The sequence below is a fragment of the Oreochromis niloticus genome, linkage group LG2 (genome assembly GCF_001858045.2).
Source record: "Oreochromis niloticus isolate F11D_XX linkage group LG2, O_niloticus_UMD_NMBU, whole genome shotgun sequence".
Taxonomy (NCBI): domain Eukaryota; kingdom Metazoa; phylum Chordata; class Actinopteri; order Cichliformes; family Cichlidae; genus Oreochromis; species Oreochromis niloticus.
The window spans coordinates 2,109,145-2,230,499 of record NC_031966.2 but is presented as its reverse complement, the minus strand read 5'-3'; the positions used below and the strand labels follow the sequence as shown (position 1 = coordinate 2,230,499).

The 121,355-nt window shown below is 42.6% G+C and overlaps 8 protein-coding genes and 1 long non-coding RNA gene across 20 annotated transcripts; 3 read left to right on the top strand and 6 right to left on the bottom strand.

Annotated features, from left to right (window-relative positions):
- Positions 1–1,935: 1,935 nt before the first annotated feature.
- On the bottom strand, positions 1,936–4,750 carry LOC102075921 (uncharacterized). Its single transcript, XM_005463124.4, has 6 exons — positions 4,286–4,750; positions 4,092–4,163; positions 3,873–3,991; positions 3,730–3,790; positions 3,525–3,619; positions 1,936–3,083 (listed from the first exon to the last, which is right to left on the bottom strand). Exons 1-6 carry the CDS (start codon positions 4,319–4,321, stop codon positions 2,294–2,296), a joined length of 1,173 nt encoding a protein of 390 aa, XP_005463181.1. The 5' UTR covers positions 4,322–4,750; the 3' UTR covers positions 1,936–2,293.
- Positions 4,751–10,599: 5,849 nt separating this feature from the next.
- abhd18 (abhydrolase domain containing 18) lies at positions 10,600–26,048 on the bottom strand. 5 transcript variants are annotated; one of them, XM_005463121.4, is made up of 14 exons: positions 25,848–26,048; positions 23,148–23,256; positions 21,043–21,127; positions 20,859–20,959; positions 19,017–19,092; positions 17,357–17,441; positions 16,901–16,949; positions 16,316–16,454; positions 15,562–15,651; positions 14,985–15,086; positions 14,607–14,806; positions 13,657–13,790; positions 12,184–12,346; positions 10,600–11,574 (listed from the first exon to the last, which is right to left on the bottom strand). In XM_005463121.4, the coding sequence occupies exons 1-14, from the start codon at positions 25,894–25,896 to the stop codon at positions 11,517–11,519; spliced, it is 1,440 nt and encodes a 479-aa protein (XP_005463178.1). In that variant the 5' UTR covers positions 25,897–26,048; the 3' UTR covers positions 10,600–11,516. The 5 variants fall into 5 exon arrangements, with proteins under 5 accessions (XP_005463178.1, XP_005463179.1, XP_005463176.2 ...); XM_005463122.4 differs by lacking the exon at positions 25,848–26,048 and adding an exon at positions 25,419–25,568; XM_005463119.3 differs by lacking the exon at positions 25,848–26,048 and adding an exon at positions 24,695–24,857.
- A 9,222-nt stretch (positions 26,049–35,270) lies between these two features.
- On the bottom strand, positions 35,271–37,209 carry LOC112847553 (uncharacterized). The gene is made up of 3 exons (XR_003221152.1): positions 37,130–37,209; positions 35,957–36,211; positions 35,271–35,439 (listed from the first exon to the last, which is right to left on the bottom strand). It is a non-coding gene; the product is annotated as an uncharacterized LOC112847553 (long non-coding RNA).
- A 102-nt stretch (positions 37,210–37,311) lies between these two features.
- On the top strand, positions 37,312–52,699 carry atoh8 (atonal bHLH transcription factor 8). Of its 2 annotated transcripts, XM_005463118.4 has the most exons (5): positions 37,312–39,097; positions 39,904–40,059; positions 41,785–41,976; positions 46,686–46,830; positions 50,044–52,699. In XM_005463118.4, the coding sequence occupies exons 1-4, from the start codon at positions 38,468–38,470 to the stop codon at positions 46,764–46,766; spliced, it is 1,059 nt and encodes a 352-aa protein (XP_005463175.1). In that variant the 5' UTR covers positions 37,312–38,467; the 3' UTR covers positions 46,767–46,830; positions 50,044–52,699. The 2 variants fall into 2 exon arrangements, with proteins under 2 accessions (XP_005463175.1, XP_019218169.1); XM_019362624.2 differs by lacking the exon at positions 46,686–46,830 and having other exon boundaries at positions 37,316–39,097.
- On the bottom strand, positions 52,415–56,487 carry tmem129 (transmembrane protein 129, E3 ubiquitin protein ligase). 2 transcript variants are annotated; one of them, XM_003458106.5, is made up of 7 exons: positions 56,210–56,487; positions 55,643–55,701; positions 54,345–54,602; positions 53,232–53,392; positions 52,994–53,153; positions 52,841–52,913; positions 52,415–52,758 (listed from the first exon to the last, which is right to left on the bottom strand). In XM_003458106.5, exons 1-7 carry the CDS (start codon positions 56,412–56,414, stop codon positions 52,571–52,573), a joined length of 1,104 nt encoding a protein of 367 aa, XP_003458154.1. In that variant the 5' UTR covers positions 56,415–56,487; the 3' UTR covers positions 52,415–52,570. The 2 variants fall into 2 exon arrangements, with proteins under 2 accessions (XP_003458154.1, XP_019218163.1); XM_019362618.2 differs by having other exon boundaries at positions 56,188–56,324.
- Positions 56,488–59,204: 2,717 nt separating this feature from the next.
- Positions 59,205–77,673, bottom strand: ccdc142 (coiled-coil domain containing 142). Of its 2 annotated transcripts, XM_005463116.4 has the most exons (17): positions 77,318–77,673; positions 76,632–76,700; positions 74,178–74,224; positions 72,618–72,827; positions 72,149–72,373; positions 70,476–71,785; positions 67,854–68,131; positions 66,811–66,897; positions 66,269–66,457; positions 65,007–65,167; positions 64,096–64,248; positions 63,818–63,932; positions 61,402–61,579; positions 61,129–61,239; positions 60,251–60,351; positions 59,929–60,097; positions 59,205–59,648 (listed from the first exon to the last, which is right to left on the bottom strand). In XM_005463116.4, exons 3-17 carry the CDS (start codon positions 74,178–74,180, stop codon positions 59,540–59,542), a joined length of 3,399 nt encoding a protein of 1,132 aa, XP_005463173.1. In that variant the 5' UTR covers positions 74,181–74,224; positions 76,632–76,700; positions 77,318–77,673; the 3' UTR covers positions 59,205–59,539. The 2 variants fall into 2 exon arrangements, with proteins under 2 accessions (XP_005463173.1, XP_025765107.1); XM_025909322.1 differs by lacking the exon at positions 74,178–74,224.
- A 3,295-nt stretch (positions 77,674–80,968) lies between these two features.
- Positions 80,969–85,740, top strand: slbp (stem-loop histone mRNA binding protein). Of its 3 annotated transcripts, none has more exons than XM_005463114.3 (8): positions 80,969–81,391; positions 82,340–82,483; positions 83,012–83,125; positions 83,238–83,303; positions 84,036–84,158; positions 84,266–84,421; positions 84,502–84,610; positions 85,059–85,740. In XM_005463114.3, exons 1-8 carry the CDS (start codon positions 81,333–81,335, stop codon positions 85,116–85,118), a joined length of 831 nt encoding a protein of 276 aa, XP_005463171.1. In that variant the 5' UTR covers positions 80,969–81,332; the 3' UTR covers positions 85,119–85,740. The 3 variants fall into 3 exon arrangements, with proteins under 3 accessions (XP_005463171.1, XP_003458153.1, XP_005463172.1); XM_003458105.4 differs by having other exon boundaries at positions 80,971–81,391; positions 83,232–83,303; XM_005463115.4 differs by lacking the exon at positions 80,969–81,391 and adding an exon at positions 81,633–81,777 and having other exon boundaries at positions 83,232–83,303.
- Positions 85,741–86,097: 357 nt separating this feature from the next.
- On the top strand, positions 86,098–99,102 carry immt (inner membrane protein, mitochondrial (mitofilin)). Of its 3 annotated transcripts, none has more exons than XM_013266023.3 (14): positions 86,098–86,273; positions 87,943–88,010; positions 88,372–88,558; positions 88,947–89,073; positions 90,907–90,999; positions 92,451–92,591; positions 92,747–92,880; positions 94,088–94,191; positions 94,521–94,656; positions 95,038–95,167; positions 96,223–96,446; positions 96,539–96,670; positions 97,707–97,836; positions 98,092–99,102. In XM_013266023.3, exons 1-14 carry the CDS (start codon positions 86,232–86,234, stop codon positions 98,697–98,699), a joined length of 2,256 nt encoding a protein of 751 aa, XP_013121477.1. In that variant the 5' UTR covers positions 86,098–86,231; the 3' UTR covers positions 98,700–99,102. The 3 variants fall into 3 exon arrangements, with proteins under 3 accessions (XP_013121477.1, XP_005463170.1, XP_013121478.1); XM_005463113.4 differs by having other exon boundaries at positions 88,369–88,558; XM_013266024.3 differs by lacking the exon at positions 90,907–90,999 and having other exon boundaries at positions 88,369–88,558.
- Positions 99,103–104,580: 5,478 nt separating this feature from the next.
- On the bottom strand, positions 104,581–110,973 carry LOC100707945 (fibroblast growth factor 4-like). The gene is made up of 3 exons (XM_003458108.1): positions 110,682–110,973; positions 107,616–107,719; positions 104,581–104,757 (listed from the first exon to the last, which is right to left on the bottom strand). The coding sequence occupies exons 1-3, from the start codon at positions 110,971–110,973 to the stop codon at positions 104,581–104,583; spliced, it is 573 nt and encodes a 190-aa protein (XP_003458156.1).
- Between the last annotated feature and the right edge of the window lie 10,382 nt (positions 110,974–121,355).

The window sequence follows — 121,355 nt, the reverse complement described above, 5'->3', positions numbered from 1 at the left end:
TGACCTGTGTAGTATGTTAACACTATTGGAAGTAAAAATAACTTGAACTCCAATTTTGAAAACACAACTTTCTTTCTTTTCTTTTCTTTTTTCCATAAAGCTCTGACTTGTATTATGAGTCTGTGGTCTGGGAGAGAGTCTGTAACTCTGTCTGCAAATACAGCATATAATGACCAATGTTGGGCAATTAATTATATAGTTACTTCTTCAAAAAAGTAACTCAGTTTGGCAAACAACAAAGTTTTTTGCAGCTGTTTTTTTAATGCAGCCAAGGCGTTTTTAAATAAACATTTCAAACTATTTACAGAACAATCAGCTGTTCTGCATCAAATCTGATGCCACACAAATTATTTGTGCCACTCCAAAAAATCATTTCTGTCCACTATGAGATAAAGGAGAACAACAGCCTGATACCTGCAGGCCTGACAACAGGAGATGTATCACTGCTGTAACACCTGTAACACTCAGCAGCCGCCTCATTGTTCTGACACACACAGCAAAACTATTGACTACACTACACACTAACTACACACTAACTACACAAGATTTGCGCTAAACGTCTCAAATCTCTCACATCTCAGAACACCGCCGTCACTCCTAAAACTTCCCCCGTTTCTTAACAACTAGATGCCACGTTGCCATATCATTTTTTGATTGGTCGACACGGTACTTTTTTCGACCAATAGGAAAGGGTGGGGGGTTTGGTTTAGTTTTTGCTCACAGGCGGAGAGCGCTTTCCTTATAAAACGCCGTTTTTACCGTTTCTTCCCGCAGTAAATATAAACAACGACAGTATTCAGGAAGAAAACCAAACATTGCAGATATTTTTATCATAACTCTGGTTTTACGTGGCCGATCAACACAATTTAAAAACTGGTATAAAGTCCACACTTTCTCCGTCAGTTGTTCCGTCTGTCCTGCTCACATCTCCAATGGTTGGACACGCTGTCATTAATGTGGCTTCACTGCACATCAGCCACGCCGCTTTGCTAGCTAAAACACCGGTGTCGGCACATAAGGACGCTGTCATAGCCTGTCAGCGACGTTGATTGGCTGCGTATATACGAATGTGAATCGCATTATTGGCTGGACTACAGGATAAGGTGGCATCGTTCTAATCCCATACAGGAGCAGCCAGTCACTCACTGACTAACACTGCAAAACAGAACTGTTAAAGTTTTAATTTTAATTTCAATTCAGGTTAGATTTTTTTTGTGCGCAACGCAGATTTTCTGTGCGCAGAGACCGTGCCAGCAGTGCGCAATTGCGCACGTGCGCAGCTTAGAGGGAACATTGTTTGAGATGCTTGAGTTTAGACATTTAAAATACATAATTCCACCGATTTAAAGACTATGAGCTATTAATATTAATTCAGATGTGCTCTAGCTCTAAATTTTCTTTTGCCATTAGACAGTTTGTCTTATGTACATTTTCAAGCTGTTCAGCTCGTTTCAAAGTTCTTCTGTGTGAATTTCAGTTCTGCGCTTTGGCTGTCAGGTGAATGTTTCGGTGTATTTCAGCCCATTTAACATGTTTTTCACCAAAGATTTCAGCAATTATAAAAATTCAACTCAAACTATTCAGCTATTTGCATTCACACTGCATTTTCTACAGGAAATGCATTTTATATACCGTTTCAGTTACTGTTGTTCATATGTTAACAGAATAAGTTCAAATTGTATTAAAAATACAGTGTGTGAATGTGTGTGTGAATGGGTGGACGACTTCGTGTGTAAAGTGCTTTGGGGTCCTTAGGGACTAGAATATAATACAAATACAGGCCATTTACCATTTTAAAAATAATACCATCAATATGCTATGTTACTGGACTACACCTACTAGACTTGTGGAAGTATTTTGAGAACCATAAGAGACTCTTACAAATGTTTGAAAGAAAAAAAATCTTTAATATAGCTGGAGACTGATGTAGAAATATGAATGAGTTTATAAAGTTTGATTTCTGTCATGGTGTGTTGTGATGGGCAGGTAGTAGGACCCAAACACAGGACTCTTACGTGGAAGAAAACTTAAATCGGCAGCTTTTATTGCTGGAAACTCAAGTGGATTCAAGAAACTAAAAACTAAGAAACAAGAACTAGGAAAACAAATCAGGAACTATGAACAAGAATTAAATAAAGAACACGAAGGGAAGAAAACACCCAGCCCACTGAAAACTAAAGAAACCCCCAAAACATGAACAACAATCATCAAGGAACATATTTACATATTTACAGTTACTGGAACACCAGTGCTGGGTCACAGACCCAGTACGGTGACAATTTCAGCTTCAATGTCAGTCGGTGTCTTGTGGTCTGCAACAACAGCAGAACAGACTTCTCAGTCTTTTGAAGAAGCCCTTTTTCTTCTCTTTGTTGTTGATCTGAAGGTCTTTGCACTTCATATTGGTTTCAGGTTCAGGAAAAGGTTCCTCACAGGGAACATCAGGCTCTGGAACACTTTCTGACAGAGCTCCTTCGATCTTAAGGTCTTCAGCCCTCAGACTGGATGCCCTATCAGCAAGAAGTTCCTCACAGAGAACGTCAGGCAGTGGAGCACTTTCTGAAAAAGATCCTTCGGCTGGTGGAACATTTGCCATTGAAAGACCGTCAGAGGAGTGTTCTCCATTTGTGTTCTTCACATCAGGAAGACTTGAAGGGGGCTCACAGATTCTAGATATCCGGATCATTGCTACATCAGCAATGGTCTTCAGCAACACTGGTGCAAAGTTTGCAACTTTGATAGACAGAATTTCATGAGGAAATTTCTGCCTGATCTCCGTCAGGATGCTGTCGACCATATTGTCTCGGATGGAGCGGGTGAAGATGGCCTGTGTTTCCGCCGTGAGACTCTTGGAGACACGATCTAAAGTGGCCTTGGTGACACTCGTGGAGAGGATACTTAGACTCTGAGAGGCCATGTTTAGGAGGGGACGAGGAGGCAGCTCCCAGAAGCCCTGGAGAACGCGGGGAACTACCTCGATCACTACCTCCTGCGCGGTGAGCAGTTTGATGTTATCCTGTTCCTGCTGCTTCTCTTTTAGGATTTCAACGTAATCCTTCACCACGCTGAGGAGTTTAGGTGCTCTGTAGAGAAACATTATAAGAATTATCTTTTAAACATGTTCAAAGCATCACTTAAATATTGAAACACTGTAGCTGGACTGTTAACCCTATAATGCCCTTTGTATCATACATGAGTTTCTGAGACCTCTGTCTCATCAACGTGATCAATACTTGCCATAATTTCTTAATGTTATGGACAAAACTCTTTTTTTTGTCTAAAATTAACATTGTTGTTAACATAAAGTTGCCAAAAACACCCAATGCATCAAATGTGATACAAAAAATATAATAAATACATAATAAAAGTAAATCATACACAACATGACATAGCAAAGAACAAATTTGTGGCTTTTGTTTAAAGGGTTAATAAACATCTCAGTTCCAAAAAATCAGAATTTTCTGGCTATTTTTTGATGGGTTGGGTCTGACAGGGTTAATAACTGTATATTACATGTGACTCACTGAAATTTAGGAGGTATGGCCTCTGGGAACTGGAGAAGCATTCTAGCTTGAAATTCAACGTCCCTCATTTTATTGATGACGTTCACTGCCCATACCTGAAACAGAAAACACATTTACAGTGCAGTTATGTTTAAAGGTTTTGTGAACATAATGAAAAAAAGACATTTCCAAGTTACTACAAGTCTTGTGAGTTTTGTAGTCTTACCAGCCTCAGAAGAGGTTTGGCTTCCTCTTCTTCAAAATCCTCTAATTTAAACTCCCACAGCCTTCAAAAGAAAGCAAAGCAGAGGTTTTCTCTCAGCATTTACACGTCATCACAAACAGACTTTCAGTGTGACAGTAACTCACTGCTCTCTGAGTGTCTCCCTGCTCTTCTCCACCAAAAGATCTCTCAGATCTTCAGCAGTGAGGTTAGGTGGAATTAGATCTTCCTGCTGAAGTCTGAGAAACTCCGTCATAATTGCAATCTAAAAGTAAAAGGAGACATTTAATCACCACCACGCTCAGGTCCTCAGAAATTACCTGATATTTTCTGTCAGCTTTGGTTTGCATGAATCTGGGTCTAACCTGAGTCCTGTAGCCCGGAAGATGCCAGCAGATCTTTACAGCTGTTTCATAAATCGGTGTGTTGAACAACACCTGTCAAAGAAATAGCAATTTAGTCATTGTTACTTAAAATGATTCTCAGTTTGTCAACTTTTAAAACTACATCAAATTCTTCATATTATTGAAATGCAGTAGAAACAAAAACGGTCACATACCCTGATAGGTTTATAGATTCCCTGACTTGATTCCATTTAGACGTTTTCAAATCACAGTCAGGAAGAAAAACTTTAACTGCTCTCCAACGATGGCGTACGGGGGGATCTCGACCTGAAAACGCTCTCAGCTCGGTGGGCTTGTCGCACAGATGAGCTCCTTTGACAGTCTGATGTTTATTTATGAATGCAGAATTTCTTGAACAGTCACCATGGAAACTTGATGCAGCTTCATGTTATTAAATTAAAAGTAAACACTGTGTATTTTGCACCACATTACACTAAACTTATTTATCATATAAGTAAATAAAGTGTGGGTTAGGTCACTCCTGTGAAAAGAGCCACACAAACCGACGAATCAGAAAAGACAAAGTCAACCTACAGCATGCCTTTATGTGCCTGCTTATCTCCATTTTGGGTACCCTAGTGGGTTCAGTATTATACTTTTGTTCATCCTGGTCTGAACCTGGTCAGAAGAACTGACTTCACTTTGGAAAATTCAGTACTTATAAAAGGTAACCCCAAACAGTCTACAACGGTTGTTTCTGTCCACCAAAGCAAATTTGATTGAAGAGGTTTTTGTAACTTCACTTCTCCAAAAAGCAAATAAAGAGATTAACCCGAGATTTACTGAACGATCGTCAGAATTACCAGAGCTAACGTAGATCGGTTTATGCTCTTGAATTAGGAGGGATAAGAAAAGTGACTGCACTGACTGCAGTCTGCAACCTACTGACATCCAGTGGAGAGATTTATACACGTGATAACTTTAATGATACTTGAAAATAGGCCAGGATCTGCACTGCTTCAGCCTGAGCCTGTTCAGTCAGCACAAACAGTCTGTGTAATGTGAGAATAATAATAAATATGACTTTTCCTTCCTCTTCCATAAAAAGGATGTCTCACGTGCTGTTCCATACTTACCTTTTTAGAGACTTTTATGTTGTTTGGCAGGATAATGGCATCACATTGAATTTTAGGTGTTCAAAATACACACTGACTGATTTTCATGTCAACAACTAAATAAATATTCTGATGAAGAGCCATTAAAGGAGGTTTTTGGAGAAACTCTCAGCAGTAATGTGGACATGAAATAGTTGGTAGACGTTATTAACCCTATGAGAAAAATCTTTGGTTCTATTCAGGTGCACAGACATATTTAGGCTACAGCTACAGGAAACAGTTTTATTCAAATACAATTTGTTGTCAAAATGTTACAGTTGTTATGATCCAAGGTTGTCAGTGTTTGTTTTATGTGTGACTCCTCCCACCAGAGGATGGCTGTGGGTTTTTTCCCTTTCTCTCTTAGGAGGTGGACACCTGGGCGTGCCTGCTGAGTAGCTGGGTGGAGTCTCTTCCTGTCCTGGGATTGGATATTGGTTGATCACCTCCAGTACTTAAGGACCGGATGACAGCCACCTGGCCCCCTCTCTCTACTGGCCTCCACCATCTAACAAATAGCTTGTGTTTTTGATTTGTTATTTTGATAGAGTGTCTGTGCCCAGTGATTTGCAAGTATAACTGTGTGTGTGTGTGTGTGTGTGTGTGTGTGTGTGTGTGTGTGTGTGTGTGTGTCTGGTGTTAGTAGCTTAATTTTGTAAATAGCTGTAAATAGATTTGTAAAGTAGCAATTGTGTATTTTGTTCACCTTGTATATATATCCTTCACTGCAGCAGCCTAGTAGGTGTGAGAAGCCATTTTTGTTGATTAAGTTTTCTCCTGTTTTTCATTTAGGAAGGTAAGTGAATTGTCTTTTGGTTGGTTTTTCATTTGTGTAGGAAAGCATAGGGACCATTAGGGAGTTTTGTTTGTTATTTTTGGCACTGCTCACTGCTGAAGCAAATAAATGGCTGCTTAGCACTTTAAAAGATACTATGTTTGTGTTCTTGCTTTGGTGGAGCGGGAGTGGGCCAATTTCTTGTTGCGTTCAATACACGCCTAGACAAAGAACGTAACACAGTGCTGATCACGACTGCCTTTTTACAACTTGCCCATTATAAAGTCACTGCAAATATTGTGGAACCGATTCATAGCGTTTGATTGCTTGTGTGCCGAAATGTATTAAACACGAAACCAGGAGCTGCAGAAACCCAGTAATGCTGAAGACGCGTGCGTGTATTATTTGTTTTTAAAGCTCTCCGTGGTTTGGCTCCAGGTTACATTTCAGATCTTCTTAGCCTGCCCACTTGAACTCTGCGCTCCTCCAGTCAGATGCTGTTATTAGTTCCATGCTCCCAGTTCAAATCTAGAGGTGACAGGGCTTTCTCCAAGCTCTGGAACAGTCTTCCCCCTTTCATAAAATCCTCTTCATCCTTGGAAGTCTTCAGATCCAATCTGAAGCCCTTCCTATTTTCCAAGGATCTCTCTGACACCTCTTTTATTGTGTTTCAGCTATTCTGCTTTTTTATCTCATTGGATGATGTTTGCACGTGTAGACACGTATACGTGTGTATGTTTGTGCATATTTGCATGTACACATTTTTTTACAAACGTATACGGATGTCTCAATGTTTCTATAATGTTTTCATCTTATCTATTTTAATTCTTTTTATCATTTTATCGCTTTGTTCAGCACATTTAAAAGACATCAAGTGTCGGCCAATGTGCTATAGAAATAAAGATGACTACGTGTGTGTGTGTGTGTGTGTGTTTTTACCTTTAATTTAGGACACACACACAGACACGCGCGCGCACACAGACACGCACACACACAGACGCACGCACACACGCATAGAGTGAACAGGGGCTATTAAGAGTGTGGCCTGTGTGTATCTATGCCAGTCAAACAGCCTGGATCTGCTCAATTTGAATCCACCAATCAGAGCTGCTGCTTCTGTCTGCTTCATCAGGCTGTGTAGTTGTTCCTGTACTGACAGGAACAACTACACAGAGACGCAGGCTTTCTGCAATGTATTTCTGACATGGAGCATTAAAATAACATCTTAACAAAAATATTGAGACTTAAGGGAAACATAACTGTCAGAAAAACTAAATTTGGCACAAATACTAAAACAGAGTAGAAACACTACAATTTAGCAGAAAAGTAATAACTTAAGCAGAAACATTGGACAAGCAAAATGAGCAGCTGAAAAAAAGCTGAATAAGGTGAAGTTCACTCAAAACTTCTTGTTGTTCAACTGTGAAAAATTGGGAGAAATTTTAAAAACGCACGAAAGAACAGCCAGCAGATACACACAATTAGAAATATGGGCACATATGGAAACACAAATGCACAGACACACACAGGATCGATGTCAGTCGACCAGTCTGAATATTCAATTTGAATCTTCCAAATCTTCCTGGTTTTATGGATTCCCCTTGAATGGCCATAATTTCCTAACCATAGGAGCTAGAGCGGTCATTCTTAGACCGTTCTGTTCAGAAGAGATGGAGGAATCTTCAAGTGTTGATAGTTCATAATTAAAATATGAATTATTAAAGATATATGGCTTGTAATGCACCATAACTGAGTAGAGGTGAACTGCCTTGACTTGCCCTCAAACTACGGTTTGTAAGTTGTAAAATTTTAGCCAAAACCTAAATCTATATGGAGCATCGATATCATTCTTTCACCGTAAGAGACAGCAGGCTTTGGTGAACAGTCATGGAAATTTTCAGGTCTCTGTGGAAATCCATCAAAAAGATATGACGAGAGAAAAAAGTGCTTAATTTGAAATCTGAAGAAAGAAGTACAGATTTCCTACCCTCAAACAAACGTAATTCATGGCAGGACGGTAATAGGTGATTCAAAAATTCTTGAATTGTGAGCATCAGGAGTGTCTCACGATATATTGGCAAAAGCCTCATGTCTTAACTTCGCTTAGTTTTTAATAAAAAGCATATTGCCATCACAAGTTATCTTTTTGAAAAGGAGTTTGTGCATTTGCCATAATGTGACATTACCTAGAGCTCAGGTAATGTATACATCACACTGGGCCGACCACTGGGGATATATTGATGTTTTTGATGGCCTGATGGGGCGTGTATTCCTGTGCAGTGTCATCCTGTTAAAAACAATAAATGAATGTAAGAAATGTGCATACACGCCTGCCCAGAGTACTGCAGTTGGTTGTAAATGAATTCAACCAAGACTGCAGGTCAGAGTAGGCTTTGTGACGAGCGTGTCCCTTTGTCTCTTCAGATGTCTCTCACTTACATGAAAACTGTGTCTGCTGCCAAGCACTAATGTCTTTATAGTTCAGTAAAAGTCTGACGCTCTCACATTGGGTGTGTGTCCTCCATCGCTGTGGTTGTTGCCAAAGTGTCAGTACTGACCTGCAGGTGCATGGACTTCAAACTTTTGTGGGATCTCACAAAAGTACATCTTAATTTGTTTTCTTCAATGTCACATGCAGGGCTCTGTAGATTTCCTTTCACTGATAACAAAGGGCAGACAGTTAGAAGCTAGGAGGCATTTCGACCATACACTGCAAGGAGGAACCCCCGTAGATGGATCTAGTAGAAGTGGGCAGATCGAACCAAATATCACTAGCAACACAACACTTGGATCGAGTGCTGTCGAGTGTTGTTTCTCTCCTCCAGGTTCAGTATGCAGCCCAGTGAACTGTGTAAAATAACGTCTATTTGTGTGTGTGTGTGTGTGTTTGAAATTAAAAAAATAAACATCCATTATGGAAAATGTCTCAATCGGCACATTTCATACATTGTGCTTTGCAGACAGGCACACGTACCTTTCAGGTCTACAAAAAGTTTAAAATGAAAAGCTGACAGCTGTGTTTTTATGAACTCATTATTGCAGAATCACAGTGATTTAGTGGTCATTAAAAATGTCTGCAGAAGTTGCAAACTTGTGATTCATGTCATAAGTTATGATACACTGCTCTTCCTTACATAAGCTGCTTTTATAGATTAAAAGTATCAGCAATACAGCATACATTTACTTGGTATCACATCTATACCAAAATCTGCAGTACTGCACATCACGAAGATCACAGTGGACAGATTCTGTGTCTCGGCTATGCTGGGAACGTCTCGGTGTTTCCTGGGATCAGCTGTTGCAGATTGTTGGTGCATGGAGGGCTGGGGTCTACGCTTCTGCCCCACGGATTAGTGGAAGAAAAATGAAGGGATGGATGGACAGCTAGAACCTAACGGAGACCACGTAGGTAGTCGGAGGCTGTAAGACAGCGGCTCTCTGGAGAAATCTGATATCTCAGGATTCAACCAGAGAAGCTTCATTATAAACAAGTCTGTGGTTTATAACTGAAATCTATGATACACATAAACACCCATCCATGCACTTAAGTAGAGACAATTTGTGAGTGTTCCAAGTATTCACTCCAGTGATGACATGTGAAAAAGAAAGTGCACACACAGTGTTCGGGCGTTATCAGTGACCACCATAAGATTATTATTGCCAAGCAAAGATCAGCAGCTCGAGCAGGCTGAACAAATCCTTTAACGCTGATCCGGGCTCCACAGCTCGTGGATTTGGATTTTATTTTTGCAAGTATAGAAATGAGAAATCTAAGAAACAAAACAACTGAAGTCATATATGAAACACAACACAGTTAACATGTGAAGCACTTAAAAGGAAACACAATACAAATAAAACACTTCCAGTGAGGTGTGGCGATTTAAACATTGCCTGTACTGTTCAGCAGTCGTAATGGCATCAAGAATATCTGCACATAGTTCATAATTACAATTAGAAGTAACATTTTTTTCACTAACCTCAATGGTCTTCCTCAAAGTCATACTCAATATAGAGCGACATCACTATTTTAACACCAATGCTCTGATGTAGTCGGTCCAAATGCAGGATGATGGGTCACCAACCCTCCTGCTCCAACATGGTAGGAAAATTATACGGTAGAAAATGTTTATACTTACAACAATGTGAAACTTCTGCTTTTATATATATTTTTAAAATGGTCCCTCCACCCACTTTGTCCTTTTTCAGACATTGAAATGAGAGGAAATGTTCAAAAAATGTGCTGATTTCAAAGCAAATGATCCCGATCTTTGTTTTCATGGCTCAGGTTGGTCTGAGACATCAGTTTCAGTCTGTGCCTCTAAGGAGCATTCTGTCAGTGTCCTGTTCATTGTCCAGGTCTGTCATAATGCACGCACTTTGATTTCCATGTGGTTAAATACTGAACAACAATGTTCTTCCAACTTACGTTTTTCCCACATCAGAGTTCACAGGTGGACTCAATAATATTAATAACAGACAATCATAGAGTCCTGCTGTAGTCCACACTGTTATTACAAAAACACAGGCCGTCATCAGTGCTGTCCCTCAACACTGTGCTGAAATATATAGATAGGAGCAGCTAAGAGAAGAAGAAATGTGCTGAAACTGTCAGAAAGGAGATTTATTTGTTTCCATTTTACACGTGTGTCAGCAGCACAGCAAACACAGTGAAGCCAGTTAACCTCAAAGTGCACCAGTCACAGTGGACACAGAACAATGTTTGTTCAACTTTTATTAAATTCTTTTTGGGTTACCATCATACTTGACCTTTGTTGTAATTTAACATTTACTTCAGCCTTCTTTCAATTTTATTCATGTGACATCAGGACAATTCCAGGGAAAAATGATCGAGCGGCGTCCCCCCAGTGTTTTATCCCACATCTCGTACTCAATGTTTCTTTCAGCCCTGAAAAGTTCATGTGATCATCGAAAATTTAAGCATGAGCATCAAAATTACGAGAAGCGCCAGATTTCAACCAACTCCAAAGAATTTCAGGGACCTGTACAATTGTAACAATTTACAGTAAGAATTTTTCATGGCTTCATCAAATATGCTAAAGTTAGTCCAACATAAACTGGCCAATTCTGAGGAACCTTTCTGTGATTTCACATGGAATGGCTCGGGCTCGAGTATCACATCCAAGGTTGTGTCAGATAAGGAAGACAAGTGGAATACAGCAGGACACTTGCAGCCTGGTGATACAGGACCAATAACAACTGGAAAACACACAGTGCTATTAATGATTACCAGCAGTTATCAAACTGAAACTAGAGACCTGGATGTTTCTTTCACAGCCAACACGTAACAACATTTTAAACTGCTACAGTTTCAGTTATGCACAGTGAGGTTTGTTGCACACCTAGATCATACACCCTTATACAAACAGGAAGAGTTGTGCTCAGCTCCACCTTCTCTGAGGCTACCCTGTAAATGTCAGACGTCGTGCCTCAGAAGAAAAGATCTCAGCTGCTACACTTAGAGTCTTGAAGGCAAACGTCCAGTCTGGCCTCCAGTGGCTAGTGCAGGTCGGGATACTTCACGCAGAATCTGTCAAAGGCATCATATATGGCCTGTCTGGAAATGAAACAGGTAATGTTAACAAGCGAAGGTTTCCATGACAGAAAAACAAATCATATACATAAAAATGGTGAAATGTGTGAAATCCTGTGAGAGTGGCCCATCTCAAACATCAGATTAACCAGACAGCCACAGTTTAACGAGTATTCTCAGACATGCTAAACCATCCACAGCCAGAGTTATCTGTCTATATGTCCGACGCCTGAATCAGGACGTGCAGCAGTCCAGACGTGCAGCTGTGACACTTCTACAAACAACTTTGGCTCCTGTGAACAATTTCTAGATTTTTCTTTGAATTTTACATCATATTTGGTACAGTGGAGATATCATTCAGGTATTAACATCTAGTCTAAATTCATATTCACAATAAATGACACTCTGGTCCATAACGCTCATTGTATTGTTACTAATGTAAACTTTCTGCTATAAAACAGCAACGTTTCAAAACTAGAGCTTACAGAATAGAGGACATGAATATGGATTGTGTACTGCCAGTGAAATATTCTCAGATTTAGCATGTTTTTGTGTGAGTATAGTTTAATTAGGCATAAATGAGAAACTTAACAAAAAACACCTTTTTGATCATTTTCAACACTATAACTTTACCTGAATATATTCTGTTTAAATAGGTATGCACTGATGTGTCCTCCTTTCAGATATCTGACTTCACAGCCTGGCCAGATCTCCTGCAGACTGACCACTCCTGTTCGGGGCACATATGCATCCTCTTTGGCCTGGACGACAATGATGAGACTGGTATCTACAGGAACTGCAGCAGAGAGGGAAAACACAGGGACATCTACAGTCACAACATTTCTTTCACTTTTGTGCAAAACACATGCAAATCTTATCTGCCAGAAGAGGGTGGTGGACACAGCAGGAACAGTGAGCTGTTAAACATTACTGAAGATCAGCTGTGTCCTCTGCAGTCTGATTAAAGGCCAGGTGGAGGAGCTGATGATGACCTGTGCAATCTGAGTGCATCCTCACACCTTCTTGTATAAGCCAGGACGAAGGTCATCCTATTTCCCTAATGAATCATAGCGTTCTAGCGTCACAATGATAATCCTGGTGAATGATTACAATCACTGTGTTGTTCATTCAGCAGCAGAACTGATCTTCTATGCCTAAGAAGGAAATCACAGTTTTTGAAGGTGGTCCTCTTCAGTATCAAACATTCAATAAATCCTCTGAACACAATATTAAAAGTAAAAATAATCATGCTGGAGATTGTGTACTGTTCCAAGTAACAGAGACAAAAGGAAAGCTTGTAAGGAAATGTCTACATATGGCTCAAGGAACGAGGACACAGGTGGGACAAGTCTCTACTTTAGCAACGAGCATAAAATTGCCACTTGATGTGTAAAATCAGATTAAACAAAGGCTCTACAGGTCCGAAACATACGGTGCTGAGTTTCTCTAACCTGAGGTGAACACCGTTTTTCATGAGCTTGTTGCGAGTCTCTTAATTCTTTTCACACTTGGCTGGTATTCCTTCTATATGGTTTCAGTTTTACCAGCCAATGCCTTCGTGGTGTCATTGTCCATCTTTCTGTTTTGGCGTCAGTTGTCTCACTCATTGTGCCATGCTCCAGTATCCACACTTTAATGGCAACAAACAAACCAGTATCACCATGCTGCATTCACCCAAGAACGTCACGACTTTGTCAGCAACGCGACCTTCAATTCATCAAACGTCAGCAGCCAACACTTTCTCACAGCATCAGCTCTTTAGTATCACCGCCAACAGTCAAGTGCTCGCATCACACGCCAACTCTAACGATCCCGATGGACAAGCGACACCACCTGCAACCTTATTGGTCAAACCCATTTCTGACGGCTGTGATGTGCTGCTGACAACAACCATATGCATTTGTGTTATATACTGACATATTTATAATTGAGCTACTTGTATATATATTTGGTAACTTTGTAATATGTTGTATTATTTAATGCAGTTTATCCAGTTACTGTTCTTCATGTGTTGGAGCAACTCTGACCACAGGGATGAATTAAGTGTTGTGATTCTTCGCTTGTTCTTCTTTAAGCAGAGCTGTAATCATTCACTGCAGCACTCACCAGAGAAGTTGGCCATGTGTGTACACTCATCCATCACTCCCTTCATGAAACTTATAGATTCTTTGTGTAAAGATGGCCGACAACATTCGGCAGGATCCGTCTTTCTCCCGTGTGTGTTATATCCACTAAGAGCTCTAAGGAGACAGAAAAAATGACCATGTAAAAACTGGTTTATGTCCCTTAGTATTGAAACATTCTTATTAGGGATAAGACTTGCTTATTCTGATTGCATTATCGATATCACTTTCATAAATTCATTGCATCCTTCGGTCAAATGTTTGTGGCTGTGCAACCTGCCTGCAGAAGCTTCTCACACCTGATCAAGTTATTATTTTCCCCACTGTGCACTATATACTATAGTGCACTGTATACTATTAAGTTAATGCATTTCACATTTCGGCACCTTTTTCACATTTTCCTTGCAAAATAGGAAAATGGAAACGGCTCAAGACTTTTGCACGATACTGGACGTCCATGTTTGTTGATACTGTAGCCAAAAAGGTTTGTACTGATGGAAAATTGCATATTACTGTGTGCTGTTTGAGCCATTCACTTGATTATTTTTAATGACTTGATACTTTGTGACTCTGAAACATGCAACAGATGCTCAACCAGATGTTCTACAGCATCGTTCTTTCAAATCAGTAGCAAGTCTTAAAAGACAGCATCTTCCCCTGGTTTAACAAATCAATTCAAAGTCCTTGCAAAGGAGTGAAAAATATGTCATCTTTTTTTGTGATTCACGGTCAGCCTCACTTTCTTAGCCATGAAGCTGCCCAGCATGTATGCTGGCTCTCCCCCTCTGTCAGCGTGGAGCCTCCTGTGACTGAACTGGAGAAGTCATTTAAAAAAGAAAAAGAAGCAATGCCGACTAATAACTGGACAAAATGCAAATGTTATAACTCCAAATATTCCAACACATTCAGCAGGTTTAGTTATCGAACACTCACGCTGGCAGAGTTTCAAAGTTTGCTCCAACACTGTTCCCCAGCGATAACAGATGCTCTGCTCCATCTCTGGCCCCACCACAGTCGCTGCCTCCGTCCACTCTGGTGTACTGGCTCACTGACAGTTTGTGGTCTTCAGACAGATCGTAGAAATGCTCTTCCACATTCGTTAGAAGTTTGGGACCCATCTTAAAGGAATCAGCCTACCAGAAGTGGACACGCACCAAAAGATGTAGTGTAGTCATGTATGAGTTACACGTATGACACAAGACCAAACACCAAAAAACAACAAGGACACAGTTGTACTCATATTGACTCATACAGTTGTGAAAGTAATTTGAGTAATATTCTGTACTCCTGTGAAACTGCAGGAACACATACCCCACAGTACTCCAGCAGCTTGATGATCTCCTCTTCATACCGTGAATTAATGGCGTATTGCTTCTCCAGCTGTGTCCAGTTCACTGCTTTACTCAGCACACCCTACACGCACACACATGCGCGTGCACACACACACACACACACGCACACACGCACACACACACACACATCTTTTCATTGTTGAGTCTTCCACTCATCAACATTCTCACATAAAACCTGACGTGTGTTTTCTTAGATTTCTCAAACAATAAAATCAATTTTAGTCATTAACTGTTCCTCCTGCTCAAGAAAAGATCAAAATGCAGATAAACATACAACTTTAAAGTCTTCACCACAAATAAACTCTTGAAAGATCAATAAATGTCAGATTAACCAGACTCAGTATTATACAGTCTTATCTGATTTTGATAGATTGAAAACATTTGACTCCCAGTTTCAGCTGCATCCAGACTCTGAACCATGAATTTAACCCAAGTATTGGATCAGTAACATCAGCTCTGCATAGCAGAAACAGTATGATAGGAATAATAAGTGAATGTGTCCTTATAGATGTACAGCAGGTAGAACTGCTCCTTACCGTGGTGAACACACTGGAGGCTGTGGACCAGGACAAACAGGGAATTAGAGGGATGGGTTTGGGCCAGTTGGTCACTGCCAGGGACGCCATCTGGATACAAACGCACACAAGTGACACACTTTAGAGAGAAATAACATTGGACTTGTAAGTCTCTTTCCCTAAATGAAACTAAGGCTACGTTCACACTGCAGGTCAAAGTGCATCAAATCCGATTTTTCTGACCCTATGCGACCCATATCTGATCATGGTATGACAGTGTGAACGGCACCAATCCGATATTTTCAAATCCGATCTGGGTCACTTTCGTATGTGGTCCTGAATCCGATACACATCCGATGTTTTAGAAAGCGACTGCTGTTTGAACGGTCATGTCGCATTAAATCCGTCTTTTACGTCACTGACACAAGACAGACGCCAATTATCAGCGCCGGAGAAGACATCGCGAACGCTTCCTGGCCATCCATCGGTCAAACAATACTGTTTGGTCTGGGTCTAAACAGAGCGCGCTGTGTGTGACATCTTCTTTTGTGCCTGCGGGCCGCTTTGAGCATTCACACTAGAGCACGTTTGCTGTCGCATTTTATTTGTCGTGTGAACAATAAAATCGGATTTGAGCATTAAGACCTGCAGTGTGAACGTAGCCTAAGATGCTGCTCTGTCGTATAACAAGATAGATAACGAAACATTTAGTGGTAAAATGTTATTTGACAACATTAACTGTTTATTGAATAAGCAAAATGTTTCTTTGACTTACATATCCTCCCATAGAGATGCCAGTCATTCCCAGAGGCCAGTATCCTTCTCTCTCCAGCCAGCGAAGCAGTACTGTTGATTCCAGGATCAAAGCCCCGCCCATCACAAACAGGTCCGACACATTTTTTAGACTGGATCGTCTAAAACACTCAAATGATATCTATATTCAATTTACAATACATTCATTTGAAGAAAAACCGAGCCGTGTAGTCCATTTATAACAACATCCAACAGCTCAGTGTGTTTCACACAAGTCTGGCTCTGTCAAATGAATCACCGTTTACAAACAAACAATACTGAATATTGAAACGACAGCCTTAGTGGTGCATTTAAAATGTTAAATCCAACTTTCTCAAATGTAAATAAACCCAACCAGTGTTTGAATAAGCCCATAAATCTGATTTGGAAACATCGAAGACGTTTCATTTCTCACGTTTCTGCCTCTTTTCTCCTTCTTGTTGCAAACATGAAAACTAAATGAGAATATCTTTGGCTTTGTTATATCACAAAGTTAAACAGCAATTTTTTTAAATCAACTAAATTTTCCAAACCAACAACCAAACTGGTTTTAATCAAGTCAACTTACAGTTGGTCTCTGGGTTTCCGATAGCCATGTGCAGCATCAGTCAAGGAACGTTGGTAGTAGACGTTAAATAAAAACAACAATGTGACACAGCTGTCTTCTAATCAGGTCCCTGGATCGAGTCCCAGCTCCTCTGATCTACAAGCGTCCTCGGGCAGGATAATGAATCGATGCATCCACTGAAGTGTGGACGTGTACGTAACAGAAGTGCTCTATGAATATGTGTCTGAACAGGTGAATGTGGCTCGTAGCGCACACACTGTTTACAAACAAGTTATTACAGGACAGAATTCAAACTTTCCACAGCATGTTTGTCATGTGCTTGTTTCATCAGCAGCAGTGACGGCCCATCGTATTGGTTTGTACACACACAGCTGATATAAACAGTGTTTGTCATGAGTTACTCTGAAAGAAAGTTAACAACAAACGATGTTGTTGTTAAAGACAACAGAAGGATATAATAAGGGTTCTCCAGAAGTAACGAAGCCATTCCTGCCTCTTTGATCATGGGCCGAGCCATCAGGGTCCGCCGACGCCAGAAAAACTACAGGTTATAGAAACACAAGGATAGAAACAGCATTACAAAGGTCATCATCACCGTGACATTTCCTGGATCCTACAGATTGTTGGGGTCAGTTTCCAGTGTTAACCACAGACTTTGACACCATTTATATATTAAATCTTCTTGTCTAACGCGTTTCTCTACTTCCACAGTAAATCTGGACCTTGAACCACGTCTGCTGTTCAACTTCTGAGGATTTCTTGCAGTGATGTCAAAAACACAGTACAAGTTTTAGGTCTGAGGAATCATCTGGTCCCTAACAGCTTCTAATATTATGTAGATACAACCTCAAATGAACAGCAGCACTAAACACTACACTCTTCTTTATAAGTCAGAGTACTTGAGTTGATTTGAGGTCTGGACTGTGACAGGGTCATTTCAGCTGGTCTGTTATAGACTTGCTTCTGTGCTTGGGATCATTGTTCTGCTGCATGACCCAGCTGTGGCCAGGCTTCAGCTGCTGGACACACAGCCTCACATTTCAGTTAATGTTGTGGTATACAGAGGAGTGTGTGGTCCCCAGGGTCCGTGTATCGATGCAGACACCCATCACCCTCCACCTTTGTGCCCGCTGTAATTGGTGGAGGCAGATGGCTGCTGGGTCTTTCCTCCTTGGCATTGCGTTAATAGACACCTTAATGCTCCAGACTAACAAACTGTTAAAACCTACATAGTTTTTCACCCACTCAACCATAAAATGCCACGTGAGGTTTGGATCACCTAATTTTAGAACCACGGGGATTCACTACCATATAACCTGGGTTTCTTTGTGTCAGCTGACACAGGGCTTCCTTCCTCTGTGTGCATTCACATGAAGGGAGTTTTGACCCCTCATTGACTCTTCTTTTACACAAAAATGGATCCAGTGAGCGCTGCCTACTCCACCTAGTGACATTATCAAAGCACACGGGATAGAGAACTGTAAAAAACACAAAAATATGTAACAGTGCTGCTGCAAATAAAGACGTGTGAGTTGGTCTTGCTGCAGAAAATATTAATTTTGTGATTTGATCATCTCATATAAATAATTTCTTTCACTGCTCGGTGCACTCTGAGAGCTGCTGAACATTATAGCACATTTAAACATTACAGGTTACACTCTGTGTTTGGGACTCTGTCCTACAGCCTGATGATGGACGATATACTTGGTGATAAATAGCTACTTGCTTTATATCCATGTGCTTTGTTTTTACATGATTGTGGGAGGGAAGTGAACACTGTTCGTTGTTATTACAAAGGAAAACAAGATTTTCAGTGCTCAGGCCTTTACTCCAGGGGTGTCAACCTCACTCGGGGGCCACATACGGCCCACTTTGATCTTAAATGGTCCGGACCAGTCAAACTCCCCTTCTGTCAGTGTAAAGAAGTTACAACTACGACTGTTTTTCTACCGGATAAAGAAAAAGCTGCTGTGACAGAAATCTGTCAGCGCGACTCTTTGGACTTACATTGTTTCATGTTTTTGGTTTGGTATTATAAGTATTTGTTTCAGTATTATAAGTTCTGTGGCGGATGCCTGGGAGCACATTCATATTAAAATAATGGTAAGAGTCTTACATGGTCTCCAGTCCCAGCTAAGTGGATACATACTGGTCTGTTCTTCTGCCATCTCTTAGGAACTATAAACTGGAACCTGGAACAACACAAACGATGAGACCCGCAGGTTACAGGCAGCATAAGTAAATCCTCTTCAAACATTTTCAACACAAACACAGCTCACATTTCAGCCCTAACAATTCATGGGCTAGCTCCAAATTCAGCAAATACAACCTCAGATGGACAACAGAACATGGCACATTAAACTATATCTTTATTTATTCAGTGGAAATTAAGTCAAATTGCAGAAACGCCCTTACTGTTTGTATAGGAGTTAAGAACATTTAAAACACCAGTGCTAGTCAAACGTTGCTACTTAAAGTGGCTCAATGCAAACGTTCCTCTGTCAGTCCTCATCTGTGGTTTGTTGGAAGTGAAGGTACATCTTCTACTATTGGAGGGTCTGGGCATCCATGCTGTTCAGGCAGTTATGAAGAACAGCTGTTGCATTAATGATAATGCAGCAGCTTCTTGGTGTGAATCGAAGTGTATTCTGAAAACGACTCTTCCAAACAGCACACGTGTGCTCCACTAGACTCCTAGTGTGCATATGGCTGTAGCACCTTTGCTCAGGTATCATTCAGTGTGGTGTAAACAAATCTCCGAGCATACCCACTGTCACCAAGCAACAATAATGATCATCTCCTCTTTCAAACTGAGCACACAGTGATGAGTTAAAATCCAGGAACCATGAGTGACACCTTTACATGAAACAATATTTGAAAACTGTAACTGGGAGTGCATACACCTTGGACATTAATGGAAAACCAGTTCTTGGGATTCCTGTATTCCTCAGCATCTGAAGTTAAACCTGCCTGCTGGGAGGTTTTATTGTAACTTCAGTTTATGCCTGGACTAGTTCTGATCTTCCTCCAGTAAACAAGCTTAGTTTAGTCAGGAATAGGCTTAGTCTGGCACTGTTTTATTCCGTGACTGAGGAAGCAGATTCCTGTTAGTCTGCATTAAAAGGCTGTTTAAATCTAGGACTAGCTTTAATCTCTGTCTGGGAACCTGCCCCTATAGAGCGCCTCAAGTGCTCAGGTAGAGTAGATAAGCTCTAGATAAGAAGCAGTCCATCTACTGCTGCTACAAACAAGAATGGGTCGCTCTCAGGAGCTCGGTGATTTCCACCAAAGCACCATGACAGGACGTCACCTGTGTAACGAGTCGCTGCCATAGATTTCACAGTCAGCTGTTAGTGGTATTATAACAAAATGGAGCCATGAAGTGGATGATTGGGTAACATTACACAGCAGGACCAGCGGATGCTGAGGTACTTCATTTTTGTTAAATAAATAATGACGCTGTAATTTCTGCACATCTGAGGTTGTATTTACCTGATTTGAAAAATTGGTAAGAACAAGATGTTTTTAACCATGTGCTGATATGCAAAACCTCAGAAGTGACAGAGGGTATGTGTTTCACCAGTTCAAGAAGTTTGAGGGTAAAAATGCCGGAGAGAAGAAGGGAAATGAAACTGAACATTGTGTTGTGTCATTTTTATCTCGTCTTTCTCTAGCTGGTCATTGCATGCGTCTGCCGCTCTCTGAGCTTATTTTCCTGTAACTATAACAGAAAATATTGTTTAAAAAAAAGATATTCAATGAATGTTTCAAGTTTAAACAATAACTGAATAACTTTATTTTAAAAACCCCGTCTGTACCTTTCTAAGACCCTAAACCAGCATCCATTCGGCCCTCTGGACAAAGCACCGCATCCGACTCTGACACAACCCATTCTGCTGCTAATCTCTGTCTCCTTGCTCTCTTTCATTGCAGTGGCAAACAATATCACATCTTGTACCTGGCCTTTATAGCCTCTTGTGGCAGGATCCCAGGAACCAAATGCTCCAGAGGAGAGATAAAGAAGCCCTCTTGGACATGACAGTCAGCAAGCTCCTCTGTCTGCACACAAACACACAAATAATAACTAATAATACAAAAACAAAACAGCATAAGAAGGAAAAGAGAGGAAATAAATGATGTACCTTGTTTATATAAACAGGATAGTCCTTAGGAACCAGAGACTTGCACTTCTCTCTGTCTCCAATGATCTTTCGAAACTCAAAGATTCTACAAAACAAACAGACACATCAGTTTGCAGCTGAGGACGTGCTGATTCTCAGCCCCGAACTCAGAGAGCATCCTAACGTACAGCATAACAACATGGTATGCAGGGTGCTCAGCTGCAGACAGGAAAGTACTGCAGAGGGTCATCAGCACAGCCCAGAAGATCACTGGCTGCTCTCTGCCCAGCCTGGAGGTCATTGCAAACTCTCGGTACCTCAGCAGAGCTGGCAATATCATCAAGGACCATTCTCACCCCAGCAATCAAGTGTTTGAACTATTACCGTCAGGCCGACGGTACAGGTCACATAAAACCAGGACAAACAGATTCAGGGACAGCTTCTTTCCCAGAGCCATCACCATAGTAAATAAGCACAAAAACAAATGAAACTGCTTAGCTACACCATACTGTCACCGTCAATTATTATGCTGCTATTCTTACTGTCATTATATTAATGTTGCTATCCTGTATATATTGTACTTACTATTGTTTGTTTTAATGTACCTTTTATATTTTACATTTATATTTATTATTGTATTTTTGCACCAAGGGAGTGGCACTCCAATTTCGTTGTACCCTGTACAATGACAATAAAGGCTATTCTATTCTATTCTAACTGCTCCACTAGAAGCTGGAGGTTACCACCTGATGAAGTGTGGGCGACGGCAGCTTGACCACCACTAGCTCTAGGAAATCACATGATAGGGTGGTGCTAGGTTTCACAATGACCTCACCCGAAACCCTGGCTGATTGTGACCCACACCCGTTTTCACGCCTTGGCTCGTGTGATTAGGATCAAGAGGGGGTCCATGACCCTCTTGGGGGGTCTCACTAATTTAGAAGATCATTTAGCCTAGAACAATATAAAAATAACTATAAACGAATAATTAAAAAAAAAAGCTGTTGATAAAGCTAAGACACCTTCCTGTTCATCACTGATTGAAGAACATTAAACCAACCCCAGCTGCCTTACATAGGACTGACACTGACTGATCCAGAGTCAACTTCATCCAAACCATCAAGTCTATTAGATTCAATTCCTTCAAAGCTGCCCAAATAAGCACTACCATTAATTAATGCTTCAGTCTTAAATATGATCAGTCTATGCCACTGATGGGCTACGTACAAACCTTTAAGGTAGTAGTAATTAAACTGTCCATTACTCCTCCCAGCTCTCTTAGCTAATTATAGGCCAATCCTTCCTTTTTATTTCCAACAGTGTTGAAAGAGCAGCTGTGTGTCTGTAAAGCATTAACTGGTCATCAGCTACAGTACTGCAGAGAAACTCAGGGTTGAAAAATGCCCTAGCTGTGCAGAGGGCCGTTTGTACAGCAACAAACTCTTTTTCCAGGCTAAATGAAGATCTTCTAAATTAGTAAGACACCATTTCCTCTCAATGAGTCAGTTGCTTTACGATGTGTGTTTAAGATATAAGAGAGTCAAGTACTTGTGAGTTGAGGTTTTGTTTTTGGGTCAGCATATCCAGAGTCGTACACAGTGAGGATGTACATCTATTAACAAGATAATCAACCTATGTGGGAGTAGGGTTTGGGTACTGTGTGGTGCACGGTACTGAAGGGCATAACAGAGGAGGAATTATGTCCTTAAATGTACTTATAACACTTTTCAAAACATACTGTAATCTAATGTATTCCCAAATGCTGTGTAATCCATTATTGTAACTTTAAATCTTGTAATGTCCATCTAGATGGACATTACAAGAATGCTTTCATCTGACCTGAGTACTAAATCAGACAAAAAGTCTGAGAAATCAGAAGCAGAGTAAAGTGGGTATCTATTCCACCCAAGATATCACAAAGAATCAACTTTTCTTCTGTGGTTGGCTTCACTGTGTGGTTGAATTTAGCACAACTGTAGTACTCCCCTACAGGACACTTGCGCTGCACTTTGCTAAATGCAGGCGTGAAACCGTTATTGTATAGTGCAAGTATAGAAAACACTGGGTTTCAGAGCGCAGTGCATGCCCCGTCCTACGTGAAAGGGCCACGACAAGATGCTTCATACCTCTTGAGGTCTTCAGGCTTCCCCCATCCCCCAATAAAGAGTTTGGTGAGGAGCAGCCTTCGGTAGAATACATCCAGTCGGCTCACACCCATGGACCAGCCCCTGGCATCTACAAAGAGAAGGACATGCTTTATTCTGAAAGTGCTTACTTCCTGTAGGATTGTTAAGAACAGAAAATAACAAAAAAAGGCAGATGCTAATACATCTTTGTTTGACAACTGAGCAATGTACCTCCCCCCAAAAAGGTTAAACGAGTCGCTCTACGAACACTGATTCCCTTTGAGTCAGTCGTGTTCTGTCAGGACAAGCAAGGCAGGAAGTACTAGAATGTCCAATGTAACAATAAGGATAAATGAAGACAAAGGAAACTTCAAATTTCACAGGAAACAGTAGTTTGCATCTGTTTTAAAAGCGTGTGTTTCTCACAGTGATAATGGCTGGGGCTCAGTAAGCTCAGAGGCCAGCAGTGTTTTTCTGGTGGTCTGTGCATGTACATTATGGATGAACCACTGGTCTATGACAGTAAACTGATGGGGGAGCAACCTGCGCAACAAGCTGCCAGTGGGTCTGCTTTCACTGTCCTGAGATCAGTTATGACTAGTGCTTGGTATGGAAAAAAGCTAGCATTAGCAAGTAAATGAGCTTTAGTGATGTAGCATCGTAATAGAAAGGTTTCTGTTTGCTAACCACTTGGCCAACATGATGATAAAGGGTGTAAAAGTTGTTAACTCCATTAGCTGACCATTATCAAACGTTTGGTCTAATAACATTGGAAGGTTGAACAGCTGCAGGCTCAGCACCATTTACATAGCTGCTTTGCCAACACTCCTAATTCTGTTTTTTTATTCCTATTTTACTTTCTCCTTGAATATACAGACAGCTAACCATGTCTGCTCAAACCTTTTAATTCAGGTTATTATATTGTGTGTGACTGATTTAGGATATTTTCAGTGGAAAATACATTGAGGTTCAGACTCTGCCAGCATTTAATGGCTGAATGTTAACTTGTGAATAAATTCAACATAAACAGCTGAGAATGCATCCTGCATTTAACAACTTGCTTTGAAACACATTTCATCCCATTTAAGTCTTAAAATAACTTCAGCCTAATCTTCACCCAAACATGTGCAAGTTCCCTAATGTGACAGACCTTTTCTCAATCAGTGTGACTGATTACAGCATGAATGATGACTGCAGGAAAACTGGCTGACAGGCTGACATAAGCATTATCATCTACTGAGGCAGAGTTAGAAAGATGGAGATAAAACACTTTATTCTTAGCAATAAAAAAAGTCTCTGTCCATATATATTGATGAGTGAATTATTTTAAAAGCAGTTAAGTACAAAAAAAGCAAACCAGATATAATAAAATAGCAAACTCTGCTGTGCACTTTGGCAGTGACTTTATGAATGAGGAAAGAGTGTCAGAGAGCTGGTTCAGGACAGCAGGAAGGGATAAGTCAGGAAGAAAATCTGCCAGCGAGCATGTTACGTTCACATAGTCTGTCAGCCATCACCTCACAGTTAACAGACTCATTTTTAGCTACCTTCTTCCTGGAATAGGGCCCAGATCTCAGTCCAACAGAGTACATTTAAGATGTGACAGAACAGAGCTGCCAAGTAATCTGAAGGTTGATGCAGATCTCCCGTTACACTACACTCATGAAATGTATCACATTTCTCTTCATAAAGTGATATTTCTCCAGGCTGCTTGTACTGCCATTTGAAACTGAGCAGATATAAGAACATAAACAAATATACTTCATGTGACTTCTCAACTCTAGCTCCTCTCGCGAGATTTGACAACACTGACATGAGCAGGGGTCGTCAGGGAGGTCTGGCGGCTGACTTGACCTAAAGCTTGATTAGTGCACATTTCTAACCGTGAGCCTTCAGAGAAAATACTTCCTCCACATACTCGGATCACACCGGGCTTTAGTTTTATGACAGACTTCAATCAAATCAGAACAAAACTGTCAGTTATGTACGGCACATGGTGACTAGTAATTTCCATTTACATGCATAATCATCATCTTTGTTACAGCATAAAACGCTATATTGTCTTCCACTGGTCGTTGTAGGTAATAGTTGTAATAACAACAACAACAACACGCTGACAATATAACACAGAGACCAGCTGTACGACGCTGTTCAACTTGCTGCTAGCTGTAAGTTAGCAAACTTCGCCTCAGTCATTCATTAGCGAGTTTCAGACCATGCAAAGACAGACAGGCTGTGTTTGACACAGACAGACAGAAACAACAGCACTACCTCAGTCTGTACCCGAACGTATATCTCTGGGTTTGTTCGCACGGCTAGCTGACAGCTAAGGAAGGCAAATGTAGTGACTTCGTCAAGCTACTGAGAGGAATGGTCGCAATTTAAAGGAAAAAAAACAGTCGGAACTTCCGGTGTTCCAGATTAACCGGTTTTCACGCTGTCTGAAGTTTGTTAACGGTACGACCTGTCACAACAAGCTCCACGTTTAAGTGTCAGATTCGCCACATTTTCGGAAGAAATTGAATTTTAAAAGACGCGTGTTTAGTTCAGAGTATCAAACATGACTCTTTAAAGGTATAAATATTTTTTAAAAACTCTGTAAGATTATTATTATTGATAAAACTGAAATAAAAATAAGCGACTGTTCCCCGGACCATCAGAACCAAAGTTGCAGCAATGATCGGGGGAGGTTTCCCACACCTTCAGCTTCGCCGTACGTGTTAACACCTCCCAGCCACTGACGGACCATCCAAGGCAGCGAGTGCAGCTGTTGCTGCTCCCGGGAAGCTTAGTTGTGTTAACCGCTATTATACCTGGATTACTATTCCGCTCATAAGCTTAAAACGTACAGTGACACACTGAATATTTTACAAGCCGTTTTCAACAGCGGGTTAATTAATTTTTTTGCCTTATTTCTTATATCCGTTTTTTGTGGCAGCAACAGACAGGGCTGCCGGGTAGAAGCAGCATGCTAACTGGCCACACTTTCAGCTCCTCCCCTGTGATCTGATTTTGGCAGTGCAGGGGGAAACACTCTTAATCACATAACTCTTGTGTTATCATATGACATTTCACCTCTCATCTAAGAAGCTTCTTCAGCTCTAAAAACCAAATGATGGAGTGTCCCAGGCATTTAAACCCTAGTGGGAGTTGACCCACAATGTGCAACACATGAGCCAACATGTAAAAGAAGTCTTGGGCTATTATCAGCAGAGGTTTCAGGGGAATCATTTTTGAGACCTTGCCTCACCTTATCATGCGACCTAGATATCACCTGATGCAAGATTTGAGTGGGGGGTGAAGCACCTGGAAAGGGATCTCAAGACTGCATTGTAGGTGGCAGACAGTTGGTGTTGTAAACCACATCCAAAGTTCAAAGATGGTTGTTCACAGTGAACATAAATGGCATCTTTCACTCCTCTTTCAAACCGTCTGTCTTCTTGGTCCAAAATGTGTGGCATCCTCAAAAGAGTGACCTTTATCCTTTAGATGCAGATGTACAGCTGAGTGATGTCCTATCAACGTGGCTCTTCTATGTTGTGCCAGTGGCTGTTTAGTTTCTCCAGTGAGGAGGTCTGAGCACTGTGTGTGTGTGTGTATATACATATGTATACGTATATACACACACACACGTATATACACACACATACATATATACATATACATATATATATACACAACAACACATATGTATATGTATATGTATATACATATACATATATATATGTATATGTATATAAAAAAAAAAAAACACCCAGCACGCCCCTGCGGGCGGTCTATCCTTCAAGCTCGGGTCCTCTACCAGAGGCCTGGGAGCTTGAGGGTCCTGCGCAGTATCTTAGCTGTTCCCAGGACTGCGCTCTTCTGGACAGAGATCTCCGATGTTGTTCCCGGGATCTGCTGGAGCCACTCGCCTAGCTTGGGAGTCACCGCACCTAGTGCTCCGATTACCACGGGGACCACCGTTACCTTCACCCTCCACATCCTCTCGAGCTCTTCTCTGAGCCCTTGGTATTTCTCCAGCTTCTCGTGTTCCTTCTTCCTGATATTGCTGTCATTTGGAACCGCTACATCGATCACTACAGCCGTCTTCTTCTGTTTGTCTACCACCACTATGTCCGGTTGGTTAGCCACCACCATTTTGTCCGTCTGCATCTGGAAGTCCCACAGGATCTTAGCTCGGTCATTCTCCACCACCCTTGGGGGCATCTCCCATTTTGACCTCGGGACTTCCAGGTTATACTCGGCACAGATGTTCCTGTACACTATGCCGGCCACTTGGTTATGGCGTTCCATGTATGCCTTGCCTGCTAGCATCTTGCACCCTGTTGTTATGTGCTGGATTGTCTCTGGGGCATCTTTACACAGTCTGCACCTGGGGTCTTGCCTCGTGTGATAGACCCCAGCCTCTATGGATCTTGTACTCCGAGCTTGTTCTTGTGCTGCCATGATTAGTGCCTCTGTGCTGTCTTTCAGTCCAGCTTTGTCCAGCCACTGGTAGGATTTCTGGATATCAGCCACCTCCTCTATCTGCCGGTGGTACATACCGTGCAGGGGCCTGTCCTTCCATGATGGTTCCTCGCCTTCCTCCTCTTTCTTGGGTTTCTGCTGCCTGAGGTATTCACTGAGCACGCTGTCAGTTGGGGCCATCTTCGTGATGTATTCGTGGATGTTTCTTGTCTCATCCTGGACTGTGGTGCTGACACTCACCAGTCCCCGGCCCCCTTCCTTCCGCTTAGCGTACAGCCTCAGGGTGCTGGACTTGGGGTGAAACCCTCCATGCATGGTAAGGAGCTTTCTTGTCTTTATGTCAGTGGCTTCTATCTCCTCCTTTGGCCAGCCTATTACCCCAGCAGGGTACCTGATCACGGGCAGGGCGTAGGTGTTGATGGCCCGGATCTTGTTCTTACCGTTCAGCTGACTCCTCAGGACTTGCCTGACCCTCTGCAGGTACTTGGTGGTTGCAGCTTTCCTAGCGGCCTCTTCATGGTTCCCATTCGCTTGCGGGATCCCCAGGTACTTGTAACTGTCCTCTATGTCTGCAATGTTGCCTTCTGGTAGTTCAATCCCCTCAGTTCTGACTACCTTCCCTCTCTTTGTTACCATCCGACTACACTTCTCCAGTCCGAATGACATTCCAATGTCATTGCTGTATATCCTGGTGGTGTGTATCAGTGAATCGATGTCTCGTTCACTCTTGGCATACAGCTTGATGTCATCCATGTACAGGAGGTGGCTGACAACCGCTCCGTTTCGTAGTCGGTATCCGTAGCCAGTCTTGTTAATGATCTCACTGAGGGGGTTCAGGCCTATGCAGAACAGCAGTGGGGACAGAGCATCTCCTTGGTAGATCCCGCACTTGATGGTGACTTGTGCTATGGGCTTGGAGTTGGCCTCTAGTGTTGTACACCACATACCCATTGAGTTCCTGATGAAGGCTCTTAGGGTCCTGTTGATCTTGTACAATTCTAGGAATTCCAGTATCCAGCTGTGGGGCATTGAGTCATAGGCCTTCTTGTAATCAATCCAGGCAGTGCACAGGTTGGTCAGTCTGGTCTTGCAGTCTCGGCTGACTGTTCTGTCTACCAGTAGCTGGTGTTTTGCGCCTCTGGTATTCTTGCCAATCCCTTTCTGTGTCCCGCTCATGTATTGACCCATGTGCCTGTTCATCTTAGCCGATATGATGCCTGACAGGAGCTTCCATGTAGTACTGAGGCAGGTAATTGGTCGGTAGTTGGATGGGACCGGTCCCTTCTTGGGGTCCTTGGGGATCATATATATATACATATATACATATATATATGATATATACATATATATATATATATATGCATACATATATATGTATATATATATATGTATACATATATATATATGTATGTATACATATATATACATAAACACCCAGCACACCCCTGCGGGCGGTTTATCCTTCAAGCTCGGGTCCTCTACCAGAGGCCTGGGAGCTTGAGGGTCCTGCGCAGTATCTTAGCTGTTCCCAGGACTGCGCTCTTCTGGACAGAGATCTCCGATGTTGTTCCCGGGATCTGCTGGAGCCACTCGCCTAGCTTGGGAGTCACCGCACCTAGTGCTCCGATTACCACGGGGACCACCGTTACCTTCACCCTCCACATCCTCTCGAGCTCTTCTCTGAGCCCTTGGTATTTCTCCAGCTTCTCGTGTTCCTTCTTCCTGATATTGCTGTCATTCGGAACCGCTACATCGATCACTACAGCCGTCTTCTTCTGTTTGTCTACCACCACTATGTCCGGTTGGTTAGCCACCACCATTTTGTCCGTCTGCATCTGGAAGTCCCACAGGATCTTAGCTCGGTCATTCTCCACCACCCTTGGGGGCATCTCCCATTTTGACCTCGGGACTTCCAGGTTATACTCGGCACAGATGTTCCTGTACACTATGCCGGCCACTTGGTTATGGCGTTCCATGTATGCCTTGCCTGCTAGCATCTTGCACCCTGTTGTTATGTGCTGGATTGTCTCTGGGGCATCTTTACACAGTCTGCACCTGGGGTCTTGCCTGGTGTGATAGACCCCAGCCTCTATGGATCTTGTACTCCGAGCTTGTTCTTGTGCTGCCATGATTAGTACCTCTGTGCTGTCTTTCAGTCCAGCTTTGTCCAGCCACTGGTAGGATTTCTGGATATCAGCCACCTCCTCTATCTGCCGGTGGTACATACCGTGCAGGGGCCTGTCCTTCCATGATGGTTCCTCGCCTTCCTCCTCTTTCTTGGGTTTCTGCTGCCTGAGGTATTCACTGAGCACGCTGTCAGTTGGGGCCATCTTCGTGATGTATTCTTGGATGTTTCTTGTCTCATCCTGGACTGTGGTGCTGACACTCACCAGTCCCCGGCCCCCTTCCTTCCGCTTAGCGTACAGCCTCAGGGTGCTGGACTTGGGGTGAAACCCTCCATGCATGGTAAGGAGCTTTCTTGTCTTTATGTCAGTGGCTTCTATCTCCTCCTTTGGCCAGCCTATTACCCCAGCAGGGTACCTGATCACGGGCAGGGCGTAGGTGTTGATGGCCCGGATCTTGTTCTTACCGTTCAGCTGACTCCTCAGGACTTGCCTGACCCTCTGCAGGTACTTGGTGGTTGCAGCTTTCCTAGCGGCCTCTTCATGGTTCCCATTCGCTTGCGGGATCCCCAGGTACTTGTAACTGTCCTCTATGTCTGCAATGTTGCCTTCTGGTAGTTCAATCCCCTCAGTTCTGACTACCTTCCCTCTCTTTGTTACCATCCGACTACACTTCTCCAGTCCGAATGACATTCCAATGTCATTGCTGTATATCCTGGTGGTGTGTATCAGTGAATCGATGTCTCGTTCACTCTTGGCATACAGCTTGATGTCATCCATGTACAGGAGGTGGCTGACAACCGCTCCGTTCCGTAGTCGGTATCCGTAGCCAGTCTTGTTAATGATCTCATATATATATATATATCTATATATCTATACATATATATATATATACACCTCCGTCTCTGGGCTGGGGCCCTGGCCGGGCCTCAGGGGCTTGGGTCCTGGTGTGTGTGTCTCCGGGGTTGTGGGCGGGTGGGTGTATGGGGGCCCGGTCCTGGCGCAGGGTGCCGCCGGTGCATCGAGTCACCTGGGGGTCTCTTCAGCTGGTGGGGGAGGTTGTTACATCTTGCAGGAGGTCTCCTCTCTTCAGGAACTCACTCTGCAGGAGGGGGAGATACAGGAGAGGTGGAGGAAGAACTCAGCCTGGGTGTCTATTGTCTTGTGTAGTCTGGAAGATGAGTGGATGATGGGGTGGGTGCAGTTTTCTCTGTGGTGGGGTCGGGTGGACTGTCCCGGGCTCTGTGGGGGCGGGCGGCGCTGCTGCACTGGGCCCCGGTCCGGATGGGCCTGGGCCCCCCTTTCCCTGGCGGGTTGCAGAGTATGGGGGTGCCTACTGGGGTCAGCGGGGGAGCTGGCCCCAGGGAGGGGTCACTTGCCCCTCCCTTCCTTCCCTCCCCATCTCCAGCTGCCTCCCTCTTCCCGCTCCACCACAATCACCCACACATGCAGGGCCTTGGGGTAAAGGTGTGTCACCAGGGTGCAGGGGAGGCATCCCCCCCCTCTGTCCCCTTCTGGCTGCCTGTGCCTCAATTTTATCTCACAACTTAGACATTCACATTACTCACACTCTCATTACACATACATATAGGATCTTGGGGGTGGGCACGCCACACAGAATCCAAATTACCATCAGGGTGTACACCTCACACCTGGCGTCGTTGCCCACCTCTCAATTTTAAATACACGTAGACATTGAGGGCTAGCAGGAGGGGCTATGAGCTTACCTGCTGCTCTGGCAGGTAGCTCCATGCCCTCCTGGGTTTTAAATGCACCTTAGAACACACATGCATCAACACTACATATGAGCGGGTGGAGGGAGGTTTGGAGTCTTCACACACCCCCGTTCTCTGCGGCCTGCTGGAGCGGGGGGGCTGGGAGGAGGAGTTGGCTGTCCGACTGGGGTCTGGAATGTGGGGCCTCCCTGCTGCTGCGGAGTCGGGGCGGTCTGCTTCTCCCCACCGCAGGGAAAAGGGTAACACCACCTGGGTCTGGGTGCAGTTTCCCCCTCCAGGGGCAAGGGTACCCAGACCCGGTTCTTAGAGTATGCTTGGGGAGAGTGATTGTGTGTACAGTGTCTCTTTATGTCTGTCTCCACGTTGGTTGAGTGTGGAATGATTGCTTATGAGAGCATGAGGGTGGGAATGGATGTTTGTATCTGTGTGTGCCTGTATGTCTGTGTCTATATGTCAGGTTGGGTATCAGACGCCACCTCTCTGGGGACATCTCAGGCCCTCCAAGGTTTGGAGGCCTATCTCCCCCCACCACTTCCCCTGCCAGTGGCGGACGCCCTCAGACATCGGTGCGTTGGTGGTTCTCTGTGTCCGGGGGTGGGCGCCCAGGTACACACCGGCTCACTCCTTGGCGGCTGCTTATCGGGGCCTGGAGCCTGGGGCTCACTCGGGCCACTTCAGAGGCAGGGTGCCCTCGGCCTCTCGGCCTGGGGCTTGGTCACTCAGGCACAGCTGGCTGCCGGCGGAGCTCACGGGCACGTCACTGCAACCCCCCCCCTGGCTTCTGCTCCGCGGCTGCTGAGTGACCCCTCATCTGGGACTCTCCTCAGCTCTTTCTGGGATAGTGGCGCGGCTGCCCCTCTGTTGGTCTTCCTTGGTCTCTTGTGTTCTGGGGGCCTCTGGATGTCTGGAGTCTTGATCTCCTCCATACCTGCGTCATGCCCTGGAGGACGGGGCAGTGGCCCCCCACACCCTCTAGCAGATCATTACATGAAGGAACCTTTAAAAAAAAACAAGCGCGTCCATGCTCACAGGTGTACACACGGGTGATCACACACAAACTACACCCTTTTTGGCTCTTACCTCAAAGCACACTGTGCGCTGTCGATCTTACGTGCTGCACAATAATGTTTAATATTTAGTATTTACTGTCATATTCACATAGATCATCGTGATGTTGTTTATTACTCTCGTTTTCTTCTGCTTGCTTTCTTCTTTCTTTCTCAACAGGTGACCCAGGTGATCGATATATGTATTTTTTGTCTGCTTATTCTGTTGGTTTTTGGTTTTTTGCCCTTCTCCCCCGTCCCTCTTCTCCGCTGTTTTTCTTTCCCTCTTTCTTTCTCCCCTTTTCTTCCCCCAGTCAAGTCTGTCCCGTATTCATCAAGTGAAAATAAAATAAACAATAAAAGGTGAATCAAATAGACCATTACGGCAAGGCTGGGATGGTCCATTTGGTAAAGTAAATCCGCTGGGCATCTTTCTTCACCTTTAGACAATAATTCTGATGGCAAAAGAACCAAACGGGACAGGTTTAAAAAAAAAAAAAAAAAAAAAAAAGGAAATGGATGACCTGTGTAGAAAGGTGGTGAATCAATGTTGGACAGGCTGCTGGCCAGAAAAAGGTAAACTGGATCCAGAGTTAAGGGGGTACTGGTAATACAGAATGGACTTCAATGTAGTTCATGGTCTTCTTATGAAAGGGGAGAGACTTGTGATACCACCTCAAATGAGAGCAGAGTTTTTGTCACGTTTGCATGAAGGCCACCAGGGCGTTTCAAAATGTGGGGCCAGAGCAAAAGAGTCGGTGTGGTGGCCGGGCATCTCTACCCAAATAGGTCAGATGGTAGACAGGTGTGAGGGAACAAGCAGCCAAGGCATAGAGGACACAGGCAAAGAAATATCTTCAAAAAGGGTTTTCTTTATTTTAACCCTCAAAGAAAGTTCAAAAATGACAAAATTCAAAAACACTTTTAGCAAGCCCATAAAAGAGGTCAACTAAATATAACTCTACAAAAAGTAATTTCCAGAAACTTAAACAAACAAAGTGAGACACAACTTAACTCACAAACTGACCTAATTACAAAGACACATGAGGGTAGCTTTTATAATGATTTGGCCAAACCATTTATACACAATAGGGGGAACACAAAAACACACACTAATATTAACTAAGCACAGAATAACCCAACTAAACCTAAAACACCCCATGCTCCTGGTAAGCCCATGGTTGGTCCTGCTGAGCAGGCATTTTGTTCCCAGAGTCCTCAGCCACGCCTTTTGCCCAGACAGGAAACAGCCACCGCCCAAACCCAGGTAACTCAAAGAGAGAGAAACATAATTAATATAACAAAACATTTTAGAAAAACCACACAATGTTACTATGTGCGTGCCGCATAATACCAGTGTTAGGTTTAACCAAATGATTAATGAATTATATTAATGAAGAAAACTGCAAAACAAACTAATAAAGTGAAAAAATTGACTGATTTACCCATGTGTGGCTGATGCCATCACAACAGGTGTGAAACATGTCAAAAGCATAGGTTACAGTGCCGTGAACCAGTGCTGGCAACTCCTGTTCCTGACCGCCCATGGCAAAAAGTTGGCATGGATCTGTTCGAGTGGTTAAAGAAGCATTTCCTGCTGATTACTGATTTTTTCTCAAGGTACATTGAGATAGCTGAACTGAGACACACAACAGCAGAGGTCACTATTAATGCTTTAAAAGAGGCCTTTGCAAGACATGGAGTTGCAGAGACTGTGGTATCGGATAACGGGCCGCAATTTTCATCAGAACTTTTCAAGCACTTTGCCAAAGAGTACCAGTTCACACATGAAACGAGCAGCCCTAGGTACCCCCAAGCCAATGGGGAGGCAGAACACGCTGTTCGTACCATTAAAGACTTGTGGAAAAAGGACTGTGACTACAACAGAGCACTGCTAGTGTACATGGCCATCCCACTGGAACATGGGCTCTCGCCGGCGCAGTTGCTTATGGGGAGACACCTGTGTACCTCACTGCCACAAGCTGCGGCAAAGCTGGTGCCAAAGTGGCCCGACTTACAGGCTTTTCGCAAGAAGGATGAGGAGGGGAGGCGTGAGCAGGCAAAACACTACAACCGCAGACAGAGTCAGACCGCTTCCGGAACTATCGTCAGGACAGAAAGTGTGGATTACCACTGAAGGAACTACTGGAGCAGTAGTTGGACCTACCAATGCTCCCAGATCTTATGTGGTAGAGACAGACAGGGGTTTTCTGAGGAGAAATAGGAGCCACCTCAGACCAACAGGGACTATAACCAGATCTGGTCAAGCGGTGAGACCTCCTGTAAGATTGGATGTGTAATTCTCTGAAGTTATCCATTCATGCCCTATTCAAAGCTTCCGGGAAACGAAGTAAAGTTGGTGAACTTCACCCGAACGTGCTGAGTCCAGTGTCTTCATTATACAGATGCATGATCTAAATTATAATATTTCTGACTGTCTGAGGCAAAATTTCCCCGATTCAAATCGAATCGAATCGTTGATGGAATCGATTCGGGACCTTGTGAATCGGAATCGAATCGATTCTAGAAATCAGTGACGATACCCAGCCCTGCGTATAACATTCTGATAAGGTTTCCCCAAACCTTATAAACAGGTTTGGGGAAACCTGTTTATAAGGTTTGGGGAAACCTGCAGTCAGCTGAGACTGAAGAAGTCACTTGGATGAGTGACGAAACGTTTCTCCCACAAAACGCTACGTCCAGATGAACAGATTCAACTTTTGGAGAGCTGTCAAATAGTTGTTTTTTTAAAAAATTTATTTATTTTACAGAAAGTATTAACATGTCATCATCAATGTTTGCTTCACAAGGTAATTATAAACGTGTTTGTTTCATGGCATTTGTGTCCTTTTGTTTTTGGCAACAAAGACTGGTTTGGTTTCATTCAGGTGCACGTGCTCCAAGGTGATGCTGAGAGCTGATGTTTCAAAAAGGAAAGAGAGACAGGTGGAAATTAAACTTATAGCAAAGTTCACATGAGAGAAACTGCTTGACTTTCTTAGTATTAGTTAGTTTGTTTTCTGTTAGAACTGAAGTAATGTGTTTCTGTTATTTTAGCCAACATGCACCTGCCTGCACCAATTACAAATGTGAAATGTAATACATATATGTTAAATCAGTTATGTGCCGACCTGCTTCCATGCTATACTGATCTAATCTCTGGCTCAGTCGGCTGTCCCGCTCCCATCCCCTCATACCCACACTCCTGACACAGAACCAGCTCCACTGATTCTTAAGAAGTAAAATCTTTTGCCAAAAATGTGTCTAATTGCAGGAGGTTCCTTGGGAAATTGTCATGGTCCTGCAGTCCTCTCTGGTGTCCTGTCACTGCTTGTTATTGTGTGTGTGTGTGTGTGTGTGTGTGTGTGTGTGTCTCTCTCTTTTCTCTGCACTCCTCCCTGCCTGGACAGTACTTCTCTCGGGTTCCTACGTACCTGCTGATAATCAGCTCACCTGCTGCGCATCATCTTCATCTGATTGGTCACCGCTTAAGGTGGTGGCTGAGTCGGATTCCTGCTGTTCACCTTGGACCTTTGTTGAGTGATGAGTGTGTTTGTGAGGCGCGTCAGCATGGAGTTTGATCTGGGACGTGTGAGTGACCGGCTCTGTGAACAGAAGAGTTTGGTTCCCTTTCCCTGGATCCCCTGGCACCCCCTTCCTTTCACTACTGTATATGCAGAATCGGGGTTCTGTAAATAAATGCATGTTGAGTTTGAGTACTGCCGTTTGCCTTGACAGATATTTTTTTTTTTTCCATGTATTTTGTAATAATAATTCATTATCAGTATAAGTCACACAAACAGAGCCTTTTTGGAGAAGTGTCTATTATATTTTGCACACTGCCTATGACAGATTGTTTTAGTTGGCTATACTTTGTTTGGAAAAATTAAGTAATATTTAGCAATACTTAATGTTATAAATAAAAATGTTTAAGCCATAAAAATACTTTTTTAAATAGATGACATTTCCAAAAAGTTAACATATTTTTTTGTATTTGGTACCAATTAATGTAAAAACAATCTAATAATGTTATCATTTATACAATACAATTTTATTTATATAGCACATTTAAAGAACCACAGGTATGCCAAAGTGCTTCACAGAATGAGTTAAGAGCAATAATAAATACAAATATAAAGCACAAAATACAAATAAAATATACTAACAGGCGGGTGACATAACTGAATAACCAATAATACACCAGGCATAGTAGGCACAACCCGAAAGGCTGAAGGTTAATACATTATAAACATTAACAAAGTGATAAAGATAAGTTCCAGTACACTAAAAATGTGGGCTCTAGGAGGTGGGGAAAGCATTTATACTATCATACACCCTTGCAAAAATATCTATGTACCTAAGTAGAATATTCACTTATACTTTTAGGGCTGTCATGCTTTACGGTATCCACGTGTTTTTTTTCACGGGGCCCCAAATTCCTGGTGGCGCCCCTACCCCTCAGTGGTGGCACCGAGCAAGGAGAAGTTACGCAGGTTACACAGGGAAAGATGAACTGTGTCATCTCAGTCACAGGTACACTGAAATACGGTCTAATATGCAGATTAGTTTTTACTGTAGGTTTTGCAGCGTCATATGAGCACGTGCACCTCAGCTCGTGAGTCTCATGCCAGCATATGGCACCGTTGATCTGTTTCGTCGCGGACGTCCTGCTACAACAGCGAAGTTGTGGTTAAAAAACAAAACGTCAACAAACCTATGTGCAAATCCTTCCTCGCGTGCGTGCGTGCGTGCGCACGCGCGCGGAGAGGGGGGGGGGCTCCAGCCAGTCAGACGCCAGCGACTGGAGCTGGAGGAGCGCGAGGTTGTATTCGCGTGCAGTGAAGCAGGGGGACACTGAGGACCAGACCCGATGTGTGCGGTGACAACTGAGAGAATCCAGGCAGTGAACTAGTTCACAGTTTTTAACGCCGGGAGAGCAAATCACTGTTCGAAGCGACTGCCTACAGCGCACCGAGTTTCCAACCTCAGCACGACACCGGAGCTTTCCTTAAGAAGGGCCCAGAAGTTCGCCGAGGGATGGATCGATACCGGGGGTATCACTGCTGCTGACACTCCTTCAGGGAAGTTTGAGGTGTTTGGAAACTACCGTGTGACTCTGTGTCCGTGTACCATGCTGACACTTACGCAGAGTATGTAAAGTTATTCTTAAAATCCTGCAACTCTACTGAGAGTCTGCTCCCCCGGCTGCTTTGCAAAGTGTAAATAAGTGGTTTTATAGAGCAGGAGTAGCGTGTGTGACTGCATATGGAAGTGTGATAGTGCTCCTGAAGAGCTGCTACTTTGTTCATGTGCTGTTCTCATTTTTATGTCCAGCAGTTGCACTCCAGCGTATCTGTGCTCAGTGTGTGTATCAGTGTGGGTTATTCACGGTGCTGCTATGCAGACTGACTGGAGCCACGCTCAGACAGTTCCACTGTAACCCCAATTCTGAGGCGAAGGCCTGGACTGCATTCACAGAAAGAAACCTTTACAGCAGAGGATAAGTGCTCTGCACTTCTCCATCCAGAGGGACAACTTGTACTGAGCAGCAGATGTTACACAGCTTTATGTACTAACGTGGATTATTCAGGAGCCTGCTATGAAGACAGAGTGGAGCCACAGAAAACCTGCTTGTAAAACTGAAGTAATGCACACGATTGTGCAGTTGTCCGTGCAATGAAATCGCATGTGTTGCACAGTTATAAGCTAATGGTGTATTCCTGAATGAAACACTGGGACCAAAAGTCTTTTTTGTGCAGTAGTGAAACACATTCTTCCAGGAGGTGAAGGTTCAGCTGATGCTCGCTCCTACACAGTGAATGAACTGAAATGATTTACTGGACAATTTTTAAGATTTTGTAGTTAATGTACATTTCCAAATATCACCGTTTTTTGTGTTCAAATTCGATTTTACGTTATCTGTTTGTTACCCTAACTATTGCAAAATGAAGAATCCCCTTCCTCTGAGTAATATGTGGAACAGACCTGATAACAAAGACCCAGAGCAGGTCTCTGTGCCTAGCACTAACAAGAAGTTCAAGAGGAAGTCCCGCGAACCTAAAAGGTTTTTCAATGGCCCCGAGCCCGACAGGATGAAAACCTACACAGTTGATGTGACTGATGCAGACTGGGTAGATGACGCCCATATGGAGTCGCATAATATCCACAAGTTGGCTCCACTCAAGAGACACCTGATGATGTCACAAGAGCCGATGGCCAGTACCACAGGGATTCTGTCAGGATTAAAGGAAGACATGGCTGCAGCTCAGAGTGGTGGTGCCATAGATATGAGAATTGGCAATAATGTGCCTATTGTTGCTTCCAAAGTTTCCCAGGTGCCCACCTCCTCATTCTCTAACCCAGAGATCTCCCACTGGCCCACCTCCATCTCCCAGCCTCTGTCCAGCAGACTAAAACTGGGCCTTCAATCGATATTCCCTCCTTCAACATCAACCTGCAACTCAGCCAGTCACCAGGTGTTTTCCTTAGAGGCGTCCCCAGGCCAGTCTGCCCCCAGAGTCTCACAGTCCACCGAGTGTCACGAACATATGGATCCACAGGTCCCTTCGCATAAGGTGAATATGTACTTTCACATATAATCTTGTATAAAAGAATGTACAGCCTCTTTAAGTTCAAAGGTTTTAAGTACCAGTACATAATAAACAGTCCTCTGGTCTTTAGCTGGTTTAAAACTATTTAAATACAGCCACAGATAAACCAAAAGGGGTATTATTCATCTGACCACAAAATAAACCAAAGTACAGAAACAATGTGTGAACCTCCAACTAGAACCTTACCCAAGGACATTTGGCATGTAGGCTGGACTGAATCACCAGTGTTGATCAGTAGATGACCTGCTCTACCTCCTGAGCTACAGCCAGCCCAACCCAGACCTCAGCTGAATAGAACTGCTGTGCATAATGTTTGCAACCCTCAATGCACTGAAGCAACCTGGTAAAGAAGAGTAGAGGTGTAGATATATATCTATATATTTATGCTTCTGTATGTTGGCTCACTGTGTCACTGTGGACATATTAAAAATTACCTCATTAATTGTTCAATCAACTGAAAATTATTCATAAGAAATGTGGCCAATCAAGTCATTGACTGACTTCCCCACAGAGAGAATTCAGAGTTGCTTTAATTTGTTGTGAACATCATGTTATTAGAGTTCAATTGTCAGACTTAAAAGCCATTTATGATTTCACCAAAATTCTCACCTTTTCTAGATTAAGAGGTCTCCTGGAATAATTTAATATATATTTCATAGACTGATAAGTAATCAAATAAAAGGAAAAAACATCTGCTCGTCAGTGTTTAATATAGTCCACAATCCAAAGGTTGTTACCAGAGTAAGTACCCATGACCCGTGTTTCACCAGGAGTCTCTGAGGAAGCGGATTGGGTTGAGTCCTGATGGATCTGGGCATCTTCCAGAAGTCAAAGCCATCCAGCAGACCAGGAGGCTGCTGGCAAACGCCAGGGAGAGGACCCGTGTCCATACCATCAGTGCTGCATTCGAGGCTCTGAGGAAACAGGTCAGACTCACTTTATAATGTCCCTCTATGTACAAATATATGTTTTATGATGGCTGGTTGACAGCCAGGTTCATCTTCTGAGAGACACACATCATCTCCCTAAAAAGAAACAGTCGCGTTCTCCTTCAACAGTCTCTAATTAGATTTTGGTTGAAATGTATTTCAGCTTGTTTTTTAATTACCTTTCGCAAAATGAAGAATATTCTTAGTAATACCTGGGATGGACGTGTTAACAAAGAGTCGGTACAAATCTCTGTGCATGTCACTGAGCTGTTAGAGGAAGGTCCATGAACTCTAAAGGTGTCTCACCGACTCCTACGCTGAGAGGATGAAAACCTGGGTAGATGAGTGACTATCTCTCCACCATCCTAAAGTTTTCCTCAGCCTTTGTTTGCACTTTGTCAAAGAGAAAAAGGTTTGAAACTATTGGGACTGCACTTTACTTAAGTTTTCAGAGAGAATTAACGGATAAATCATGCAAAAGGTGTTAAATAGTATCAGCTCTGTGATTTACAGCATTTATAAAGCTGTACACCTAACCCTTCCCTTTGATTAAAATCTACATTTATCCACAAATCGTACTACACTACCAGTCGAAGGTTTGGACACACCTCTCTTTAATAGTTTTGGTTTATCTGTTTACATTGTAGATTCTCACTGAAGGCATCAAAACTGTGAATGAACACATGTGGAATTATGTAGTAAACAATAAAGCTGTGAAATAAGTCAAAACATGTTTAGATTTCAGATTCTTCGTAACAGCCCCCCGTGCTCACTCTTTCATTCTCTCCATGAGCTTCATGAGGTCGTCACCTGGAATGCTGTCCAACAGTCTCGATGGAGTTATCAGAGATGCTGAGTCCGTTTCATCATAGCACTCAATGGACTGTTGTTTCTCTTTACTGAGCTGATTGGTTCTTACCATAATATGAATTCTAACAGTTGTCAAACAGGCTGTCAGCTGTGCACCAACCTGACTGCTGCACAACACAACTGATACTCCCAACTCCACAGGTGAACCCAGACAGGCACACCTGTGAGGTGAAACCATGTCAGGTGGCTGTATCATGAAGCTCACTGTGGACAAAGCGAAGGGCGGCTCAAATATAAGACATATTTAGACTTACTTATGATTTTTTCTGTAGTTACATGATTCCATATATCCTGCTTCATATATTTGATATCTTCAGTTTGTAAAGCTTATCAGTGTATATCTCTGAATCTGTTTCACAATATATTCCAACATGTGACAGCAGTTGTTATCTGTGTAAAGGGGTAAACACCGTATCTACTCTATATTCTCGTCCTTATCACTGTCCCTCTGGAGGCTCCACTCTCTGCTGCTGAAGAACCTGACCCACACATTGTGGAAGCATTGTGAGGTCATATATGGAGATTTCACATATGGTACCTTTATGAGATCTACTGGAGATCACTTTTACGGTCTAGCTAATCAAACTGATATTACTCACTTCCATTAATGCAGTCATGGTGAAAAGGTTTGCAAGTTTGAAATGACAGTTTCCTTCAACTTCAAAGACTTAATGAAAATGTAGTTTTGTCTTTGGTACCACCTGATGAGCTAATAAGTGATGTACTAACAATAGTAATAAAGTGTAAGTCCATATGTTTCTCTTTGAAAACAGCACGACACTTTAGATAAATGAGAAGAGGCTAAAGGAGAATCTTCTCTTTTCCTTCCTCCAACCATGGACCGTGCTCTAGGTGCCGTGTTACTCGTACGGGCAGAAGCTCTCCAAGCTGGCGATACTACGTATAGCCTGCAATTACATCCTGTCTCTGGCTCAGCTCGCTGAGCTGGACTACAGTTCAGATCACAGCAGTGTGAGCTTCTCTCAGTGTGTTGAACAGTGCACACGGACCCTGCAGGCTGAGGGAAGGAGCAAGAAGAGGAAGGTGAGCTGGAACTCCTTTTCCATAAACATGCATTTACGGTTAACATGAAAGAGGCTTTTATCACACACGTTCTTGAATGATTGGGCCCCATCATATGTTAAAGATACCATAGTACCACATTATCCCAGTACAGCACATTGCAGGCTTAACTCTGCTTCCTGCAGTTTCTAAAAGTACGTGAACGTTTTGGAACAACTGTCATAAACCCACATTTTATTCACAGTACAATATAGAACGTGAGAAAGTGTGCCAGTTTAAGAAAAGTGTTTGATGGCAGCAACGTTTCTCAGAGAACGTTTGGAGAGGCCCACGTTGTTGGAGATTGTTTGATTGCTGATATGCGACATGTGCAGGACGGTCACTGGAATGCTGTTTTCTCTCAGCTTACTGTAGAGAAGCATTAAGAAAGATAAATGAGACTAAAAATCAAACCCATGTAGAACAGCTTGATGCTGTGCTGCGTTCTGGCTGCAGAACATTTTTAATGAGGTTTGGTCTAAAGATGACAGCAGCCTTTCTGGATCATGTTCACATGTCGCTCGTTTGCCTGTTCACAGTGATGTCCATGACAGAACGATGTCTACACCTGAGGATCATCCAGTACTCACTCTCAGCCTTATGTAACTTACCTGTTTCCAATCAATCTGGTTAGCTGCTAAATGTTCCTCCAGCTGTTTCTTTGTAGCACCACTTACTTTGTTCCTGCCATCGCAGCTTTTGGACTGGTTCTTAGCATCTTTCTACTCTGCCTGAGCACTCAAGTGTATAATGTGCCTCAGTCACCTACTCAAGCTAGCACTTTTTTCCTAAGTGCTATCTAACACTTACCCACAGTTATACTCTGATAGATGCATCGCAGAGCCACTGGGGTTAGTATTCTGCCCCAGGATGTTTGGCATGCAGACTGGTACAGCAACCTTCCAATTAGATGACACAGTCTACCTCCTGAGCTCCTGCCGCTCCTTCTAAAACATGCTGCTTCCATCAAAGTGAGCTCATTTTTTTAGGAAATAGTAAAATGTCTCAATTTAAACAGTTTATTTGACAGTTTTCTGTAAAATATGGGGTCATGAGATTTGCAAATCATCGCATTCTGTTTTTATATATGTTTTAGACAGCATCCCAACATTTAGAGAAGGTTGGCAGGACTGTAGCTGTCAGGCTGCTGTGGACAGAGCTACCAGTGTGGACTCAGGAGACGACACCCACTCTGCTGACTGACTAATGACTTTCCTTTTTGATAAAGCTGATAATTAGCAGCATAACTAATCATTCATTAGTTATGCTGCTATAGGCTGAGGCTGCAGAGGCTCTTCCAACGATGCACTGAACATTTCTCTTTTTACTCCTCAGGTGTTTTTACATCAGGGCTGCATGCCCCTCAGGTCTGTCTCCCATACTTTGTGTTTTGTATTCTCCATGGGGTCCAATATTTTTTACATTTCTTTATTCAATTCTTCTTTCTTTGTGTTTTTTATACTTAAGTTGCTTTTGTTTGGTCTGTGGTGGTCTGTGAGCAGACACAGTCTCTAAGAGGAATGGATTTTGGGGGATTTAATAAAAGTATTGCATGAACTGTTTAGGGCTGCCAGACAGAACCAGCTACAGATATTTGTTTCAATACAAAACAACTCTGACAGTTTAAAAAATACACAGAAGCTTTTTAAGTGATATTTTTAAGACATGGTATATATGATGCTGAGGAACTAGTTCATGCATTTATTACTTCCAGGCTGGACTACTGTAATTCATTATTATCAGGATGTCCTAAAAACTCGCTGAAAAGCCTTCAGCTGATCCAAAATGCTGCAGCAAGAGTCCTGACAGGGACTAGAAAGAGAGAGCAGATTTCTCCTGTTTTGGCTTCCCTTCATTGGCTTCCTGTTAAATCCAGAATTGAATTCAAAATCCTGCTCCTCACATACAAGGTCTTAAATAATCAGGCTCCATCTTATCTTAATGACCTTGTAGTACCATATCACCCTATTAGAGCACTAGTTAGGGCTGGACCAGGTGACCCTGAATCCTCCCTTAGTTATGCTGCAATAGACGTAGGCTGCTGGGGGATTCCCAGAATGGGAATACACTCAGTGGATTTTCAGATCATACACTGAGTTCCTCACCGTGTGTTTATACACCACTCTTCATTTAATTATTAGTTATTGTTAATCTCTGTCTCTCTTCCACAGCATGTCTATATCCTGTCTTCCTTCTCTCACAGCAGATGGCCCCGCCCCTCCCTGAGCCTGGTTCTGCCGGAGGTTTCTTCCTGTTAAAAGGGAGTTTTTCCTTCCCACTGTTGCCAAAGTGCTTGTTCATAGGGGCTCATATGATTGTTGGGGTTTCCTTTGTATTAGTGTAGGGTCTACCTTACAGTATAAAGTGCCTTGAGGCGACTGTTGATGTGATTTGGCGCTGTGTAAATAAAATTGAATTGAATTTCTCAAATTGAAGCTGAAAGTCTGCACTTCCATCACATCTACATTGTTTGATCCAAGTTTCAGTGTGTTGGTGTACAGGGGACTTTAGTAGATGGTGTAAAATCTATATTACTGTGTATTCCTCCACCTACCCCCAGCCGCTCGTGCCAGTTGACTCCATCAGCCTGTTTGTGCCAGAGGTTTCTTCCTGTTAAAAGGGAGGAAACCGCTGCTCGTAGGGGGTCATCTGGGTTTGTGCATTTTCTCTGTTTTCTGTGTGTTATTATTGGGTTCCAATATAAAGTGCCTCGAGGTAACTGTTGATGTGCTATATAAATAAAACCAAATTGGAAAAATGTATAAAGAAGTGAAGTAATCTTCATATAGACCTGTGATTGGAGGAGTACTACTCAATAGTCACCCAATGCTTGACCTGGTTGTGACATTAAGTGCTCGACATAATTAGCAAGAGAATAAAAAGTTTGAAACACAGAAATATTTAAGAAGTAACTAAAAACTACTTTGGCTGCTTCCTTTTCACAAGCGTTTGATTTGTCAGTGTTTTTACACCCTTTTTATGCCCTTCCTGAAACAAATCCAGAGGGCAGCTGTGTATTTATACAGTTAGGCCAAAAGTATTTGGACTTGGTTATTTTGCTTCTGTAGACCAACACAACTAAGTTTAAATCAAACAATCAAAATGTGTATAAAGTTCAGAATTTCACCTTTAATTCAAGTCATTTAACAAAAGCATTGCATACTTTGTCTATTTTATATGCAGAGATATTAAACCTTTGAACATATCTGATGAAGTATCAAGCAGAAAGTAGGACAAAGATGGCGTCAAACTATTGAGCAACTGAAATCTACCCATCATGGGAAAATATCTGGCTTTCAAACGTTCTCCTTAATGCTCCAAAGCTCACAGAGCGGAGTTAAAGGAAGAGCTGGTGCTGAAATGTGCTGGATGTGTCAATTCAAAAACTCACTTTTTGAACCCTTTAAAATAAATATCAACTTTGTATTTTGTATGAAAGGTATTGCACTTTTTATTTACATGTTGCGTAGCGTTACACATTTGAGTTGCAGGAGAAAGATTTTTGTTGAACCACAGAGACGGTGTACTCTTACTTCTGCACTTCACACTAATCTGGTCACGTTGCTCTTTTAGATGTAAACGAGTTTAGGGCTTTTCCCCTGCTGGCTAGCTTTTTGTGCTTTGTGTGTGTGTGCGTGTGTGTGCGTGTGTGTGTGTGTGTGTGTGTGTGTGTGCGTGCGTGCGTGTGCATGTGGACATGTGTGTCTGTCTACATGTGCGTGTTCTGTAAACCCCAGACACCAGATGTTTAGAGTGAAGGGGAAGTAAAGCTGGCGCCATAAAGGGCAGAGGGCAGTGAGAAGGCACGCGAACTGAAACCACACACACACACACACACACACACACACACACACACACACAGACTTGGCACATTCCCCAGCAGTCTCTCTAACACATTCCCGTACTCTGCCTCTCCGGGCCATCTGCTCCAACATACTTTGAAACAAGGAGGGGAAAAAACACAGTCATCATCAGCTTGTCAGACAGCAGCAGCTGGTGGAAAGACAGGGTAGGGGGTAGTGGTGTGTGTGTGTGTGTGTGTGTGTGTGTGTGTGTGTGTGTGTGCGCTTTTCTCAGAGCCTCTGAGTCTGTATACACGTTTAGCAGGAAAAAAACCTTTTTGTTTCATTGGCTCTAAGGTCACACATACTCAGGACAAAGAAGACTGAACAAAAAACAGGTTTTAACTGCCGCTGTGCCATTTCATATCCTAAAATTATAAAATAAAAGCTTTGTTTGTATGCAACAAAGAGCCTGCAGGTTCTGTTCATGCTATACTTTTGTTAAAGCTCTTGAATTAAAGCTGAAACTCTTCAGTCGCATGCACACGTCACAGCTCAGCTCACGTCAACAACCATGTCAATACTAAATATAAGTTAAAGTTATAGTTAATCACGTAGTGGCAGCATCAGTGTGGAGGGCACAGCAGCTGTTTTGCTTCCATCCTGTAACTCTAACCAACACAACTAATACCAGGTTAGAGTCCGATATTATTCCGACATATCGGCTCATATTTTCTTCTTTTAAATGCAGGAAATATAAACAGATTTCTCTAACGTTTGTCAGGGGAATGTTGTGGTGCTGCAGAGTGGCTTTTGGTGGAAAAACCTGGAGGGCGACAGCCATAACGTGGTTGAAGAGTTTCAACATTAGTTGACCCTGTTGTCTGTTCTTTACTCATAAACTGTCAGAAGACTCAGGATGGGGACGTGGAGCTCGACTCACAGGGGGATGCTGCTGACCTCTTCAAAAGCAACCTCTTCCAGTGTTGAAGCCTCTGTACCTGCAGCATGCTGTATCTGTGTTCACTGAAGAGGCCACTTTGTACTACTATGGGTGATACTGATTATATACACTACCATTAATCGTTTCTGGTGTGTTTAATTTTGCTGCATCGCTTTTGTTTCGGTTGCTGTGAGAATGTTTATAACAGCTTCATAATATCAATATTAATAATTCTAATTATAAGGTTGTTATTTACTTTCTAACAAATAGTTTTGAGCAGACAGAAGTAAAATTAACAATATTTTCTCATTATATCAGTGTTATAAATATAGATAAGGGCACTTCTGGTATTTAATAATGCGCTCAGAGTCAGCTTAGCAGTAAACGGACTGATGCAAAGATGATATGAATAAAGGACCATTACACAATCGGCACCTTTAGCTGTCGAGTTAAGATTTGCTACTTAAACATTGTTGTTACCAGTAAAAGCTGTGAGCAACAGTGGCACGGCCCTCACCTTGGTGACATTCCTGTGACCAGTAGGTGGCGATATAGAATACCCAGTAATTATGTGTCATGTTTCTGTGTGGAACCAACAATGAACGTTTCATGTAGACCACATGATGTTTGTTACCTAACGCTGATTTCCTGTTGTTACTTGGTGGCACGATGAGGGGGGCCTAATATTTACCAGATTTTATAGTGGTTGCTATATGCATGTGACTTTTTGTTATAGCTGCATATCAGCCAACACAGTGGACGCCAGTCCTTCATCGCGTCCTGTGCATACTGTTGGCCACTCACGGGAAGGGTAGGTTTTTTTTACTAAAAACCAAGATGGCGGACAGAAAGTCATAAATGCTGAACATCCGTGGAATATCTCGTAAATCCTCCTAAAGCAGGAGATTCTTGCTGGGAGAAAAAAATCTGTGTCAGTGGATCTGAAGATGCTGAAGGAGCTGACAATGCTGAGGACATACTGCCAGACATATTCTAATACTTTTCAAAGCAAAATTGTTGAATCTAGCTTCTATAATACACAACAAAACACAGTGATGATATGTTTGTGTATTTCAGGTGTGAAATCACTCATCACTGGGTGGTACTATTAATGTGACCTAATACTGACACATGGATGAACACTGTCCAGTCTGTCTCAGATTTGACAGACTTGATGAAAGTGTAAACATGAAGACATCAGAGATGTGAGAGCATGAAACCTGTAACGGGGATAGATGTGTCAGGGTTCCTGGGTCGGTGACCCAGTGTTTTCAGTTTTGTCACGTTTAGGTTATGTTGCCACATCAATGTTCTCACTTCCTGCTTTTCCTGTGTCAGCTCGTCTCTTGTGTTATTAGCCAGATTATGTTCAGCTGTGTACTCACCGGTCTCTCATTATCATCCTCAACAGTCTGTGTATTTAAGTCCTCTGTTTCCACTCATTCACTGTCGTGTCATTGATGTTATGTTGTCGTTTCCGCCTGCGTTCAGTTCAGCCAGCCATTCAGTCTTTCAGCCAGTCAGTCCTTTCGTTCCTGCCCTGTTCATCCACGCTTCATAATAAACCATCTTCAGTTCTTCACTATCCACGAGTCCTGCGTTTGGGTCACTTCCTCGCCTCCACACGACGCAAATCCTGACAAGATGCATCAAAACATGTCAAAGTATTGGCTAATTAAAATATTAACGAAACGTCCAGGACTCCTGCAAGTTGCCATATTTAATCATATTTACAAAAAGATAACTAGGGACCTTTAAAGGCACCCTGGTCACTTTTCATGTAAACGTCACGACAGCGATCTCACCGGGTCAGACTTTGGAGGTCTGCAAGTGGGTTCAAGTATTTCTTAGGAAAAAAAACAAGTTATAACAAACCAGCAGTAAAGAAACCAAACCATAGGAAACCATTAAAACCATGAGGTATTTATGACAGTTAAGCAGGCAAGGAATATACATTAGTATGAGGCATATAACTATGAGGCAGTGAAGTTGTCATTTCTAAATTGGATGCAAGGATAATTTGTTACATCTCGAGCATCACCAGGCTGTGCAAATAAATGTGCATATTCCTGGTAAATTCCTGTATAACAGGAAAATAGTATTTTGTATTCATATTGCCACTGTTAAGTGTTTAGGTGTTTGGGAAACCTCAAAACATATTACTGAATCGGTCACTGCTGTCTTTGGTCTGAATCCCACTTTGACAAATTAAGCTGGGATGTCCTCGAGGTCCCAACATCCCTCATCAACGTTCAAACAGTGCTATGCAGCAAATAAGTGCGGTACGAGTTCACATTGGTATATGGCTGTAGCGCAGGTGGTAGAGCAGGTCAGCCATTGATTGGAAGGTTGTGGGTTCGATCCTTGGCTCCCCCTAGTCCAGCCATCCATTTTCGTCCGGGTCGCAGGGGCAGCAGCCCAAGCAGAGAAGCCCGGACCTCCCTCTCCCCAGCCAACCCCTCCAGCTTATCTGGGGAGACTCCCAGGCCAGCAGAGAGATATGATCTCTCCAGCGTGTCCTGGGTCTGCCCCGGGGCCTCCTCCCGGTGGGACATGCCCAGAACACCGCTCCCAGGAGGCATCCTTGTCAGATCCCCAACCACCTCAGCTGGTTTGGGCTCCCACTAATCTGCATGCCAAATATCCTTGGGCAAGATACTACCCCCCAGTTGCTCTCTGATGCGTCCATCGTGAATGTTAGCTAAACAGCACTGAAGTATAAAAGAACGTGCTGGTGTGATTGGGTGAATGTGGCGTGTTGTACAGACCTGAGTGCTCCGGGAGAGTAGAAAAGCTCAGTCCAAACAGAGCCATCAGTCCAGTTACCATATAAATACAGTATGTGACAGTATACGTAAACAATGATTCTCAGCTACTTTTCACTTTAATATCAGAAGAAGGTAATTTTTCATGTGGCGTTTGTTGCTACATGAAAAATAATAATAGAGTGCCAAGCTGATCACAGCAGATGGCCCCGCCCCTCCCTGAGCCTGGTTCTGCCGGAGGTTTCTTCCTGTTAAAAGGGAGTTTTTCCTTCCCACTGTCGCCAAAGTGCTTGTTCATAGGGGGTCATATGATTGTTGTGTTTTTCTCTGTATGTAGTATTGTAGGGTCGACCTTACAATATAGAGGTGACTGTTGTTGGGATTTGTATAAATAACATTGGATTGGATTCTTGTCTTATCTTCTATTCACAATCACATTTTGTCATGCATTGGTTTAAATCTAAATGAACGTTTCCTCATCACATGCTTCCTCATGTAGCTCACACAATAAATGCACGTTTGCATTCCTTTATTAATTGAAATGATTTTATTTTGGCAGGTTGGAAGAATGCCCGAGGATGTATGATGTTTTGAGACTACTGTTACCAGAATCACCTCTTCTCACTGCATGATCACACAGCCAGCCTCAGGTTACACTCTACTGTTGCACTGTGTTGAATGAAAAAAGCATGAAACAGTAGCATTTACTGTAAAAACAAACAGGCTCATGTAATTCAGATACAATTTAGATTTCCTGAGAAATAGCTGATAATGTGTTTTCCTGGTGGACAGAAGGTTCATCAGGACTAATTATTAATAATAGATAGTAGTGTTTACAAATATGTGAACAATGATCATTCTAACCTTGCTTAATTTACCCGACATGGCAGTTACCTAAATATTTAACCAATAATATGACAATGTTTACATAAATCTAGGTTTTTTTGCTACTCTGTTCTGTATATCATTTTAAGCAACATTACTAAACATCTTGATTTCTTGTATGAATTCAACATTAAATGTGAACGATGCTAAAACTAAGGTACAAATCCTAAGGTGAGAGAAAGTATGAATGAATGGCCATACAGATTTGGAATTAAAATAAATACATTCAATAAATAAATGATATATTCCAACCGCACCGAAGTGTTGTCACATTCATTTTTCTGTCCCATAATATATTCTGTCACAGCTCCTCCTCTTTGGTTTTTATCTGTAGTGTTGGCAGCCGGCGCTATCCTAAAGAACCACCTCAGTTTATATAGTGAACCTATAGTGATACAGCACTTAACAAAAGAAAGGTTTAAGAACAAAGTCAAGAATACACGGGCCCACTGTGTCCCACACAAACCTTATAAAACACGACACTAGCTTCTGATCTGAGTCAATGTTTTAGTTTTCATGGACTTGGTGATTTTTCACTGTCACTCTGTCAGAAACAGGTGTGCAACATAAATAGTTCTGAATAAAAAACAATCAGATAAATGAAGACTAATAAGTGTAATCACCTTCTTCTGTCAATAATATCTTTGTCCATGTGCAAATGTGGATGATACCTCGTCCATAGCCAGAAGCTCTGCACTGGGTCCACACACGGGAGTCACTGTCAAAAGCTTGAATTGTACCTTTCTACACATCTGGGCCGGGGTAATGGTGAGTTCCCAGTCAGAAATCGTTTATAGAACGCTCCGACTTGAATTTCCCACTCGGAAAGTCGGATTATGACCACGCAGTGGTGAACCCCCCCTCGGCTCTCCATCTGTCTGTGTCCACGGTGGAGTATGACTGAGGTCGAGTTTCCGCCCGAGCACGAGGGTCCCCGTTGATGGGGAGGGACACTGATGGGATCAATAAAGTATCCTTCTATATATCTACTGAATGACTTACAATTAGAGTAAGAACTGCAAACTCATAATGAAAGTGTCACAGATGAAGAGAATCCACAGACATCTGCCCCCTGTTGGCTGCTAGGAAGTGATGCTAATGTGAAACCGCAGGACTCCTGTAGCAGACGCTGTTTTTGCCTTCTTATCAAAAACATAGAGAAAACATTTATTACTGGTGCCTATTATCTGTTGGTATTATTTGAAAAACAAAAACAAACAGTGATAATCAGGTGATCACGGTGAGGGTTTCACTGAATACAAACTGAGTGATCATGAACACACAACTGAACTAAACTCATGTTTTTTACATGCAGTGTAGCTTTAGCTCAGTGTCGGGCCTCAGATATGCAAATGCTTAATGAAAGACTGGCACTGATTGGATGTGTGACCCGTTTCCAAGCATTGTTTAATCCACTGCAGGCGGCAGGTTTATCCATGTCTGTGAGGTTTCCTTCAATGTTCATATCAGAACATTTATTATTTACACCCATTTTCAATATTTGGTATTCATACAAACATTTAAAATATAAATCAAGTTGAGTTAAACTTTACTAAACTGTAAAGTTTCACTCCACATTAAAGTAATCAGAATTTTGCCCTTACATGATAAATGTCACATCATCATGTTTACTTATTTCACTAGCTGGGACCACATCCTCGGTAACGATGGCCGATGAGGGATGAGGAAGTGTGAACTGGTGCTGCGGTTTGGGGAAGGCCTCGAAGGGGACTGGCGACGGCTCCCAGGCCGGGCAGATCCCCGTGTACTAACGAGAAATGAATGAAGGAAAGGAAAGGAAGAGGGGAGAAGAGAGGGAAAACTGTGGGGGGGGGGGAATGAAAATGAGAACAGCAGGTATTGGAGAAGGGGGGGGTTTATAGCTTGAGGCCGGAGGGGGCGTGAAGGAGGAGTGGTCCCGCTCCTGAAATTCAGATGATATCTCCACTTCATATTTGTTGCTACGCTGCATAAGAAAAGATGCAGAAAGGGCCCCTCATGAGAAAATTGGGTGCTGTAACAACATATAAATATGAAATAAATGATACTTCATAGAATTGTTTTTATTTCGTTTCCATAAAAGCAGAAATAAAAACAATCACATCCAGTCCAGGTGTCGCTCTTGTTGGAGGATGTTGAGCAGAAACCCTTGGTCAACATTCGAAACATTAAAAGTCAGTGTGGGGGGAGATGTGTGCCCGTCATCGGACTGCACACACATCCAGAATACAGAACTTGGCTCTACATGTAGGGCAGGGAACCCTGCTGGACAACCACGTCTCCGGTGTCTGCTCGTCTAGACGGCTGGCGAACCATCGACCCAGACACAACAGACACCACATGGGTCTGCAGTGACACTGCTGGCAGTCTGAATCGTCATCATCGGTCTCTGTAACAGACAGCAATCACACAGGCGTAGTTACACGAGCATATATGAACCCACCCAAAAAAAACAATCAGCGTAGTTTTACCTGCTTCGTGGCAAAGCATGACCAGTTTGGTGTTTGCTGGAACCTGCATGCAGCCGATACAGGGCTCTACCTCCTGTGTACGCACACAGCACATGCTTCTGACTCATCTCATCTCAGCACTGGACACAATTTGATGAATGCAGCAAAGTGTACCTGTCCGCGGGGAAGGACGTACGGCTGATTGAGGTCCACCTGAGCCTTGAACGTTTCCAAAAAGAGTTCACTGAGCGTTTGATGGATCACCACATTAGGAGAGTTTCTGATGGGAGCCCGGAGCTTCTCGCGGAGCTCTGCGTACTCCGTAGAGTTGAGCCTGGAACGAGTGGGAAAGATGATTTGATTTCTCGTTGTTTTGACACGAGACGTGCAGTTTTGTCGAGACAACACATACTTGATATTGAATGGTGTGACAGCAGGGTTAATGCTGTCAACTCTCAGTGTCAGGATCTCTGTGGGGGAGGCTGAATCTGGATTCAGGTGGTGCTGTGTGGACTCTGTCACTGTGACGTGGCAATCTCTCTGCAGGGCCATGTAAATGTGATACGTGGTCACCTAGAAGCAGACGGAGAGGGTCAGACCTGCACAGATGTTACATTCCTTCTTCTTTGGATCATTTAGAAAAGACAAGTGTCTTCAAAGCCTGAGCAGACAAAGTCTAGCTGCAGCTCATGTGCACAAGGCAGCAGTTGGATTTTTGCTGAAATGCAGCGATGTTACCAAGTCCCTGTTCTATAAATAAATAACTTTTTTAAAAAACTAAACATATTAAGATGCAGGATAACAGAAAACCAGTGAAGATGCTGTAAAAATATTTATGTACCAACATTATTACATGAAAAGCTCATAATTGATTTGTATAGTTGGTCAGTTAATCATCACAATGGATAGTGCAGCGTTACAGATGGAAGCCCACAGCCCGTCTCTCTGTTTCCTTGTAGTTCAGGCCTGTTTGTTCGCTCTGCACAGAATCACTGTTACTGCAACAATGTTACTGCAACAATATGCAACCAATCTGCAATTTTTCCGTCTTTGAAATGGTTGCCTTGGAGACGAAGAGGGCAGGGAAACAATGGCAATAATAAATATCATCAGTTTTCAACTGAACGGGGTCAAGGTTCCTTCTGTGATAACGGTTCTTAACTGTGATGGATCTCAAATCTGTAATGGAGCCAATCAGCTGTGACTCCTTTAACCACAGACTTTACTTTATAAAAGCATAAACAAACAGATACTTTGTTTCATTTATGATCAACACTCTACCAAAAACAGTCCTTTACACGTTTCTCTCTGACAATATCGAGAAGAGGCTGAAGAAAAAAGATATTTATGAGATAATTTTTTTTTCCTGATAGGACTTTCTGGACTGTTGTCCTGAGAACTGAGACTCGTAGGAGAGCACAGAGTTTCTCTGCAGTGCATGAAACTAGAGCTGTGCAGTTGCCTTGCTATGAGGGCATCTCCAAAAAAAAAAGCTATACGCACTTATATATTTATTAACACTCACCTTTAACACCCAGGTGTCAGTGACAATGACTCTAGCTCCAGGTGCTCCTGTAGCAAACTTATCTATGTGTCTGAACTCGGTGTTGATGCTGACTGCCACAGAGCCCCAGCTGGAGAAAGGGGGCTGCACATGGGCCTGCAGCATCTTACTGATTGGATGATTGTGCCAGCGACCCCGGGACCAGTAGAAGACAATTATCCAGCTGACCAACTGGAGGCAGAGAGACAGAAGGAGAAACGCTCTCCAGTTGTCACTAACCTGGAGAAACAACACAAGAGATCGTAATAACTGTTTCAGATTCATGATCAAGAGAGTACGAAAGACTTTACATCTGACCACTAAAAAAACCAAACAAACAAACAACAACAACAACAAAATGATTCCAAGTTTTTGCTCTTTGGCTCTTGTGTTCTGGTTATTTCTACAGATTACATCGTGGAAAAACAGACTTGTTTTTTCAATGTATCAAATGTGCTATAATAAAGCCATTTGCTGTATTAATTCAAACTTTCTACCCCACAGAGTCATGAAACCCTCGTGGAAATTTGATGCCCGATTAGGTTTTCTTCAAAACTGCTACAGCAGCTGCACCAGGAATGAGTCAGCTAAAAAGCTGTAAGCATAAGTGTGCACATGTGGATCCTTCATGTCGCAGCCCACTGCAGCTTACTATGATCAACAAGGCAAAAATCATACACACAATCAGTGGAAAATGCACTGTTTGTCACACACAGTTACATCACTTTCCCCCAAGCTGTGTAACAGAGTGTGGACACGTGTTACAGTAAAAAAGATGAATGATGACGTCAACAGAACAGCTCGTAACCACGAGAGGAGCCGTTTCTTCTGTTTGGAAGAGTTTTGGTTTAAATAAATATCAGAGAGATGCTCTGCTGCCATTTGCTGGTCAGCCTGCTTCTGTGTCAGACTTCGACTGGCACCGTTACCAGTGAGATAACGTGGATAAAGTGGTTTTTCTGAAAAAAGAAGAATGTATACTGCGAATGCTAACGAGCCATATTCTGACTTTGCTTAAAAACAGTGGTGACACAAAGTAACATTACATCTAACCTGAAAGGACAACAGTTAATGACCGACTCCAAAGCCCTGGGTCGTGTGTTTTTACTTAATTGATGCATTTTGGTTTTTTGATAACATCAAAATGTTTTATATAAGCCAGCGTAAACTCACAGTAAGGCTCACTCTCCAAATGCATCTACATCAACATTAATGTGTTTCCTTAAGTACACAACAGAGGGTGTGGCCCTGTGCAGGCTGCAGTCAGTCAGCCAACCCACCTGGTAAATGTAGCCCAGGTTTTTTTCTGGAGCAGCGACACACATTCCCATGTAGTAACCTGCAGAAAGAAGAAACAATACAGCGTCAGACAAACACACGAACCCTGCTCCAGGTTTATCAGTTACACAGACATCACCGTGACTGCTGCCGGGGTGCACAGAAAAAACCAAGACCAGGTCAGACACTGTGTCGTCTGTTCGGGTGTCTCGTATATAAAAACCGTGTCTACTGCCAAGCGCTGATTTAAAAGCTCAAAATAAAAGTGTATGAATCGCTCCCACGGGTGTGTCCTCCATCATTACTGACCTGTGCGTGGATTTAAAATACAAATTATTCACTTATTTAATCTGTTCTAATTTTTTAATGCCTCTTATTTTTCTTTTTTTAACCCATATTTCGAAAATGTTACCAAGTACCGAACTGAAGCTTCTGGCATGGTGACAACACTGCGCGGCTCTCTATAACACCCACTGTGTGTGTGACGTGGAAAAAGCTGTCATGTTACGTGCTAACCAACGACGTGGATTCCGGGGAACAAACACACCTGTGTGAAAGCGAGAGTTTACCTAAAGGCAGCGCGGAGTGAACCAGAATGGTGATGCTGGTCCTTCTAATGTGATACTGGATGAAGCCCACATCCTCGCTGCCCAGCCACGACGAAAACAGATTCTGGACGGTGAGACCGGCCGAGCGGAACTCAGTGGGTGTGAACACGAAACAGAAGGAGAGGACGATGTAAGCCAAAGTAAAAGACAACTCTGGGCTCTCCATACTACTGCCAAGGTCCGAGTATATTTACGGTGCCTCACTTCCTCATACGTTTTCTTCTTCGTCGTCTTTTATTTTCTTCGACGCTGTTTTTATACCGTTTTCAAACACCGAGTTTTCAAACACCGCCCCCTACCGGCTTTAAGAAGAGGACCCGAAAGTCTCGTCTGCCTTCTCACACATATGCACCTCAGTGACTTTACAGCGATACCAGCTTCAGCTCATCTGTAAAGGTTTTCCACAGTAGGAGCGTGCTCATGGGAAAATCTTCTAGAAGTGCGTTTGTGAGGCCAGACAGTTGGCTCACAGTCTCAGGTCTAATTCTAGGGTTAGGGTCAATACTCTGTGCAGGCCAGTCAAGTTCTTCCACACCAAACTTGTTGGACGCCTGGGGATCTTGACTCGTACCAGGGTGGCCGGCCTCTTGTGGTTGGTCATGTAAGCCTTGTATGCAGTTCCTCGGCTATGAAGCTCTCTATGCAGTGATCTAAAGTGAGGGCCACATGAAGTTTGGAGGTCTGTAGAGACTGACTACAGGAAGTTGGGAACCTGTGCGTACAGAGCACCTCAGCATCTGCTGACCCCGCTCTTGGCTGACCACTTTATGGATGAGTTGATGTCATTCTCAGTCGCTCCCACTGTGTTATAATACCACTAACAGCTGAATGTAGAACATTTAGTGGAGAGGAAATTTCAAGACTCTCTTTTTGCACAGGTGATATCCTATTACTGAGCTCCTGAGTTTGCATGCCTACGTGCTTGATCCTATACACCTGTGGATCTGTGATTGGAACACTTGAATACAATGATTTGGATGCTCTAGAGAATAATTTTGGCAATATAGTGTATTTACAATACTGAAACACAAAACTATCATATGTGTTTATGCACTGCACACATTTACTCATTAGTTCATTTTAATCTTTGTCTCTCTTCTCAGCGTGTCTTTGTCCCATCTTCCTCCCCTGAACACCAACCAGTCACGGGGCGATCGTGGCTCAAGAGTTGGGAGTTCGCCTTGTAATCGGAAGGTTACCGGTTCGAGCCCCAGCTCGGACAGTCTCGGTCGTTGTGTCCTTGGGCAAGACACTTCACCCGTTGCCTACTGGTGGTGGTCAGAGGGCCCGGTGGCGCCAGTGTCCGGCAGCCTCGCCTCTGTCAGTGCGCCCCAGGGTGGCTGTGGCTACAATGTAGCTTGCCATCACCAGTGTGTGAATGTGTGTGTGAATGGGTGAATGACTGGATATGTAAAGCGCTTTGGGGTCCTTAGGGACCATAAAAGCGCTATATAAATACAGGCCATTTACCATTTACCACAGCAGATGGCTGCTGAGCCTGGTTCACCTGGAGGTTTCTTCCTGTTAAAAGGGAGTTTTTCCTTCCCACTGTCACCAAAGCGCTTGCACGTAGGGTTGCCTGACAGGAGACAATCATTCTGCAAACAGTCAGAGTCTGATATAGAATGAACTGAGAACAATCGTTGGAAGTTAGCAAATAATTGCTGAGTAATTTATAAATGTAGACACATTGGCAACATGTTGGCATCTTGCTGGATAAAATCCAGTTAAGACAGAGATGGGAATGTACTAACGAGTGAAGAAAATGTGTTCCTGTGAATCAGGAAATACAGAGGATTGGTAAAGAGGAGGCAGCTATGAAGATGAGTTGGTACAGATGTTGGTACCTGTGTAGGTATGGAGATGTCTACAGCATTGGACTTTTTAACCAAATTGTTTGACACAAGCTTAGAGAGCGAGAGGATGCCTGAGGAACGGATTTGTACTTATTTATTTCCAGGAACAAGGGTGATGTGCAGAGCTGTGATACAGATGGAGTTGTTGTTGAAGAAGAGAGGTGACAATCTGCAAAAACAAAGGCTCAGAACATTCTTTCTCGCCATGAAGCCCAACTGCTGGTTGCTGTGTTGATGGACAGGCGTACAGATGAAGTCAGTGTCCATGGACCATGATGTTTGAAGACAGCACTGTGATCTGTAGTGAGGCAGAAGGTAGACGAGAGAATGGAAAGTTGGCGGTGTCACAGGAGAGAAGAACAACAGAAATCAGTGAAAACAAGACAGAATGTGTGTAAATGTGAGGTAGGTATAATAGTGAAGTCATACAGTGTTTACGAGACGGGAGTGAGACCTGCGATGATGCATGGTTTTGAGACGGTGGCACTAATAAGAAGACCGGAGGCACAGCTGGACATGGCAGAAGAACACAAGATGTTTGTTGGCAACAACCAGGATGGACAAGATTAGAAATGTATTCCCTGTCATTGCCCACGTGAGCACTGAAGTCTCCCAGTCGGACGACAAAGACTCCACACGGAGCAGATGGAGCACCCTCGATCACCACCTAGTGACTCCAAGACTGAGTAGTCTGAACTGTTGTTGTTCTTGGTCCTGACTTCATTTGTGCTCATGCAAACACAACAGGAGGGATTAGTAAAGAAATGATTTGTGCTTCTCATCCATCAAGAGTACAGGGGAACATATCCAACAATCAAGAGTAAAAGAAAGTTCAAAGAAAATCATTTTTATGACACAATGTAACATTTGCTTCTGTCTTCAGGTCCTTTGTTTGTTTTTCTGTTTCCATTCTGCAGTTCAAACTTTTGGGAGTTTGAACTATTGAAATAAAGTCATAAAGCCCAGAAATGAATTCAACTGAATGAGATAACAAGCATCAAATGGTTTTCATGGTGGATTTCACTTGGTCCAGTTCCAGTCTGATAAACTAACAACAGCAATGAAAAGAAGCAGGAGCAGAAAAACATGCAAACACAAACTGAGAAGGAATACAAACAGATTTATTCAGGTATATAAAAACAGAGGTAAAAGAAATATTTCTGAAAATACGAGCATTTTGTTTTTAAATTAATTATCATTTCATTCACTTGACATATTTCAAACATATGTGAGCCTGAATTAACAAGCAAAGTTCTAACCACTGTTGTGATTCCCATTGTGTCTGACTGGGGTTTGTTATGTTGTACCTGCTCCACGGTGCCAACCTCCCTCATGTCTATTTATCAAAAATAAAACAATTATTTTTATGTATTTACATGATATTTCCTTCAAATGTTGCTACTAAATCAAAGTGTGTGTGTGTGCGTGTGTGTGTTCAGTGTTCAGAGTTGGACAGGCAGGGCAGTCCTGGCAGCCTCCAGCGACGGACACTGGTCTGAATCCTCAGGTCCAACCACTCCTGCTGAGCTGCACCCAGCACCAGGCTGTGAGCACAAAGGAAACACGGGACATTTCTTAACTCTGAGAGCGACTTTAAGGGGAGAAGTATGCATCAGGCCCATTAATGTGTGTGAATGGGTGAATGAGGCATGTTGTATAGAGCGCTTTGAGTACTCCGGGAGAGTAGAAAAGCGCTATATAAGACTCAGTCCATTTACCATTAATGTGTCTGAGAAAGACCATTGGGACGGGGCACACAAATGTCAAGACAAAAAAATGATGAATTTCTGCACTACGTCTGTAGAGAAAATGGTAGAACTGTACCTTGGAGCGAGGTAAGGCTCTGCGGGGGTCGATGGGTCTACTGGAGGGAGGTCGGTAGGCGTATATGAGGAATCAGACTGAGGCAGGTCCTCGCCTTCCATGCACCTCAGGTTGGCTATACTACTCCCCACAGCAGCATCAGTGCTGTCCCTGTTTCTGTCAGCCGGACCTGGAGGATTATACAGGGCTCATCACCACTGCCTCTCATTGTATTTGTCATATGAATGGCAACCACACGCCTCTGTAAGGTCTGTGTACTGAAGGAACAATAAACTCTGAGGTGTTGGCACATTTGAACGCTGCAGACTGATGTGACACTTACAGCAGCGCGTGAAAGGCTCCCAGGATCGAGACTGCACGTATGGTTTAGCCTGCGGCTGCTGGAGCAGACACACCACTGCTGAGTCCACCTGCTGAAAAACCCTGCAGACAGAGCAAAAGGAGCCAAAGTACTGAGGAACATCATCAGTTATTATTTAGACTCTCTCACCATAGTAAAATATTAAATACTAACACTTTACTATTTAATAGTTTTTTACTTGAACAGACCCAGTACATAACCAAAGCAGTTGAAGTCACAATGTTTGAGGTGTACAACAAAGATGTGACTAAATACTGAAAATAGTCGTACAAATGTTACTATCTTCTTGTGCACATCTGGTCCCAGCACCACAGCTGAGTTTGGAAAACTGAGTCCCACTCTGACATCACTACTGTCAGAGTGACCCGACTTTTATATACAATCAGCCTCAGTGGAAGAGAACACATCACGTCTGCAGTGCAAACAGCAGTGTGTTCATTTCTCTGCTGGCACAGAGGTGCAGAGGTCAGCACTGCTGCCAAATAACATAACGAGTCTGAACCTGTCTGCAGTCTTTTGGGTGGAGTTTGGATGCTTCCTCTGTGCCCGTTTCTGCCCACAGCCCCAAAAGTTGCATGTTTACTGACTGCGTGATTGATTAAAATTGGTGATGGAAAAATGTGACGTTCAGTGGTCTAGAAAGATGACAGCGTCCACAGCCTGAAGCTCACAGTGGTCTCAGATATCTGGAGCATCTACAGCTGCTAAGCTTTCATAAACACGTAGGCTGGTTTTGGATATTTGTTACAAAACTCTGGTTTGATTAGTTAATATTCAAGAGAGATTTGACAAGGAGATGAAGATGACAATGAATAAGAGAAAAAGACAGATGGTGATACCGGAGGCTGAGCAGCTGCTGGTGGAGCTCCGCTGACAGACCATACTGGTCAGACTGGATCATTTCTCTAATAGAGTCAAAGTCTTGCTTCAGCTGAAGAGCGCCCTGCACGCTAAAAACACACAGCAAAAGGACATTTGTCAACATCTGAAAATGGTTTGCTTTTATGTGACATGTGTGAGTGAAGAGTCACACGCACACGTACCAAACTGCTCTGTTTTCAATGATATGTCATCAGGTTGTTGGATAACACAGTCTGTGCTCTAAAACACACCTGAACTTGATCTTCTGTCTCAGGATGTGCTCCATCCATGCCTCCATGAACGCTGTCATCGTTATACTCAACGCTTGGACTCGTGCATCATCAGATAGAGGAGCCACACCCTCTAACACTTGACCAATCACAGTTTGAGCTGCCAGAGCTGCATATTCACTGGGACTGTTGGGAAAACCTTTGGAAACACAGCGTAAAATAAAAAAGGCCATTTTAGGAGACACAGAGGAAATGAAGAGTCACGATGCAACTGAAATACAAACTTTTAGCTTCTGTGGAACTGAGAAATATTACAGCACTCCTTACATACAGTCATTTATTTTCAGTGTGGTTGGTATGAATATAAAAGCTTTCATAAGCAATGACACTAACTACACCCTGTGGCTGCTGCTTTACCAGGACAGCGACTCAAAGCACATACATGACAGCTGGTGCTCTGTTCATAATACGTGGATGGAGCAGTCACTGTGGAAGGAACAGACTGTATGACAAGTCCAACCTGCAGCTGTTAGTGACAAAGTTTTGAGTGCAAAACATGACAAAGACTGATCAGGAAGCGTTGGTGCTGGAGCAGTGAAGACAGACAGCAAAGAGCCAGGAGTGAGACTCGAACCTGCTGCACTCCAGCGGTGCGGCACATGGTCACCTGATCACCCACCTGAGTTTGTGGGTTGGTCTCTCACAGAAAAACTACATTTACTGTATTACAGTCACATAGTACTGAGTGTCTGAGTGTTAATCCTAATGAAAACATTAAAACACTTTAACATCCATGAAACTTACTCAGTCATGAGTAATTTCCTTTGTTATTCAAACCAAAGTCTTCTCTGGCTGAGGCTAAATGCACTGAGTAGGGCTGGGTATCGTTTCTATAACGGACTCAGAAATATTATAATGATGATCATGTATCTTGGATATGTACTGTTGAAAGAATTCTCTAAAGCTTGTAAATTAAAAATATTGAATTCCAAATTATTTGACTATTTATCTGAATTGAATTCAAAATCCTGCTCCTCACATACAAGGTCTTAAATAATCAGGCCCCATCTTATCTTAATGACCTTGTAGTACCATATCACCCTATTAGAGCACTTCGCTCTCACACTGCAGGCCTACTTGTTGTTCCTAGAGTATTTAAAAGTGTAATGGGAGGCAGAGCCTTCAGTTTTCAGGCCCCTCTTCTGTGGAACCAGCTTCCAGTTTGGATTCAGGAGACAGACACTATCTCTACTTTCAAGAGATTTATTATTGTGCTATCTACTGTACAATATAAAGCGCCTTGAGGCGACTTTTGTTGTGATTTGGCGCTATATAAATAAAATTGAATTGAATTGAATTGCAAACTCAGTGTAACTATAACAACACTGTGACCTCATCAGAGGTGTGATCATCACAGCAGACGTCTTTGTGTAACTGAAGATAAAAACATGAAGGAGATGCTCCATGAATCAGCATGTGAACATGACCTGATGCTGCTGAGGTGAAGCAGAGCAAAGTCACAGAGGTTTGATTACAGACACAGCTGAGAGTTTGTCATTGGCATCATGATGTTTAACAGCAGAAATGAGGCTTTGTTGTTGGAGTGCTGAGTGATGAAAGCTGCAGCGTCAGAACCTGTGAGATGTCGACGTGCGGCCGCGGCGGCGTGTACGTGCTGTCGGGTGAGCGATCCACGCGCTGTGTTTATGTCTTCGTGCGGACTCTGTTACCTGCTCTCATTCACTGTTTTAGCTGTTTGGTGGTTGTTGAAATAGTTTTGTGAGCTTTAACCTGAGATCCTGGCGTTTCTGACAAAAATACATTTAAAAATGGATTCAGGATTTAATGAATCGATATCACTTTATTCAAACTAAAATCGACTTTTAAACCCAACCCTGATGAGTTTAGCCTAATAAAATAAAACACTAAATAACTTCATTGAACAGCGTGTTTAGGGTTAGGGTAGTTTTTAAGTTCAGAATTCATAAAACCTACAAAACCATTTCACTTTGTAAGAGCCCATCAGACATCACTGGCTTTAAAGGCTGCTGTACTTAAACCATACCTTAAAGATCCACAGCTGATCACCTGATCAATGTGGTCTTTATTCAAATGTGTTTATAACTTCTCTGTCTTTTAGTTTGTGCCTTGTCCTCTCTGTAAGTTTTCCACTCCTCTGAAACTCTTCCTCTACTGGCTGGTATAACATTTATATAGTATATAGTTGTCCTCCACACTACTCTGTCAGCTTTCCTCTCACCCAAACCTTACAGCCACCTTTGAGCACTTAGTGGTGACAGTGTGAATAATAACTCCCTTTCACAGGAAACCATATAACCAGAACCAGAGTCATAAACGGAGAACGTTTCTCACCTTACAACATAAATCCACATAAAACACTGAGGTAAACTGAATTCATACAGTCAGATACGAGCACCTGTCCTGTGGCTGGGCTTCCAGTGTACAGCAGGAGGCATGGTGTGCTCAAAGATCTCTCCTGACCTCTGCTTGCAGTCACTGGAGAATGTCCTCAGCATCACAGAAGAGAAGGTCTGAGGGACAGTGACGACATCAACATTTCTGGTTAGGGAATCATCTGTGGCTCTGTGTAGTCCTGCATATGATCCTCAGCAACACTAAACACACACTTCACCAGTCTGCACAGTAGCAGTGAAGCTTTCTGACCTGGTTGTCAGAAGAAAGCAGACAGCTCACCTGCAGAGCGGACCGAGCACGGTCGAGAGTTTCCAGCTGCTGCTGCAGGAGGAGCTGGCTGTGGGTATGTAGAGTAGACTGCTGGTCACTGTGTGAATTCATCACTAGTGATTTGGTCTGATGCACCAGCGCCTCTAATGACTCCCTCATCACCTGCAGACACAAAAAACACATTTAAACTGACACTGAGGCTTAAAGATGAACTGTATCCCAATGTTTTGGCACCACTGCTCAAACTAATTTTGTTTGTATTTGAAACATGAAATCCTTAATACATAAATAAAAACCATCCATCCATCCATCCATTCGCTTCCGCTTATCCTTTCCAGGGTCGCGGGGGCGCTGGAGCCTATCCCAGCTGTCATAGGGCGAGAGGCGGGGTACACCCTGGACAGGTCGCCAGTCTGTCGCAGGGCCAACACACAGGGCCAGACAACCATTCACTCACACATTCACACCTAGTGACAATTTGGATTATCCAGTTAACCTATCCCCTCAAACTGCATGTCTTTGGACGGTGGGAGGAAGCCGGAGTACCCGGAGGGAACCCACGCAAACACGGGGAGAACATGCAAACTCCACACAGAAAGACCCCGGCCTGATGGTGGAATTGAACTCAGGACCTTCTTGCTGTGCGGCAACAGTGCTAACCACCGTGCCACCGTGCTGCTAAATAAAATAAATAAATAAAAACCAAAGTAAAATAAATGAAATGAACTTTGGGCCACAAATAAGTACAGAACCAAAGACAGTACATCATGCTTTACACTGTTTATACTCCAATGTTAGTACAAAGTGGTGTGAGTACTGTGCTGCATCATGTTTATGAAACAGCCCTTCCACTGATATCAGTCTCTGATCACCCAGCTCTACAGAACAAGTGTTCTGGTTGTAATATATGAGTAACCTACTGTGAGGTCCCCCTGTGTAATAAGCAGGAACTTATTGAGACTCCAGGAGGAGAGGAACTGGTGTGCCTTGGACATCACCCATACAGCAGACAGCTGCACGGAGGCCAGCACCAAACTAACAGTCTGCCTCTGCAGAGAACAGGGGAAGAGGCTGAAGGGACCTGTGGAGGGGAGACAGACAGAGGGGATCAAGTCAATTCAATTATTTTTATTATTTTATATAGAAACTGTTTTTAAAAAAGAAAAACAGGTAAAGACTCTGCAATATTAAAGAGAGAGTCCCAACAATCTGATGATTCCCTGCAGACGTTCCTTTTATAATACAAAGAGTCTGTCAGCAGAGGACAGCCGCACGCTGACGACACACCGCAGACAGAGAGGTTAACACAGCCTCACAGTTCCTGATGGACCTGTCTGTGTGGAGTCTGCATGTTCTCCCACGTTTCCATGGGCTCTCACTGCGCACCAGCTTCCTGCCAAACATGTGCACTTCGTAGGGTTAGGTGAACTGGCGATTCTAAACTGCCCATGAATGTGTTGGCCGTGTGTAAAGCAACCAATTCAGTGTACCCCGCCTCTCGCCCTATAGTAGCTGGGATAGACTCCACCCACAACCCTGAGTTAGAGAAGGGGAAGAGATGGATGGACTCTCTGGCAAAACACATAATATCACCCATCTTTCTTATGATGAGCAACATTATTTATGAAATTAGGATCCACCTGTGTAATGAGCGGATGAAATCACCTATAAAATACAGTGAAGGTAAAAGCATGCCTGGTTTCTAATCAGCCAAAATCAGCCAAATGACTGGACTGTGCTTCACAATACTGATGGACAATAAGCTAAAGTGTACCGAGAAAGCAAGTCAGGAGATTTTAAGGAAGACCTCCATGATAGGAAAACCTGCTGCAACATTCAACCTTTGAGATAAATGGGACGCAGCGACAGAGCTCACCATGGTGTGGTCTTTACACCAAATCTTTGTTTACTCTGGTCTAAATCTGTTGTTCAGTGTGTAAACTTTGTTTCATCTCACACAGAGTAAAGTCTAAGTCCAAGTGAGCCAAAAATGCATCGCAGCAAATATCAAACTGCACTTATTAGATACGTCTGCCCAAAGATCACATCCAGCTTTTTCAGTCTTGTGCCCTGCACACAGCGATTTCTGCAGATTCTATTTTGACATCTTAGCCTGTGTAAAAGTATGAGTTGATGTCATTTCCACTGGGTTTGGTTAGAGTGCTGCTGGTGGAACGTTTACCTGAGGCTCTGCTGTGTGACTGATGGCAGCGCAGAGACGACAGGAGAGGTGGCAGCAGCAGAAGGAAACGCTCCATTGTTGCTGACGTTGTCACATTTTCATCTTTTTTAGATGATCTCACCACAAACGAGCTTCTCTGATTTACCAAACATTTATCTGTCAGGGTTGAACCTAAAGTTCGGCACAATTCTGAGGAGAGACAACGAAACAGAAAGACAGCATGGGGCAGTGATTCAACTCAAAGTCAGTCTGCAGAATAATGTTATTATTTTTTATAGACGAGCGATTTCTGGTGTTATTTATTGCTGCTGAGGAATAAAAAAACCAAAACACCATAAGATACTTTATATTTATCAACTGTTGGAAATTCTGCTGCTGTTAAAAATGAAGTAAAACATCTTAAAGCTCAGGTCAGTCAAATATGAAATCAAAGCTAATGACATCACAACATGTCTAAAACAAAAAAAAGACATATATGTAAAAACAGAATATGTAAGGTCAGAGCAGCAGACCGATGAGTGTGTGAGTCTAAGCGCACTAACCATAGTCCCACTGAGCATGTGCAGTAACCAGTAACACATACAGACTCAGGTCCTCCAGCATGACTTCACTCTCCTTTGGAACTTGACCTAAAAACACACAACATAACCCAGGAGTGTCACACACAACACAACTTCATACGCTTGGTTTTCCAGCCGCCTTCAGCTGCTCGCTGAGTTTTTGCTGACTTCATTAAATGAAAAAAGTGTTAACCTGAGTGCTGAGAAGCTTCCTACCAGCAACCATGTAAAAGTCCCCCCAGCTCCTTCTGACAGCACATGCTGTGATTATTACTGGTGAGAGGCTGTGGGATACAAACACTGCATGCACACTGCATCTCCCATCCATCAGGTCCAAATGTGTGCCAGAAGCAAACACAATGATCAGACACTCACTGAGATTGTGTGGATTAGTATCTGAGAGCCTTTCCCCAGAGTTTCATAAATCTTGTAGCTTTGCAGCAAAGCAAGGAAGATGTATTCACAGCACAGTTCTAGCTTTGTGAAAAATTCTATGGATTATTCCGGAGACAGAGCAAGACCAGTCAGGTGACACCTCAGACCGGTGTGCTCTCAAACAGTCGTAGAGCTACAGTGCGCCAAGACAACATTTCACCCCACCAGGGGTTGTACTACAAAGCAAGTTTAACATAACTGATAACTGACAGATCTTCTGTGTACTGACTCTAAGTTTAGGCAAAGCAGCCACACGAAGGTGGTTATCAGCTCAGGGTTTCCCAATCCATCAGTGAAAGGTGCGCCCCCACTTTCATGTGAACGTGCTCATCAATAGATTAATGTGACCAATCACAAACATGGATAAGACTACAGGCAGCAGAAATGTGTCCATTCCAAAGGAAGATAAAATATGAAGAGGTTACACACAACACAGACACAAAACAGCAAACATAACAAGGAAAGCAGTGTACAACATTGTAGCACTACACGCTCATCCTGGACTATACTTTACACATCCACATGTCTGCTAGGGTCTGAATGACATCGTCAGACAGTGAGCACGGCGACTGCTGAGGCCATGTTCTTACCAGTGTCTGAAGCCTGACAGAGCCGGTGGATGACCTGGAAACCCCTGTGGTGCTCCTGGAGGTTGATGCTTCCTGCAGTGTGTCCTGCTACAGGGACTTGTAGTTGCAGCCACAGGGCTCTGCTGCAGAAAGCCCTCAGCAGGGTATGATACTGTTCAAGCAGATCAGCAAAGACCAGAGACTCACCCAGGTCTAACCACTGGACTGAGTGAGACCAGCAAACAAGGTCCGGCTCCAGTGTCTTCATCTCTGCTTCAAACATCTCCTCCTTCTCTGATCTGAAAGATACAAATCACCTCTTAATGTTTAACCATCCTCTGATAGAAACACTGTAGTAGCTTATAAACATGCACTCATTTCCATGAATCCTACACCATCTGAAGGTGTTTTTTTCATGCCTGAATGATCATTTTTTCAGAAACAGACCAGGTTTCTTGGCCCAAGTCTGCATTTTTAATGCATCGCTTTCAAGACTGTAGGAATCAGAATGAATGCACTGATATTATCAGATAGACATGCACAAACTAACTGTGTGTGACCGTCCTCCACCTGCAGTTGTCCAGCTTACTATAAATCATTAGTTTGGGAATGCCCCAACAGGGACAACATAAGAACTGGGAAGAACAACAAAACAACTTATGTCATGAGAAAACTGCTTTCAGTCTTTGTTTCATGGTTTACTTTGTCAATCTTAATTCAAAGCAAAAGAATTGTGCAATATTCATGCAAAACAGCACTAACTTCATTATTACTATTACATTATTATTATTACATGAACTTCAAAATATTCCCCGAATGAACCAAGATCGATCAGGATATAACAGCATACAGCACAGTGCACCTTATTTCATTAAGACACATGATCACAGGGGGTCCCAGGTTAATAAATATATCCTAATAACTGCTTGATCTGTTTATTAAAGTGTATTTATATGAATTCCCAGAACATCTGCGACGTAAATCCACGTTTATGTTTTAGGTATTTATGAAAATTTAACTGCCATGATTAAAAAAACTGAACTAATCCATGATGTCAGTTAGTGTCAAATATCTCAGATTTGATGTGATAAGCGTGAACACTGTGGCTCTTATCATCACATCAGTGAAGTCATGAAAAACATTGTGTCTGATGTGTCTGGAGCGTTAAGAAGAACAGTAAATACAGGAAGAAGGCGCCGTGTTCTGGACTGTCAGAGAACATGGAGACTTTATGTTCATTTCACCGCTGGCTGCTAGCTCGTACTGACCCTCGCACATCTATAGAGCCTTCCTGCATCTCTGAATACACAGGACACGTGACTACTGGGAGTTTTTTAGCTGAAACGTGCAACGTACCCTTGGTAGCTGGTTTGGATCGAGGTTAAATCATGTTCAAACTAGAAACAAACTGCTCTGGAACCGTACCAAGACCACCTCCTCCAAAGGGCCTTTTTGCAGTTGTGTGATTACTGTGTTCACACCTGTACAAATGAAGCGCACCAAGGAGCAAAACGAATCAAAGCTTGACTCAAACTGACTGAACACCTTAATAAAGGATACTGAACAGCTAATTAAGAAGCCTTTTCTGCATCAGTGTGTCTTAACGGGCCGCTATCTCTTATATTTTGCGGAACCTTTGGCGTAATGATCTATTTTTCTGAAGACCTATAGATCACAATAAAAAAACAACAACAAAGCTTTCTGCACTGTCTCCAATCAAAAATACAAACAAAAGCTGTCCAAGATCGCAAACCAGCAGTATTTACTTTTAAAGGAATAATATTGTTTTATATAAATAAAATATTTGTTTCAATAAACTTTCAGTGCAGTTAAAAAAAAGTTAGTATGACAGTAACTTTTGGTTACGCAAACACCATCTAGGAACAGATTACTGGTATTGATCTGTAAATAACTGGACAACAATAATTTGAGCTTATGTTTGACTACATTATATTTCTGACTAACGAGGCAGTTCATTCCATTTCTATTAACAACACTTTCTTTAAAATAACACATTCTGGGGTCAACTTGAAAGATGTGGCAGATATTAGACCTGAGTGTAAATGTGACATACTGGAAACTGTAGAGTGATATTTAGAATCCCCATAAATCCAGATCATGTTTTCATTGTTGTTAATTTTATGAAAAATTTAAACTAATTAAAGTTGAACCTTATTGACCTTGAAGAAGACGTCAGAGGAACAAAGTAACGTGCTATTTAGAACCTGCCATGTATCATTCCCCATATATCATCAATACAAACAGGCGGTAAGAAACATCATTTTAAATAGTTCTATATAGCATTATTACTACTTTGATCTTTAGATCAATTTATTGACCTTGAAGAAGAGATCAGAGATCAAATGTGACACATCTTCATACAGCACTTTCTATATGCTGACAATAAACACCACACTTGTACGATTCAAAGTTTTTAAGTTAGTCTGCTTTTAACCAATAAAGTAGGTAGAGGTCTGGCCCAACATGCAAGGCAGATATGAGTGGACTCAACATCCCTACAAAGTTCTGTCAGAATTCCTTCCAAACTTTGAGCCCTTTGTTTACAGACAGGCAGACCGACACGGACGCATGCAGAAACACTACCAACATCATTGGTAGGTGGTAACAATGATTTGACCATACCTGCTGGTGGGATCTGGCACAGTTATTTCCAGTTCAGCCCATTCCTGTTGAATTCTCTCCACATTTTGGTCTTTGTTCAGTTTTGAGCTCTCTCTATTTAATTCCACTGAATCAGGTGTATTTGTGACTCGAGCGCTCAAGATCGTTGAGTCAACCTTCCCATTTAACACGTCTGTTACTGGGGTTTGAAGCGGCTGTTCATTGAGTCTTTCTGGTGTGGGTGTATGTGAAACCAGTGGAGCCAGCAGATCACTGGACGAAACAAACACCTGAAAAAGCAGCTCTGCTGAGGAATGCTGAAGTCGGTAAATCCTCGACGGTGGCATGCCTTGGAGATGTTGGGAGCTCATTAACAAAGGTGAAGCTGTCTGCAGAAGTGCACCGCTTTCTAAACGTGTCTTTCTCTCCAGATCAGGTTGAGCCAAGTCCAAAGCTTCTACACCGGTCTGAGTAAAAGCAGAATGGGACATGCATTTTTGACACTGGTTACTTTGGTCTTTTTTAGAGTTCTCTTCTTTATGTTCTGTAGCTGTGGGATTGGCTGAAACAGAGGGACGATTTTCCAAGGCCGGATCGTAAACAGGAGGTGTTGTACTGGTATTTTGGCAAGAGATCTGGGGGGTGGGACGACTTATGGAGAAAAGAGGAGAGGAAATTAGATATGTATAATGTAGCTGCTCCCAGGTCCACTCAGATCTGAATGTGGAAATCCCACAGCTGAGACTTTTGGAGTTATGAGCACACGTGCAAGTCTCATGGTTGCTGTGGATCTGACAGAAGTAACAGGGCGGCTCTGAAGCCCAGTAGTGCAGCTGCTTGGCTGCACTTTCTGCATGATAGCTTGCTAAAATCATCATTAACTCTTTGACTGAGAAAGGGGAAGGGTGATGGCTTTTGATCCTTGGAAGACTGGAATCCAATGTGGAAAAACGTGCCTGCTGTATTACTGCAGTCTTTAGCTTGGAGGCGCTGTGCTGGCCTCTCTGCTCATCAACAACATGGTTATAATGATAAGTTCCTGTTAAAATATCCTCCAAGACTTCTTTTGGTACAGAGTCTAAGTCAGTCTGGAATACAGAAGACAGGATCGCTTGGACATAGTGTTCCATCAAAACCAGAGCCTGCAGACCAAGTAAGTCCAGAGATTCCTTGATTTTTACAAGTAGCCTGGTATGTTGACCAACAGCACGTCTCAAGAAGTCGTCAGACTGGACTTTGGAAAACAGGCAAGACCAGTGAGTGAGATGAACCCTGAGTTCTTGACTCAGTGAACCCAGATTGAGCCTGCATGAAGACCAAGTTGATGGGGTCTGAAAAAGAGAGCAGAATGACTGTGAGTGTGTGAACAGACACTGGTGGTGATAAAGAAATCTAAAACTCTGTGTTTATATCAAAGATGTCAAATGTTAGATGTTACAGAAGCATTCCTGCATCCATTTTTAACAATGATCCAACTAAGGGTTGTGGCGGACTGGAGTCTGTGATCTGTTACACAGACGTTTCATTACATCACCCAGTGAAGGTGCATGTGAAAAGCACAACTGGAGAGTTCCCTTTGGTAGCTCTGTGGCACAGTGTGATGTACAGCATGTGACTATATAACACAGTGCTCACTAAGCTTTAGACCACACGGAGTCATTTCAATAATCACAGTGCTGAGAGCTCGGCCTAACCTGCTGAGGTGCGAGGTGTGATTTCTTCAGCTGATGTTCCAACAGTCTGCTCACACTGGATATGTAAACCGCTGCTAGGCGAGCCCTCCTCGTGTACTCGTGTATAAAAATCAGCAGGGATCGCTGCTCCAGGAGTCTCCACTGAGCTCTGTATTTACCCTGCAGGGAGGATGAGGAGGGCAGGAGAAGAACCCCAGCTTCATCTGGCATTCCTTTAAAACAGGCCTGATTGGACGGGGGAGGAGGTGGGAGTGAGGAGAGGAGATTAGGAACTCAGCTATAACAAGGTTGATGTTTGTTCCAGCGGTCAATATTATGACCTCATCCCAAAAACGGCAATTAAAGAGTCAGAATTTTGAGGATATAATCTTTGAAGACATTAAGCTGTACTACAAGAGCTTTCATTCACTCGTGTTCTTCTCCTTTCACCCATCACAATCCAGTGACACTGCAATCTGTAGAAATTCACCTGAGAGGATGCCAGCTGTACACTGTCCACCAGCTGCCACTGAGGCGCCACAGAAAGAAGCGCCTGCTGCAGACGCAGCAGGCGCTCAGAAGAGCGGGACACCAGGTTGTGAGCCACCACAAAGTTCTTCTCTTCCTGATCTTGACTGTGACTCCGGAATAACCACTTCAGACTGGGGTTAAAGCTGCTCCTGATTAACCCCTCAGCTTGCTGCAAGGAACGAGACATAAACATCTGTAACCAGTAACCCGAACGGGTGTAAAATCCAACACTTTCATTTCATATGTTTGTGTATGTGTACACACGGTCAAAGGTTTTAGAACAGCCCAGTTTTTCCAGCTATTTATTGCAGTTCAAGTCCAATGAACAGCTTTAAATGGTACAAAGGTAAGTGTTGAGCTACCAGATGTTTAAAACAAAGGTAAGGTTACCAAAACTGAAAAATAATGTACATTTCAGAATTCTACAAAAAGGCCTTTTTCAGGGAGCACAACATGGGTTAACAATTTAAAATCTGTTCTGCAGCAACGGAGGCTGATCAAGCCGTGACAGCAGGTGCTGTTACTTCCTACATGCACCTAGTTGGGCAGGGGTTCATCCTACAGCAGGATAAGGAGCCCAAACAGTCCAAGCTGTGCCAGAACTACCTCAGGAAAAAAGAACAAGATGGTGAGCTTGAAAACATGGAGTGTCCGGCACAGTCTGCAGACTTAAACCCCATCCAGCTGGTTTGGGATGAACTGGACAGAAGAGTGAAAGCAAAGCAGCCTACAAGGTTCACATTTATGGGAACTTCTGCTACAGATATGGGAGAATATTTGATTCCTATTGTAGAAGGAAAGCCTCGGCTGTGTTCAGCTGTTATATCTGCCAAAGGAGGCTACTCTGATCAGTCAGAAGGTCAGAATATATTTGGTCTATAAACTGATTCAGTGATTTCATTTTCAACTCCAGTTGTTTATTTGTACTATGCTTTCATTTCACAGCGAAATGAAACATTAAACTGCATAATTTTCAATTAAAACCTGGAAAAATTGAGGTGTTCTAAAACTTTTGTGTGTTTATTTTACCTACTTTTAAATAAGAATAAAGGTGAATCATCAGAATATTTAAATGGGAAATAGGAACATGTGTCCAAGAAAAAGTTGTTTGTTTGTTATGTGTTATGTTTATTTTGTGAAAGAACACTTGTTCTTTCCTTCAGTTATGTGTGTGTTTTAGTCTGGAGTGATGCAGAGGTCAGTGTAGGGGCTTAGCATAAACAGTCCTCAGTAAAGGGTCAGGTACAGGCTAAAGCAGTCCAAAGAAAACCTTTGAAAAACTACAAGGTCTCACTCCAAATATAAAGAAATCAGGGTTGGCTTAAGGCTTTTTCACAGTGTTATAATCAAAAGACTGTAATGGGAGGACCTATGTTCACATGGTGGTAAAGCATGGCCTTATGTAAGAAACGGTGGTGGAGGATTAATGTTTATTAATCATTCAGCTTAGTAGAAACTGTGCAGTACTATTGGATAGAAAAACAATATGTTGTGCTGCTGTCACATATATAAATCATACCATTTGCACTCAGATGCTCTGTTTAGCATACAGGAAGTGAAACTCCTCTGAAAGACAAACAACAACAACGAATGATCAGTCGTAGCTCATCCTGCTCAGAATCCCTCACATTTCATTGGTTCATGTAATATGTTTAAGGTACAGTAAGTAACTGTTTGAGGTTATTTAATAGTAACTCATAAATATACTTTAGCTAGTGTGTTATCATGTCTTCCAATAAACCGATGCATTATCATGTACTTAGAATTATTCAATTTAAAATACATAGAAGTAGTCACCATTTCTTTGGAAGCTGTAACGTTGCCTTGACACCTTGAATACTGAGGCCGAGGTGTCACTGTTAGGCCTAATCAGGTTTTATGTAGCCACAGACTGGCCATGTAACAATTATAAGTTACTTCACACCCACTGCTGAACTAATAAGTTGGCTCACTTACAAAGAAATAAACAATCTCATTCATTTCATAAACCAACAAAAATGAATAAAGTGTTACATAAAAGTGCTAAATAAACTTTTCATGTCATTGAGTGAAATAAGTATTTGATCCCCAAGCGAACGATGACTCAGTATTTGGTGGAGAAACCCTTGTTTGCAAGCACGGCGGTAAGACGTTCCTTTGCAGGAACGCTGGCCTTCTCCTCTTTACAGGCTTTAAGTTTCTTGGCAACACAAAGCTTCAGCTTGCTCCACAGATCTTCTATAGGACTGAGGTCTGGAGACTGGCTGGACACCCCACGTCTCCACTAAGACTCCATAGCGTTCAAAATGTTGTAAGCATTCAACGACTGAATATCAGATGTAATCAGATTACAAATCAGTCTACAGCAGGGGTAGGCAATCTCAGTCCACGAGGGCCGGTGTCCCTGCAGGTTTTAGATGTGTCCTCGAACCAACACAGCTGATTTAAATGGCTAAATTAGCTCCTCAACATGTCCTGAAGTTCTCCAGAGGCCTAGTAACGAACTAATCATGTGATTCAGGTGTGTTGACCCAAGGTGAGATCTAAAACCTGCAGGGACACCGGCCCTCGTGGACTGAGATTACCCACCCCTGACCTACACACTAGATTTAAAATGTTACTTTATAATACATTTACTCTTTCCTGTGTGGCGTTTGCATGTTTTCCCCATGTTCGCGAGGGTTCTCTCCGGGTACTCCAGCTTCCTCCCACAGTCCAAAGACATACAGTTAGTGGGGTTAGGTTAACTGGAAACACTAAATTGCCTATATATGTGGGAGTGAATGGGAGCATGAATGGTTGTCTGTCCCTGTGTGTTAGCCCTGCGACAGACTAGCGACCTGTCCAGCGTGTACCCCGCCTCTCGCCCTATGACAGCTGGGATGGGCTCCAACGCCGCCCGCGACCCTGATAAGTGGACGCAAATGGATGGATGTTTTAAAATCACTTTAGCATCATCTGCACTCAGATGTTTCCAATATGTCCACATCCTCACTGTGACCAATGACAAATGAAAGCTCACTGATTTGTGCAATCTGTGTCTAAAACCCTCTACAGAGAAGTCTGATGTGAACGGTGATTCTGCATTACTGTTCTCAGAATCAGATTTAATCCTGAGCTGATATTAAATGCTAAAGCTGGATGAGTGAATGACTGTAAAAGTGCTCATATTAAGCACACAGAATAGCAAACTAACAACTTACTGGCATTTCAGTGCTTATGAAAATCAAAACTGCATTAAAGTATTGAATAGTTCTGATAAATGCTAACCCGGATGGTGCACACGTTAACATTAGCCATTTAATTATTAGCAGTTATCCAACAGCCACATTAGCCATGTGTCATTAATGTGGCAGCTAATGATGAAATGCTGAGTGGATTACAGACACACAGCTGTGCAGACCAGTGGGGGAAACCACAGCTAAACGGAACAGAGAGGCCACAGTGTGGAGAATTAATCCAAGCAAATAAAAAGTGAACTGTGGAGCAGAGCAACTGAATCAGATGTGCTTCAGGCCCGAGGAGCAGAGCTAAGTCCTCTGCTGCACGCTGGAGGAGAGAGCGGCTGCAGGTAGATGTGCACATGATGAGAAACTTTTACAATAATTTATAAAAACGTGTTTCTTGTTTCGCTCAGCCAGCTGTGAGGTCAGATTTAAAATGCAGACAGTGACCGGTTCAAACTTTCACAGTGAGCCTTCTGTTTTGTTTCGAATGGTCTTTATTTTAGCATAACTAATACCACACAGTACACAAAGTTCATCTGGAACTTTTCCATAATGCTCTTTGTGCTCTCTGTTATTTGTTGTGCCCTTGGTTTCATATTAGGTTCTAAAATATATTTTATCTTCACAATCTGTAATGAGAGTCTATCCATCCATTTTTTCCCACTTATCCTCATCAGGGTTGTGGGCTGGAGCCTATCACAGCACATCTTGGACAGGTCACCAGTCATGTGTGTGTTTGTGTGTGTGTAGGCATGTATGTGTATTACCAATCAGGCCTCGCTCTACATCAGGATCTTTCAGTATCTCTGGGATGTTGTGATCCATACTAGACAAAGCTGTGAAAGGACAAAGCACAAACATGAATTCAAGGCACAAAAAGGTCCCATTTATTTCAGAATTCACTCACCAACATTTCTGTTGTCACAGAATGTCTATATTAGAAATCATTTGTCAGTGATGTGAATATGAACCCACGGTATGAACTCACAATATTTTTATGAACAGCTGACATCTAAAAATGCTCCCTGCTATACTGTGTCAGCAATGCCAAGTGTCTCTTTGCTTCCTCTGTATCACACTATAGTTCAGCCACAACGCTCTCTGCTGTCCATTGTGTCTAAATGCCAAACTCTGTGACAGTGCTCACCCATGTTTGCTTCAGTGGGGACAGTCTGTGAACTTTCTGACAGATCGTCATATTTAAAGCCTTCAACAATAACGTAAACACAACCCAACAACAGAAGGTACATATTCCAATTTCATTTGTCTGACGGTGTAAAAGTGTATCCATGCACTGTTTTCTTGAGTCTGTGCTCTTCTTCTAGACATGGAAAACATGCTAACATCTTCCTGTTTCCAACATCGGCAATGACCTAATGGAGTCACCACAGTCAGCTCAACAAAGGCTAGTTAGGGCCAGCAGATGTTTTATTTCCAGCCACTGTACACTTACTCATCAAAACTGTGTCCAGGCGTCCATCTTTGGGGCATCTCGGCTCAACAGAAGAACTTCTCTGGGGAATACCGACTGACTTTTTCCCCGCAAAAGAAGAAACGCTTCATGTTAGCGTTGACACACCGCTGCTATCCGCACTTGACTATGGCTAACGTTTCCCCTCACTGGATGAGCCAGCCAACTATCTTATTATTGACTTACTCCTTTTCTAAAGACGTTCCCGTTAATCCACGAAGGAAGTGTTCAAAATAGCATCTGAATGGCAGAAGCCTGGGAAGACAGGATGTAGCTGCAGCCAATCAGGAGAAAGCGTCGCCAGTTGTTATGGTAAACAAGAAGCGGCGAATTGGTGCCTCTTGCGCCTGCGTCACTTTTGCACCTCAATAAGAGGATACTTCCGCATTTTACAGACATAATTAAAATAATGGGCTGTTTACACTGTAACTACTGTATAAAAAAACAACGATCACATTAAACAGCATATTACCTCATTTATCCTGAAAACACAATCATGATGTAAACGATCCTTAAAAAAAGGAAAGAAAAAAATCACTGGTAAGTTATGTTCAGCAAAGTTAGTTAATTTACATAATGCATAAGATTAAAATATATAATATTTTAATTTGTATTCAAGATTTTTCCCCGTCATTTTTAATACAGTGGCCAAAATGGACATTGCCGGCCACATCTGCAGTAGGCCTTATAAGTTATTTACAATTTAAACATTAATGCTCATTAATGCTATACGTGACAATTTAACATTTGAAGATTTATAGATTTCATCATCGGTTTCTCATTCTGTTTTTTCCTCCTCCGTCTCTGCCCTCCCACCTCCTTCATTCTTCTTCTTCCTCACCTCAAGCCTCCTCTTTTTAATTAAAGTCAAGGCTCTAACACAGGAAAAACATGCATGAACATGCTTTTTATTCTCTGGACAGCTGACAACGTGACGGCTAAATAACAACAACAGGTGGTTATAAGGTAACATTATGTCAGCTAGCTAGCTCCTAAGCGTCACACTTTCCCTTTGATAAACAGTCCTGACTTCATATAAGAGTTTATTGACCGTTGAGGTAAATGGCGGACTGACAGCCTGGACTTACTGCAGATTTGATTGTCCTACAGCAGCCACCGTACCTATGATTATGCAGTTGAGTCGTGATCGGTAAGAAAACAGGTGACGACAATCTGTGTTGTTCAGTGGTGCATTATGGGTAATCTCAGTCTCTCACTGAACGTGCTCCTGTGATGAGCCAGCACATCATTGAGTGGGTGGGAGGTATTATCCACCTCTCAGACACCACCCTAAGGGAGTCCAGCTCCGTCCCCACAACATTACTGGCCTTGTGGATCAGTTTATTGAGTCTGTTGGCATCTGTGACCCTCCACCTGCTGCCCCAGCATGGCACTGGCCACAACAGACTGGTAAAAAGTCCTGAAAATTGTAATACTCATTCATAGACCTGATGCAGTAGCACCGCTATCATGAAGATGATGGCCTCAGCAGGACACCGCACAATCAACTCCCGCCTCACTACCTCCAAATCAAACAAAAAAACTTCTGTGGCAAGAAACTTCAGAGAAGTTGTCAGGCCAGTTTTCCCAAGCCTTTCTGCCCAGACAGAGTGTGCAGATGGAATACACTTGTTGATGTCTGCAAAGTTAAGGACAATAGTAAATCAAATGGAAAGGGAACAGTTCTTTTCCAGTTTTTTAGTGAAATGGACAGTCTCCTTGTGGCCAATACAACATTGCATTCCCTTTTATTTGAACCTCAAATGGTGTTGAGGTATGCAAACCAGAGGCTCTGGAACCCAGTATTGGTACAGAGCCCAGCCAGCACCACAAGCACATCCATGTAAACACCAGTACCTCCCAGGAAAAGGGGGGGAGCTTACAAAAGCAATGTCTCCAGGAGGCTGAGTCAGCAGCGCTATGACAAAACTCTGTGACAAGCTGTGGTCAACAACACTGGGCTCTGTGGTTTTAAATGTTCCAAGCTACCGTGGTTTGCAGACATTCACTGTAACGGTTTATAGTAGTGCAGACACCTGTGTGTTTTGGATCTGTCTTTTTTAGATACTATTTAAATCAGTATTTCTGTGTGCTTATTTAACAGCTCATGTGCACATAAATAAAAACAATGTTGAGTTAAAAGAGTTTTTATTTCATTTCCAGTCTTACCTCAGAGTTGCTTGGATTTAGGGAAAAATTTATAGACATAATTAAGTTACTTAAAGGGAATGCATCTGAAGACTCCAGTTTGGTGCTGGCCACTTTCCAAAACTGCAGTAAAAGCTATAAACAAGGCTAATTTATATTTAGAAAAATGCACTACATTAGAAAAGCAATAATAAATAAAGAGTATAAATAGAGGAATGAAAGTCATTATTCTCGAGTGCATTAATGTTACCATTCAAATAAAATGGCTAAGATATTTAAAAAAACAGATAGCTTTATGTTTAATATCACTAACCGAATATTTAAGAAGCCGTGGGTCATGAGTTTTCTTCTAAGATGTGATTGTGACAGAAAAACACAAAGACTAATTTCATTCATAATTATTATACTGAAATTGTCTACAAGCAACTTCAGCCCTCATAATACACCACTGAGGAACAGTAGATATTAGGTATCTCCAAAAGTTGATTCTGTTCATCTGGACGTAGCGTTTTGTGGGAGAAACGTTTCGTCACTCATCCAAGTGACTTCTTCAGTCTCAGCTGACTGCAGGTTTCCCCAAACCTTATAAACAGTACATTTGCATAATGACTGAAACCAGCCCACTGAGGGAACAATGGGCTGTGAGGTCAGTTCCTTAATCATAATTATGCAAATTCCCATGACCATTGATCAACAATCACTGACCAAAACCCACTGATCAAAGAACACTGATCAATGGCCATGAGTACCATTCACAGAGAGTTGGGGAATGGCTGCAATCACAGCATTGTAAGATGGCGAAAGATGTACCCTTAGGCCCCCTCCTCGATTCAGAGATGGTCTTTCCCTTTTCACGTAGATATTAGGTATTTAGGAATATAGATTTATTGCTAAATAAACTGGCAGGAGAACAGAATATGGTCTATAATGTACCTATTAAATGACACTGGTAACATAACACCTTACAGGACCTTCTGCTCCAAATCTGATCATCAGAATCAGGGACTGCAGGACCTTATTGTTCTAAGTCCTTTTCCTTATGGCACAAAATGTAAAGTGACAACTTCCTGAGATTCTGGTGAATGCACATCTAATTGCGGGATTAAATATTTCTAATGTCACAACTGAGAAAGCTTTTACCGGAATGATATCAGCAGAATGGAGTTCCACCGGATCACAGCACTTAAATATAAGACAATGTACTTAGTTTTATGGGCTATGGGGGAAACTATTGTGATGCAGTCTCTCTACAGCATTACGAACTCTTCCACCATATGAACATGATATCTCTGTGGAAGGCTGAGACATGGACTAAACTGTGCTGCCACGTGCTTTTTATAAATGGCACATTCCGACATGAATCTAACTGGGATTCACAAACACGTCACTTTGGTCGTCACAGATTCAGCACAGAGAGAGAACACCTTTGGAGGACTCTGAGCGAACCGCGTCAAAAAGAAAAAAAAACGAAGCACTTAGACCCGCCCCTTCTCCGTCCACTGGCCGATCGAGCACATCCGCTCGGTCACAGTTAAACATCCTGGAGGAAGCTCAGAGAAGCTCAGAGGTCACAAGAAAGCCGCACGACTATTGCCAGAGGGGATACATATGGCGTTATTGGCACAAAAATAACACCATAGCTACAGTGTGAGCACGCGCTTTTAGCCCAGCACATATTCGACAGCTGTGGGCTTCCTGCGTTCCTACTTCCGGCCACGTGACCGAGTGGATCGTTTGAGGTCGCGCGTCTTTCAGAGTTGGCGCGTATCTTCAGACTGTGAGTGCTGTAAGTTCCCAGCTGAGCACCAAGAAGTCTTCTGCTACGCAGTCTTGTTTTTTAACCGAGAACATGTCTGACTGGACCAAAGAGCGGCGACGTGAGGATCACAGCATCGAGCACGAAAAGAGGTCTGTTTACATTCCCGCCTCAGTGTGTTATTCACAGCTAAACCTTTGTCTGTGCTCGTTAAATGGAAGCCACTGCGCCAGATTAGCTAAACCTTTGTGTGCAAAGATGATGTGGACATTTTGAAAGCTACAAAACATTTACTGTACCTGATGGACCTGCGTGACTCTAGTACACGCAGTGTTCTTGCTAGTATCTATGGTTACTTTCTTTTCTTTAAGCTCGTAGAAGCTAGCAGTCTGTAGCGAGTCTGTCGTGAACAGTGGACCTGACAGTCATGCTAGCTAACAGTGCGGGTAAAAAGGTGACGATAAGGCGTTAAACACAGACAACTGCTAAAGCTAACGCTTGAATACGTTGTGGACTGAATGCTAAATGTAACACACAAGTAAGTGGATGAAACGTGAAAGGTGGTTAACAGCTGTAGTTATAACGTGAATTAAAATATCTGATATTAGAATACGCGGTCCTAAGTGCCCTCCTCCAGGAAAAACAAGAGTCACAGATGGATGATGGTCCGAACAATCGGAAGAAGTTGGCGGGAGAAATTGTCTATTAAAGGAAATGTATGGCTCCAGTTTTACCCACTGTACTCAACTAATCATTTATTATTAAATAAAATTCACCTTCTCTAAACTTTAATCTGTCTAAGAAGGTTCAAAAGAAATCCCCGGAGCATTTTGAAGCAGTTAGTGCAGCTTTGCCATTGTGGAATACGGAGACGTGAAACCGTCATGAGTGTTTTCCTGTGTGGGACCGTGCGTCCCACCGTGTGTTTGCAGTTCTTGCACATATTTGCTGGTTTTGCATTTTTAACAGCCATGATTTTTTTTCCCTAATTTGACACAGAAGAGAATGTTTTTGAGAATTGTTTGCAGAAATCTGATATCAAAACAAGAATGAATTGGCATGTTTAAATCTACACGTTTTTTTTGTGTCTTCTTGTGTAGCTTTGGCCCATCTCGGTGGTCCCACTGCAGGAAGAGGGGCGTCAATGGGAGCCTGCGGAGCAACAGCGAGGCAGATGATATTGATAAAAGAAGGAACGGACACGCCGACTCCAGCTACAAACACCCTGATCGCAGACATGCTAGGTGAGAGTAAGCTCAGTTAATGTGGAAAGTGATAAATGTATATTAATGCAGGGAACTCATAACTGAAAAGCCATGAGGCGGCTGAAGCTTTGTGGATTTTTGGCATTTGTTGGGGAAATGTTTCAGTTTTAGTGTTTCAGACCCACACAGCTTTAATGGCCCTGTTCAAAGGTGCTTTGTCAAATGTAAACAGCGTGAGAATTTCATTGGTCTGTGTAGTTCACATCCAAACTCCAGTGTAGGCTCGAGAAGAAAAACAAGTTTGTTTGTTTGTTTTAAATTAAAATAAATAACACAGTGGTTGTAAAGTAATATTTGGTAAATTATTAGAATGATTTTAGTTTGAATGGTAGTGTTTTAAAAAAATCAAACTACATTATTGCTGAGTGAAGCCAGCCAGTCTCTGCTCATGAACCACTTTAAAAAAACAGCTTACTGACTCCATTACCAACATGTGGCCACAACATCTGCAGGAACTGTAGCAGTAACATCCCTGTGTGTGTGTAACCTGTGGTATTGTCCTCCTAGCTTTACTACTCCAGAGAGCACAGGTCCAGTGTCCCGCTGTGGTCAACAGGCTGACTGGGGCAGCCAGGTGGAGGACGATGAGATGAGGAGGGATGTGCACAGAGACATGCAGCGGTAATTAAACAGTTTCTACATTATTTCAGTTGTCTTTTTAAGCACCTGAAAGCAGAGACTGGCTTCCTGTTTTGGATTGCAGACTCACTGTTTGCACTGTGTTCAGTTACAGGAGGAGGATACTGGGGGCAGAATTCACCCAGAGGGAGAGAAGGGCCTCGTCTGGCTCTTCTGGAAGGTATCTCATTCTCTCACAGACCTTTCAACTCAGAATATTCATGAACTGATGGAACACTCACTTCTCAAACCACACATCCACCTGCAGCTATACAAGTGTGCAATTATTAACATTAAATAAGACGAGACAAAACGTATTCATCCCCAAAATAATGGAAACATGAAATAAAATCAACGCAGTATCACTGAACAAAGTGGCGAGTAAGGTAAAACAGATTGCACTAATGGAGCTCAGTTATATGGTAACAAAAGTAAAGTGCTCAGCATCAAAATATGATGTGATAAATATCATATCTGCTATGAGACGATGAGGGTTTTCTGTCCTTGTGACAGCGAGGCTGAAACACGACGACGTGTCAAATATGGCTTTAACTGCTGTTTCCCCAAATCCTGAACTGATCCAGTTTTGGTTTGTCAGAACTTTTCTAGTCTTACTGACATCTCAACACACTCCAGACTACTGTTACATAGTTACTGTTACGTAGTTACATTGTATTATATCATGTCATGGGCTTTGAACTCATTACTAATGTAGTTTTGTCCATTAAACAGTAACACAGGTTTGTTTAACATGACAATAACCTTTTCATTTTTCAACAACTTTGTGTTTACAATCATTTTAGAATAAAATCATTATGAAGGAAGTCGGGCTCTTTTCGTGATGAATGTTAGTTGTGCCTCTATTTTTGTATTGTGTGCATGTGAATGTGGACTAAATGTGTCTGTGCTTCAGCTGTGACTCCAGAGAGGGAGATAACTTGGAAACCGATGAAGCTGTGTTACTACGACGACAGAAACAGATCAACTATGGCAAGAACACGCTGGCCTACGACCGCTACATCAAAGAAGTTCCTAAGTAGGTCAACAGAAACGCATGCTGTGGAACATCCAGTGTAAAGCCTGTCCACTGCTTGTGTGTGTAATACACTGGTCAACGTTAATCCCCGCGTTTCTTGTTTTCAGACACATGCGTCAGCCAGGCGTTCATCCAAAAACTCCCAATAAGTTCAGGAAGTACAGTCGTCGCTCCTGGGACCAGCAGATCAAACTGTGGAAGGTCAAACTACATGCCTGGGACCCCCCTGCAGAGGAAGGCCAGGACAAGACCCTCGATGTCGTGTAAGACACTCGTACACATTCTGCACGTCGTCAGTCAGCTGAAAGCCGTCCTCATGTATGATTTCTCCTTGTCCCACCAGTGAGGAGCTCAACCTTGATGATGTAATGGACATTGAACTAGATTTCCCAACCATTACTGACTCCCAGAACAGCCAGACCTCGCTGCCGATACACAGCCTGTCAGTGGAGGTGAGTGGAAGTCATTTAGGTGCTGCTGAAATGTTGAGGCCCACACACGTGCTGACGACTGACGGACAAGTAACGATTGTAGAGTTTGTTTAAGAGGTTTTGACTAAATCTTTCTGGAACCTTGGTTTAAATATTTATTTGGTCCATTGTTTAGATGATCCATCAGTTTTTAAGAAAATAAAGATGATGATGGTGGGATTGCTTATAAACTTGGCACAAAAAGAAAGGAAACGTGTTTGCTCAGCTTTCTCTTTACTCAACTCTGCTGTTTAACCCACGAATGGATTTTTTCTTTACAAATGTGGCCCATTTAAGGGGAAACAACCAGGCTGTCCAATGGGAAGAAACACAGGTCTCCTTACTTTTTGTGCAAAGTTTAATCAACAGATGAGAAAGCCACCCTTACAAACACTGTATTAAATGATGTTGTTTGTGTTGTGTTGCTCAGGATGAAGACTGCGGTACTCCGGTCAAAGTACAAAGGACAGCAGAGCCTAATATGTCATAGCTTGTTATTGAATGGTTGAGTCTTCCCCCCGACATCGACTTCACACAGTCCACTCAGAAAAACTGCTCCAGCTGTCAGCTAAGAGTCTGTGTGGACACAGCATCACTCTGCTGTGTCTTTGGCTGGTAGTCATTGATTATACTTTAATATTGAGTTTTGTTTTCACCATATGTTTCTCCATCCACAGTTTGGGCCATTTGTTGTAGTTTATCTGTTCAGAGTATTTTATGGCAAGATTTTACATTTTTAATCAAGCATGTTTCAGAATTTGGTATGTAAAAACCCCCACTTGCTGTACCAGTGAGAGGCCTGTTGGAGTGTGCATCTAGTTTCGTGCAAATGTGAGCTTACATCTCTCATATTCTACCTGAGAAGATTCCAGATGCATAGAAACTGTCTGAACTCGGAGGGGTCGTCTTAATAGTTTAAAGGACGTGGGAAAATCGGAGACAATGATGTGTGTTGTTTTGAGTTATCCTTGAGAAATATTGGGCTGTGGCTTTTTGTTTTCTGTTCTGTTCTGTTTTGTTTTGTTTTAATACAAATGTAATTGTTTCTTACTGCTGTATCTTTAATAGAACTTGAAATAAAAAAAACAAATAAAACAAACAAGAAAAATCAATATTTCTTCTTTTTTTGTGATTTTTGGCTAAAAACTGCTGAAAACTTGGTCCACCGTTGGACAGCATGCCACAGATTTAAACAGTGACTTTGAAACCAGAGTTTCTCTCTGACACACTTCACACAGCTGATGTAGTAATTAATGGAAAATGTGTTGAATACTGTATGAACTCACACATAAACCAGTGTTGTGTGCTTGAGAGTATAGATAACCAGAACTGCCCGTCACTGGTGAGAATCTGTTTAGCTTAGTTTAGGAGAGCTGGGAAGAATAAGGATCATCTGTCTGACTTACGTCAGATGGAAGAATGACGCGAATGTAATTTAGCAACATCATAAGGGGGCGCTGTTGTGCACGCAAACGTTTAATCCACGCAAAGTACTGAGGAGAAGAAGGGTGCGCGAAAAGACGAAGAAGAGCAGCAAAGAAATAATCTGTTTCTGTGCAGGTCGATTTATTTACGAACTCAGAAACCAAAGTAGGAGAAGACCATGCTGAGAGCGTGTCTGAGAGGGGCTAATGCTACCGCCCGGGTAAGCCTTCTGTCTGCTCCCCAGCCGCGGGCTAACGTTAGCGTGTTGTCATTCAGTGACCCAGAGCCTGCCTCAAGGTGCCACAGTCAATTTTGTCGTAGACTAATTCGGGCTGTTAACTCTTCGGTGCTGTCGAGCGCTGTATTTGAAGCAATGCAGTTGGTTGTGGAAGCTGTCAAAGAGATCAGCGCAGCATGCTAATGTTAGCCGGTTTTCTTCCGGTGACAGATGGATAATGGCGTTTTAACCATAACCAAGCTAACGAGTTTGGCTAAGTTTGAGCGGAGAGGTCATCATGGCAAAAACCAAAACTTGTCTGTTCATTCTGTTTGACCTTTTATCGGCCACAGGTTTGATAACAGCTAACCGGAGCAGTATTTTAAAATGCTACTAGCGGCACTAGCATTTAAAAACGCGTTTTCACGTAGACTTTATAATGAATAAATAAACGCTGCAGGTTGTCTTCGTAAAATCCCCAAATACTAACGCATGATGTGGATTCTCGAAAACTTTGTTCTATTTCTGGGATTGAATGTGCAGCTAGACTTCTGTACAGTGACAGAAAGGTGGCTGTCACCTGTTAAAGTGGACTGGAATAAGTTTGACATCTCTGGTCTGCAGCGTCACACTGTTGCACAGATGTTTTATTACGAGGGAACCTCGGCTCTTTTCACCTGACTAAACGCACAGTAACATATTCGTTTCTGCCGGACTCACCTTGGATTTGTTTGCCATGCACCTGAATCTGTATTTACAAAATAAGAGTTCAGTTTACTGCTCAGAAATCATGCTTTGTACTTCATTTGCTGATCTGTTTTAAATGGTAAGTCAACAGTTCTGTGCTTATTTTTGTTTTGATTTCATCACGATAATTTATGTATTTTTATGATTTAACAGCAAATGAAAAACCGCGCTGAGCTTATTACTTACTGGATTTTTTTCTTATGCTATAGTTAAATGGGCAAGCTCGTGTGTCACAAGAATATCATGAAATTTAAAACTGAAATCATCAAATGCTGATTACCTGGTTGTCATCGACATGTTGACGACCGACCTGTCAGTATAGTACTGCGCAAAAGTCTCGACACCCCCCCCCCTCACCGCAGGCGTCTATCCTTCAAGCTCGGCTCCTCTGCCAGAGGCCTGATAGCTTGATGGTCCTGCGCAGTATCTTAGCTGTTCCTAGGACTGCGCTCTGCGCTGTTTCAGTCCACACCCCTGTCTGTTTCTTGACTGCCACCTTCCCACTGAAAAATGTAATTGATGAAGCTGTTCTGAAACTAACCCGTGTCCATCCAAGCAGTGTGGCATCGTCTTGACAGAGGATGAAACCTCTGTTTCTGAAAACTATTTAATGTAATTACAAGAAAACATGGCTCAGAGTGTTCAGGCTGTTTTGAAGAGTAAAGGTGTTCAGACAAAGTACTGATTTTCAGGCTTGTTAGAGTTGCACAAAGTCTGTTTTTACCTTTTGAACCGCATCTCTGCACCTAATTCCCCAACCCTTTTATCCAAGGATAATAAGGAATGATAAGGAAAACATTGGGTAGTTTGTTGCTTGCACTGGAATTTGTTGCTCTAAGGTGTCCTTGCTATAAATGTGTGTCCGTTCTGGATCTGTCTGACATGGATTTCTTTTCACTGTCACGCTTTCCTCACCACTTTCCAGAAGAACTACAGGAGAATCCCTCTTACCAGTCTGCAGCAGTGTCGGCACTACACAGCAGGAGAGAGCAGGTAACACACCAACACACACAGTACAGTATTCAACTGTCTTCTTAAGGGCTTCTCACATAGATGTGACATGTGCTGTGCTGACCACCAAATCTGTGTCCCGCTGGTCCCTGCGCTCTGGCTCCACGTCATTTCAAAACGTGGATCTCTCATCCTCAAGAGAAGATCTTTAGCGGTATCCGTAGCAGTGTGTCATTTCTACAACATTGTTTTCCTCCTGAGGTCACTATTTGGGCCTAAAGTTGTGTCATAAAGTCAGCTGAACTAGGATACACACAGAATGCTGCGTCCCGTCTCAAAGGCCGTTAGCGAGACTGTCCTGTGGCATTCATTCATGTCTGCTTGTCCTTTTTCATTCCAGTAGTGCTTCCAAAGTGGTTGTTGCTGGCTTGTTGACAGTAAGTGGTGGCATTGGAGGGACCATACTCTATGCCAAATGGGACCACAAGTTCAGAGCAGCGGTTGAGAAGAACGTCCCATACTCAGACTGGCTGCTGGGTTTGGCTTTGGGACCCCCTGCCCAAGATCCTGGCCTCCCCATAAAGAAACGGGTACGGTGCTGTCCCCAGCTCATCCTAATTATAGTTACAGGACACAAAGTTTGTTTGTATTTCACCATCAGGTAGTGGAAGAACAATCTAACATTTTTTTCTTTTACCGACTCTCCATTTGTGAGCAACTATCTGTTCTCTGATGGTTTACTGTATGTTAAAATGGCTGATCAGACTGCGTTGAAGCCCCCATACCTCCACCTCCATACCTCCACCTCCATACCTCCACCTTTCCAGTGTGTGTCTGTTAAAATTTGACTCAGAATTGAAGATATCAGCAAATAAACTTCCATACAATACAATATAAATATTTGTATAGAAAGAGTAAAAATATTTCTACAACCACACTGTAATAATGTATGCTTTGATTTAAATGGTTGCTGTTAAGGTGGAGTTGGCCCAGCCGCCCTCTATGATAGAAAAACAAGTGAAGAAGTCGGCGAAGAAGGAGGGAGCCGAGGGTCCAGTCAAAGACTCCAGCCCCGTCCCCAGTAAGCCTGCACAGAGCATAGAGGGTAAGTGTGGCACCCACTGTCATTATAACTCGTGGCTTCATGTTACCATCTGCCTTTTATCGTGTGCTTTTTCAGCTTTATTTCTATTTCTGTTTTGTTAGATTTCTTTCACAGTAGTCGGGTGGAGCACCCACAGTTTCACTGTATCTGTGCAGTGACAGTAAGAGGCTGTTGTATTTGTACACAAACGTTGTGCCTGCGTACACCACCACAGTGGGTTTGAACTCAACCAAGATGAATGCAGCACAGCTGCAATTCAAGGATTCTAACACTAGTATTGGATTATTTAGTTATTCATTATAGACACTTGTATATCTACTAAACCACTTTCAGAGACACATTTTGTAACTCCTCCAAATGACTCCATTACAAATTAAACTGATAAACTCCAGTTGGACTTGTATTTGGTTAGTTTTTCTGGAATTTGCAATAAGCACTCCAAAGTGATGTTGGTACAGTGAGTGAGGCCAGCGTTAAGCTGAAAACCCAACATAGATCTATGAGAGAGCTGGCAACAACCGTAGGAGAGGCCAAGTCGCTAATCTGCTAAATTCTTGAAAAGAAGAAATGCACTTGCGACCTCAGCGACACTGAGAAGCCTGTAGACAGAGTAAAGTGGGTAATTGCAAAAGTCCTTCCTTGGTTAGGGGACACCCTGTGCAACATTTAGCAAATTCAAGAACACCCTGGAAGAGGCAAACGTATCACTGTCAAAATGTTCAATCCAAAGACTAAGCTTTGTTAGTGGGAGAGCATTTTACCCACTTTAACACACTGAAAATGCTGCGTCCACATGAACACAGTCACCTTTCTGCCATTTCTTTACCTGGACGACTGAGCGTGCAAGAAAATCTTGAGACGACTCGCAGTGTATGTAAATGAATGTGCTATACGAGGTCACTAGTTTTTCCTGACATTGTAACTGCTGATTGAAGTAGCACCATGATTTCTGTGATATTATAAAGTTAGTCACCTGACTCTTGTAGAGCACGCTTTCAGTTGCTGAAGACAAAACCAAAGGTGGCGTTTTGTGACATCCATGGATTCTACCTTAAAGGCAGTGATGGGCTTGAAAGGATTTTCATCTTTTCTGAAAATGGGGAACTTGGTGTGAAATAGCTGTCAGTCATACAAAGTCGATGTAGGACTTGGATTCAAGCTAAAGTCTGCACTTCAGTCTCATCTTGACAGTTTGATTTAAAATCCACTGTGATGGTGTTCAAACACACACACATGCAGTTGTTTCATGAAACTGTTCACATGCAGCACCAGAGTTAGCGTGATTATCAGCCATCTCGACTTTACAGTGCCATAACATCATTATTTAGATTATGAAGTTAACTTTATTTTAATTCAAGTCCATTCAAATCAGCCTCACCTGTAAATGTCTCTGGGACGAAACCAAGCCAACATTTAATATCTGCTAATGCAAACTCTCCACTCTGGGGGGGGACAATGTGCTTTGTTAGCTGCTAGCTCCACCCATTCTTCTTTGAGATGTTTGTAAATGTGCGCTCTGTTGTTTAGCCCCAGCAGAAGCCTCTCAGGGTAAGCCGTCTTCTCCTATACTGTCCTGTTGATGCTCTGCTCCTGTGTGTGCAATTACATTTTGGACTGCTGTTAGACTTCCTTAGTTTGTAGCAGCCATTGTATCTTTAATAGCTTTAAAGCCATTATGCTGCCATAAATACTACCTTACTGTAGTTGAGGCTGAAGTGATGATGAAACCAGTAGATGGATGGTCTTTACTATGCATATGAGTGGTTTTGTGCATGGTGACACACATGGAAGCTCGCGAACTGCTTTTGCCTTCTGTATTTGTGTCCCGTTTAGAGGCCTCAGCAGAGGCGACTCATATCATCTCAGCCATCAGTGAGGTCCCATCAGTCCCTGCTCCATGTGACACAGAGGCAGCAGCAGTCAAAGGTATCATCACTGAAAACAGGACCTTGCTGTGAGGCTACAGTGCTAACCACTGCACGTTCTGCTGTCCTTCTTCATTATGCAGTCACAAAGCAAAATTCTGGGTGGCAGCTTAGAAGAGCCAGTATCTAAACCACAGACAAATACACAGTGGGCACATGGCATATACGATAGAGAAACAGTTAAAAGCTCCTCTTCCTTTGGGTGGAGCTCTGACTTGGTGTTGGCGCTCTGTGCGGTAGAGTATCACTTCCTGTTCCTGTTACAAGCACAGCAGTGTTTTAGCTAATTGAATTCAATATTTATATATTATCTTTACGTGCTTTATCCAAAGTGTGTAGCCGACTGACCTTTCTCTCCTGCAATTTCCTGCTCAGATGCTTAGTTACTCCTCGGCTTCCTTTAGTAATAACGACTCTTGTAATACATGTAACCTGTAACTTTATCACAGTAGATGTCTTTCTGAAAGTGCTGTAACTAAGTTTAAGAATATAATCCACCCACTGTTATCATCTTCAATGCCCTGTACCAACATAGAGCAGAGCAGCTATCTGAACGCTACTCCAACAGAGGTCGATCATCTTGTTAATAATTTTACCTCCTCACTACGTACGACTCTGGATACTGTAGCTCCTGTGAAAACTAAGGCCTCAAATCCGAAGTACCTGACTCCGTGGTATAATTCTCAAACACGTAGCCTAAAGCAGATAACTCGTAAGCTGGAGAGGAAATGGCGTGTCACAAATTTAGAGGATCATCATTTAGCCTGGAGAAATAGTTTGCTGCTTTATAAGAAAGCCCTCCGCAAAGCCAGAACATCTTACTATTCGTCACTGATTGAAGAAAATAAGAACAACCCCAGGTTTCTCTTCAGCACTGTAGCCAGGCTGACAAACAGTCAGAGCTCTACTGAGCCAACAATCCCTTTAACGTTAACTAGTAATGACCAATCTCCAACCTTCCTTTCATATCAAACATCCTTGAAAGAGTAGTTGTCAAACAGCTAACAGATCATCTGCAGAGGAATGGCTTATTTGAAGAGTTTCAGTCAGGTTTCAGAGCTCATCACAGCACAGTAGAACTTTATGATTAAATTCATAATGTTAAAACAAACAAACTAATAGTCATCGCAAAATGTAGCACATATGATTATTATGTTGGTCAGAATGATGGTAGTGATTAGCCTTTTCACCTTACAGCCTCTAAGTAGTTATGGTAGTTTTCATTTAATGCCGGAGACAGAATATGAAGCATGAAGCAAATCTGCACCAAAGTTGAAATGTTTTTAACGTGCAGCGTCACTGAGGGATCTACATTTGCAAAGATTTTGCAAAAACTTCATTTGTGGTGTGAACATACAATAATAGCACTTCATGTTCTTTCATGGCTGAAAGTCCAGCAGTCTCGAGGATTACTGGGGTTGTTTTAGGTGTGTGTTTGTGTGTTTTCTCTAGAAGAGTGCAAAGAGTGCCATGAACACAAGGAGGCGACAGCGGTCCATCCTGCACCCACAGAACCAATGAAAGAGCGTCCAGTAGAAGAAGTGGCTGCCAGACTTGCTCAACAAGAACAGGAGGAACAGGATATTTCAGCATGTAGGATGACAACAACAGCACAACAAACACACAAAGAGTGAAGTCGGTGCATACTGACCACTTGAATAATGACATAGTGTAATTTTATACACAGTGAATGTATTGTTCATGTCCAATTATAGAGTCAGATGTCTTCCTGTGTGATTGCTTTACAGCGGTATCAGCCAGTCTTGAAGACTCACTGGCGAGCTCAGCCAAAGCTACTCTGCAGGCCATAGGAGCGCAAGAAGCAGCCCTGCAGGCTATCATACAGCACACAGACAAACTGAAGGAGGCTATGGAAGCAGAGGTAAGAGCAAGCACTTCATAAGGAAGGCATGTGCCAACTTTTATGTTTTAATACCCCCAGCATATGGGGACTGTGCTCAGCTGGTACTCCAAATGTAATATGAAGTACAAATCAGTGATTGTACTTTTGGAAAACCAAAACAGGCCACCATGCCCTTTAGGGCCTTTTTTACCCCTCAGCTCGAAGGCCATGATGGATGCCGTAGGTCCATCTATTTAAAAACCTGGGACAAGTTTGAGTCCTTGACCTTAGTCCAGTGTTTTCTGGTGAATGTGTTAACTCAAGAAGGAAGTCCCCTGGGTTTTCAAATTCATACAGTAGGTCAGTCTGCTGGGAGGCTGAGGGGAAGCATCCAGTTGTGATGGACTGAATCTGAGCCAAAGGCCGCAGGCTGGAGGGAGAGTGACACTGTGTTGGTATGGCTGAAAGAAGCCTGTGATGTTCAGTTCACATTGTTTTCAGTAGAGTACAGTAGAACCTCTGGGCACAGCTCTTTAGTGTTTCACAGCTCTGGTTTAGTTTGGTTTCTGTGTAACTCTTGTCGGGAGATATAACCTCTAACGAGGGACCACTTACACACTTCATGCTTCCTTTTCTGACGCACAGACGCCTGCACTCCTCCTGCCCACTTTAACCTCGGAGTATAAACTCTATAGATGACACCACTGAGCCTAAAGTAATGAATCTGTCTGTAAATCTAAGGAGTATAGAGCACAGATATGGGAAACATTTATAATAACTGCTAAATAGGAATCTCTGATGCTAGTAAAGTGTTGTTCAGTGTTACTACTACAGCTGATGGTGAGGGTGGAGCTAAGTGTCCGCCTGCCTGTCTGCAGGAGCCTGAGATGGATACTGTTGCAAATGAGTATCCTAATTCAATATGAATGTTTCTGTGTATTCATTTGACAACCCCAGCTCACACCTACAGAACGTTCCATCAAGGCTGATAAATGAGCCAGGACTCCATCTTTACCTCAGCCCCTCATGTCCTTCAGACCACTGGACTGGGCTCGTCTGCATCCTCTCACAGCAGCGCTGTCACTAAAGACCTGCGTACCCTTGTTTTTAATCAGATTCATTGCTTGCTGTGGCCTGTGTGGTCCACCCACCACAACACTGTATTAGTAATGTTTAAGCCACGGCACGCTGAATGGGAAGCGTCACTGTTTTGCAGTAGAGTTATTGAAGTTCTTCTTAAACTTAGGTTCTACCTGAGGAGAAGTCAAACCAGTGGAAGGACCTCGAAGCTGCTCTTGCTGATAGAACCACGGCTTTGAACGATGCCAGAGCTGCTCTGTCGAAAGCCAAGTAACACAAACACACACACACAAACATACTAATTACAAACTTGAATATGTGTGAAGACGAATTCTCCTTCTTTTCCACTTAGCTTGAAAATCATAAAGGTTCTTTCTTTAAAGTGTGGTTTCTTCTGCTTAGAGCAGAAGTGTTTCTTTAATTCTGATGACAAATGTGGCACAAGGTTAATCTGAAAGATGTAATAATCACTCAGCTTTCAGGGCTGTGATGAGTGCAGTGTGCCGTGCACATCTCAGCCTACTTCAGTTTGGCAGTCTTGCTTATCAGCAAGGAAACGTTATAGATCAGTTACACTTTGCACATCTCTTTCCTTGCAGCGAGTCCTTGGACAGTCTCAGGTCAGTGATTGACAAATCCAAAGGGCTGAAGATATCCTCTGTTCGCCCACTGGTTTTAGCAGCAGAGGAGAATCTCCATAACATGGTAGTGGACTTGGACAAAATGGTCATGAAGGTAAAGTTTGTTTTTTCTTTTTTGGTGCATTACGTACGACTACAGGAGATTACTCTTATAGTGTCCTGCTTGCTTCCTGTTTGTTGGCTGTTTGCCTCCCTTCTGAGGCTCAAGTTCACATTTGTACCTCTCAACTGTAAACTGTGTGAATGTGGCAGCAGCATGTTAGCCTTCATTGGCCAGTACCAAACATAAGAGCTACCTTACCATCAAAGCACAGGACTTTGTAAAATAGGCAAGAAAACATCCTGAGGAGGTGAAACAACCTCGAGTAAACAAGTGACTCATTCAGTGTTATCTTCACCACCGCCATGATTATTAACTTGTCCTTTTCTGTTCACACCTCTCTATTCTCCTGGTAATAAATGTTACCAACTAAAGGTTCAGTCTGCAGAGTCAGAGGCTAAGATCGTCTCCCAGTACAGTGAACTGGTTAACGAAGCCAAACGACAGTTTCAGAGGGAAGTCAGCAGTCTTACTCCAGAGATCCAGGCCAACTGGAAAGGGCTCAGTAAGAACATGCATACATACTCAAACACGTGTATTTACACACAGAAAGTTTCATTTGATGATTTGATTTGTTCAGCTGGACATTGTGTTTTCATTGGTCACTAATCGGAGTAACGATGGGCCTGAAGTCAGTTTCATAAGTGTTAATATGGAAACTGTCATGTGTAGTGATGAATGGCCATGAGTACGATTCACAGAGAGTTGGTTGAGTGGCTGCAGCCACTGCATTGTAAGATGGTGACAGATGTACCTTTAAGCACCTGCTCGATTCACAGATGGTTGATGTGCATGTGCAGCCTCAGTCCTCTAACCACAGATGTTACGTCATGAAGGTGTGAGGTGTAGCCTGCTAGCTCGATAGCAGGTGTCTGGGATGGATGACTAAAGCCAGGTCTCTAACATCAGCACAATGCATCTGTTCCTCCCAGTGTTATTAGTCGTGATCTGTAGCCTCAGTTCATCCATGTGATTTGTTAGGGAGCGGTTGTTTGTGTGGCTGAAGCTTTCCTTCATGCCGCCGCCTTCACCTTCTCCCAGCTGGTATGATAATAAACAGAGAGCGAGGCATGTCCTGAAGAACAGAATCGGCTCTCTGGGATTTACTTACACAGATTATTGAGCATGCATTAGGACACTTATTATGTTGCTGACATAGATGACAGTACAGTGAAAGAATGTGACATCTGACAAACGTTTCCACTCTGAGGAGCAAAAGTTGGTATTTAAGTTTCTATACTGATGCTGAGGTTTTAGAGCGATGTTCAGTGTTTCAGTACCAATAACATCAGTGATAACCTGTCTCATTCGTGACAGGCACGTCAAATGGAATCTAATCATAATCTAATATTATGTTTAAGCTCTGCGCGTCTTTTGTTGCTAACGCTTGGTGGCTCTAAATCCACCGTCTGAGCATTCACAGGGTTTTTGAAATGTGCATTTAAAGTCAAAACCTCACGTTCTTCCATGTCACTGTAACTCTTAATTACTTTTATACATTCAAAACTATATGCTGATCAAGAAGTACGTTTTCAAGAATAACTTGTTTTTGTGTATTAGCTGGTAAACTGTCCACAGACGACCTCAACGCCCTGATCGCCCACGCACATCGTCGCATTGACCAGTTGAACCGAGAACTGGCTGAGCAGAAGGTCAGAGAGAAGATCCACGTTGATGCAGCGTTGGAACAACAGAAACTTGAGGACCAGAAAGCTCTGGACAACGCTGTCAACACTGTCCTGCAGCACGTCAAAGAAGAGGCCCGACTGGAGCAGGAGAGGAAGGTACAGGAAACAAATATCTTTAGATTGTTCAGATTTTTCAGTTAATGTGAGCGTATCTAAAATGTGTTATGATTTCCTCTGTGGGTATGCAGCTGGCTGAGTTGAGAGAAGTGATGGAGGCAGAGATGAGGACTCAGCTTCGGCGGCAGGCAGCAGCTCACACAGACCACGTCCAAGATGTGCTGAAAGTCCAGGAGCACGAGCTGAAAGCTGAGGCTGAGCAGGTGATCTCTCTACCCCAGAGACTGCTTACACATCCAAAATAAATACTTACAGGACATTAATGGCTTTGGGTTTTGAGCACCGAGTGCCAGGTTTGGCACAAAACACAAAATATATACTGAATAAAACGTGGCCTGTTTGGTTTTGGTCTAGTTACTTAATCTATAAAACCAGATTGCACTGATAACAGCTGTCTGAAAAACATCCTACAAAAGAGTAAAGTTTGCTGAAAGATGTTAACAGTGGCACAAAATGCTAAAAGTAAAAACAGTCAAGATGATGTTTGAACTGTGCCTCAAAAACAGACTCAAAGTCTAAAAGTAAACCGGAGCTCTTTATGTCATTATTGCCATAAAATATTATCAATACAAAGAATCCAAACTGTTTCACCTTACATTTGAGTTGTAATGAATGTGTTTTGCTTGAACAGCCGCTCGCCCTCTTTCTTTCTCCTCACGTCCTCTCTTTCTCGCATCGTTCTTCATTTCTGAGTAAACTGATCTTTTCTCTTGTACCTTGAGCTCAGCTGGTTCTTTGTGTGACAAACTGCTGATAGTTGTTGAGCTGTTAGAAACATTGTAATGACATTTGAAAGGACTTGCCAGTTAAAAAAAGAGTTACTCCCTTCATGCTGCAACGCTACTATGACCACAGCTTACTGACAGCTGGACCAGAGATGCTGTTCTGGATCATTTAGCCGATCATTTCTTTATTTTCAAACCTTTTGTCTTCAGTAAACGTGTTAAACTGTTTTGTGTTTACTCTGATGGCCTTTGCTTTGTTGGAGGTCTGTGATATAACGAAGTATAAAAGAAACACTAGAATGGAAAACTGTCTGATGCTGTATACTGGAAGCTGACAGCTTATGTTTTGTCATATCTTAAGCTTTTTTTTCCCACTAATATCCTGTAAGAAGAGGCGTGGCCAAGACGCCTGAGACGAGTCAGTCAGGGTGCTGCTGTAGCATACTCTGTTCCTGCGAGTTGCACGCTGTGTGCATCCTTCAGTCCTTCAGAGCTATGCTTTGGTTGTGTTCAGGTACTGAGCAGTAAGATGCTGGAACAGGAGACTCGCTACCGTCAGCTGACCCAGGAACAGCTCGACAACTTCACTTTGGACATGAACACAGCCTACGCAAGACTGAAGGGGGTGGAAGAAGCTATAGACAGTAAGAGATACACACATGTACCAAAAAAGCAAAGAAATAGCACTGAGTGATTAGTCGGGTAGGTACAGATGTAGGAATGATGATGCGTACTGTGTAGATGAATGTTGGTCATGTGACGTGTTGGGATAATTTTTTTCCTATAATATTAAAGTCAGGTTCTGGTGTGCAAAGGGAGTGGATGCTCCACGTGTATTCTACAGAGACATGTTCCTTTCCACTCGGTCATGTAAATCACTTTCTGTCTTTTGAACACAGGCCACGTGGTAGCAGAGGAGGAGGCTCGTAAGGCCCACCAGCTGTGGCTCTCTGTGGAGGCTCTCAGTTACTCTCTAAAGACTGCTGAAGCTGACGTGCCCACTGTGCCTCTGGAGAATGCCGCTCAGGCCGTTCGCGACAGCTGCCGAGACAACGACTTTGCCTTGGCGCTGGCGGCGGCTCTTCCAGAGAAATCCCTGCAGCGAGGCGTGTACAGCGAGGCCTCTCTCCGTGCCCGTTTCAACTCCTTGCGATCGCTGGCCCGCCGTGTTGCTCTCATCGATGAATCTCGTAACTCCTTGTATCAGTATTTCTTGTCCTACCTTCAAGCTGCACTGCTGTTTGAGAAGAGTCAGGAAGCTCCACCTAGCCAGCTGAGCTCTGAGGATTTAGATCCATTCAAGCTTCTGTCATATGCTAGCTACTGCTTAGAGCACGGGGACCTGGAGTTAGCAGCTAAACTGGTGAACCAGCTGAGAGGAGAGGCCAGGAGAGTGGTGCAGGACTGGCTCATTGAAGCCAGACTCACACTGGAAACTAGGCAGGTAGTGAATTTGCTGTCTGCTTACGCCAATGCTGTGGGGTTGGGTACCACACAGGCACCGTAGGTTGCCACAGTAACCCTCAACCGTTAAGGGAAAAAGGAAAAAAATCTGCTAAAAGTCTTTTTTTCCAAGAAGTATCCATGTTTCCGAGTGTAGCTGGAGAAGTGGCTCAGGAGAAGCTTTGTGCTGGGAAGCATCAGCAGTCTGCAGCACAGAGAGATGGTTTCTTCCTTTTAAGTTTCCTGAACCACATAAATGTATTTCTCTGAAAGCACTAATTCACTATGGCCAATTATTTATAAGATACATTCAATGCACTTCTTAGCTTAGTCTTGTCAATTCAGACTGCAGGTTTGGCCCAGCTATTTATCTCCAGCCCATGTGTTATGGAACCGTGACCCTAGGAACTACAGTTGGATATTTGTGAATACTGCACATGTTAAATAAATCATGAAAAAGAAAAAAACGCTGTATTTGTTTTTCTTCGTTGTTTTTCTTCTCTCTTCCATTACACTTATTTTCCTCCTCTTTTAAATTTCTGTGGAAGAGAGCCAGAGATTAAGATTAATGATTCAGCAGACAGATCTACAGTGAGTGAAGAAGAAGCACTCAGTGCATCATGGGAATCCCCCAGCAGCCTACACCTAGGGACTACGTTTTAAAATGGGAGCTCTTATGAACACATTTGCATCACTGTAAGTGCAGGCCCCACACATGGTCCCAGTTTACCTCTGTGCACCACCACAGTTTACATCTAATAATGAAGTCAAGACTTTGGTGGTGCATTTTCTACCTGAGCACTCGAAACACCTTTTTCCATGATTTTTCTACATAGGTGCTTTCTCTCTCCACACACAGTGTTCAGTGTTTTGCTCAAGGGTATTTGGCATGTAGATGGGAGCAGGGATCGAACCACCAACCTTCTGATTAGTAGAAGGCCGGCACTACCTGGGCTGTAATACTGTGCAATGAACATTCATTCTTTAATTTATTATTCATACTCTTTTTGCACTTTTTATCCACTTTAAAGTTTACTGTGTTGTGTTTTGCGATTAGTGCTGACGTGGGACAGTTTTCCAATTTTGTTGTATGAGGTATGAAGAGTTAACTTATCACAAAGGATTTCAGGTGTATCTACCAGGAGGATAAAGGGTACCATTGGGCGCCGCCTGTATTTTTCAGTATGACAAACATACTGCCAATGCCTACACAGAAAAAACACAGTCAAAACACTGTCGGCCTGGACAACATTATAGAAGCAGTTTGGGATCATTTTGACCAGATTGAAAAGCCAACATCCAAAGAGCAGCTTTCAAGCAAACTATCCCTGAAGATGACTTGGAGAAGCTACAAGAAAGCTTGACTAAAAGAGTTACTGAGTTGCTGAAGAAAGATGGTCATACCGTATAAAGAAGTCAAGGTGGTTCAAAACATTTACACAGTGTTCAAAAAGTACTGTTACAAAGTAACAGTTGTTTTGTGTGTGTCTATAACACAACCAGAGGTGTAGTGCTAGCAGAATGCTGCACCGTTCTGGGTTTTTTCTTGCTGTTTTTCTCCAAGACAGGATGTAAAATATTCACTTAGTGTGGGCTATTTTGTGCAAGAAGACAAAATAAAGAGCTCAGAGCGATCATCATGATATCTAGGGCCAGATTTAATAACAATCTGCACCAAGACAAAACCCTCCTATGGCCTCAAAACAATACTATCAGGTTATAGAAAAAGGCACAGACTCTGTTTCACTGCAGTCAAGACTGCCTCACTTATTGTGTTATGTGTGTATATGAAGTATTACATAAAGTGACAACTTCAAGCAAATGTTGTTCCAGTATTAAAACACACATTTAGTCCGTCACTAATGATATGACTAACAAACTAGTTCATGCATTTATTACTTCCAGGCTGGACTACTGTAATTCATTATTATCAGGATGTCCTAAAAACTCGCTGAAAAGCCTTCAGCTGATCCAAAATGCTGCAGCAAGAGTCCTGACAGGGACTAGAAAGAGAGAGCAGATTTCTCCTGTTTTGGCTTCCCTTCATTGGCTTCCTGTTAAATCCAGAATTGAATTCAAAATCCTGCTCCTCACATACAAGGTCTTAAATAATCAGGCCCCATCTTATCTTAATGACCTTGTAGTACCATATCACCCTATTAGAGCACTTCGCTCTCACACTGCAGGCCTACTTGTTGTTCCTAGAGTATTTAAAAGTAGAATGGGAGGCAGAGCCTTCAGTTTTCAGGCCCCTCTTCTGTGGAACCAGCTTCCAGTTTGGATTCAGGAGACAGACACTATCTCTACTTTCAAGATTAGGCTTCAAACTTTCCTTTTTGCTAAAGCATATAGTTAGGGCTGGACCAGGTGACCCTGAATCCTCCCTTAGTTATGCTGCAATAGACGTAGGCTGCCGGGGATTCCCATGATGCACTGGGTGTTTCTTCTTCTCTCACTATGTGTTAATAGACCTCTCTGCACTGAATCATACTTGTTATTAATCTCTGTCTCTCTTCCACAGAAATTTAAAAGAGAAGGAAAATAAGTGTAATGGATTTATTAAGAGGAAAAATCAGAGAGCAGTGATGCAGTTTCTTCTACAACGTGTGAGTTGGAGCGCAAGGTTGTCAAACATCAAGTCTAAAAATGGCAGCAAAGATTCAAACACAGCACTTCTATATCCTGGTAGCCACATTTTGCACTGAGCCACTCATGAGCTGAAGGTAAAAGGAAGATATTCCAAAATCCTGACAAATACAATGAACCAAGAAAAGTTTCTTCATCATTTATAGATGGGAAGTAGCTAAACTTCACAGCAACACTCATTTTGAACCACCCAAAGATTACACACAGTGCAGGAGGCCAGTGTTTCATGAGAACATCCCATACCAGGGAGTGCTGAGTGTTTGGCCACACTTGGGGGTGGCTGTAGTTCAGGAGAGTTGGAGTTTGGTCCCTGTTGCTCCGGTCTACGGTTTGCAGATAAGCTGCTCTCTGATGAATGAGTGTGAATGTTAGATTACAGTTCTGTGTAGAAAAAAGTGTTTGTATGAGTGGGTGAATGTGGGATGTTGTATGGAGAGCTTTGAGTGTAGAAAACTGCTGTGTAGGAATCAGTTCGTTTATTTAAGCTCTGTGGAAATTCCTATCATTGAAGATATTCGAATGTTTGAGAGGATAATGTCACCACGCTGAACTGTCAACCAACAATTGAAGAAAAATAAAAAATTAAAGAACTTTTAAAAAAGTATTAAAAATACATGACTTCATTTTGGAATAAAATTGAGTTTTAATGAATCCGGGAGGATTCAGGAGGCCACAGTTTAACACGTGCAGTTGTTGGTTCTCATGTTTTTATCTTTTTGAGTTCATCATTCAATTATTCACAGTTTTTAAAGGTGGATTTAGGATTTAAATGATAAATAAAGTCTGGCCAGCGAGTTGGAAATAACACAAAATTCCCTTAAGTGGCCTTTTGTTCGTTGCTCTCCACCACAGAAACTTTAGTGCTGCAAGAAAGAAATGTTACAAAAAACTGTTCAACCTGTGAATTAATGAGTTTCCTTTGGCAGTAATACAGTTAGTTTGTAATGTGACTGCTGCATATCAGAGCTTTGTTCTGTATGTTTGTTCAGATCACTCAGTGCATTTAGCTCTGACACTGTCCATCAGTCTGAAGATCAAATCAGTTTGACTGTGTGATAAATCAATCAGCGGCTTTCCATCAGGATACCAAAGTAAACACTCTGTCCTTTACACTGCTGCCACCTAGTGGGTCCAAGCTCCTACTCCATTCATTTAAAGTATTGAAATGTTTTGGATCTTTTTATTTAATAGAAACAAGCTCCTAAAAATAATCTTTGATTATTGCAGGCCTCTTTGGACTCTTATTAGTGTTATTCATGTGCATTGTGTCTCTAAGCTCAGGAGCCCACAGTTTGAACAGACACCAAACATTTAAATGGTTTAGAAAAGGACCCTGATGCAGTATTATAGTATATTAACCGATTAACCTTGTGCTGTGGATGGATGATCATGGACGTGCTCTTGAGTGAAGTTTGGCCCATTGTCTCTGCCTATTTGTGACCCTCACAGTTTTATTAAGAGATGAAAACGTTAATGCTCGTCCTCCACCTTTGCTCTGCTAATGTGCTCATAGTATTATAACCATAACTCTGCAGCTAGTCACCAGTTTGCACTATTATATGCTCTCTGCTCTTTATCATCACCCACAACTAGTTGTGAAAGATGGACACTGCTCCCTGAGCTTGATTCGGTTGAAGGTTTCTTCCTGTTAAGGGGGAGCTTTACCCATCCCAGGGTCACCAGGTGCTTGTTCACTGCAGGTTGTGTGATTGTTTTGGTTTCTTTTACATATTGTAGGGTCTTGGGGCATGTGCAGTCATGTCAAAGAGAGAAGAAACTCCAGTGGTGTGCATGAACAGGGATGGGTTACTGTTCTCAGCTTCTGTCAGCTGCACTAACCTCCAGTTTTTGTCCCACCCATGATCTGGAGCAGCTCACCATAACATAGCAGGTTGGCCCCAAACTCTGCCTGCAAGAGTCCTTTTTAAAAACCTGTGTGGGTGTAAAAAGAGAGAGGAGCTGAGGACTTAAATGTAGTTCGAGCAAAGGTCAACGAGGGAATGTGGAGAGAAAGGCATTCATGCTCAGGCCTAATATGTCCCAAAACCTACTTAGGTGTTTATCAGCCATTATTCCTGGTAAGTCAAACACACTGTTCCAGTTGTTCCACTAATCCTTGTTACTGGTTCCTGCTTTGCAATCTGTCAAACCAGCCTGTCAACCGTACATGAACCAGCTGCATGTCTCCTTCTCACATTCATCGTCACTCTTGCAGCAGGTAAACATCGTCAGCATGTTGCTGCTGCTGCCACCAGTGTGCTTTCCCACTCATGTAGTATTGACGTGTTGGAATCCTGAGCTGAAGCCTTCACTTTCTACACAATCAAACACACAATCCTCTCGTGCTCTTCGTGCTTTGGTTTTCAAATTCGAACCAGCTCGGCATGTTTTTTATTCAAGTGGTTTCAATCGAGCTACTCTACTACAGATGATAGATTAGGTTTGACTAATTAAATATTTATAATGAGACCATAGACATATTTAAAAATGAGATGCGCATTTATTCACACAAAGCTTAACTCTATGAATAATAAGATAAACAATGTGTGATAAATCTAACACTTTAGAATATATAGAATAAATACATTTCAAGGGGAATGCGCCAGTTTAACCAAATTACAGTTTACATTACAATCAGTATACAGCCAATATTTACCAGTAGCGTGTTATAATATTTAAAAAAAAAAACCCCTAAAACAAATACTAGTTAAGTGCAAAGATCAGACGTGCTAACCAGCAATCAGCAACGTTTGCCGTGGTTCACGTCTCTTCCACACACATCCAGACTGGGAGGAACCACTGGTGTGGTATGCATGCAGTATGTTGTGTGGTGTAGTATGGTGGAGTTTCCAAAGGAGAAGAGCCCAGTTTTGGTTTCATGTTTTATGAGCACAAACTGGGGAATTTTCAGTTGCACCAAACTTTAAATGTTCAAACTTTTAATGTCAGTGATGCTTTACACAGAGTGATTCATGACCAACTGTCATAACTTAGTCATCCTCCTCAGTAACTCTAATTGACATTCATTTATACATGAACATATCAAAAAAAGGGGTTAAAACAATTTAATTTATTCATTAGGATGAACTTCATGACTTGTCACTATATCTGGTAGTTTCAAGGTCAATTCAGGTGATCAGTGTATTTGAGACTGAGTTCACAGTTAATCTCACAGCGTTTGCTCTGGTCTTTAAACTGCGTCTCAGTTTGCAGCATCAGTCACTGTAGTATGGATAACACAAAATGAAGTATGAGCCCTTCACTTCAGTCTACACTGTTGAGCATTTTCACATCGTAATTCATATTCTGGGGAGGAAGTGTGTCATGGTCATTTTGGGTGTGACCCGGTTGCCTCTTTTGCTTTTGCCCATTTTACTGAGGCCAATGTACATGCCAGGGTACGCAGCTGACTCATAGGCGTTGTAGTTGTTGGCCAGGATATTCTCCTTGAACTTGCATTCATCGTTGTAGTGTCCCTGAGAGGAAGAGGAAGGTGAAACGTTAGAAACATGAAAGATTTTACATGTCAGCATTTAGTCTGTGTGCTTCTGTTTCTGTGCATTCATACTGATGTAGCAGCTGCCACAGGACCACCAGGCTGGATGTAAGAATTCCTCAGTGTCCGTGTACAGCTGAGGTTTCATTAAGGGCATCAATATCAGAGTGAGAGTAAATTATTCTTTTACAGGGAGGAACGACTGTACAGCATTCTTTTTTGATGATTTTAAAAGACAAGAACAAGTTTGAACTGATTTTGGATTTTCACTACTTCACACGGGTCAAAATACTGACTCAACTGTATATATACATTCACTTAACTCTTTTAATAGGTTTCTACAGTGTCTTTTAATTTGACAACGCCAAAGCCTATTTACATCTCGTTAGTCATCACAACTGAGTAGAACTGGTAGTTTCTCAGTGGATTGGTCCCAAGGAACTCTGTGACGATCTAAGAACAGAATAATCCTTTAATTGTCCCACAAGGGGAAATTTGGGTGTAACAGCAGCAAGAAAGACACATATACAAACAAACAGTACACAAGACACAGAACAGAAACATACACAATTTTTACATATTTACATCAAGGACAATGGTTACCAAAAACAGAGTACTGTACCGATATTACATTAAATAAAATTAAATACAGATAAGAGGCAAACCCTGGTTATAGCGTGAATCGGTAAGACATGGATTTGAAGATTTACACGAGTTGGGAAGAGCTTTTGGAGCCATTTCTAAACATCTGTAGATTCCAAGATCATCAGCTCAAACAACTGTACATAATACAAGTTTGGATTTGCCAAGGAAGAAGACCCAAAGTCAGAATCAGAATCACTCCATAGTGTATCAAGGAGTCATTGATGATGTCACAAAAGTACTTAGAACAAGCTTGGGAGTTATTGTGGCACAAACGCTTATTAGATTTGGAGGACAGTTTGTTTTTCACACATGACATCGTTTTCCTTTAAGAAATGAAATAAAAAAATGTAAAAAGTATGAAATCAGGAGAGAGGCAAATGCTTTCCCACAGCTAGTTTGTAGTCAAGCAGTCTCACCATATCTTCTAACTATGGCCACACTATGGTGACAAATGTCTAAAACTGACCCTTCTACGTTGGATTTCAAAAATCAATCTGATGTGATAATGTCTACATGCACGCCTTCAGCATCGAACAAAAACAGTAAAGAATAGAAACATCCGTAAGACAAGTAAATAAAATATATTTGTGCATGTCCACCACAAACCCTGCAGAAACATGTCCCTGTGAACTGCTGTGTGTGTTTCCAGATCAGCTGCACCCCACGGTGTCCTGTTTCTGTCCTCTGGCATGTGTCAGGTTTCTGCTTCTGCACAGTGTGTGAGCACTGCAGTTTATTTCTTTATTTCTGATAGCAGCCTCACAGCTTATTTATTGACTGAAGCAGCTTTTTGGAGTATTATTTTCCTGTGTTTGTTTTGTTTTGAAAGTTCAGTCATATGCACATTAGGACATGACTGTTTAAAGCAATCTTTAGTTGTGCATGCAAGTCTGTATCTGTATAAATGTGTACATACAGGACAGCAGCTGATGATTAGGTGTGTGACTAACTAACTTTAATTTTAAGATTTTAGATTTAACTGAATTTGGTATTCCAGATAAATTATTAACCCTAAGAGCAACTATCACAACCACAGACCAAGTTCAGCACAATTTAACACAAACTGCATTCTACAAACTTCAGTAAATCACAGTTTGCATCATTTCTTTGAATTTGTTTTTACTTTCCCCCAAAACTTTTTTGAAACTGCAACAAATACAAATGCAGATGTGTGTGTGTGTCTGTGTGTGTGTGTGTGTCTGTGTGTGTGTCTGTGTGTGTCTGTGTGTGTGTGTGTGTGTGTGTGTGTGTGTCTGTGTGTGTGTGTGTGTGTCTGTGTGTGTGTGTGTGTGTGTGTGTGTGTGTGTCTGTGTGTGTCTGTGTGTGTGTCTGTGTGTGTCTGTGTGTGTGTGTATGTCTGTGAGTGTGTGTGTGTGTGTGTGTGTGTATGTCTGTGAGTGTGTGTGTGTGTGTGTGTGTGTATGTCTGTGAGTGTGTGTGTGTGTGTTTGTCTGTGAGTGTGTGTGTGTGTGTGTGTGTATGTCTGTGAGTGTGTGTGTGTGTGTTTGTCTGTGAGTGTGTGTGTGTGTGTGTGTGTATGTCTGTGAGTGTGTGTGTGTGTGTGTGTGTGTGTATGTCTGTGAGTGTGTGTGTGTGTGTGTGTTTGTCTGTGAGTGTGTGTGTGTGTGTGTGTGTGTCTGTGAGTGTGTGTGTGGACGTATACCTCATTAGAAGTTGCTCATTTCAAGCTTCATATTCGTAGTGCTCTCACTGAGTGACACTGCTGACCACCATCACCATCCAGCAGTCATTTCGTTCTGCCACTTAAACCATAACTTAAGACTGAGAAAGTAAACTATTTATGCCCGTTTAAAGCTTAAAAGATAACATGAAGACTGTAACATTTAGCATGATGCCACTCGTTTCAAAAATATTTCCCCTTATTAAATTTATTACAAATGTCAGTGAACAGTGGCTGGTGGAGGGTTACAGCATGAACATACGGGTGTAATAATAATAATGGATTGGATTTATATAGCGCTTTACAATGCCATTATTCATTCACGCTCATATTCATACACTGGTGGAGGCAAGCTGGGGCAGACTGACAGAGGCGAGGCTGCCATATCGCACCATCGGCCCCTCTGGCCAACACCAGTAGGCGGTAGGGTAAAGTAATGCTCTGGACCAGCTCACGGCATGCATCACAAGCCCCCGTGTGCAACAGCAATGACAGTAGTTAAAGGTTCTTACCGAGCCATAGAGCTTCCCTTTGTCATTCATAGCAACGAAGAGTCCGCTTCTCACCCCATAGAGAGTCACCACTCCTCTCTCCACTGGAGAAATTTCTAGCAGGGCTGGAGTGAAACATGAAAAAGACAAATTACTAATGCTTAGTAAAGTCATCAGGTGCTGCATATCTCCAGAAGTTTAGGACAGCTCCTGTATGTTTATGTTTCTTAGTGAAATGGTTCATGTCATATAATGAAACTTGAAAAACCCATAGAACAACATAGAAAACAACTACCATACTTTAATACAATCTTTCTGTTTTCGGGTTGAAGCCTGGCACGTTGCCGGCCTTATTTGTTTGTGACAAATAGGCAGATTGACTAATGGAGTTAAACCAGACACACGTACACTAAAGGCCCATTCTTATTAAAATATTTCTCCATTTCCACAACACAAAAACAGATATGCACTTTATTATTTTGATTTGAATCTTGATGATCTGATTTCAGTTTGTTCACATAAACAGCATCAGCGCTGAAGGCCTGTGTTAGCTAAGTGTGGAGTACTCTATCACCTCTGCAGCGTCAGCCTCCATAGCAGCTCCAGAGACTCCCAGTGCTATGGAAAATGATGTGGCTGGTCCCAGTGCCTAAGAAGAACCATCCAGGGGCACTAAATGACTGCAGGCCTGTAGCACTGGCCTCTCGTATCATGAAGGCTAAGGAGACACTTCTCCATAAACTCCATCTCCTGCATGTGTTTGTATACAGGGAGTGCAGAATTATTAGGCAAATGAGTATTTTGTCCACATCATCCTCTTCATGCATGTTGTCTTACTCCAAGCTGTATAGGCTCAAAAGCCTACTACCAATTAAGCATATTAGGTGATGTGCATCTCTGTAATGAGAAGGGGTGTGGTCTAATGACATCAACACCCTATATCAGGTGTGCATAATTATTAGGCAACTTCCTTTCCTTTGGCAAAATGGGTCACTTGCCACCAGTTTGGCCATATTTCAGAGCTGCAACATCACTGGAGTGCCCAAAAGCACAAGGTGTGCAATACTCAGAGACATGGCCAAGGTAAGAAAGGCTGAAAGACGACCACCACTGAACAAGACACACGAGCTGAAACGTCAAGACTGGGCCAAGAAATATCTCAAGACTGATTTTTCTAAGGTTTTATGGACTGATGAAATGAGAGTGAGTCTTGATGGGCCAGATGGATGGGCCCGTGGCTGGATTGGTAAAGGGCAGAGAGCTCCAGTCCCACTCAGACACCAGCAAGGTGGAGGTGGAGTACTGGTTTGGGCTGGTATCATCAAAGATGAGCTTGTGGGGCCTTTTCGGGTTGAGGATGGAGTCAAGCTCAACTCCCAGTCCTACTGCCAGTTTCTGGAAGACACCTTCTTCAAGCAGTGGTACAGGAAGAAGTCTGCATCCTTCAAGAAAAACATGATTTTCATGCAGGACAATGCTCCATCACACGCGTCCAAGTACTCCACAGCGTGGCTGGCAAGAAAGGGTATAAAAGAAGAAAAACTAATGACATGGCCTCCTTGTTCACCTGATCTGAACCCCATTGAGAACCTGTGGTCCATCATCAAATGTGAGATTTACAAGGAGGGAAAACAGTACACCTCTCTGAACAGTGTCTGGGAGGCTGTGGTTGCTGCTGCACGCAATGTTGATGGTGAACAGATCAAAACACTGACAGAATCCATGGATGGCAGGCTTTTGAGTGTCCTTGCAAAGAAAGGTGGCTATATTGGTCGCTGATTTGTTTTTGTTTGGTTTTTGAATGTCAGAAATGTATATTTGTGAATGTGGAGATGTTATATTGGTTTCACTGGTAAAAATAAATAATTGAAATGGGTATATATTTGTTTTTTGTTAAGTTGCCTAATAATTATGCACAGTAATAGTCACCTGCACACACAGATATCCCCCTAAAATAGCTAAAACTAAAAACAAACTAAAAACTACTTCCAAAAACATTCAGCTTTGATATTAATGAGTTTTTTGGGTTCATTGAGAACATGGTTGTTGTTCAATAATAAAATTATTCCTCAAAAATACAACTTGCCTAATAATTCTGCACTCCCTGTATGTGTCAACCTGTAACTGTGTTCCAAACAGCAGCGCCAACCTAGCAGGAAAATCACTTTGCATTTGAGATAAGATCAAGTTTTATAAACATCTATTTACACACAGTTTACTGCAAAGATATCTGAATTCAAAACTAATTATAAGCCTGGTTTATAAATGGGGCTCCGGGATGATATAAGTGGAGACTGGGCTAAAGGTTCTGCTCTGTTCTGTAGAACAGGACCAGATATTAGTCCAAACAACCCGTGAGACAACATCTGGAGGCGAGTGCACAAACTGCTTATAAAGAACTTTTCTACTTTAACTGAGAACTCAGAGTGCTTTTCAGTGCAAGCTACACTCGCTCAATAACACAGGCATTAATGTACACACACAGATTCATTTTAGGGTTCAGTATTTTGTTAACAGTAAGTGTGACAGTAACTCAGTCACACTAAAGTGTTCTGGGACCATTTGTACATGAAATCACGTCGACTTCTGGGTTCGTTTCATATTCCTTTAGCCGATGTGCTGATCTGACTGACAGACTGAGAAACAATTTCCTTCTTATTGGAGAATAATTTACAAACATTTATTAAATAACACGTGTCAGTGATTCCGATGATATTTATAGACAACATAATTAGACTTTTTGCAGAAAAGTCGCCCCCTGCTGGCCATTAAAATTGTTTTCGAGTTTACGGCAAACCTGACTTTTCTGAGTCTCAGCAGGAATTCTTTTTAGCTATTTATTAACATCATGCAACTGCATGATTTCTTATCTTTTGATGTAGATACACAAAACAGAAGAATATTGCAGAAAGAAAAATCAAACAGGATGTATATTTGCATGCAACATGCGACATGCAGTCTCCTCATTCCACAAAGAAATCACTCGACCAAGCTTTGACTTTTGAGATAGTTGGGTCTTTATGGTTGTTCTTTTCTTAGCAAAAAAATGATAAAGTTGATGAATCAGGGAAAGGAAAAATTACTTACTGTATCTGTTTTCATTGTGCACGCCTGTGATCTTCCCATTGGGTAAGACCTGAATGTGGAAACCAATGCCCACGTTACAGTAAAGCCTTCTCAGTCTCTTTATGCCCAGCAGGTATTCTCCGTCTTTCGCTGTCACTTCCCTCTTGTCCCAGACGTTGCTGCTGGGTGAAACCAGTGATCCAGCACTTCGTACCGTTTGTCTCGTCCGGCTGATAACTGGAAGCGGAGCGGAGGAGCTGCACAGGAGGATCCCATACAGAAGAAGCGGGAGCTTGGACCTTGGTGATGACATACTCTATCTACCAGTCATAGAAGTACACAACTATTGTGTTGTGCTTATCCAACTGAATGTTTAGTTACTACGAATAAAAACTGGTTATAAAATCTTCAGTAATCACAGATTTGTCATAAAGACAATACCTGAGTTGCTGCACTCTCTAAAGCTGGGTAAACATTTTCAGTATGCATATTTAGACATCTTGAAACACCTCAAAACCCAGCGGGGGTCCAGTTTGCAAGTTACGTGTTTCCTTATTTTGCTTTGTCCTCAGGTAGAGTCAGCAGACAGAGAACACACTTATATGTGCCCCATATTACATCACGCACCACCTGCTGTCATATTTGCCTGTGAGTCATAGATGCCGTAGAAGAACACAAACTGGGATATCAATAAAATACATTGTGACAGAAAACAAAGAGGAACACGCAAGCACACAGAAACACAGTAAATAATAAACAAAGACATCTGATAGACACATTCAGACTTCTGAGCCACACTGGGCACTGATGTTCCTGTATACTACGGCTCTAACCGCTTTAAAAATATTCAGCAGCATCTCAAAAACTGAAGAAAACCATGAATCATCATCTGAACATGACCTGATGCTGCTGAAGTGAAGCAGAGCAAAGTCACAGAGGTTTGATTACAGACACAGCTGAGAGTTTGTCATTTGGCATCATTTTAAAAAGTTTAGATTTTAATTTCTTTGGTATTGAACAGCAGAAATGAGGCTTTCTTGTCAGAGGCCATTTTTGAAAAAACCAAAAAACCAAAACAGAGGCTGACAGTGCTGAGACAGCAGTAGACTGGTGCGTAATGAGCAAGATAATAATGCAGAAAACAGAGATTTGAGATGAGAAACTGTTCTTAAAGCACACACAGAGACAGAGAGCTGTGCAGGAAGTGTGATTTTATTGTGGTTGAAGCAAAACTACCAAAGTCGGAGGGAATTCATCACGATGTTTAGAAAACTTTGCCTTCTTTTGCTGCTGGTTCAGTCAATTTTGGTCAGAGAGTGATGAAACCTGCAGCTTCAGAATCTGTGAGATGTCGGCTTTCGGTCCCAACAGCGTGTCCGTGTACGTGCTGTGGGGTGAACGATCCACGCTTTATGTTTACATCATTGTGTGGAATCCGTTTACCTGCTCTCATTTGCTGTTTTAGTTGTTTGTCGGTTGTTGAAACAGTTTTTTGAGCTTTAACCTGAGTTTCTGGCGTTTCTGGCAAAATACATTTATATTTAAAAATTGATTCAGGATTTAATAAATCGCTTTATCGCTTTATTCAAGTTAAAATCGATTTTAATCGGAAAATCGATTTTTTAGACCCACCCCTGCTGTATACTATGCCAAGGACTTTGGCTCAGCGTTCCATGTATGCCCTGCCTGCTAGCATCTTACACCCTGCTGTTATGTGCTGGATTGTCTCAGGGGCATCTTTGCACAGCCTGCACCTGGGGTCTTTCCTGGTAGCCTCTATCAGTTAGCTTGTCCGTGTGCTGCCATGATTAATGCCTGTGCTGTCTTTCAGTGCAGCTTTGTGTAGCCATTGGTGCAACTTTTAAAAATAAGCCACTTCTTTTATCTGCCAGTGGTGCATGCTGTGTGGGGCCTGTCCTTTCATGATGGCTCCTTTTCTTGCTCTTCTTCTTCTGTCTCAGATTTCCAACCCATCATGGCAGATGGCCCCGCCCCTCCCTGAGCCTGGTTCTTCTAGAGGCTTGTTCCTATTAAAAGGGAGTTTTTGCTTCCCATTGTAGATAGGGGATCATGACTGTTTTCTCTGTATTATTGTAGAGGTCTTTATCTTACCATATAAAGTACCTTGAAGCAAATGCTTTTGTGATGTTATGCTATATAAATCAAACTGAATTGAACTAAACTGAATATGTAACTAATAGTTGTTATGGTATATGTAAATGTTTAGATATTATACTATATACTCGATACTGTTGACCATAATATCCTATTAGAGCGATTAGAACATGCTGTAGGTATTACAGGTACCGCACTGCAGTGGTTTGTATCATATCTATCTAATAGACTCCAATTTGTGCATGTAAATGGAGAGTCCTCTTCACACACTAAGGTCAATTATGGAGTTCCACAGGGTTCAGTGCTAGGACCAATTCTGTTTACATTATACATGCTTCCCTTAGGCAGCATCATTAGAAGACATAGCATAAATTTTCACTGCTATGCAGATGACACGCAGCTCTATCTGTCCATGAAGCCAGGTAACACACACCAATTAGTTAAACTGCAGGAATGTCTTAAAGACATAAAGACCTGGATGGCCGCTAACTTTCTGCTTCTTAATTCAGATCAAACTGAGGTTATTGTACTCGGCCCTGAAAATCTTAGAAATATGGTATCTAACCAGATTCTTACTCTGGATGGCATTACCTTGGCCTCCAGTAACGCTGTGAGGAACCTTGGAGTCATTTTTGACCAGGACATGTCCTTCAATGCACATATTAAACAAATATGTAAGACTGCTTTCTTCCATTTGCGCAACATCTCTAAAGTTAGAAATATCCTGTCTCAGAGTGATGCTGAAAAACTAGTTCATGCATTGTCTGTGAAGGTTCTCAGTCATCCAGGTCATCGTAGTCAAAGGAGTTTGCAAAGAAAAGCGTCTGGACTTCTTTGAGTTGCTTGAAGCAAGCAACTTCAAGCAACTCAAAGAAGTCCAGACGCTTTTCTTTGCAAACTCCTTTGACTAGTTCATGCATTTATTACTTCCAGGCTGGACTACTGTAATTCATTATTATCAGGATGTCCTAAAAACTCCCTGAAAAGTCTTCAGCTGATCCAAAATGCTGCAGCAAGAGTCCTGACAGGGACTAGAAAGAGAGAGCAGATTTCTCCTGTTTTGGCTTCCCTTCATTGGCTTCCTGTTAAATCCAGAATTGAATTCAAAATCCTGCTCCTCACATACAAGGTCTTAAATAATCAGGCCCCATCTTATCTTAATGACCTTGTAGTACCATATCACCCTATTAGAGCACTTCGCTCTCACACTGCAGGCCTACTTGTTGTTCCTAGAGTATTTAAAAGTAGAATGGGAGGCAGAGCCTTCAGTTTTCAGGCCCCTCTTCTGTGGAACCAGCTTCCAGTTTGGATTCAGGAGACAGACACTATCTCTACTTTCAAGATTAGGCTTCAAACTTTCCTTTTTGCTAAAGCATATAGTTAGGGCTGGACCAGGTGACCCTGAATCCTCCCTTAGTTATGCTGCAATAGACGTAGGCTGCCGGGGATTCCCATGATGCACTGGGTGTTTCTTCTTCTCTCACCTCTTTCTACTCACCATGTGTTTATACACCTCTCTGCATCGAATCATATCCGTTATTAACCTCTGTCTCTCTTCCACAGCATGTCTTTATCCTGTTTTCCTTCTTTCACCCCAACCAATCACAGCAGATGGCCCCGCCCCTCCCTGAGCCTGGTTCTGCCGGAGGTTTCTTCCTGTTAAAAGGGAGTTTTTCCTTCCCACTGTCGCCAAAGTGCTTGCTCATAGGGGGGTCACATGATTGTTGGGTTTTTCTCTGTATCTATTATTGTTGAATCTACTGTGCAATATAAAGCGCCTTGAGGCAACTGTTGTTGTGATTTGGCGCTATATAAATAAAACTGAATTGAATTGAAATTGAATTATTTTAAAATACTTTTATAATTTAGAGAGCACAAAAGCACGTGTTGGAGAGAAACCCAGTACAATCACGTGAAAAAGAAAAAGAAAAGAAAAGAAATTACACACTTTCAATAAAAAAATGTACATATCAGGACATATTTCAAAAATCTTCTGGTCCGTATCAGTTGTAATGCTTAAAAAATGTTAAAAAGAGTTTTTCCTTCCCACTAACACCAGCTGCTTTGTGATGGGGGGTCGCTTGATTCCTGACACTTAGGAGGTATTTCTGCTATCAGAATCATTAAAGCAGTGATAAACAATCATCATAAGGAAAGGTAGGTGATTAGCAGTTAGGCAAGCTAAGCATCTGTTAGTATCTATTTTCATATACAGCAGGCTGATTATTCACTGCAATGATCAGCTTCTCCTACGTTTCAATGCAAAACTCCAAAGGTGATTTTTTTAAATACATTGTTCTGGAGTTTTTGGTTATTGTCCTGTCTGTCACTGTTGAAACAAACCTACCACTGAAATTATAGACAGATCATTTCTTTGTTAGTGGGCAAACGCACGACATCAGCTGGGGTTCAGATCATTGTTTGTCCCCTGACTGTAACTCCAGCTTTGTTTCTTTTTGACTTATCCAGTTAGCATGGTCACGCAGAAGCACTGCTCCTGAATGAAGCAGTAATGTTTTGAAACTTTGCAGATACATAGAAATATGATGTGTATAAATAAAACTGAATAAAACTGAATTGACTTTTTAACCTTATTTTGGGGGAATGGTGCCCAACCTTTGAAGCAGTTTTTATCAGATTGGACTGATTATTATGTACTTGCAGTATTTTGTCTTTGTGACCTCTGACATAAATGCTGACACTCTCTTGCACATCCTTTTAACCCCCAATAACAAAACACATGCACACAAACGTGTCTGTGTGCATGGATAATATGAAACTTTCTTCAGTCTATGCTTGTGCTGGTAACATTGTCACTGTTAGTGAACAATACATCAGTGGAGGCTTGATATCATGCGACATGTGGTGCGTCAGAACACTGCTCATGTAGGGCTTATTGCAGGGCTCGGAAAGATAAAGCAGACAGAGCCAGTGATAGATCGTCTGTGTACCCATGCAAAGGAATAGTCAGCCCACTGGGAGAAAACCCATAGTAGTTGTGACGTAGGTAACTATTCATCAACATTTGCTCTGACATCTAACGTCATCAAAAGAGTTCCCCCAAGCCATGAGAGAGAAACTGTGATACTGACAGGCTCGGAAAATCCTAATAATCCAATTCTTTTTCCGCTTCCATGGGTGTAAGTCTAATCCCATTTGGCATCTGGGCCCCTAAGCCTCACTACTGGTTAAGCAAGGTTGGCCAAACAATTATTTATTATATGTACATTTTGCTTCATAAATGTTTAGTTAACAAGTATTTGAGATTTGGAAAAAATTATACTTGACAAATACCGACCTACACAAAACCGAAGCAGCTGATCTTCCAATAATGGACAAATCTAAAGTATTAACATCAGAACACATCATTACCAGGCTCAGATTTAAAGAAGCTGACAAGCTGTTGTTGCCATTGCACTATGTAATTATAACATTTGCTTTACTAATGTTTACCTAGATGATTAATGTTAGTTGGGTAATAGGAGAAGAAGGGTCACAAATCCACATACATTGACAAAGCAGAACTCCATCTTTGACAATGTTACATTTCTATATTTTGACAAAAGCAACATGATTGTAGTAAAAGTATGTAACCAGAAAGATGACAAAGGACAAAAGCAGCAGGAAGTGTTTACGACACCACACATTGGGAATGAAAGGCTGTTATATTTCTCTTCTTTCTCAAACACTGACTGATTTCCACTGAGAAATATGGTGTAAGCTGTGCTGTGGATCATCACAGTATTGTGAGATCTCAAGCGCAATGTCCACGGGAACAGTCTCAGCCTCTTTCCCACTAATACCTGCTTGACTCGACTCTACTTGGTTTTGGTTGTTTTTGATTTCACTAGCTGGGCCCACGTCCTCATTTTAGGTTTGACAGCATTTTAGTAGGTAAAGGTGAATGCTTGGACATGAACTGAGCTGCGGTTTGGGGAAGGCCTCGAAGGGGACTGACGACGGCTCCCGGGCCTGGCAGATCCCCATGTACTAAATAGGAGTGAAGAAGTTAAAGAATGGAGAACAAGGAGGGAGGGAGGGTGGGGCATGTAAACGAGAATGACCAGCTTGCAGAACTGGGGGGACCTATATAGATGACAGCCGGAGGGAGCGTGTTTGGAGGCGTGGTCCCACTCCTGAAATTCTGATACATAATCTCCAATACAATTGAGTACCACCTCAATGTGCATGGGGTCGCTATGGTAATAAGTCCGAAAGTCTGTGACATCATTTGTATGACGCACAAAGAAAATACAACAATGGTCTGCTGCTTTGTCTACGGCTTTCTTTCAGACTCGGGGACCATAGTGTTAGTTTGTGTGCAGCACTTGCTTTCGAGCTTCAAAAATGACGGTTTTGATTTTTGTGAGGGAGTTGCTTTTATGACTAATTAAGTGACGCCACCAACTGGTCAATCCTAAAAATTAAGTTGAGTCAAGCTGAGTTGAGGAGATAGTAGCGGAAAAGAGATAAGAGAGGTCAGAAGCAGGAGGGGTGCCACCTGTACCAGGAAAAGACCCGATTGTACCCGATTCACTAACAGAGAAGGCTTTGAATACAGGAGAGGCGTTCATCAACCCATGGACATGGAGCTGGACGAGCCTTCAAAAATGTTCTTAACCATGTTTTTTAACCAGGGTACTATGGCTACTATTATTCTAGCCCCAGGCAATGTGGACTTCTAGTTCCCCTTTTCAATTCCATATCAATGCAGAAAAGTTACAAAGTTTTTCCTAAAACCCCCCAAACATGCCTGTTTGGATCTGTAACTGGTCGGTCCATGTCTGTGGGGTGTTCATTATGTGCTTTCAGTACCATTAGATGGCTCCCTTCTGACCACTGCACATGTCCAGTGCAATTGCAGAGGACTGTATTGATGACAAGAATTAGCCTGTATAAACCAGGGTCGTAGACTTCATCTATCCAAAAGACAAAAGTTACTGGAAGATTACTTAATAGGAGTACACTATATTGCCAAAAGTATTGGTTTTGGTCCTCCGCCTCTCTACCACCTGGAGCCTCTGATGTCAGCGACTCGCACCCAGCCTGCCTGCCCCCTCTCCACCTGCTTTCTATTGACATCCACCTGCTGGCCCAGTACCCAGTACAGTGCAGTATAGTGCAGAGAGAAAAAAAGCTGCTGCTGAGGTTGTGTGTGTGTGTGTGTGTGTGTGTGTGTGTGTGTGTGTGTGTGTGTGTGTGTGTGTGTGTGTGCATCACCTTGGTCATGTTTGTGTTGTAGATATTAACATTGATTTCAGAGACACTTTATTGACCGTCAGTGTGTACAACCAATACGAACAAAAATAGTTTTACTTAGGAATGAGTTTTAAATCTTTTCCTTCCTAAATGGAGTCACACTGCTACATCAAAGCACTCAATGTAACACGTTAAAGACTTTAAGAATGGCTGAACTCATCATCCTGTCTCTGAATGAAAGCCCAGGCACTCTGTAGAGCAGGGGTGGGCAATTCCAGGCCCCGAGGGCCGGTGTCCCTGCAGGTTTTAGATCTCACCTTGGGTCAACACACCTGAATCACATGATTAGTTCGTTACCAGGCCTCTGGAGAACTTCAGGACATGTTGAGGAGATAATTTAGCCATTTAAATCAGCTGTGTTGGTTCAAGGACACATGTAAAACCTGCAGGGACACCGGCCCTCGGTGCCCACCCCTGCTGTAGAGGAAGCCCATTTGCTGCTTATATCTGCAATCTCAGTCTTTTGCTTACTAGATGTCAACAGGTGAGGGTGTGAATGTGGATGAAGACGTGATCACAAGGCTACCACAGTTGAAACCTGCTGCTTGGCTACAATTTGAAACACACTCTGCACAAGTTATGAACAGAACTGGTGACAAGCCCAAGCAGGATCAAGCTCCGTATCAGTGCTAGAAATGTATACAGACAAAAAGTCAAAGGGATGGAACATCATTATAGAGATCCTTATCCTCGTCCACTTCCAGAGCATGAACAGTAACTCAGTTTGGTGTTTAAGAATCTGCAGTATCTGTTTAAACACTGAATGTTGTCAGCTGCATGAAGAGGAAATGATATTTTCTCTGACAGCATTAAATAATGGTAAATGGCCTGTATTTGTATAGCGCTTTACACTACATTCAGTCATCCACACATTGGTGATGGCAAGCTACATTGTAGCCACAGCCACCCTGGGGCGCACTGACAGAGACGAGGCTGCCGGACACTGGTGCCACCGGGTCCTCTGACCACCACCAGCAGGCAACTGGTGAAGTGCCTTGCCCAAGGACACAACCACTGTCGGAGCCAGGGCTCGAACCGGCAACCTTCCGATTACAAGACAAACTGCCAACTCTTGAGCCACGATCGCCCCGTAAATAACGATCAAAAGTCTTCACTTGTATGTTGAACTAAAAAATTTATCTTGAATTCTTTCACACTGATTTTTGCTAACAGCGCAGATTATTTTCCATAAAGTAATTCAGAGTCATTCATACCAGAGAAACCAGACAAAGTAATTTATATTTTCATGATATAACCTTCTGTAGGAGTGAATATACCATCATTATGTAAAAGTTCAGAGGATGATACTTCTAACATTACAGAAAACAAAGGTTGCTATCACACTGAAGTACTGGGTTCTTCCATCGTCTGGGGCGGCCTACAGAGGAGGTCTGAAGATTTCCCTCTGAGAGGCTGCTGGGGAAGACTGAGTCCTGCGTGATCCCAGGAATGAGCTTCATTCCTTCTGATGTTTCTGTCATGATGTTAGCCTCTGTGGGTCAACAGAACATCTGCCAGAGGACAGCTGTGATAAACGCAGGAAATCAACGCATTGATCCAGGAATCCAGACCCAGCCTCAACCTTATGGTCTGCCTCAGTTTCCCCAGGGTGAGTGTAGCTGTTAAAAATAATGTGGACTCTGAGTCCTGTTGTTAAGTGAAAAGAACAAATTACATTCTAGTGCACTATAAAAAATCTTTGTCAAATTAACAGTAAAATTGTGTAAACTCTTGACAGCAAAAAAAGCGTAAAAAGAAAAATATAAAGCAATGTCCCTTGTCTTAATATGTGGAGAGAATGACCTTAAAGAATTTGGAGGTGCAAGTTTTTTTTTTTTTTTTTTTTTTTTTTTTTTTTTTTTTTAAACCTGTCCCGTTTGGTTCTTTTGCCATCAGAATTATTGTCTAAAGGCGAAGAAAGATGCCCAACGGATTTACTTTACCAAATGGACCATCCCAGCCTTGCCGTAATGGTCCATTTGATTCACCTTTTATTGTTTATTTTATTTTCACTTGCTGAATACGGGACAGACTTGACTGGTGGAAAGAAAGAGGGAAAGAAAGAGGGAAAAAAAAAAAAAAAAAAAAAAAACCTGAGAAGAGGGACGGGGAAAAAGGGCAAAAAACAAAAACCAACAGAATAAGCAGACAAAAAATACATATATCGATCACCTGGATCACCTGTTGAGAAAGAAAAAAGAAAGCAAGCAGAAGAAAACGAGAGTAATAAACAACATCACAATGATATATGGGAATATGACAGTAAATACTAAATATTAAACATTATTGTGCAGCACGTAAGATCGACAGCGCACAGTGTGCTTTGAGGTAGGAGCCAAAAAGGGTGTAGTTTGTGTGTGATCACCCGTGTGTGCACCTGTGAGCATGAACGCGCTTGTTTTTAAAAGGTTCCTTCATGTAATGATCTGCTAGAGGGTGTGGGGGGCCACTGCCCCGTCCTCCAGGGCATGACGCAGGTATGGAGGAGATCAAAACTCCAGACATCCAGAGGCCCCCAGAACACAAGAGACCAAGGAAGACCAACAGAGGGGCAGCCGCGCCACTATCCCAGAAAGAGCTGAGGAGAGTCCCAGATGAGGGGTCACTCAGCAGCCGCGGAGCAGAAGCCGGGGGGGCTGCAGTGACGTGCCCGTGAGCTCCGCCGGCAGCCAGCTGTGCCTGAGTGACCGAGCCCCGGGCCGAGAGGCCAAGGGCACCACACCCCCGAAGTGGCCCGAGCGAGCCCCAGGCTCCATGCCCCGATAAGCAGCCGCCAAGGAGTGGGCCGGTGGGTACCTGGGCGCCCACCCCCGGAGGTGCAAGGTTTTTATCAAAAATGTAAGAAGATTTAAAAGATTTGGAGGAAAATGGTGATGAATCAGTCAAAGCAACTTTGTGTTGTATTGCTCGATTATCTTGTTAATAATTTTACCTCCTCACTACGTACGACTCTGGATACTGTAGCTCCTGTGAAAACTAAGGCCTCAAATCAGAAGTACCTGACTCCGTGGTATAATTCTCAAACACGTAGCCTAAAGCAGATAACTTGTAAGCTGGAGAGGAAATAGCGTGTCACAAATTTAGAAGATCATCATTTAGCCTGGAGAAATAGTTTGCTGCTTTATAAGAAAGCCCTCCGCAAAGCCAGAACATCTTACTATTCGTCACTGATTGAAGAAAATAAGAACAACCCCAGGTTTCTCTTCAGCACTGTAGCCAGGCTGACAAACAGTCAGAGCTCTACTGAGCCAACCATCCCTTTAACGTTAACTAGTAATGACTTCATGAACTTCTTCACAAATAAAATTCTTATCATTAGAG

Excerpts from the sequence above, each read along its gene's own strand:
- LOC102075921 (XM_005463124.4), bottom strand. The coding sequence starts at position 4,321 with ATGGAATCAAGTCAGGGAATCTATAAACCTATCAGG. Across the intron at positions 3,620-3,729 it reads CCAAACCTCTTCTGAGGCTG|GTATGGGCAGTGAACGTCAT; the intron begins GTAAGACTACAA and ends TTTCTGTTTCAG. Across the intron at positions 3,084-3,524 it reads GCCATACCTCCTAAATTTCA|AGCACCTAAACTCCTCAGCG; the intron begins GTGAGTCACATG and ends GTTTCTCTACAG.
- abhd18 (XM_005463121.4), bottom strand. The coding sequence starts at position 25,896 with ATGGTCCGTCAGTGGCTGGGAGGTGTTAACACGTACGGCGAAGCTGAA. Across the intron at positions 16,455-16,900 it reads CGGAAACCCAGAGACCAACT|ACGATCCAGTCTAAAAAATG; the intron begins GTAAGTTGACTT and ends TGAGTGTTTTAG. Across the intron at positions 15,652-16,315 it reads GCATCTCTATGGGAGGATAT|ATGGCGTCCCTGGCAGTGAC; the intron begins GTAAGTCAAAGA and ends GTTTGTATCCAG.
- atoh8 (XM_005463118.4), top strand. The coding sequence starts at position 38,468 with ATGAAGAATCCCCTTCCTCTGAGTAATATGTGGAACAGACCTGATAAC. Across the intron at positions 40,060-41,784 it reads TCGAGGCTCTGAGGAAACAG|GTGCCGTGTTACTCGTACGG; the intron begins GTCAGACTCACT and ends ACCGTGCTCTAG. Across the intron at positions 41,977-46,685 it reads GAAGGAGCAAGAAGAGGAAG|AAGACTCAGGATGGGGACGT; the intron begins GTGAGCTGGAAC and ends ATAAACTGTCAG.
- tmem129 (XM_003458106.5), bottom strand. The coding sequence starts at position 56,414 with ATGGAGAGCCCAGAGTTGTCTTTTACTTTGGCTTACATCGTCCTCTCC. Across the intron at positions 55,702-56,209 it reads TCACTCCGCGCTGCCTTTAG|GTTACTACATGGGAATGTGT; the intron begins GTAAACTCTCGC and ends TTCTTTCTGCAG. Across the intron at positions 52,759-52,840 it reads CATGCTTTGCCACGAAGCAG|AGACCGATGATGACGATTCA; the intron begins GTAAAACTACGC and ends TGTCTGTTACAG.
- ccdc142 (XM_005463116.4), bottom strand. Across the intron at positions 66,898-67,853 it reads CTGTCAGGCTTCAGACACTG|GTCAAGTTCCAAAGGAGAGT; the intron begins GTAAGAACATGG and ends GTGTGTTTTTAG. Across the intron at positions 60,098-60,250 it reads GGAGCCTTTCACGCGCTGCT|GTCCGGCTGACAGAAACAGG; the intron begins GTAAGTGTCACA and ends ATAATCCTCCAG.
- slbp (XM_003458105.4), top strand. The coding sequence starts at position 81,333 with ATGTCTGACTGGACCAAAGAGCGGCGACGTGAGGATCACAGCATCGAG. Across the intron at positions 81,392-82,339 it reads AGCATCGAGCACGAAAAGAG|CTTTGGCCCATCTCGGTGGT; the intron begins GTCTGTTTACAT and ends CTTCTTGTGTAG. Across the intron at positions 84,159-84,265 it reads TACATCAAAGAAGTTCCTAA|ACACATGCGTCAGCCAGGCG; the intron begins GTAGGTCAACAG and ends TCTTGTTTTCAG.
- immt (XM_005463113.4), top strand. The coding sequence starts at position 86,232 with ATGCTGAGAGCGTGTCTGAGAGGGGCTAATGCTACCGCCCGG. Across the intron at positions 89,074-90,906 it reads GCCTGCACAGAGCATAGAGG|AGGCCTCAGCAGAGGCGACT; the intron begins GTAAGTGTGGCA and ends TGTCCCGTTTAG. Across the intron at positions 91,000-92,450 it reads AGAGGCAGCAGCAGTCAAAG|AAGAGTGCAAAGAGTGCCAT; the intron begins GTATCATCACTG and ends TGTTTTCTCTAG.
- LOC100707945 (XM_003458108.1), bottom strand. The coding sequence starts at position 110,973 with ATGTCATCACCAAGGTCCAAGCTCCCGCTTCTTCTGTATGGGATCCTC. Across the intron at positions 107,720-110,681 it reads GCACAATGAAAACAGATACA|CCCTGCTAGAAATTTCTCCA; the intron begins GTAAGTAATTTT and ends GTTTCACTCCAG. Across the intron at positions 104,758-107,615 it reads AAGGGAAGCTCTATGGCTCG|GGACACTACAACGATGAATG; the intron begins GTAAGAACCTTT and ends TCTTCCTCTCAG.